Consider the following 142,701-nt stretch of genomic DNA (forward strand, 5'->3'; position numbering starts at 1 on the left):
CTGCCTACCAGAACTCATTAGTTACAGCAGCTGACTGCTGCTTACAGTAGCTCTTGGCCTGATGCTCTAATAGGCTGCAGTCAGCACTCTGGGACAGTCAGAACGATCTTAAGGCTCTAAGAGAGCAGCTGGCAATGAAACAAAAGTTCTCAGCAAGGTAACACGTTCACAAATCCCCACCTGCTAAAATCAATTAATTTAGTTATCTATCAGTCAGCAACTTCAAGCAGCAAAGAATGAATGAGACTCCATAGGAGGATGATGAGGAATAAAACTGCAAACAAAGCATGGCTCTCAAACAGCATCCTAAATTATCTGTGGAAAAAACATACATACAACTGTATGGTTCCATATATTTTACTTGAATTAAATTAAAAAAATGTATTTCCACATTACACTTCTTTTGCCTCTGAATCAGTCCTAACAGAAGGAAAAGCATAACTTTCCCATCCCTTTGAAACTGCAATATAGTAGTCTGTGGGCCCTGACAATACACTGCAGAGTGGAATGAGAGTCTTGGAGAGACTTTGCTGTCAGACAGCACTCCCTAACTCTTTGCATTACCCTCCGTGGCTTCCAGCTTCCAAACAGCATCTAGAACAACCTTCAGAGTTTCTGGACATGCATCTTGACAGTAGAAAATCCAAAAGGTGTTCTTGCCCAGTGAACACTGGCACTGCTTATGAAGTCTGAACAGAGCGCTCCTGTCTAACGAGGTTGGCTGAGCAGTCCTGCTTTAGCTGCCAGAGCTTCGTTCTGCTGAATGTGATACTCCTGAAATCTCATGGAGATCCTCTGTGTCATTTTCAAATACTTCTGTAGGCAATGTTCTGAGCAAGTTATCTGCAGGAAGAAGAAAACAGCTTCATAGAGTGATGAAAAACACAGCAGAACCCTAAGTGCAATAGTCAGGTTTGTAAGATTGTTTGATTCCATCTCATGCTCTCTGTTAGGTTTACAGCTCAGGGTTTAATTGTTCACAGTCTCTTTGTGCAGTAGAAAATGGGAAGCTTAAGTTTTTGAGGAATGCTTGAAATGTCTTTTAATTTCACTCTCATGAAAAGGTCTTTGTTGGAAACACCTTAGAGCCAGGAGATATTAACGCTTCATCCTTGGACTGCTCTTGTGAAATGAAGTGCGCAAAAGTATTTACTGCAAAATAAAATCCAAAATTGAGAAAGGGATTTTTTTGTCCCCCTTCTTTTCTTCTGAATCCAGGTTTGCAAACACCTATTTTTGAAGCCAAACCTGCTCCGCTGTGTGTTAGCTCAGGTTAATCTTTTTTTTGACCTTGTTCCTATTAGCTCTAGCAGTCATCTTGCACTAACCTGGTTCACCTTCATAGAACAGCCCCAAACAGCTTGCTGGACAGGGGCACAAACACCCCTATTCCTATTCCACAGTGCTGTTGTGTTTGAAAGTGAGGGCATTTTATTTATAGGTTTTTTTTCTTTCTTTCAATAATTGTAAAGGAAAAAGCCATGGGATCTATTTCTGAGTTACAGTTCGACCAGTCAGATATTTTGGTTCCAAACCTTTCAATCATTGTAGAAGTCATCATGCTTAGATAGAAAAGAAAGATGAGCGCTTTGCATGATGACCAGAAAACCAGGAACTGCTTTGATTCTGCTCAGTATAAAGGGATGCGGAAAGCAGGCTGGAAAGCACAAAGAACCTGCAGCTGTACACTCTCTCCATTCCACTTTCTCTTTCTCCTTCCCTGACCTGGCATCAGTTACAGTAAAACCTGTTAAGCAGGAGTTAAGTCTGACCAGGAAACAAATGCTGTTCAATTCTAGAAGCACCCCGAGCCACATCTCCCAGAGGGTGTGGTGTTTGTGATACCCTGCCTGGGGAAGTCTAGACTTGCAGTGCAGAGTGCTGTATGGAAGGAGGGCAGCAGCTGCTTGTACAAATGCAGCATCTTCAAGGAGATCCAGGGAGGTGTTTGGCTTAATTATTAAGGAGCTACAACTTTAAATAGGAAATTATGATCAGAGCAGACCAGTCATCCATCTAGACCAGTATTCCATATCCACAAGGGCCACAACCAGATGCTTTAGAAAAGCATCTTGTATAGCTCAGGCAGCTAAAAAGGAGCTGGTGAAAGGCAATGGCAAGACTTTACTCAGAGCAGTTCTGACCACCTGCAGTCGAGAAAATTTCCAGTAAAGCAAATGCAGGAAATATCATGGGAACAAAGAATCTGTCTTGGGAAGCCAGGAGAGCTTGGTTTAATGCAGCGAAACAAAAGCTGAGCGGAGAGATGATTTCTGCCTGCACTGAGGGGCAGCTGTTAAACTCAAAGGAGGCAGAAAATGCTCCAACACAATGGCTGGTTTCAGTCTTTGTGTGTGGTTTAGTTGGGTTTTGGCTTTTTTTCTTTCCTTTCTGGTAACAGGAAAGCTAGAGTTAAGCAAAGCTATTAAGTCTTCTAACCAACGTAATTATACCACTCTGAAGCAGCCACCCAACAAGTCATGAAAGACAAGGAAAATGTAACTCATCTGATCCAGAGCCTTTTCTTTTGGCAGATGAGTACGTGATGGAGCTCCCCGTACTGCAGGCAACTGGACTGAACAGCCAGAGCTGTGGGGGCAAGTGTTTCCACCAGCACACCTCTTGTCTCACCTGGAAGCTGTGTGCCAGAACACCTCCACTCCTCCACTGACAGCTAAGGAGCCTTCCAGCTAACTGAAAGATCCAGACTTTCCAAATTGCTTCTGAAGTTCGAGTATTAAACAGAAATTCTACCAAAGGGTAATTAAAAGCATAGGAAACATTTACATACCTCTTCTGGTTTAACTTCTCTGGTGGTGAAGTCCCTTATACAGTCCATGAAGCAGCTTTCTGTAATTTTATTGTATGTTCCAAGGAACTCCTTGAACTGCAGTAAAAATTGAAAACACCATCAGCATTAAAAAAATACAATCTCTGTTGTTTTCTTACATGCAGCTCCATGAGCTGTTTGGGGATGGTAACGTTCCAATGACAGCTCACCAGGAAAACTTACTGCCCATCAACAGGTTGAGCATAAAATGCTGTTAGTGCTTCAGTAGATCCAGTACTGTATGGGATATGTGAAAGTGTTGCTTGATAGAGAACTAATCTCATCCCAGAGGACAATATCGAGAGCTTTTCCTTCTGCTCCATGCACTGTACATTTTACTCTATGTGACAAAGTAATACGTATTCAAATGCACCACTGCCAAACACAGCACTCACCTGCTTGATCTGATCAGTTTCTGATATCTGTCCAGCCATATTCTGCTCCCTGTGGTTCTGTCACCTGTTCTGAAGATAAAAGTTGAGTTCTACACATACGCACAGACCACAACGTTTTTGAAGAGAACCAAGCTGAACGTGTTCCTTAAGGTTACTTAAACGCAATGGTGCCAGCAAGCTTTCAAGCCACCCACTCAAGTTATCTGACACGTATTCAGCTAGAAGAGCATCCCAGATAGTTCCAGATACTGAGTTCTTTCCAGATCTACCTGCTAACTGCTGTCCTTTAAACACTTCATAAGCATTTGGAACAGTTGAAATGACTATATGGAAAGGCAGAGAAAGGTGTGGAATTTTTATAAAGGCTTTCAAATGCATGAAGTAAAACTGGAGTGGAGGAGAAGCAAGCGGTAACATTATCTAGCCTTTTAATTCAGTGCCTTTAGCTGTCATTTGGAAAAAGAACAGTAAGGCAAAAAAGATATGAAACAGTGCCAACTTTGAATGAACCAGCACGGATCAGAAATGGATGAATGGATTCAATGCATTCTCACCAAACACTTAAACTAGAGTCAGTGTTCTGGTCATTGAATATAGCAAATGAAATGCAAGAAAAGGAAACAGAATGAGGGCAGCCTTAAAGTAAGAAAAACATAAATGAAAAGGGATAAATGAGCAGCCAGGAATCCAAGAATTTAAGCATCCTTAAGGATGGCTCACATTCCTCATCTAACACCATGAACAAGTTCAGGCTTGAGAATACACCTCTAGGCAGCCTTCAAGCGTAATGAAAGCACGCCTTCCTTTCCCATGCCTGACGAATTACCCAAGGCCCATCACCCCTGGTAATGCCAGTTAATGTTCCACCTCGAAGAGAAGATAATCCTTCCGTTTTATTCACATGAACGCATGGAAGAAAAGTCAGTGCCAAACTATAATCCCTTTGTGAGGAAACCTCGTTCAGCCCTTTAGTGAGCACAGCTGCTCATTATTCTGAACAAGAACAAAAAGGAGTTACTTCGACAAGAAAATGAAGCAACTAAAGTAGCACTCCGGAGCTCCTGCAAGCATGCAGCCACCCTCCTCCTCCCTGCAGTGGAGCAATGGTAAATATCTGCCTCTTGAAGATACACTTTATTGCTACACAGGAAGAACACAGCCATAGAATTCAGGGATTGAAGATAAGGAGCACATGTGGTTGAAGATATCCATCCCTGTGACCAGGAATGCCTCATGAGTCAATAGATCGCTCTCTTTTAAAGAGAGCCTAAGAAATACAGAGCAGCAAAGCATTGCTGAGGCAAATGGAACCTCTCACTCGGTTTAAGAGAGGTGGACATAGTTGGCATCTGGGAGAACAACAGCTGAAATGGACGGCACTTCTACTCTCCCATTTCTGTCTGTTCCAAGAGAGAACAAACCAACAGAACGCTGTCAGTCCACTTGAAGTTGATGATTAAACAGACAGCAAAGACTTTTGTCCTCTTCAGCTTCAGACCCTCCCAGTGCCTTCCTCACACTCCGTATTGCTTCGCTGTGTTTGCTTACAACCAACCTGAAATGTGCCACTTCTGTCACTTGTTTGCCAAGCTGGATATTACGCTTAACTGAGCTGCAGCCCCACAGAGCTTGTACGCTTACACTTGGGAAGCAGCTCTGACTTCAAACAACCCGATGGCACCATCTCATTTTACACGTTCGAAGCTCCAGCCCCTCTGCAAGTATTTTGTATTCACCACAGGCAGTGAAACTACACGGCTTTAGTGCATGTCTTGGTGCATGGTCAGGGATCGTTGCTGACTGCAACTCGGAGGGCAGCCATACGGTTATAGACCGTTCCCTCGCTGCCCCCTGGCGGCGTAGCAGTGCAGTGCAGTAGGCGGTGAGGAGCGCGGCCTTACGGGCCCTCCAGGACTGCCGGCACGGGAAGGCCTTCCCAAGCGCCAGCACGGCGCTCCTCCACGCGCGGCCTGCTGCTTCAGCCACACCAGGCCTGCCTGATGCCTGCTGTCCCGTAAAGCTCCTCACTCCCACATCCCTCAGCTTTCAAGGGCACCTTCCGCTCCCTGCCCGCGCAGCCCCACGCCGCAGCCCTTCCCGGCCGCTGAGGATCGCGGCTCCTCACGGCTCCCTCCTCCCCGCGGCTCCCCCCGCCCGCACTCACCGCACCGCCACGAGCCCGAGCCACGCGGGGGAAAGGAAAGACTCTCCTATCGGCCCGCCGATTCGACGCGAAGCCTCACCCGCTCTTCGCAACGAATCAGCGAGCGCGCGCTTAGCGATAGCTTTACCTCGGTGAGCCCCGGCGCGACGCGAGAGGAAGTGCGTCAGAAGGGCGCGCCGCAGGGAGAGCGGGCGCTGTTGCCATGGCGGCGGTGGCAACCGGCCTTTCCTCACACGGCCCTTAGGATTCGCCTTTAAAACACCGCCCAGCGCCTCCCCGCTATGAACTCTTCATGGAAGCGGAGAGCAGCTCCAGCAGCAGCCGGGACTCGCTGGTCAGCCTGACGGCCGGCGATGTGCTCATTCGCTCCACCAGCGTCCACGGGGTGAAAGCAGCAGGAGGGGGCGGCGGTGGGAATGGCGGTGCCGCTCCTGTAACGAAGCTCCGTCAGGCGGTTCCTTCCCCGCAGGCCGCCGGTGCCGCTTTGGGCCGAGGCGGGACCCCGTGCGTGGCTCCGGCCGTGCCTTCAAACAGGGATCCGAGCTGTAAAGTCGATGTAACGACCTGCAGCGCCGCACCAGGTATTTATTCGTTCCATGTTATTTGCTTTTAGGTAAGGTTGCTGCCTGTTACAGAGCGTTGTTTCCTATGGCTGTGTTTGTTTTCTCAGAGCTCTGTAGCTACAGCCTGTGGTCGGTTCAGAGCTCCTCCAGCAGCCCCCAGCCCTCGCTGTAGATTCCTAGTGCTTAAAAAGCATAGAATCGCAGGATGTTCGGAGCTGAAAGAAACCCACAGAGATCATTGAGCCAAGCTGTCAGCTCCACACAGCACCGCACAGACCCAGTGTCTGAGAACAGCATCCCAATACTCCTTGGGCTCTGGCAGCTCAGGGCAGCGCCCATTGCCCTGGGCAGGCTGACCCATACACACGATGCTCTGCCTTTCCCTGACCCCCTCCCATGATGCAGCTCCATGCCATTCACTGAGACCCCATTGCCGTCTCCAGAGAGAGAGAAGATATAGTTATCAAATCAGTAAAATCACAACCGTCTGCATGAAAACGACCCCTGGTAGCATTAAGTAAACCGTTTCCATTTGATAAGGTTCAGGTAGGTGACTGCAGTCATTTGTGTGATGGGACTTATTATATTTATATCTCCACAAGGCAGAGAACAGACTGAGATTTGGGTTAATTAAGGGATAGGAACAATACATTCAAGATCATTTGGTCACAACAACCCTACGGGCTTGGGGAAGTGTGGCTGGAAAGCTCCCAGACTGAAAGGGAGCAGTGTGAGCCAGCAGTGTGCCCAGGTGGCCAAGAAGGCCAATGGCATCCTGGCTTGTATCAGGAATGGTGTGGTGAGCAGGACTAAGGAAGTCATCCTGCCCCTGTACTCAGCATTGGTGAGGCCTCACCTCGAGTACTGTGTCCAGTTTTGGGCACCTCAGCACAAGAAAGATATGGAGGTACTGGAGCAGGTCCAGAGAAGGGCAATGAGGCTCGTGAAGGGCTTGGAGAATCAGCCCTATGAGGAGAGACTAAGGAAGCTGGGGCTGTTTAGTCTGAGGAAGAGGAGGCTGAGGGGAGACCTTATTGCTGTCTTCCAGTACCTGAAAGGTTCTTACAGTGAGAGTGGGGCAGGTCTCTTCTCACTAGTGACAAGTGACAGGACGAGGGGAAATGGCCTCAAGTTGCGCCAGGGCAAGTTCAGGTTGGATATTAGAAAGAACTTCTTTACAGAAAGGGTGGTTAGGTACTGGAATGGGCTCCCCAGGGAGGTGGTTGAATCGCCATCCCTGGATGTGTTTAAGAGCCATTTGGATGTGGTACTCAGGGATATGATTTAGCAGAGGTTTGTTGTTGTTTTTTAGAGATAGGCTACTGGTTGGGCTGCGGTTGGACTTGATGATCTTCAAGGTCTTTTCCAACCTGAGTAATTCTATGATTCTATTAATACTCCTTGGGCTCTGGCAGCTCAGGGCAGCGCCCATTGCCCTGGGCAGGCTGACCCATACACACACCCATACACACGATGCTCTGCCTTTCCCTGACCCCCTCCCTTGATCCTCCCATGATGCAGCTCCATGCCGTTCACTCAGACCCTGTTGCCGTCTCCAGAGAGAGAAGATATAGTTACCAAATCAGTAAAATCACAACCGTCTGCATGAAAACGACCCCTGGTAGCATTAAGTAATTGATAAGGTTCAGGCAGGTGACTGCAGTCATTTGTGTGATGAGACTTATTATATTTATATCTCCACAAGGCAGAGAACAGACTGAGATTTGGGTTAATTAAGGGATAGGAACAATACATTCGAGATCATTTTAACCACAGTAAAATTGCTTTTATTTTCAGGACTCCGGTGTACTAAGGGTCACCTGGAACATTTGCTTTTAGTGGAAGATCCTGTGGAGGCCATGTTTGTACCACAAATGGTAAGAAAGTCACTGTTGCTTCCCACAGCCCTGAGCAAAGAGATCAGCATTTTCCTCTGAAAGCTGCAGCTTCTGGAGTAGCACAGCAGATCCTGAGCTCTGCTTCTGCACAATAAGTTCCCAGTTGCTGCTAATGTGATATTCATGCTGAAAGTGTTTGGAGGGGGTTTATTGACTGTACTGCTGCCTGTTGCATAGTTAATACCCAGGTATGTTCTTAAGCTTTAGTGGAATTTCTCTTTTTCAAAAGCTGTTTTCATTTCTTAATATTCATTGGAAAAACCTTAAATTTCGTGTTGTGTTTTTTTTTCCTGTTCACATCGTAGCTATTGAAATGGGCATTGGTTTATATAGAACTATTTAATACTTGTGATTAAAATGTTTATTTTCCTTTGATTTGTGTACTGTGTCTTCCATACAATGGAGACTTGCCTACAGGGCATCTGTTCTCTGATGAGAGTTATGTTACTGTCCCTGGAATGTTATTGAGTGCAAAGTCCTTATGGCTCTGTGGTAGTGGGAAGCCTTAATGTATTTTGTTCAGTGTGTTCAGTGACTGTGTGTTACTGCGTTATGGAGTTGCTTACACTTGTGTAGTCAGCAGTTCTGTCTCCTTGTAAAAGTTTGGCCATTGATACTGCAGGCTTTGATGCGTGTTTTTGTGCTCTTCTTGTTATTGAAGAATCATCCTAAAGAAGCAGATCATTCACTGCTACCAGAAGATAACAGGAGACCTAAAGGTATTTTGGCTTCTTCTGTAACTGGGGGAGGCAGCAGCTGTCTGGTTTATCAGCACATGTGGCTTAATAGCAGCAATGAAATAGTGAACCCATCACATCTTGGCTCGGTTTCACACAACCTTTATAGTTGTTTTTCAGTTACATTAATTTCAAGTGGAAATTTGCAGGGTCCCATTGAATGCATTGTCTGAGCTCAAGTTACCATTTATATGACAATCTTTTTTCAAATTCTAATAGGATAAGGTGACGTCGTTGTCATTTACAGAACATACCAACATTGCTTTTATTAATACCAGCATTCAATACTATATAAACTGTGTTAAATGAAGCCTAGTGTCTACCTGTTGGTTCAGTAACTCTTTGTTCTGCTTCTAAAATAGGTGCTTTGTATTAGTTAACCTGACAAAATATGGTTTATGCTTCTCCACGCAGATGATGTTTTAATTTCTCGGTATCCTGCTGGCCAGAAGGAGGCTTTGAGAGCAGTATTAAAGCAAAAGTAAGTCTGTGTTGTTGTGCCATTCTGTTTTTATGTTAATAGTTGGTACTTCCTCAGTTTCTGCCAAAACAGGAGGGGAGTCAGCTTTTTGAAAGGGTAGATAACAGCAGGACAAGGGGAATGGTTTTGTGGTGAAGGAGGGAAGATTTAGGTTGGGTATCAGGGGGAAGTTCCTTATTATGAGAGCGGTGAGGTGCTGGAATAGCTGCCCAGAGAGGTTGTGGGTGCCCCGTCCATCCATGTTCAAGGCCAGGTTGGATGGGGCCCTGGGCAGCCTGGGCTGTGGCGGTTGGTGGCCCTGCCTGCAGCAGGGGGTTGGAGCTTTGTGATCATTGAGGTCCCTTCCAACCCAAGCCATTCTGTGATGATTCTATGATTCAATCAACGCATAATCTGTTTTTAAAGACCAGTAAGGGTATATGCTGTTCATCTATGGGCTGGAAATCTTCAAGATCAAAAATTATATAGTAGAGCTTTGCTACTAGCATGCTATACTTTGCAAAATGCAACCTGTTAAACATATTCTTTGCTATGGTCATAGAAATACCACACAGAAATGCCTTTTTATATTGAAACTGTGACAAAGAATCATAGAATAGCTTGGGTTGGAAGGGCCCTCAATGATCATCTGTTTCCAACCCCCCTTCTGTGGGTATAAGCCTGAGAAGTCTCTATTGTCATACCAAAATATGGGAATAATATTATTTCATGGGTACCAAGAGCTTGAAGGAGTAATTTATATAAATAAATGATGATTCCAATGTTAAATGTGAGAAAAGATCTGTCTGGAGTGGATTTTAAGAAAGCAGTGTTATTTACAGGACCTTGTTTATTTCTCCAGAACTCGAAGTGCTCCTGTCTTTAAGGAGGTGAAGGTACAGCTGTTAGGAAATGCCTCCCCAGAAAGAAAGGAAAGTGTTGGTCAAGACCCCAGATCAACACACAGGGAAGCTGATTCTGCATCAACCATTGCAGCAGCAACTGCTGCTGCCATTGCTACCACTGCTCCTCTTCTTAAAGTGAGTCCGTAGCTTGTGGTAATGGTAGTTCTTTGCCCACTGTGAAGCAGTAAATCTAAGCACACTTGAAGTGGTTGGCGGTAGAACCAAAGTGAACTGAATATCTGCTAACTGTTTTCTGTGCTGGTGATCTCAGACATGCTGACCATTGTAGCGGAGAGAACTGCTTAGGATTTGACTAAATGGGATGTGGCTGCATATGGATGGAGACCATTCAATTTATATCTCAGAAGAATTTCAGAGTACTGCTAAGCCACCAACATTAAAACTAATCACTACTTTGTTTCTCTTTTGGGAAGCAAATCACTCCGTGATGATGGGGAGGTGTTGTGTTCTTCATACTTGCACCTCTTTTGCCATGAGGTTCTCTTCCTTTTTTCTCTTAGGTACAAAATGATTTGCAAGCCAAAGTTAACTCAGTTTCAACATTACTTCATAAGCTACAGGAGACTGATAGGCAACTGCAGCGTGTTGCTGAACAGCAAACAAAGACAAAGACTCAACATGAGAAGCCCCACTGTCATGAAAGAGTCAGTGAGCTTGAAAAACAAATGAATGCTTTTATGCTGCAAAGGATTCACCACTTGGAAAAGCTTCAGGAGCATCAAATGAATATTCAGGTATCTATGTAAGGAGGCAAAGCTTTTGTGTAGACATTTCTTCTGTATCTCAGTGTTAGTGTTATCATCACTTGCTTTTTAAAACCTAAATTATAACTTAGTTTTGGGAATTTGGGGATTATTCCCGTTGTTATCTTTCTTTTTTTCATCCTCTCAAAAATCATGTCAAAATCTGATTCATATGATTGCATGGCAAGTATTCACATTCAGAGTTTAACATAGGAAATGAATGGAAGTATCAGCAATTCATTGTCATTTCTCTCCTAGTCTCATTTCATCAGCTCTGCTGCCAACATGGGTAGCCTGCAGCAGACTCACATGCCTTCTTCCAGTCTCGTGACAAAACAAGCTGAGGAGACAGAACAGCAGTTGCTTAATAATGGAATATCATCATCTCAGAAGAATTTTTATCCTTCCAGTGGTCTGCCTACCCAAGGTGAAGAAAACTTATTAGTATCTCTTTCTTTCAGTGTTAGTTTTGCATTGGTTTTTGATTTATTTATACTGAATTGTATAGCACGTCAGCAACGAGAAGTAAATGTTACTTCTGTAAAATTGATTTATTTTTTTTTACTGTGTGACATAGATTAGTTAAAATTAGAGTTTGGCACTTAATAACAGCATAGTCTGCATCTAATTAATTCCATCTGGGGAGGCAGAGACATCATTGAATGAACTTAATGATACTTGTGACTTTTTTTTCCTGCCTTAGGTGGTGGGAGACATCTTGAGCATATTCTGAATCCTCAAGTAGCTCCACGGGGCCAAATGGAGTCTTCTGAGAAGGCATTAATCAATGATAAAATGAGCTGGCATTCCCAGATAGAAAGGTAAACAAATGCACATATCCAAAATTGAGGATGTGTTTTTTGTTTCTTAACTTTAATGAAGTTGAGGAAGATGTATGAGGCAGTGGTGGTGTGAAAGAATCATTGGCTTGGTTCTTGACTCTGGTAAAGCTATTGTTGAAGTAAAACACCAGAGCACAAGTATTTGTATGAAGCTTCTGTGTTTTGTCATAATACATACTGAAGGTAGATGAAAGCTGGCTGGTAAGGGCAATTTGTAACACCATTCTCAAAGGTCAGTGGGTATCACTTGGAGTGCTTCTTTGTCTTCTAAATGTAATTCCTCTTTTGCTGTGGCTTAAGGAGTAGCATAAGAAAACCAGCTGTGAAGGCACTGTATTAAAATGGAATCTCATTGACAAGAGAATTCCAGGTTGTCTACTTATGGGAGCTATATGAGAACACTTGGTTAGGAGGGATCAGCATCAGTTTCTAAGCTTTGGATTAAGCTAAGTTTCTAGGCAATGCAGTCTGAAACGTGTTCACCCTCGGGCAATAATTTGACGTAGTTTCACTAATACATGAGAAACGGCTGCAGAAAGAGTCTTATTTATGAAAATATGAACTGCTTTAGACTGAAGGGTTTTTAAAGTTAAAATGCTGCTCTGCTAGATCATCATATAGTATCATAGTATCGTGTGAGTTGGAAGGGACCTTAGAGATCTGAATTTTAAATGTAGTTTCACTGTTGCAAATACAAGGATGCGACTCAAAGTGCTGAGTGATAAACAGAGAAATCTCAGTAAGCTGTCTATAACCTTAGGTGAAAAAGCAAATTCTATTCTGCATAAAGGCTTGATATTCCTGCATTTTAAATCCACGCTCAGTGTGGAAGTCAGTGACTTCTTTTGGGCCACACAAATAGCTGTGAAACTTATAATAGAGGGTATTTCTCCCATCAGGCCTACTGCTTTGCAAACAGACTCATGCCCTGCTTATGAAAACTCCTCCCAAAATTGCAATTCTGTTGAGAAAACGGTGAAAAAAGCAGATGATTTACTCCAAGTTCTTGGCCAGTTGAGAAAAGAGATGCACGACGTGCTACAGGTAAAGTTCTTATTGCCAAAATGACTGGAGTTTCAGGAAGAGGGTTAAAAAGTGCTGAGAACTTACATGTCTTATCAGTAAAAACATTTCCCTTGCTTCTACCTTTGTAAGAACATTGATAGTTTACAATGATGTGAAATATGGAAGGGTTTTTTTGGTGTGTGTGTGTGGAAGGAATTTGACTAGACTGTTGAGGCTCTTACTGCACTTCTACTGTAGGTAAAACATAATAAATAAGAATGTTTTCTTCATTTATTTAATCACTTGTTTTAAGGTATTACGATATTTTGGGGGCTTGTTTTCTGCTGGCTCTGTCCCTGTGATATTAGAGCTATAGAGCTCTAACAGAGCTTGTGAAACATTTCCTCTTGGGAAAGAATAGTGTTCTACTTAAGTACATTCAGCTTCAGGGGTGTCTTAAGATATTTCCTTTCCTGTAAGTAACGTTTCGTAGATTTTTGTACCATATTAGTGGATTGCACATTTAAGTTTTCTTATTAGTAAGAGAACAGATGCGATGTACTGCATTTACAGTACAAACATTAGCATATTACTCTTGCTAAAAGCAGATATTGAGTAATGTATCCTACCTAGCACAGGCAAAATGGAATGAGATGGAGAGAAGGAATAATGGGTAAGGAGTTGACATAAATGGTCTCGGCTACCTTCCTTCTTAAAGAAAAAGAAAACTCAGTAATTAGCCTAAGATGGTTAATTCAGCAGATGTGGAGTTAACTGGGTACTTCACTGAAGGCTTTTTATCATTGCTTGAGAACTTTGTAAAGTGAGAGAATAAGTGCTTGGGCTGAATGACCACCAGATCACCTCAAACATCCAAAAGCTCTGAAGAGACTGAGGCAAGTGGAGATGGAACAGAAGGTGGTGCTCTAACCTAAAAGCAGTACACAGTGAGGTTTAACAGTTCACAAAGAACTGTTCGTGTCTATTTAAATTCATCACATATCCACTCCAGACTTTACCTTGACAGATTTCTGTCTTTAGATAAGTTTCAACAGCTTTTCTTCCCTATTTTTTAGGAAGCAAATTCATGGAAATCAGACATGAATGATCTCATTAAGGTATACTTTGAAATGTGCTTATTTATTACTTTTAAATAGTGAAGTACTGAAATGTTTTGAATTCCTTTGCAATGAGGTAACACTATGGTAACTACTGCATATCTGTTTGCCTGGGAAATAATTTGTTTTTATGCATAGATTACGTTATTCAAAGTAAAATGGAACTTGTTCATTGGCTTGTCTTATTCAGCCTTAAAGGAGTAAGACAGAACAAATCCTTCTCAGACAAGTGTGGTGTGAAATGTTGGTATAATTAACATTCCATGTTCTGGGTGATTGGCAGGTCCATATCATTTTAAGGTTGAACATGAATCATAGCATTGCTCAGGTTGTAAAAGATCTTAAAGATCATTGAGTCCAACCACAACCTAACCATCCTACCAGAACTAACAACCCGCTGCTAAATTGTGTCTCTGAGCACCACATCAAAATGGTTTTTAAACACATCCAGGGATGGTGACTCAACTACCTCCCTGGGAGCCTATTCCAGTGTTTAATAACCCTTTCTGTAAAGAAGTGTTTCCTGACATCCAACCTAAATTCACTGTGGTGCAACTTGAGGCCATTTCCCCTCGTCCTGTCACCAGTGAGAAGAGACCAACCCCACTCTCACTGTAAGCACCTTTCAGATACTGGAAGAGAGCGATGATGTCTCCCCTCAGCCTCCTCTTCTGAAAAGTAAAAAATCATCGAAAGGAAGAGAATTCTGGTGGTGCTGAGGTGTCGTGGTTTGTTGTTGTAGTTCAAACTTAAGTATATCCCCTGGTGCTTCTTGGGGCATATATATTTAGAGGGTTTTGGGTTTTGCTACATGTTTAAGTGTTCTTCAATACTGTTACACGGATACACAAGGGTTTACATGCAAATCTATACAAGTGTAATCTCTTTACACACTTAGAGTGTAGAAAAGTGCATTATAATCTCTGGTTAAAACCCAGTGCTTTTGTTTCAACTGTAGTCAAAACCAGCTACCACTGCATCTGGTCCTCCTGAACATAATCAACTCATCAAACCATCCGTCCTTCAAAATGTTAAAGCACCAGAATCTATCCTGAGTGATGCAAAGAGGGTTTTGAGAGAAGTTCAAAGCAGGAAAAAAGTTCTTGAAGAAAACCTGGAAGCCATTCTTCGTGCAAAAGGTGGAGATGCCATGTCTGCTTTCATAAACGCCCTGACTACAAACAGGTTAGGCCCTATTCCTTTGCGTGACTATGTGCTCACTTTTTGTCTCTTAAACCTCACAGTTGTTTTTCTTAATCCTGTGCATTGAAGAGCTACTGCCAGTTCCTTGATTATTATTAGAAATCATCATTCTCTTGAACTTATGATATGAATTGAGGTTTTTTCTTTAGACAAGTACCTGTTACTTGTCAAATCTATACAGTCTATTCTCCAGAACTCTGGGCTGTCAACTGGAGGAAGTGCTCTGCTGTCAGTAGCATGGTGCATTGAGCTTTTTGTAGACAAATGTGCATAGAAATACTCTACAGCAGTGTCACCATTCAGATCTGAAGAGACTTTGTTATGTTAGAGAATTGCATGTTGTACAGCACATCTTTTGCTTTTTGAATTTTTGCTTGGTTAACCAGTTGCATTAAATGTACCGACTTCAATCACAATTATTGTTTTCCTACTGAAATATTCTTGTGTTTTCTTGAGATTGGTAATTCTTTTCATGTAAAGGTTTTTCAGACATGATGGATGCTATAACTGTATTGTAGAGGAAGCGATAAGCTTTGTCATCAGCTCCTTATGTTTTGATTTGGAATATTTGTAGACCCATTTCTTCACCTTTTGATGGAAAATACAAAAGGGCATACGACTGCCACTTAGAGATGTTTGCAATCCCATTAGTACATATCAGCAGGACGGCTTTTGCAGGTGGATTTATGTAAGAGCATATTTAGCTTTGTGGAACCCAATTCAAGTGTCCTCAGTGTTTTCTGGAGGCCATAGATGTGCATGATCTGTGTTCTGGGTTTCTGTTTCCATAGAGTTCCACAGAAAAGGTCCCTGCTTTCCCAGGAATGAATAAGTGCCATTTCAGACCTAAAACAGTTCCTTCTTTTTCAGAGATGCATTGGAGAAGATTCGTATCAGAAAGGCTGTGGATGAGCGGATTAAGGCCATTAGTGCAGAAATTCAGGTATGGCTGGAAGAAAAAATGAGTTCAGTTTTCTTGCATTGTGTCTTTTCCAGCTCACATTGTTCTTTCATGTTGATAGTTAAGTGTGATTCACCCCCAACCTGACAACGTGAGAAACCTGCTTTACTATTAGTAGCTTATGGTTTCCTATAGAAAAATATTTACACCTATTCTGAAACTTTCATTGCTTAATGAAAATCACTTGGTCACAGTTGCAGGCTAACATAAAAAGCACAGACCATTTCTTAGAACTTCAAAGTTATCCACAGACTCTTCTGATAGTAAAAGGAGATTTTATCTTCAAGGCTATGTTTGTGTTTCATCTTTAGGCAGAAATGGCAAGAAATGATTTGGAACAAGTGAAACATGATCAAAAGGTCCCATGGATCAAGAGAGCTCAGAATGTCAAGGCTATGAAGAACAGTAAAGAAATAAAGGCAAAAACTCAGAAAATCCAAGGATGCTCAACAAAGAAGCCTTTATCTGCAGCTAAGGCACAGAATCACGCACAAGATAACATAAGCAAACCGGGCTTTAGAACTTATTTTTATTCCGAAAGTTTGCAGAGGAATAAAAAGGGGACAGATGTGAGTTCATAAGTATTTGGTTTCTTTGTGGTAGTGCTGTGCAATCTATGATCTAGATTGTGGGATTTGTGGGGAAAAAATGTATATGAGACTAAGAATTACACATGAAAATGATTGCTCTGGGCTGTGGACTTTTCTTGTGAGAGTTGTATTTATTTCTGTGTGCTGTAGAAGCCTAAGTCTAAGCTTGTATAGGAATGTAGAATTCATTGTCAAGCTATGAGTTTGACTTCCCCTGCACCTAAAGTTTTGTCTATCTGATTGTAAGCATCTCTTATATATATTCTATGTGCAGAAGTTTTCACGTGTGCATGCAGCGTATAATGCTTTTTGCAAAACTTTTTATTTCCCCCCTAGAATTCTGTAATTCTGTTGTGTTCAAGTGTTTGTATATGAAAAGCTTTAAACCTTATGTTTTTCCTTCTGGTGATAGGAGCCTGTGAGTGGACGTGCAGCGGTACAAAATGAAGAGTATCTAAGTCAAGTTTACGGGAAACCAATTTACCAGGGCCATCGTAGCACTCTCAAAAAAGCACCTTATCTGAGATTCAACTCTCCCTCTCCTAAATCTAAACTTCAAAGACCCAGAGTGATAGAGTGTGTTAGAGGTAAGTAATTCCTGGGTGTGAACAGTCTGTTCTTCACCAGTTTTCTTAGTAGGAATCCCTTCTATTTCTCGTCTTCCTCTGCTCATCCATTTAGGGCTGAATCAACTGCAGGAGTGTTGAAAGATTCTTCTTTCAAAACTAAAAAAAAACACCATCAGGTTTTCCAATTTCTTTTTTATTTCTGAACCTAAGAAACATAGTAGTATATACTACTTGGTGCTCAAGGTTTGAAGTTCAAATGTGGAATTGCTGGAAGTAATTGCATAAGCACCTGTAAGCTGAGCGTGTTGAAAGGTTAACCCAGGTTCTGGTGAAGGTTACTTGTGTCAGGTTTAGCCAGCTGCATTGTTTAGTAGGTTGATTCATTTCAACTCTACTGAGATCTGAAAAACTAAGGAAGCCTGATATTTCTTTTCCTACCTCTGATATGTGAGTTGAAAAATGGAAATTGCCAGAAGATGATGATATCTAGTAACTTGAAAGGACTGGAAGACATGTTAATCATTGGTTCAGTTCCATAAGTGCAGGTAACTCTTTTGTTACTAAAGTTTAAATGCAGAGTATAATGGGTTTTTTGTTACCAATTAGTTAAGGTTATTTACTTGATAAAAGTTATTAATTAACAGATAATAAATTCTATTCATGAGTTTTGTAGGAAATAAGTTAAGACCAGTAGTTCCTAATTTTTAAACTAATAGTGAAAGAAGTGAAACTAAAGCTGGCACAGGTAAGTGTATATAGACTTTATCTCAATTTATTAGACAGGAATGGGTGCTGTAGTAAAATTCATCCCTTCACTGAATATCATACTAATGAATATAGCTTTCATTAAGGAACTTATAAGGTACAAAAACAAATCTTAATTAAATTGGATTATTTTCTCTGGCTCGAAGTAAATTAAATGTGTAACACAATTCTAAATCAGTCTGTTCTGTCAGTGAAAGTAGTTATTGAAAATACTGTCTAAAGGATGAGTAAAGAAAAAGAAGGAGAAAAGAAAACACAGCAGTGTGAAATAAGCACTGTGTGTGTGTGTGTGTGGCACTGCCATGATGCTTATGAAAGCAAGTCAAGATTAAAGAATACACTTGTAAATATGGAACTTACACTAGAAAACAAGTGATGTTGAAAGGCACAGTCTTTATCTTGTTTCTGTGTTAAAACCCAGTATGATCAGAATAGAGCAACTCAGTGTTTGCCTAAGTAAATGTGCTGGAAACCATAGGATTGTATTTGAAGTGGATTTGCAGAGGAACACATCTCCTATTCTGAGCTGTACCGGGGACTTTTGCTCTAGGTTTTCTCACAACCAATATATCCTTGGAAAGTTCTCACTATTTTGGTGAGTCTTTCACACGTTGTGAATTGTTTGTGCTTTGGGAGCTTCTGTTTTAATAGGATCTGTTTTGTTTCATGTTTACCTTTTCAAAACTCGCTGATTCATAATGTGGAAATGAAGATTGATCTGTAATAGGTCGGTCAGAACAACTAATACATAGGGCTAAGGGCAGTTCTAGAGGTCAAGAATACTATTACTCTTAATAATCATAGAATCACAGAATGGCCTGGGATGAGAAGGACCACAATGTTCATCCAGTTCCAACCCCCTGCTGTGTGCAGGGTCACCAACCAGCAGCCCAGGTTGTCCAGAGCCACATCCAGCCTGGCCTTGAATGCCTGCAGGGATGGGGCATCCACAGCCTCCTTGGGCAACCTGTTCCAGTGCGTCACCACCCTCTGGGTGAAAAACTTCCTCCTCAGATCCAACCTAAACCTCTCCATCTTAATTTAAACCCATTCCTCTTTGTCCTATCATTGTCCACCTCATAAACAGTCATACTTCTCCTGTTTATACGCCCCCTTCAAATATTGGAAGGCCACAATGAGGTCTCCCTGTAGCCTTCTCTTCTCCAATAACTAGAGAAGCTTGTTATGAAGGATACGTTTTAATCAAAGAAACTCCCTAAGTCGTTGCACTGTTATTTTCATTATGATTGCAGATTTCTGGGCACTGCTCTCCATATCTGCACAGGAAAGAGTGTATTAAAGCTACTGTTTTCCTTTATTAAAGTCGTTTTATAAATTTTGAAGAGGTAAAATAAAAACAGCAAGAACTGGAAAATCTAAGCAAAGAAAGCAACAGTGAAAAGGGAAGGGGGGAAAAGAAAGCAACAAGGGCTCTTTGTCTCACTGCAGCAGAGGGCAAGCACGTTGATTGATTAAAGATAATGATCAAGGAAAAGAATGTGTTTGAATTAAAGAGGCAGTGAAAGTGATAGTAGGCGCAATCAAGATAATAGGGTGAGCATCAGTGGGAGAAGAGTGCAGTATTTATTGGCTGCCTTCCCTCTTCACTTCTTGGGCTCGTGCTCATGCAGTAACCGTGCAGTTGATGCAGTCTTAACTGTCACATTGAAGAACTGTGTTCTTATAACTGTCAAAATAATCTATTCTGTATGAGATACGGGGGTTACTGTGATGAAGGCAGACACTTAATGAAACCATGGTTTTAGGCCATAAAAATAGACGGTATTAAACACTGTTTATGTCTTTGAAGATCAGCACTACTATGCTTTTGGAAATTATGACTTGCATCTGAGGTTGTACAGAACAGTACAAGAATTGGGTGTTAAGCATAGACGTGTCTTTATGTCATTATGGCACTTGCCTTATGACTGCCCTCAAACCCAGTCATGATCCGCAAAGAATCAGTCTTGATGCTAGAAAGCATTTCCAGTTCTCAAACCCACCATGAAAATGTGGTGTCCTGGTAAAGGACAAAAACACTCCTGAAAACTTAATTCCAGGTGTTGAAAACCCGATTAAAACTATTGTCTTGTTGCTTGTAGGTTTGATCTGACTAAATATATATTTATTTAGTTTTTTAGTTTACTTAGTTTTTCCGCTTTTGAATAAAATATGTGTTAGTTAGCAATTAGTGTAGCTATGATGCAGTTGCCTCTAACATTTGAGAACAGATGCTTCTTTAAATATGTTTTAATTAGCAGTTCTGCTTTTGCTGAGCCCCCAATTAGCTTGTTGTCTAGATTTATAGGATTCTTCTCTTTTGGGGAAGGTTACAAGCTTTCCAGGGAAGCAGATTTTATTATTTCAGAGACAAGACCTTGTAAATCGTAATATAGAATGGCCTGGGTTGAGAAGGACCACAATGCTCATCCAGTCCCAACCCCCTGCTGTGTGCAGGGTCACCAACCAGCAGCCCAGGCTGCCCAGAGCCACATCCAGCCTGGCCTTGAATGCCTGCAGGGATGGGGCATCCACAGCCTCCTTGGGCAACCTGTTCCAGTGCGTCACCACCCTCTGGGTGAAAAACTTCCCCCTAAAAAAGGGGGAAGAGGTAAACAGGTGGGAAAAGTACGTGGTGCCTGTGTCCTTCCATTCACCTCCCCCATAGATTTAACTTTGCTTAGAAGCAGTTCACTGGATATTTTGATGCTAACAGTTTTCTCCCACTACCATGTTTAATGTGGTGAAATGTAAAGGTAAAAATTGCATGAAGTTGTGATAAGCTTGTCCTGTGCTTTGCCTTGTTTTGTGTTGGGGTGAATGGCAAATGAAAAAGAAAACTGTGTACTGGATCCATGCTGATTATAGTCTTCTAGAACTCTAGAGTGTGACAAATACAGTTTAAAAGCTACTTGCTTGAAAACAGAATGAGCTCTGGATAGCCTTTACCCAAATGCATTCTCTTTCAAGTTACTAAGTCTGTAGTTTTCTGCTTTTGCATGAAGGTTACATTTTGTTTACATCATGACAGCAATTAAAAGAAGACACCCTTGTATTCTTGTCTAAGGGAGGAAGGGAAGGTGGATTTTCTTTTCTTAATGTGTCACTTACTTAAGCATTCCTATGAAGGTTTAACCTGTTCTCTGATTTTTGTAGGTTAGGCTGAGGTCAGCCTTTGTTTTGATACTGGCATGACGTGTCTTTCACTCTTCCATAACAGTTGCTCAAGTTGCTTAATTAGCGTGCGTTCTTACATCTTGCCAATGAAATGGGAAAGCAATCATCCTGTGTCCTGCATGACTCTGGTGATGCCAAAATTATTAGATGTTTTTGTGGGCTGCTGCTCTGAAAGATGCAGTTATAGCAGGAAAGTATAACCAATAGAATTAGAAACAGATTCCTGCTCCTCTACAGTAGGAGTGTGAATAAAATGAAACAAAGTTGACTCAACAGTTAGAGGTATGCGATTCTTAAAAGAAAAACAAATCCAGCATGTATTAGACATGGTTTGCTCTTTCCTGTCGTGCAGCTTCTTTTCCAAATGTCAGTGTAGTACTTTTGGCTGGATGTGGCTCTGGGCAGCCTGGTCTGCTGGTTGGCGACCCTGCACATAACAGGGGGTTGGAACTGGATGAGCTTTGGGGTCCTTTTCAACCCATAGGATTCCAAGATTCAGTTGCACCCCCAGATTCCCTTACTGGCTTTGATGTTCCAGCTGATAAGGGCTTTAATATTATTGCTAACAGTTGGCCTTGAGTTTGATTGGCTGAAAAATGGAGACTTATCCAATGACTTTTTTTTTTGGTAGAGCAGTCCACCGAGCTTGTTTTAAATTAACGATAGAATAAGGATGTTTATTTAAGACTGAAACGGCCGTCTGGAGAGTCTCCTTTCAGTCATTTTATAGCTTTCTCAACCATTTTCTTTGCAAATAAACTGTAGTGACTAATGCTTGGTTTCTTCTGGGAAACTGGGGGAAAAAATCCAACTATTCACACTTTTATGAGCAGGAGGGCATTTCTCTAAAAGAAAAAGTTGTTTTCTTGCATAATTTGAACTAATAAATATATGTAAAACGCCAGGTTTTTAAAACAAAGTATAATTAAACGTCCAGTTTCTACCCAGGGAAAATAAACTTTTCAGGGAAAAATGAAAAGTTGAAAGCAATTAAAGCGAGGTGCTGTGTGTACACAGTACTTAATCATTCTTGCTGTGAGAACCTTGTTTTTACAAGTTGGCAGCATTACAGACTTGTTGCCAATTTCTGCTTTTACTCAAAAGTTCAAGGCCAGGGGAGGCTGTTAGGTTGTGTAGTATGACCTCTTCTAAATCACAAGCCACTGAACTGTAGCTATTTACGTTACTGAGTCCTGTAATTTGTCTTTGAGTAAAGAACAATATTTCTGGCTAATCTTGTGCTTTGAAGAAAGGCATGTGCTCATCGTTTAAAGACATGAGAAATTCTGCCCTTAGTTCCTTCTTCCTGTCGTTAGGTACCTTGTGGTTCAAGAGTAGACAAGGCGCTTTAGATTTTGTATCTGATCTATAAATGAGCATTTGGCTCCAGTTTACAGCTACGTCAGTTTCCAAGTGATTCCCCTAATCAAATTAAAATAATCTTTTAATATTCAACTTATTTCAGTCTTTATGGAAGTGCAGAATTAGAGCCAATTGTTACGTTATCATATATGGAAGTCTTGTCTTGCTCTGCCTTACTGCCGTGTTGTTGAGACATCTGGGGACTATGCTTATCCACTTGACCACAGTGCTGCATTGTGATTTCTCACTGCTTTGCTTATCCAACATGACAATAAATCCTTTCTCAGAGATGCTTCTTTCTGATCTGTGTTTTCTAATGGAAGAGTTATGACCTGCTATTTTTGTTTTTAGGCTTGCAACCCACCATTTGTCAGTACTAAAATGCCACTTTGTAAATGGGTTGGCTTATTTTTGTGTCTGCATTGTTAAAAGGCACATTATAAAACTTAGGGATAATAAAGATTGATAATCACTGACTCCCATTATTCAACTAATTAGGAAGCTTTTAAATATAAATAGAGCTGGAAAGAGTGTTTGATGCCATGTGCTAATGGGCCTTTTCTATGTGAAGCGTGATGACTGTAAACAAGGAGGTCTAAGATTAAATTTCATGCACATATTCATGTAATGTTGATTTAGATGTTCAAAAGTTTATAATTTCTCCCTTGCTGTCAATACTGAGACATCTAACTCGGCACTCTTACAACTCTGCCCTTCCAGTATCCCAACCCCATTCTGTTCATCCTACAGCAAAAAAATGTAACCGTTTCGGTTCCAAGGCTTGATTTAGTAGTGTGTGATGTTACTGAGTTTGTTCGTGCATTGAAGGTGTGCAACTTAAACTGCTCTTGTTTCAGGTACCAAGGTAAAGTCAGCAGGAACACAGACTTCTTGTCATGCACAGAAAGCGGTAATCAGCTCAAAGAAACAGCATCCTTTGTATGCACTTGCTCAAGAAAACCAGTATTTTTTTAGTCCAAACAGAGATGTGTCTGCTGACTGCGGTCCCCTTGAAGGTCACCTAATTCCTATGGCTATTCCACTAGGTAGGAATGAATAACATCTAGAGGGGATGTAGGTTGGTACCTGCTGCTCTGTGGAAATGCAGCTTCAGTCTTGTCAAGTCGGTGATTTGCTGTGGTCTGTGAGATTTTCAGCTGCCTTTCTTGTGAGAGATGTTTGTTGGAAAACAGGTTTAAAATGTTCCGGTTCTCCTCATCTTTCATGCTGGGTATTTGGCTGAGAAATTATCTGTATAGCTGGAGATGCCTTCTTTAGTGTGCTTTCCATTTCCATTCCATTCCATTTGGCTTTGTTTGGTATCTGTGTAAGTAGGAACTGAATGACCAGTTCCTTTGGCCTTGGATTCAACACTTACAGTGACTTCAGTCCAGCAATTTCAGCAGGATTGTGCTTAACACATGATTCATTTTCATGGTTTCAGTGTTCCTGGGCTTTCCGTAGAACCTCTACATAGACCTTATTTTGGGAAGAGATAGCATTTAAAGATGATAATTAAGTAACAAAATAAGAGGGTCTCATATCAAAATTTAAGGGTTGCTATATGAAGTGTGGTAGTATTTTGAATATGGTTAAAAGGATGTCAAGGGAAAGGAGCACGGCATATAGTTTTTGTGTGGCAAAGACAATGTAGTTATGCTCGTTTTAGGCAGTAGGTGTCACCCTAGTCAAGGAAACTGAACCATCTCCAAGAAATGGCTGTGGTAAATGTACAGATTTTTGCTGGGAAATATTACTTGGTGAAGCTCAGTGCTTTAGTCAGTGGTATTAAAATAGAATAAAGTCTTGGTAACTGTAATTGATCTGTTTCATGTAAAACACAGACACCCAGAATTCAATCTGTTAATTTACTGCCTCGTTTTGATGGTTGATATTTACCTGTGATTGTCTTAAAACTTTCTTTAGGTCAGACCCAAATTAATGACAGCTCAGTGCAGCCTGCAGGAGTAGTTATGTGTAAACCGCACCCTGTTACAGTCACAACCTCTATTCCCCAAGTGCCACCAAAGCCTCCAATTGAAGTAAAGAAGCCAAACGTAGCTGTAATAGAGATGAGATCAGAGAAAAAGGATCCCCCTCAGCTGTCTGTGCAGGTATGTGTCGAGGGTGATGACTTGTTTATGTTAATGAATAAATGCTAACTAATGGTCTCATCCATTAGTAACTTACTTTGACATCAGTAGCTGTTTTTCTGCAAACATTATGAACGTTTAGAATGGAGGGGCCAAGAAAGCATCACAACTTAAATTATTTAAGCCAAACAGAACAACTACTCTTTCTGTAGGTCAGCTAAGTAAGGTGTTTCTAAGATAGTCCCATGTCACAGTGGTTCACTTTCTTTTTCTCTTTGTGAGACTTTCAAGCCAGAAGAAACATGGGATAAAACAAGTATTAATGTAGGTGTCAGTCTTGAGATGAATGGTTTGGTCTTTTAGATTTCTCTCTCAAGCGTGATATTCAACCCAAGAATTTCACTCCTTATTAATCAACCACTGGAGTCCTTGTCTAGCCTTCTCTTATTTTCATACGTGTCTGTTGTCAAGGAAGTTAATGTTTCTAACTTGTTCAGTGTCTTGGATTCAAATTGTTGAGAATATACACACTCCTACATACACCTTTCAAATATAAATGATTCATAGAACTTGAAGTTAAATACAGGTTGAGTTTGTACTTTGTTCCCTTCCATATCGCTACCCACATGCCATTTACCTTACCAGATATATGACAACATGAAGCCAATAATCAGCCTTGCACGGTGGCTTGTAGGCCAGCTGAAATGGATTGCATGTCAAACACTTGTGTGTTACATAAATAGTTATGGGTCTGTTCACCTTTCATCGCATGTGAGACAAAGTCCAGGGAATTTGAGAACAGGAGAAATCAAGTAGCATGAGAGGAAAAAGGGTAACATTTCATGACTGAGTAGGGATAGGAAGATAGAATATAAACAGTTCAACAACAGTAGCTGAGCTAACACACAGATTTTCAGGCTGGTTATTTCTTCTATCCTAGGTGTTACCAAATGTTGATATTGACAGTATTTCAAGTGACAGTGTGAGTGTAAACCATGTTTCTCCAGAACCCAAACCTGCACTTAGTCCTGCTGATGCTGTAATACAGGTACTGATTGGTCTAAATGCATGTGAATTTAATTCTCTTTTTAAAGAGAAATCAAGTCAGTTTTGTTAAATTACTGCCATGTTATCTCATTATTTTGTTTTATTAGAGAAATTAGGCAGTTCCAGGAGAAATGGCATAGAAACTTTGAAGAATTTACTACAAGGGATTCATTTAAGAGTATGAAAAATGACATCAAGACACTTATTTAATCACCACCGTGAAAAATTATGCTGTGTTAAGAGCTGTAATCCCTTATATTGGCCCATGAAATGCCTGCCCTGCACTGGCTTCTGTGGGGGATGTTCTTCATTCCCCTTTCTGTTCCTTGGCCATATTATAGACATGAGTGTCATGCACGTGTAGCCTGCTCATTGGTAGCCTGCTGTGTGATGGCACAAGATATAGCTAGGCTGTGGAGCTGGTCCCCTCTGTTCTCTTTCCACATACCTGTTAGAAGTGTTTTTTTTAATATAACCTAAGCAGGTTTTGTACAAATAAAAGTTTACTGCTGCATATTACAAGATAAGGTTGTAAAGCAGCACACACGTTTTCAGGGTGGCATGTTGTTTTTTCCAGTGTATTTCTGTAATGTGTGTTATGCAGTTTGCACAGTGAACTGAACAAGGCACAGAGATGCAGTGATTATTTTTGTTTGGTTATTGTACCTTCTGTATCTGCTGTGTTTCAGCTGCTATTCTGGCTTAGGTCAATCAATTGATAAGACAGAGACCAGTGACTAAAATAACAACCATTATTTGTAACTAATGTCTCTAATAACTGTGTAGAAATTGCCCATTAGTAGATTCCTTAAGGTACTTTTAGACTACTTTTTTTCCTCAATAGTTTGTCTTACTGACATATTTTTTTTAATAGGAGTTACAGGTATTGCCCTGGAACTGTTGTTTCATTAAGGGCAAGTTTTAATTGTTGGTATACGATGAGGAGTTTTAATAAGCTCTTTTTGTATTAAGCAGAGAAATTCCCCTTCACTTTCTAGGACAGGTAAATCACTTGTCAACAGCCCAAATCCAAGACAAGAGTGATGATGTGACTGCATCCTTGGCATGAAGTTTTTCTGCTAATGCATTTTCTTCTTTACCTCCAATGTGAGCTATCTAATAATTACCATCTGCCTTTACAAATAGGCTCCAGAAGATATACAAAGCGAGGAAGAAGACGTGAAGTTTCCAGGAACTAATTTCATTGATGTTACTGATGTTGTACAGGTAATTATATTGCAGAAATGTCATTTCCTTAATGTTTTGTATTTGATTTCTATTATTCTGTCACAATGGAAAATGAAATATAGAAAACTTGTTTATTGTATGAGCAACTTTAAAAAGAGCACGCTGTGAGTTATACTGAACTGTTCACAGTATTAAAGCAGTATTCCAAATCAGACTGTATTAGTAAAGAGCCTTTGGAAAATTACCTTAAAAAGTAAGAATAGGTTTTTTTTTGGATACATTAGAATTCAGAAGAAATAAAAGTAGTTCTCGTAGCACTTAGACTTTAGTTTTAAGCTCTAAATATAATGCATATACGAGACTCTTGTTTATGAGGTCCTAAAATGCTTTGGTTATTTCAGTCAGAAATTATTTAACTTAAATAAGACAATGTACTACTTACCCAATGGAACCCACTAAGAGGTGACTAGATGTGCTGGATGTTGTCTTGTTAGTGTAGCTAAGACTGTTGTTTCTTTAGTATAATGGCATGGGTTTATTGGAGATGCTCTTTTACAGTGTATTCTCTTTAGGTAGCAGTTACTTTGCTGATTTTGTTTGTTAGAGTAGGGGCTGCCAAACACCCCCAATCCAACTTTGGTGAACCAGGCCCATTTCACCTCTCCAGATGAAGAGCACAAGCAGAAACTCAATGGTAACTGGGAAAGGAGGCTGCTTCTGAAGGAAGCAAGATGCTTCTATCTGGATGCTGTGTAGGATCTTGCCTTTGTGGCAATGGCAGCTTCTACCTCCTGCTGCATTTAAGAATCAGTAAATGTTAGAAGCTTTTATTTGCTAATATTCTCCTGAAATGCTTTTTCCTCAAAAATCTCCCCCAACTGTTTTGTGTGGGGTTCTTTTATGGTTGTTGTTACACTTTAATTATTTATTCATCTTTAAAGGTGTGATTCACCTAATAAAGATGGGGAAATTGTTTATTTATTCCTTGGTTCCCAAACTATTTTATGTAGGGGAAATTCCTCCCTGGAGGAATTAAATCTGTTTGGATAAACTTTATTCTATTTGCACACAAAAAAAGGTTTCTCTTATTAAAAAAAAATAAATAAATAAGAAAACTATTGAAGAAAGCAGTTTATGAACTAACAAAAGAAGTCCCACAACACAGCATTTTTGACACGAGTAACAGTTATTTGTTTGTTCTCATTTTTCTTCTGCATTGCTTTTATCGTTGATATTTTTTGGCAATGAAATATGTTATAACCACAATACCAAAATAAATGTTCCAAGTGAAACAACGTGTGTTTTGGCCTATGAGCATGCAGACAACGCTCTTAAAAATGTGCAAGACAAACAAAATGTAGAAGCATCAAATCATCGTCTGGAGTGGCAGCAATACTGAACGCATCAAAAGAAAGATGCTTTTATCACAGTAACTTCGCTTCAAATGGATGAAAGAATGTACATAAAATGCTAGGCAGGAAAATAACTTCGTGTTGCCTGCCCCCCACACCCTCCTTTTTTTATGGAAACTTAATTCTATTAAGCCAAAGAAGGTAAATATTTTTGTGAAATAGCTGCTTTTTCCACCCTCCCCCCCCCACCCTTTATCCCCTAATGGATGTTGCACAAAAGCTTCAGGATCTTGGCTCTGAGCTTTCCCTTTCTCAAGATTTGCTTTACCTTTTCAGCCAGAATGTGCACATTCAGGAGCTGCTTAGGAGCTGAACTGCTGCCTATTAGGGGTTGGCAAGCTTGGTAGTCTGAGTGAAGCAAAGCTGCCCCAGCTGCCTGTTCCCAGGTCCAACCAGCAGGGAGGCCGAGCTTGTATTGCCTATTGGTGCAGGCTCAAATAGAGGGTGTGTAAGTGGCTGCACATATCAGGACTGAGCATCAGTGGGCTGTTCTTGTTCCACTCCCTGACAGCTGAGAGTTGAGATCTAGAATGTATGTGTATTTGTTTGTATGTACAGACAGGTTCTGTATGCATACATATGTATATGTAAGGATCCCTTTGTTATCTGTCCTTAGACACTGATGTCTGACATCTGGTCCTCTGGGAGCTGGGCTTGTGGTCCCAAACCATTTGTCCTACTCTGTGGCTGTTTTTGGCTTGTTGCTTCATGCACTGATATGCTTATGTGCACTTGCTCCAGCTGCTGGCACCAAGAACACTCAGGCCCTGCTGGGCTGCTACTACTTCAGCCTCCTTTCAAGCACATGTGATGGAAAGCCCTTTTCTCAGAAAAATAATCAGAAATGGAATTGGGTGTATTGGGAGAGGACAGAGAGCACTGATCAAGCAGGGGGCAAGGCCAGACAGCAATACTGAGTAGCTGCTTATTTACATGCAACTAGTCCTTCCCTTTTATCCCCTTGTCCTTTTCTACTTACACCTCCTTAAATGACCTTGATCATTCCCTTTCCAAATTGTTGGTTTCTCCTAGTAAACATTTCACACCACCCTAAAATACTCCGCTCCCTGCATCCCTTAATTCTTTTCCCTGCTCCCCCAGAATATCTCTACTGAATCTTAAGAAAGGTGTTGTCAATGGTCTGTCCATCAGCTCATCTTGCTGTGTTTCATTCTGAGATGCTGGGGCTGATCTCCTGAAATAACCCTGGTCAGGATGCTTGAAGACAAATGCATCATGTCCCAGCTTTCAACATGCAAACTGCCACAGGCAGAGGTGGTGGATGCATATTGTTCTCCGATTGTAACATTGCTGTCTATGTCTAAAGACCTAAAGTTGGGTCCTCTTGTTTCATAGCAAGAAAATTCACTTATAGACTCCATCAGAGAAGGTTGTTATGGCTTTGACTTACGCACTTCTTTATTTTTGAATCAATGGCTTTATAAAATACGTGAGTTCATCAGACTGGCTGACAGATGAGATTTTGTAACACCACCTCTTTCATGCGCCCAGTCTTAATCTGGACTGAGAAACTTGCTCAGTTAACACAAGCCCCAAATGGACTTTCATATTTATTGAATCTTGTCTCCGACTCCTGAGCAGCCACATCCAGTAATGCCTTTAACAAGTTTACAAGGCTCTGAGATCAGGCAGACTTCTTGCTCTTTGTAAGCCTGCATAAACTGCAAGGTGTAAACAGTTTTCTCTTCCATTTTGAATACTGCCCTGAAATGTATAATATGCAGAAAGGAGAGTAAATGCATTTGCCCCAGCTCTGTTTTTCAGCAGGTGCTTTCAGAGACAGTGTGACTGTGATTCTTTTACACATAGAAATCTTCAGGCTGGACTTCACAGGTGACACCTGCAGCACAGTCTGACCTTGTGAGAACTGTAGAAGAGAATATGCGTTACCTGACCATTTAAAGAAATGTGAATGCATTCGGGAAGATGAGCTTGACGCTTTGTCAGAAAGGGCTACAATTAATATTCCAACCCTACCTGAAGGATTTTCTAATTGATGCCATATTTTGATTGGGTGTTATAATAAATATTTATAACAGTTTCCAGGAAGCTGAAGTGCAGACAGGAGTGCAGGTTATTCAGGATCAGTCCATGTAGTGATACGTCTGCAAGTTCAATCTGTATGACTAGACACTGAATAGTCTCTTTTTCTTATTTAATTTCAGGAGAGAAAAGATACTGCTCCAAAATGAATGTAATTGTCTTTGGGATTTGTGCACATAATTTAGAGATGCAGGAGAGCTGTGAAAGCTTGTCAGAAGTTACTAATTGTATGCAGGATTTATTTGCCCGTACTTGGTTTATTTAATCCAGATGTTTGCATCTTGCATACTTTCAGTAAAAGATTATATTAAATAGGCAACATCAAAGAAAACGTATGGAGTAATGCAGTCAGAAGAAAATGCAGAATGACATGCTGGGTAAAGACATCTTTATGTTTGCTGTCAGAATGAATTATGGTTATGAATGCCTCAGTCCTAACAGAATGCACTTCTTATCAGCATGGAACTCATCCGGTGCCATTCCGAGTTTAACTTTACCATCTTATTTCTGAATGAATGCAGAAAAATGCGGGATCTTTCTTTTGTGATTCCCCAAATACATGTATTCTTTTTTGCCTGCTTTGTAGGGTACAGCTTTTCTTTGGAAAACCTCACTTCCATTTAAAGCTGCAGAAGTTCTCCAGCAGCTTTCTGTGGTAATATTCATCATGGATCTATTCTGAGATTTCAGCTTCGCAGTGTATTAAGTAGAATAAATGCTGGGATGATGAAGAAGAAAGGAAAGTTATTATCTTTTTTTTTTTTCTTTTTCTCACCTTTCATAGAATCATAGAATCACCAAGGCTGGAAAAGACCCAAATGATCATCCAGTCCAACCATTCACCTATTACCAATAGCTCCCACTAAACCATGTCCCTCAACACAACATCAGATCGTTCCTTGAACACCCCCAGGGTCGGTGACTCCACCACCTCCCTGGGCAGTCCATTCCAGTGCCTGGCCACCCTTTCTGAGAAGAAGTATTTCCTAATGTCCAGCCTGAATCTCCCCTGCTGCAGCTTAAAACCATTCCCTCTGGTCCTTTCATTCATAGAAATACAACTTTGTTGGGTTTTTGGGGGGTAAAGGGGAAGGATTATAAATTAAGTGAATAAAAAGGTGAAATAAACCTTTTTCTCCTTTGGCTAAGTTGAAGATCATTCTTACTAAATGTAGATTTACATTGAGCTACCTTTTTATGCGATTTCAGATGATTCTTGCCAGTAATTTAGGGCTTGGCTCTTCATCTTTTATCAGTATGCCCAATTTTCATAGAGTTCTGCTACTTTTGAGAGACTTTTGATTTTGAATGAAGGATGCAGGTTCTCATCTGTCAGGAGGCATTTGGTACAATATGATGGGTTGGTGCTTTTTGGGACTTATAGAGTCACAGAATCATTAAGGTTAGAAAAGACCTCTAAGATCATCAGTCCATCAACCCATCACCAAAATGGCCACTAAACCACGTCTCTCAGTGCCACATCTCCATGGTTCTGGAACACCTCCATGGACAGTGACCCCACCGCTCCCTGGGCTGCTGTGCCACTGCATCCCCACTCCTTCTGAGAAGAAATGTTTGCTAAAATCCAACCTGAACCTCCCCTGGCACAACTTAATGCTGTGACCTCTCATCCTGAATGCTGAGGAGAAAGGAGCACGGCAGCTTCAGAAACAACCATTTTAAACACACAGAGCAACGTGAAGTACTTCCAGAAATAGTGCATTGAGATGAAATTCAATGTCTCATGTAGTAGTATTACTGTTGGCTCCCTGCCCTGTGTAAGTAATACAAGTCATGTTTTACCCAGCTGTTCTGCTACCCTTATACCTCTACAAATGTATGGTTTGCTAGGTTTAGGATTGTGTCAATTAGATGTAACATAACAAGAAAGGAGAATGTTGTTTGTGTGCCGTGACGTGGTGTAACCATTTCTTGAAGTAAAACATCTAACAGTTACCTCAGTTATGTTGTTTTCCAAAAATTAACTTAATTTACTAAATATTTATTAGGATCAGGAAGAGGAGAGGGATGAAATTCCAGAGTTTACGGAGCCTCTTCTAGAGATTAATGGACATTTTAAAGTCGCTGTACCAACATACAATGGTCCTTCATTTCCTCCTGTGGCTTCTGCTCCTCAGCTGTCTTCTGATGTTTTGGATGAATGGATTGAAAGGAGAGAAACTATAGAAAACAGATTGATAAACTGGTGAGTTAAGATGTGACAAAATATCAGGAGGATGTATATGGAAGAAGGAATGGATCTGAAGAATCTTACTTCAATTTTGTCTTCCCTCCCCTCTCTTCTCCACTTTTCCTTTGAGCTCCCTTATGTTTTGTATCAAGAATGCTCCTTTGTATGCTTGTAGGTGTCTTAATGCTTACTGATAGCTACACACAGTCTCCTTCTCTGGAGATGTTCAAGACCCGCCTGGACACCTACCTGTGTGACCTGCTGTAGGGAACCTGCTTTGGCAGGAGGGTTGGACTCCATGATCTCTGGAGGTCCCTTCCTACCCCTACGATTCTGTGATTCTTTGATTCTCTTTTGCTAGGGTGGAACAAGAAATAATGGCAAAAATTATCAGTGAGATGTACCCAGTTCAGAGAGAAACTGTTCTCAGTGTTAGCACATCAGAGGGAGAAGACAGCGAGGCTGTAACCTCCGACATTGGTAAGTAGGAGGTGCTGTTTTTGGCAGATAGGTTGTTTTGTTTCAAATATAGGTTAATTTTAACGAGTTGCATAGGTAGCTTTTTTGGCTGTGCCTAAGAGCAGATAATGCTGAACCAGTGTAATTTTAACATGCAAAAGTGCATGCTTTAATTTATGCTGAGGCTGAGCAGGCATTGTAGGATGGCTGAAATAAATAATCAAAGAAAAGAAAAAGAACACATAAAAGGCACCATTGTGCAAAGCAAATCTTGTTACTGACCATTTAAATGACGTTTTGGATGCACGTGGCATTTTGCTAAGATTGTAACGTGTGGAATTGCTTATTTAGTTTCTTTCATGGGATCATTCATTTGTATATAAACTACAAAAATCATTTCCTGCAAAGGAATGTGAAAACATTGATAGAGTGTAAAATGCACAGCTGCAGTACAGTACATGTGCTTAAGAGCTGAGGCCTGGGTGCATGATTTGTGTTCCTTCATTTTCAGTTGAAGCTGCAGGTGGGGGAGGATTTCAGCTCTTTATTGATGCTGGTGTCCCGGTGGACTCAGAAATGATCACTCATCTAGTCAACGAAGTGCTCAGTGAGACAGTTGCGACTATGCTGGGGAACAAGCAGGCTCAGGAAGCAGTTCCTGCTACAAATGTTCTTCCAAGTGCAACAGTTGAGATGGTAAGTCTGTTTTATTGAAGCTTTCCTAGCAAAGCTCTAAGGGATCATTTCTTTGTGGTTCAAATATGCGCAAGGCAAAGATGTCAGAAAAAGACTGAAGAGTTGAATGTACATGATTTTCATATCTTTATTATTCTTTATTGAACCTAAGCAAGAAACAAGATAAAACCTATCTCGCTTATTTTCTTTATGTGTAGTTCCTTTGCTCTGTATGCAGCATGCTGTATTTATCTATCTAATTATTTATTTCAAGGCTGAGCACAGAGTTTGTTTCTAAGGAAAAGAACTGAATTTTGTGTTGTCCAAATCTGGCTTTTGTTGTGTTATATATTTTTCTTATATAAAATGTCAGAAAACATTTATTGCTTTGTGTTTTGTTTGTTTGTTTTGTCCAGGCAGACAATGTAGGCTGGTGCATCTTTATGTTTAGGTGGAAGAGTCATGAGGCATATATCTAAGTAATAACTGTTCCTGTTTTGTCATAACCTCTCTCTTCTTCCCCTTCCCTGCTCTCAGCCCTAACTCTGGAAGGTAGGAGTTTTGCATTGAGATAAGAACTGTGGTTACAATTCTTTTCCTCAGGAGCCTCTTGTGCCTACTCCATTGCCAACACCTCAGGCCACACCACCACAGACACCGCCTTCAGAAAAAGAAATGCCTCCAGTCCAAACCCCGGTGTCTTCTCCATCTATTACAGTACTGAGCGGGGATGCTCGTGAACAAGAACAAATGAAAGAAGCAGGTAGTGAAAATGATCATTGAACTTTAGAAGGAACAAATATGCTTTAATCTACTGTCTTTAATTTTCTTCTTCAAAGACGTGTTATCTCAGGATAAACATTCTTGAGGCGATGATTCAAGTGAGGACTCATGTAGTACAAGTATTATGAGCTAATTTGTATAAAAAAAGCAAACATCTGTCTGCTAACTGTTCTGTTTTCTTAATGCACATTGCTATGGTCTGTGTGATTTCAAGCCCTTCCACTTTTCACATCAGAAAAGTAACTGTCTTTTGCTTCTTCCTGTGTAACCCATCGTTAACTGAACCAACTTTACACTCCCCAGGTAAAGCAGCATAGTGTTTAAAATGCAGAGTAGTCTCCCTTACTGAAGGAGGTAAGGAATTGAGATTTTATTCTAGCTCCTTCAAATGCCAACACCGTTCTAAAAGAAACTCATTTTCACCTAGTCTCATCATGACCATCAGGAAGGCATCACAAACATTACAAGTGCTTACAGGGAACTGCCTGTCTTCCTGTATTCCTTTCTGATCTGAGGTTTGTCTTCACACCTGCAGGCTCTGGTATTCCAGCTGCTGTTAGTCGTGTTGGCACACCTGTGATTACCCCTATCAGTACGCCTCCTGAAATAATCACACCAAGCCCTCCTGCCTCTGAAGCTTCAAAAATGGAAAATCCAGCACCTCCAAACCCATGGGATGATGCAGAACTTCCTCTGGAAGAGGAGAAACCCAGTCCGTTAGCTGAAGAAACATTCGATCCCAAAGCTGTGTGAGTTTACCAGGCTATGTGGGTTTCTGAATTCTTTATGAATAAATATATCCTCTAAAAGTCTGTAGAGAGAACTGCTTCAAGTATATGCCTCAAGGTATTGAAAAAAAACAGGATTAATTTTGTTCTGAATTGCTTGACTTAGATTTGGAGGGAAAGTGTGAAATACGGACATTTCTCAGAATTACTGTGTCTTTATTTATTGCCATGAAAAGCATGAAATTGATAGTGTTACTGTCAGTAATAAATGTAGTGACAATTAAATAGTCTAATATTAGCATTTTATTTTCTCTATTGCCTCAGTGAGAATACACGTGGTCATTTTTATTAATAGCTAGAAATTCATTAACGTTATTTAGGTCTGTTATTAATGTTTTCTAGGTATGTGATTCCTGAACTTATCAGTAAAATGCTGTACTTTCGCTTGAAAAATTCCTTGCAAATTCATTTCAGCGTTGATTTAAGACTTTAGCTTATTCTATTCAATGCATTTTGGTATATTCACAGAACATATTCTTACATTTTAGTGAGATGTCGGTGGCTAATGATGAGGAACCAGAGGCCTTGATTTCACCATCTTGGCAGTCATCACCAAAGCCCTTTCAGTCGATTCCTCATGAACCACAGGTTCCATCAGCAGAACCTACAGACAGCTCGGAGCAGTCCACGCAGGAAAGCAGTCTTACCCCCACAGAAACAGAGACTGCAGACAGACCCATCTCAGAAGGGGAGGTTCTCTTCAGCGGTGACCAGATGCTGGCTGCGAGAGGTAACTAATGAAACCAGCCTGTGGGAATTACAGTTTGGATCTTCTTTTTCCTTTATAGAATTCTCTTCCAGTCAACCGAAATTACATTTCATACTCTGTCAGATAAAACTGCGAGACTGACCTTTAAATTTCACTTCATGCTTATGGATTTATTTGATAGACATCCTTGCTCTTTTTCTTGTCATGAAACGAACCTGCTTAGTAACCAAAAATAAAATGAAATCTGCTCTTCAGTCATAAAATCAACTTGGAAAATAATTTGGACTGTCTTGCACGAGTCCAATGTGGTACTAAGCTTTATTGAAAGCAAAGCGGTGGAGGTTGGGTATCTGTTTTATACTACACATCCAGCAGCGAAAATTTCCCAGTTTACTGAAGAACAGTGTTGCAATTATTGAAGAATGTGACATTTGCTTTTATATAACTGCTGTGCTTTTTAGTATTTATAACTTAAAACATCTTTTAACCTTCACAGAAGGAGGGCTGTCTTTTCCAAACCTCACTGAAAGCTTAACGAGTACTTTACTGGATGCCAATGAAATGGTAAGAATATGTTTACCAAAGAAGCTGACTTAGAGTGATAATCTGCTTTGAGCAGAATGGTGAATTGGATGTCCCTAAGCATTTTCACTTTATAATGTTTTAAAATTTACACTTCTAAACCTGTATGCTTACAAATATGCTTGGAATTTCACAGCTCCTAAGAAAAAAAGCACACTGTACAAACTAATTTATATTAAAAATACGTTAACAATAAGATACGGTTTCTATACCTCCTGCCAGTAGGTGAGAGATGGCTAATATGCATTTTCATTTCTATGCGTTTTTAACTTTAAGACATCTTAAACAAGGTAGAGCATTGCCATGCTCTAAGCTGTTTCAGCTTTCAGCTATCTTTTAATTACTTGTGTGCTTAGTTTGTTAAAGTAGGTTAATTGAGACTGGAATTAGTTAAAGCTGCTTAAAGCATCAGTAGTGGGTTTTTTTTTCTCACGTGGAAGCTTCTGAAGTCAAGGTGTTCTCCACTTCCTTGACTGTCCTCTGGACATGAAGACTTAAAAGTAGACCTTGCCCTTTCCAAAGTGTGCCAATCGTATGCATCAAGCTTTTTCAAAGACTGTTCATGTCTCTGAGTAAGAAAAAAGGAGATGGAAACTGTAATAACCTCCTTTGTAAAAGAAAAAAAGCTTAATTGTGAGCTTAAGAATGATGCAGGTTCACATGAAAGTAGTTTTGGATCGTGTATTACGTGGATTTTGTTCCTTTGTTTTAGGATTATGATCCTCCCAGTGAAGGGCAGGTGGTGGGAAGAAGCCATAAAGGCTATCAGAGGGATCCTGTTCTGGCACTTTTAGCCAAATTAAATCAAGCACCTGTTGCTGTTCAAGAGGGAAGGTACCATTTGGAGGTAACTTACTGTCCTTTTCCTTGCAGCAAGCGTGTGAGTTTTGAAGGGTTACTTTCTGACTCAAAAGTAAATAAAACATTAAGCTTATGAAATCTCAAGCTTATCCTTACTGTTGGACATAGAACAAGTTCATACACTTTGATCCTTGCTGGAAGCGATCCCGCTTCATTTGAGTGTCTGTTTTCATGCAAAACTTTTAAAACCACTGAAGGTTACTTGTCTTTATAAGTTAGCTGTGCAGAGTATCACACATACCTAATTTGCAAGGTGCATGTTTGCCCATTTCACTGCATCAGATTCATCTTTTTAAACATCAGAGAAGTCTTCTGTCACTTCAGCAACGTAGCTGGTATGTTCAGCATTCCAGGTTCATTGCACGTACCTGCCTAAAACATTCAAGTGGCTGCTATGAAGAATGTCAGCAAATGCTTTCATGCGCTTTTGCATATGTTGTTGATACTGATCTTGGAACAAAACCTCAACATATTCATATTTGCTTGGCAGAAAAAGCAGACTAACAGAAAAATAGAACTGCATCACAAAGAGCAAAAGTCATTTGTTGTAACACATCGGGACATTTTCTATATGGAAAATAGCACTTTGGATTGAGTGTCTAACTGACCTATCTGGTTGAATGTTTAAAGGAAGTGAACTTTGAATAAGGCAACATAGTCGATGAACACCTTTGTTTAGGATAGATCTTTCCTTTTTATTTTAGTAATGCATAGGCAGTTTCTTCCCTCTGTCTTGGTCAGTTTAGTCTAAATAATTTCTGACATCACTCACCTCTGTAACTGTTCCTTTGTCTGCCTTCTTTTTGTTTAATGAGCTCTGGTGGATGAACTTAAAGAATGGCTTTCTACGGTGTCAGCTCTGAGTCTGACTAATTGCAGTGACATTTTCTCATCAGCACTGCCAATTAAAAATGCATCTCTAACTTGCTTGTTGGCTTTCCCATAGCTACAGACTACTCAGTCTGTCCACACAAGGAGCTAATGTTTCTCTGCAGATTCTGGCAAGCAGTGTGCAAGCACACCTACCTGCCTGTGTCTCGTTGATGTTGCAAGTATTGCCTTAAAATGAGTCTGTGCACGTGTGTGTATGTATATTCAGCACAGAAGCAAGATAACTGTTTTCTCTCTGCAGTTATGCATGTCAGAAACCAGTGAATCGTCCATTCAAACCTATTTAAAATCTAAACTTTTTATTTAACATGCAATAAGTTTTAGGTGCTTCCACTGTTATGAGATCTGACAGTTGACTATGGGTATATCTGTAACATTGAAGACTTCTGTGCCAAAGTTTAACTCAGGTTCTTGCTATGCTGGGACACAGCTAACAAAATAAGTGATGTTCTTCAATTGTGATTCCTTCCAGTCCATTACTGATCAGTGTAAATCTTGTTTTCAGATCCGATGGGGTGACAGTTGTAGCTACCTTTGTTCACTGCTAGTTGAGACTTGAGTTTGTGTGCTCTAAGGGTTAATGCAGTTTTTAAACGTGCTGTTCTGATGTTGCTGTTCTGTGTAGGATTCTGACGATAGCACTGGGGAGCTCAGTGAAGGTCAAAGACCCAGGCTGACCAGAGCAGCAGAGAGAATCCTCATGGCACACCCAGTAGATATGGACAGTGCAACTGCTCGAACTTCTGAGGACAGACAATACCAGGGTTCGCGTTCTCCATCACCAGGGCAGCTTACCCAGGCTGCAGGTACAATTTGACTGTTATTTATCCTCTGAGATATTTACCTGGATTCTGAGGTCTGATGATTCCTATAACAGCATCTGAAGTAATTTCAGAGAGCGTGCTCAAAATAAGGTATTAAAAACTTAACAGCAGTTGTGGGGGGATTAGCATTTTTGTTCAGAGAATTGGATTGGTTTAAATCAAGAATTGCCTTTGCTCTTCTCAGTCTGTACCAGTCTACAACTGGAAAGAAATATCACACCAAGTGCTCACCTATAAAAAAGTAGACTAGCAAAATATGTATTTTATTCTCCGAAGTCAAATTCAGATCTGAAAAGCACTTAGTTTGAGCAGTCAAGATGCTCTCCATAGGGTAGGTATTAACGCTGGCAGGTCAAGTGATTTCCCTCTGTCCTGTTACATAACACTCCTTCTCACTGCTTTTATCACACCATCAGGGTGATATTGCGGTGTCTCAAAACCTGGAATACATTTAAATTTGCAGCATTCCTATTACAGTATAGAAATTCTTCTCTTCCTGGATGGGTAACTGAAGCAGGCATAGCGGATTGTAGCATGGAGATACTTGCTGTGATAAAGCAGGGAAAGTAATTAGCACTGGTTTCAACAGCAAATAAGCAGTGCTTCATCCTTCCTCTCCTTTATCTTTCTGTCCTGGATTCTGCATTATTATCTGAAAATACCTGGAATATTCTGTACTTGTTTAGTTAACCTGCTGCAAACCTATAGAAACAGCGTTGTTGAATATGGATCCACAAACAATTAAACTAAACTGAGATCATTACTAAGCTGTAATAACACAGATGTGCTCGCACAGATGCATCAAAAGTTGCATAAACTGAATCATTCAAACAGTTGTTTTTCTTCTCCTTTAATTTCCACATCTATGATTTTGACAAGAGAAGTGTATCGCGCACTATTAGCCCTTAACCAGAAGGAAATAGATTGAAATTGGATGTGTTGAACAAATAGCAAAAATGATCTCAGAGCAGTATTTCTTTAGCACTAAATGGATTCACGTTTTATGTTTATACAGTGTTAAGCTAGCTGCTACCTGATATTTTAGGACAGCTATATCACTGTTAGCCTGGAAAATGTATTCTGAAATGTTATACACTGTCAAACCTTTACATGAGAGTAGTTTGTTGAATGCTTATTGGAGATTTATTACATGATACTCCTTGGAAAAAGATGAGGTGATTCTGCCATCCCTTTTTCCAAGTCACCTGTTTAATAATGGTAGAGTACAGTCGTCAGTAGTGATCAAAATCAACCTGCTATAATTCTCTGATTGTGCTTAGGATTGTATGGCTGGCAGACACCAATAGGCGCCTGCCTATTGGGGATATTTCTTTCTCATCTGGATTGTTCATAGCTACATCTGGCATAACATGTTTATATCTATATGCAACATGTATTTGTGGTTTTCTTTTGTAGCTATGTAATGTAATTTAGCCTGCCCACTGTCTGTCCTGTAAAATTTTGTTTAAAGTTGATGCTGCATAAGAAATAATCAATCCTTAATGGGAACAAGGGAAGATCTGTGATTATTTCCACTCTTCTTCCAAATTTACTATATCTACCCTCTGGTTTGCAAGATTCCTTGTCCTTCACAAGTCAGGACTGGGATCTATATCCTGATAGCTACAATGAGAATCCAACGTTTCATTTCAGAATGATGTTTAGGGATAAAATGAAGTAACTATTATACCAGTGGGTTTAACAGTTCATTTTTTTCACTAACGTCTCTGTACACGTAACCTTTTAGTGGATTTCTCTGTCAGATGAGTCACTTGCTGATACGTCTTGCAGGAATGCTGGGGATTGTGTGTGTATCATCGTCAGCAGTATCAATTTTATAGCTTTTTTATTATGGTAACTTAATGTCAAGCTTGGGGATGTTTAAGGTATTGTGTTCTTGGGCGTATAACAGCATAAATCTCTGTTTTCAGTGCTTGAAGTTATGCATATGAAAACCAACATGCGAATGAAATGTGACACGGTCTTAAAGTGAACAATAGCTACAGTTACTTAAGCAGTAATTGTAGTTAGGCTTAAAATTCCTTTTCTGGCTGTGTGTGATAGCAGAATTCTAATATTAGTTCATCATCTGTCAATATATTTTTCACAAAGATGCTGTGCACGTTTTCAGGCTGCAAAAATGCTAAGTGCCAGATTATACAGCAAGTGATCAGGTGAAGATAGAGTATATACAGGTTTCTTTTCATGCACGAAGAATAGTGAAACATTTTCACATAGACACCTTTACACTCACTTCCCCACACATGTGACAAAGTTCATTGAACGTATCACGGTTGTGGCCATGTTAGAACAGATGACAAACCTTTTTTTCCTCTTTCTCTTTCAGCAGGAATTCTTGAAGACGCTGATACAAGTCACGGTCCAATGCTTGTGGCTGAACTGGAATCACAACCCATTTCAATTCCTGTTCCACAAGTTGCCCAACCGAGCTGCAGAGTGGCATCTCTCTCCAAGGGTCCCTCTCAGGTAAACTCAAGGAAGCTGTTCTGTCACTGGTCAGGAAGTGCAAAACAGAGCCTAGGAGAATAAATTTTCATGTTCAGTGTGAAGACTGTCACAGAACCGATGTGTTTGAAGTGACACATTCAGCTGAGAAGCTGAAGCCAAAAATATACATGTGTAAGAAAAAATGATTCTGTGGTTTTTACTGTGTCAGAATCCAACAGTTTACTTTCTGTTAGGCTCAGACCCGCTTTTACCTTTTTGTTACCTCCTCTCTGCTTCGCAATCTCACAGGACCTAAGAGTATGCAAACTCAGTTAAGATGGGGTATTCCAGTGCTTCAATTACAGAAAGATAATGAGAGAAATACATGGGAAAGGAAGTAATAGTAAAGGTTTGGTCCTTCTCATTGTAAATCATTGTAAATCAGTGATTTAGGGTTTCAGGAGCTTTGGCTGTCATAGCAGGGGGAGGATTGGAAAGGCAGTAATGTTGATATATTCTACAGTACTGGAAGGTAAACATTCTGTTATCTCTGCTTGAGACCTAAAGAGTTAATCCTCCGCTACTTATTAATATGAGCTGTTACCCAGAGATGATGGTATTTTTGCTAACTGAATGTAAATTTAAATAGCATGTGACAAAAGCCAAAAATGATGTGGCAGATTGCTCTTTAATATATTAAAGCTTAAAAGTAATAATATACTTACTATGGTTGATATGTTTATGGATGCATTCTGTCCATCCCTGATATTCTATACTTAAAACAGCCAAAAGTATCTTATACTTAACACTCCCTGGTTTTATATTTTTGAGTCTTGATCTGTATTGTGCCATTGGTTTCCAAGCAGTTCTTAAACATATCATCTGATGTGATATGTTGCATCTTCAAAGACGATTTGACATGGTAGATGATCTTCACTTTGAGATCATCAGAACATATTAGTTTTTTGCATAATTGCTCATGGGCAAGACTGGATTCTGTTAAGCAGCAATGCCTGCTCGGGTGAAGTTTGTATCCTTGTTATCCTTTTGCTAGCCAAAAATAACAGGCAGAGAGTGTAAGGAGGAGTATGTTTCCTTCTTTTTAGTATCAGATAAGTATACCAGTGTTATCCGCTTCTCATACACTGAAAAATTAGCTGATGTGATAGATTTTTGTTTTCCTGGGTACAGTCAAATGGTGAGGTACCACATGTAAGAAGACCCACATTGCATAGTCTCGCCTGTGCAGGAAATGTAAGGTGATCTGACCCGGTCTCTTTCATAGAGAGAAAATGTACATACATTTGTACATTATCTCATCTTTGGAAACTTCGTTTTGCATCTGAACCCTCAGGGGGTTGTGGTTTTTCTTGCTTGCTGGCATATAAAACCCACCCTCCCTCCAAACCAAGCAAACGAATCCACAGTTTGTGTGTGGTTTTGTTGGTCTTGTTCTCTCCCAAATAAAACAGTCTCTTCCTAGATGTGAGGGTTCCTGATAAAAGGCTCTAACTCACACTTTCCCTTGGGCTAGATTTTTAGCTTATCTATGATGTGTACACCTAGAATTGACAACCTGAGTAAACATCTGCCCTGTGTGAGGCAACATCATGCTCTGTGAGGACTTCACTGGCGCGGTGCATCCTTCTCTATTCTACATAATATAAAAGCTTGTTTCAACATCACTTATACCACGTAACAGTGATGAACCTCTTGCCTGGTTTCTCTTAGGGATGTTTCAGAAGCGTTGTGGGCTGCACTGTGGAGCTGCCATACACTTGCCACTTCTTTGTTACCTGTCACAGGTGTCTGGGTCAGATTCTGACCAACTCAAAGAGCATTATATTTTCATGTGGGCCATCAGTGCCTTTCGGTCACGACAAGTGAAATCTATGTGGTCACTCCAAAATAAATGGCTTAAGTCACACAGGAATTTTCTTATCAACCCAAATTCCTTGGCTGCTCCTCCATTGTGGTGCTGAACGTTTGTGAGATTTATATGTGCTTTTAGCCACTGTTAGACAGGATGTCAGACTAAATGTACCTTCAGTTTGACCCCTTCTGGACATTCCTTTGTAGCATTACAGGAATTAACTGCTCTTTGTGGCCACTTTACCCCTACACTCCTACTCTAAGAAGCAGCAAGATGACTAAGATGAAAATGGGCTCCTCCTGTTCTAGAGAAATCATTTTGTGCTCATGGGAGGGACATGAGCATTGAAAATAATATTTGTAAGGCTAACCATGTCAAAAGTGATAAACCTAAATCATTCCAAGTCCCCAGTTTGTTGTTAGAAAGTCAATTGCAAAATAATTTCATAATGTTTTAATGTAAGTAGAGATGTTTTTTATACAAGCGATGTGTTTTGAGTGGGATTATCACTTTGGTATTCCCATTAGCTTTTATTTTTAGTATTTTTATTTATTTTTAGTATAAATAGGGTTTGTTTTTGCTTTTAACATTCCAGGAATTCATAATTGTAGGTTATGAATCTGTTCTCTCTCAACTTCTACTTGCCCCTCAGTTCAAAGGTTTTTAAAACAAACATTAAACCAAAGCAAAGCCACTTCCAATGGACACTTGTGAATATACTTTAATATATACATTTAATGTTCTGTAACGTTGGTAGCCTTCAATCACATTTCCATGAGACTTTAATGTGGACCTTCCTGCTTTCAGAAGATGATGCTTTCTTCCCTTGTCTGCCTTAAATTGTGAGCAGAGGAGGTCGTGGTGTGTGGAGGTGGCTGAGTTCATGCCAAACCAAACTGCTCATAGTGCCTTGAGGAGATGCTCTCTTGAGCTCAAACACGTGTATATTCATTTTTATCTTCTTCAGCTCACCCCTGTGCTGGTGAGGCTGTGTTTGTGCTTGTTACAGAGATGATGTGCTCTCCACTAATGTAGGATTCTCCAAGTTCTGTTCACTGAGGAGTGTAAACGTGTTCATGCAGCCAGTGAGGAACAGAGTGTGACCGAATGCTTTTTCTTTTTGTTCCTTCTGATTCCTGCAACACTGGCTTAGATGGTCATTAAGTACAATGACAACCAGTCTCATTACTGCTGATAATTCCCCTTATCACAGAAGATGGGTTTTGGCTGAAAGGAATGGAAAGCCTTGACTGTATGGTTGACATCATGCTTATTGTTTGCCAGACAAATATTTTCATCTATGTTTTTGGCTGACTCTCTCACTTGTGGCATATACTATGGAAAGTTTCTCTTATGGAACTGAAGGACACTTCCCTTTTCTTCCTTTTTAGCTTGTGGGGAGAAAAATACCACTAGTAGTTGGTCATCAGGTCTTCAAGATGATACCCATGCTATTACTTCTCATAAGTCAAACAGCAGTTCTGTCCTATCCAAAGGATCCAAATGCTCGATCCAATATGCAGAAGTTTATGATCTTTCTTATGTTCCTCCTTTAAGAACCTTTGTTTAAAAATCCATGCTAATCTATAATAACAACAGAATAACTGATGAGATCAATTTTGGCTGTCCTAAAGAATATTTAAGTCTTCTTATCCTCTATGCACCATTCTAAATCTCACAGCCTCGGTCTCTGCAAAGAACATGATCCTCTATCCCAGCCAAAATCAGGGCAAATCTCCTTGTATTTCTCATGTTTCCTGTGTGTGTATAATGGAATGTTTTGGGGATGCAGTTTCTGTTCCAGATACATAACGCATAAGAACCAAGCATATTTGACCTGTGTGATTTTTCCTTCATGGCACACAGAGTGTTTATTGCTGTTTTCCCATGGGTGTTGTTGCAGTCATACATCCTCCAAAGAATGTAAGGAAGACAGTAAAGTAATATTAAAAACAGTGTCAAAGAAGTATATTATTTTATGCTTGACTCGTGTTTTCCAGCCACGCTCTGAAATCTGTAGTTTTCTTTTCCCTTTCAACTCCTCCTTTTTATCGAGTAGGTTAATACCCATAGAGAAGTCTTGGGTATGGAAGAAAGCCAGAGAAATCCTAAGTTCTTTCTGCCACATTCTTTGAGTAGGAGTTAAAGGACTCTCCTGTGTCTGCAGGTCTACGTGGCACTTTGCCATCATCTTTCCGGAGAAATTAGAGTTGCAGTCGGCTAATTCAGATCTGAATTCTTTTGAAGCTGAAAGGAAGTAGAACAAGTGCATAACCTTTAATGACTCCTTAAAAACCTCTTTGGATGTTTCTTGAAGCTCTGTATAATTTTACTGTGCTTTTAAATAAAAAGTCCCTACTCTAATATGATTTTAATGTATGTTATGTAGGAAGAAAGCCAAGGAGATGCACGAGTTGTGAGACCCCGAGTTGTTCATGTGAGAAGGAAGTCTGAAGAGATGGAAGAAGAAGGTAAATTGACCATAAGCAAACTTAGTTCTTTCAGTTAAGCACATCTCTTTTAAATGTTGTTGTATACACATGTGTAATGAAGATCTCATGTTTGAAAAGTTGTTTTTATTACTGTGAAATTCCCAGATTTCTACAGGTTTGTATACATTATATGCAATTCCGTATTCATAGCTTTGGTAATTGCTGAGGTGCTCTGAAAAGGCTGGAAAGGCAGCTGTCTGTAATGTCATCAGTGGATACCCAGTCCATGGAGGTGTTCAGGGCCAGGTTGGATGGGGCCCTGGGCAGCCTGGCTTGGTATTCAATGTGGACGTTGGTGGCCCTGCCTGTGGTGGGGGTTGGAGCTTAGTGATTCTTGAGGTCCCTTCCAACTCAAGCCGTTCTGTGGTGCTGTGAATCCTTGACATTAAGTCTTTATTTCAACTTCTGTTTGCCAAGAACTTTACAATGTGCATGTGATGTTGTCAACTGAATTGTTAATTGCTGTTCGGCAAACAAAGTACTCATAATGCAGTGATAGATGGCAGCAGTTCACGTGTGTGAGAAAATGCGGGGGTACTGGAGGCAAACTGAAAGAGAGTGCAAAGTGTTAGGGTCGTGCAAATGAGGAAAAAATAGATATTTTCAGTGTTAAAATGGCCTGACTTAAAATGAGTTTCAAGCTAGCGTGTAACAGATAGTGACTTTCTTCTTTGAGGGATGCTATTATCTATGCATAACCCTTCTATTTCTAGAGATTGACAGCGTTTGTTAAAAGTACTAATGGCACTACATGAGAATGTTTCTTGCTTAGTGTAGTTCGAGGCAGTGTTGGAATAACACAAACTGTGCGTACCTCTGCAATACTTTGTTATTTTAGCAGATAATGTTTGTGGAGGTGGGAAAATGAGATGTAACAATTTTAATCTTAAATTCTAAGGGCGGGAATCTAAAATCCTGCAGGTCTGCTACACGTGCAATTATAATTACTCCACCCTCATATGGACAGATTCTTCCTGCAAGCCCTTGTAAAATCATTCTTTGAACTTCTTCCATCCAATAGAAGTATAATTCTGATGGAATTGTTGTGCTTCGGCTGTTTATAAGTGGGAAGAAAAGCCCTCAGCCAATGTTATGGTCGTGGGATGTGGAACTTAATTGTAAAAGCATGGATTACATATAAAGAAGAAGGGTATGAGCAATGTAAAACTTTGCTTCTATGCACAATTAGTGGGAAAGCTCCCAGCATTGCAGTGGCGCACCTTAGTGCGTGTGTATGGGACAGTATAGCGCATCCACCATCCTGGGTGAGCTCCTTTCCCAGCTTCAAAAGCATTCTTCCTTGCTAGTGGTTACAGTTATGCCTTCCTTTTTTTCTTCTTCCCCACCACTTCCTATTAAGCATCAGAGAGGAGGAGGGAAGGGGCTTGGGTGGTTTTGCTAAACACTGTACTTCATGCCTTTACACCTCAGCTTTGGCTTAAAGCCCTACCAAGGCAGCACTTCTGGTCTGTATCTTTGAGTAGAGCACTGGAGACAGCTGGAAGAGGAGTAAAATATTTTTATCACACCTGTTACTTTCTGAAATACTTTAAGAAATAATAAAGAAAATTACCTGTACTATAAATAATAGAAAGTACTTGGACCCAGCCCAAGTATAGCTGTCAGATGAAAGCATTTAACCACAGGATGGCAGTAGTCAATTTTCTTAGCGAGGAACACACCAAAGAAGTTGATTTATATACAAGGATAATTTAAATCTCGTTTGTAATATACATATTTAATGAGCCAATAAAAATCTAGAGGGTTTGCAAATGGAAACAACTGCCTGTCAGTTGTAAGCACAGAAGGTCTTGCCTATGTAATCTTTACCACATTGAACTTAATCAGTCAAAAAGCTGAGGGCAAAATTAATAAGAATCGTTTGAAAGAAAAAAGAACACTTGCAACTTGATAAGTATACATGGGTTTAAGTAAATAGAACATCTTAAAATTAAGCACATCTGTTACTCTAAGATCAAAGCCCCCTGTTTGCTAAACTTCATGTCAAACAGTTGCCTTTACTGAGATAGCAAGGGATAGTGAGTATTTGTTTGCAAATGGAGAAGCATTCCAGAGGCAGAATCATTCGGGCCTTTTCTAACGTTTAAAGGGTAAGTGGTCGTATCAGTATCAGAGTCCAGAAAATCCAGAGCCCTGAGATGAAGCGTGAATTCAGAGTGTGATGAGAAAAGAGAAATCGCTGTGGACTTAAAATTTGCTTTACATAACTGGTGAATACGTGACGAGATCTGATTTATCTTCTGCGTGTGGTCACAAGTACACGCACAAGAGAACTTTCTTTTGTTGTTGAAGAATGTCCTGTGGTCTGCAGCGGACATGTGTTTCTACTGAAAGCAAGCTGATTGATGTCCTTTAATGAAAGTTGAAGTTCAGTAGGACCGTTACAATATCATGCCTGAAAGGGTAATGTCTCCTGAAAGTTACAATTGAAAATAAAGCCAGAATGCGTTATTAATTGAAATGTGTGCCTTCTCTAGACATAGTGGAGACAGTGGTTTGAAAACATATATTTGTAGCATATAATATACATGCATATGTATTTCTTGGCTTTATAATAACCTTTAATCTTTATACCAGTCTTTCATATATCTTCATGAATTTAATATGATAATGATTGTGGTGGTTAGTAAGTGCACATATTTCCAGAATACGAGCAGTTTTCGGGTTTGCATTAACATAATTGAGAATTCTTAAATTAAAACGAAAGAACAGGTGGCAATGCTTGGCTGCAGAGCATTTTGAAACTTGAATTTGAGCAGCTCAGAATAAAGAGGTAGCTGTTTCTTAATAACTTTTCTACTGCACAGGCACAAAATGGGATCTAGAGAGCATAACTTCGTGCTAATAATTCCTTTTTATCTCCAGCTAGTGAATTAGACTCAGGCAGCCATAAGTACGTGGGAAAGTAATACTGGAAGACAAAGCAATTGGCTTGGTTGCCACAGAGGGATTGCACAACTGCTGTGGGAGGAGACGATCTGTGCAATAAAGGAATAGGAGGGCAAGAAGTCATTAAACAATTGATATCAAAACAAACAAAACAACAAACAAACTTCCAGAGGCCCTGCTCAGTTCTAAACATGGGTTTCTACTTTGTTCATGCTGCCATTGTGCTGCGCTGCAAGTTGTCGTGTTGAAAATACAGGTGTAACTAAACAGTTTGTTGCCTCTCTTCTTCAGCCCAAAATTGCTTTCAGTTGGGTCTGGGGATATTTTTTCTTCAAACTACTGTGGCATGAGGCAAATCCCCAACAGATGCTCCAATAGGAAGGAAGAAGATAAGGATAAGGCCAAAGGTCTTGATTTTTTTCTTGGAACTGGAACTGTTCTGGGTTCAAACTCTTAATAACTGTTCTCCTGAAAGTTTACTTTCTCTTTAATTTCTTGATGTTTCTTTTTTTTTTGGACTGAAAATCAAGATTTTGGCTAAAGACTGTCCATGCCACCCTGAAAATAGCAGCAAAATAGAGCTGTTTGTTCATGCTGTAGGCAAAGTACCACCGCAACCCAAGAAGTAGGAGTAGTTTGCATAGCCTACATTGTTCCTTGAATTCGACTAATTTCTGAGATAAAATCCTGGAAATTACAGTCATGAAACCAATTAGGTGTAATTATGGCATTTAACGAGCAAATGTTTGTTCTGTGGAGATTTGTGTGATTTTTTTTCTTTCTTTTTTTCTGTAGCTCTTCAGATCTCTTTGTTTCTGGACCACTTCGACTCTTGTTTTTCCTATACAATTACCTCCCCATGATATCGGGTGGCTCATTGCCTTAATTCAGTTAATATATTTTACTTTCAGGCAAGTCAGGAAATGCAAAGCTGCGTTTCCCATGGAAACTCTGCCTTTTCTGTAAGTAACCATTGGCTTTTAGGTAATCCACGTGGCTTAGAACACCATTGCTCAAACAGGATTCATTTGCTTTTTCTCCACGTGTGACCACAGTAGTTACCCAACGTTACAAAACATGCATCTCTGTAGTAAGAAAGCATTTGGCATTAATATCCACAGATAAAACACGTCAGAGTTGCTACTTTGAATTGCTTTAAGTAGGTACATGGCTGTGTTACAGGACATGGAGGATAGTAGCTTTGAATGGCTTTGCTTTTGTAAATATTACTTACCTGTTAAGTGCTGTATCTAAGTTGGGTTTTTTTTCCCCACTGAGCTACCTCAATTATTTTTCAGTCAAAAGGCACTTTAGTTAATACAAATAATCAGAAGAGAAATTAAAAACATATACAGTTTATACTGGAAGATGACCAAGTAAACTTGTTTTGCTTTGCAGTGTGAGGGTTTGTTACTGGATTAAGGAGTTGCTCTCCTCTGAAATTCGTTTCCCCACGACATATTACCTTTCCCTTCTCTCTTTGATGTACGTGCATTAGATTTTTGGTCACTCTGGGATTTTCTTCAGCTTCTGAGAGGTTGAAAGTTACTTCTGAGAGTTCTTTTCTTACTGCATGCCTCCTTAAAAGGCACAGAGGTGCCAGGTCACTTCTTCTGACCTTGTGCTGAGGTTTTTTGCAGTGCAAAGTGTATGCACAGGAAGAGCCTGTTCAGTCTTTGGTGTTTGTGCAGATGATGCCTTATATTCATCAATAGCTCTGCACAGCTTTACGTATGTCCGAGTTCAGGTTTGCTTATTTCTCCCTTTTAAAGGGTTATATATGTTTCAGGTACACGCATTTTGTTGAGGTTTGGGATGTGTTCCTGTAACCAAGTCCCTCCTTTAGTCTGTATGCAGCAGAAGGGATATTCACCAAAATTCCAGCACCAGGTGGGGCTTTTTTGGCGAAAGGGAAAGAAAAACTGATTCAGACTGACATCATCGCTTCCTCCGGAGCCTGTGAAACACTTGGATTTTTACTCGTCTTCTTTCAGATTTACTGGTACTCAGTGTAAGTACTTGCTATTCTCATCTGATTCTCTCCTTAGGCTTGGATTGTAAAAGATTGCAGGTGATCTCATCCTGTGGTAACCCTGTAGGTACATTTTGTGTATCATGAACTGAAAGTTTAGGGCGCTAGCAGAATCAAGTAAAGTGTGGTGTTTCATTTGTGCCTACCTTCAGTGATGAGGCAGATTCTAGTCAGAATTCTCTGTAGGTGAAGAGTACACTCTGTAAGTGAAGAAGTACCTCTTGGTGCTGCGTATCCACACCTGTGTGCTTCTGTCTGAGGGCCTGACATTTCTATTTCCATTCTGGCTTTTTACCTTTGTTGTTTGTTTGTTTTTACCAACTCCACTTTCCAGTAGTATAAATCTACCTATTGAAAGCCTGTCTAGGAGCAAAGAGGGATTTCATACAAGTAGGTTACAGCAGCTTTGCTAATTTCCCTGATCCACTTCTCCCATGCACAGTTCTCACGTGGTGGTGAATCTGTTGGAGTTGCTGTGCACAGCAGGCAAGGTATGCTCTTGACAACAAGTACCAGATACAGTCTGAGATCTCCTGGGCACTAACATGCTCCTTACCAGGCTATCCAAGTTGTTGTGCCAAAGCAGTCTTTCTCACAGCCTGTGGAGGATTTGTAAACACACTGGGATCTTTCTGAAGCAGCTTTGTATTGTGTATTATGATTTGTGTGCACTTTTACAAACTTACAGTAATTGCTGTTGCCTTCATTGTAAAGAGCAAAAAATAAATACACACAATAAACCCCCCTAAATGGGCACTGATCCCACTGGCACTGATCTTGAGTAACTCTGAATAAAAGCAGATGGTAGCAAGCCGACTGGGCTGACCTGCTTTCCCCTTTCATACAAACATTGCTTATATAAACGGGGGACACACACACACACAAATTAATGGGCTCGGGCGAGTCACCTAAGGACAGAGACTCCCCACGTACTCAGTGCTTACATCAGCCTGAGGGCTGTTTCCAGTTAGCTTTTCTTTAGAGGGAGAAGTTTCTCACAAATTAGTGGTTCCACAGCTCTATGCCATGGTTTAATAAGAAGGAACTGATGTGCATCTAGAAAGTAAGCACCTTGAGCTGTTGCACGGCCTGCGTGTTGCAATAGGTCACGGAAGATAATCAGAAGAGTCTCTCCTGAAGTTGGTGCTTGGTTGAATACAAAGCATAACGTCCCTTTACACACCACCTTGTACTGTCTTTATGTTGCAGAGAAGCATTAGATTTGCTTTGTCTTGTAATGCTTTAATTAACATGCTTGTTCTTCAGCAGGAATGAGAGATTTAAAGTGAGATTTCTACCGCTTCTAATGATGTGCCTCAGTATGTCACAAGATACTTTTTGGGAAATGACATTCAAAATAAAGGGAGGAGACTGAGGTTAGATGTTAGGCACAAGTCCTTTACTTGGAGGACGGTGATACCGTAGCACTGCTGCCCAGAGCTGTGAGTGCCCCATCCCTGGAGGTGCCCAAGGCCATGGATGGGCTCTGGGCAGCCTGAGCTCCCAGCCCACAGCAGGGAGTTGGAACTCAGTGATCTTTAAGATCCCTTCCAACCCAACATTTTGTGATTCTATAAGTAGTGCTGTTTTTCATTCAACAGAGCATTTGCTTGGGGTTGCTATGTATGCAACAACCTCTGCTAGAGATCACAGCCTGCAAAGGTAACATGCTGAACAAGGCGATTGCACCCTCAGTCCCTGCAGTTTGCAGCCTGGTCCATCAGTGCCAGCTGTCTCAGCTGGACCCGCTGCTGGCTCTGAGTGGCTTCAGTTGGCAGATACACTATAGTATCTCTAAAGACTGCCTTCCTGGATTGGGTTAACAGGCATTTAAGACAGTCATTTAAGAAGGCCTCTTATCTCACATTTCTTTTTCAGTGTGAAAATTGCATTTCTTTTATAAAAAGCTTCAGTATCAGACCAGGAAGTCTTTGAGGCTGGTGACAAATTGCATGGAAACCGTATGGTGACAGATGAAGACAAGGAGTATTACAAACACATATTTCAACTTGAAGAAACATTTACAGCACGGCGATAGGAGAAATGTAGGCTTTCTGTCCTCAGCACACACTGGGTTTGTTTTATTTTGCCGGTTGGCGGGGAAAGCAGATGTTGCCCTTTATAATTTAGTAGCTTTTGCATGGCTGAGGGCAAAGCAACAGAATGAACAGCTTCGGGTTGTGCTGGCTGCGCTGATCTCTGGCAGAGGTAGCTGGACACCCTTCAGCTTTACCTGTTTGTGGAGGGTTCTCATTTTAGCTATTTAAAACACTGCACAAAAATCCAAGGGAGGCAGCTGTTTGTGTAGTGCCTGGGTAGAAGAGAAATTACCAGGGTGACAGCGTACGTGCCATGTGGAGGCAGCTTAATGTGAGCGATGAATAATCCACAGTCTTTGCTTGCAAACCTCTTTTTATAAAGGGGAAAGGAGATTTACAAACGCTATCATTCGCAGCCATTAAATTTGTCTCATTTTCTTTCACACTGCTTTGTGAATTTTTGCACTGCTAACAGGGCAGAGGCGTAGCTGCAAAGTTGTCCTTAATAAAACCTACCAAGCCAATAATACGGATGCTTAAATGATTGGTATCCACAGTCAAATTGTAACATTAGGGTGTGTTTTTTTTTTAATGTTATTGCTGATTATATAGTGAGAGTGCATGGCTTAATGGCAGTTCTCATGCTCACGAGCAGTGTGGTTGGCTGGGTATTTTATTCACTTGTTTTTCTTCAGGACTAAGCAGCCCTCCTGCTTCATGCATTGAACAACAGCCAAGTTTTTCTGGTACCTTCTTCTCGCTGCAGCAGTACAAAGGCTGCCTCTAATTAAATGCTGTTAAATGCTACAGATCTTCTTCTCTGAGATACCTGTTGAAAATACGCTTCTGGTGGCCGCGTTTGCAAGGAGCAGTGATAAATAATAGAGGTGGGTTCTGTTTTGTCTGCAGACTACTGTGCTCTGGCTTTCATCAGGAGTGCTGTCACTCAGGGCAAGAAAATAGAAGTACGCCTAGAAAAAGTTAATTTAGATTGTGAACCTTTTTTGCATCTCTTGTCGTATAGAGACCGCTTTACTTCTCTCATCTAAAACTCTTGTTTCACTTTTAGAGCAGGAAGGGCTGTTCTTATGGACAGTTCTAAACAACTTTAGGGAAAGCTGCAAGGTGTGACACAAAATACACAGCAGGTCAGTGAGATGCATTTATTTCCCAGCGCTGTAGCTGCAGGGAGGTCACTGTTTCCCTTTAAATACAGCACGACTTTGACTCTCTGTTAATGCTTTCTGTTTTAGGGTCGGATAGGTACATATCTTCAGTGCAAAATAATAATCAGCCGTGCACAAACAATGGGAGTGAGCATCTCACAGGCCACCCAGAGTCTGGGAGAGCTGCATTTATGTTTCGGGTCAAAATGACTCATTGAAAGCAGGTTAGACTTAATATGGTTTGACCTGCTGACCTCCATCCTGCTTGTTACAGTAAAGTAATAATCTCAGGGTTGTGCATCGTGGCCTCGTTTTATGCACTGCACCCATCACAAGGCTTAGGCAGGGCTGTGTTTGTTTTAAAGGCAGGAAAAGAGCTGCAGTTTCTGTCCCTTGTCAGGCCACTGGATCTTCAATAGAAATAGAAGGCATGGAATTTGCTGGCGCTCGCTCCGTTCCTGTTATTTCATTTGTTTTTATAATCATAAAATCATAATTACAGATCTTGAGAAAATTATTTTATTTACTTACCAGCTGCCATTGTGAGCTGTTATGTAAATCACAATTAATAAATGGGAAATATTTACTAGCTTGTGTTACAGCGTAAATACACCATTAGCTTCTTTAGAGTGCGTGTTGCTCGTTTGAGCAATTGGAAGCGATCCTGGAGACATGCGAGCAGCGAGATGACACAGGGAATGCTTGTTTCTGGAGAGAGAGCTTCCTTCCTGAGTTAAAAAAAAACACAACAGAAAAGAAGGGGAGAGAGTTTCCTGTTGAGAGTCCTCACTTAATGGACGTGCTCTCCTGCCCCAGCTGCCTTTAGGTGCAGCCTTTGTGGCCTCCGCCGAATGCTGTCTAAGCTCACTTTTACCAAACTCATTTTCACAAGAGCTGGAAGCATTGGGGACTGTCTGTGCAGGCAGGGTTTATAGAGATTTCTGCTCCTCTCCCATCTGCTTTTAAATGCAGGGCTAAGACAGGCGGTATCTCTGTGGGTAGAGTCTGATAAAGGCTGTTCTGTTCCTGAGGTTCGTAATCTAGCAACAGCCTGACAAAGAGACTCTGAGCAAAGTTGCAGCTCTATGTAAAAAATGTGTTCTGACCTCGATATATATGATGTGAAAAATGAATAATAGCAGCACTGCAGGCAAAACCTTCTCTGCTGCGATGTGACAACCCTCCCCTTCATTGGAGGTTTCAGGAATTTGGCTGCACTCTTGGAAATAAGCCTGACGATTCTGCTGGAGAGATGTTTGAGCTCAGACAGAGCACAGCACACAACGGCTTTGTTCAAGCGTTGGCTCTGCGCTTAGGGCAGGAAGCTGAAGTAAAAATGTACTTTTCTACCTACAATCTGTGCTGGTTGTTTAGAATGCAGCCAAGGCAGAATTTTTTCTCCATGCTCACAGGCATGAGCACCCCTGCAGCTAGGAGATAGAAGCAGTTAAGATAGCAGTTAACCCCTGACTTTGTGTTTCATTAGTTCAGCAGCTCTTTTTCTTTTTTTAGGACAAACCCTCTAGCTCTGTCTGCCTTATGCTGGGCTGTTAAATGAGAGCCATCCATTCAGCTCTTTAATTCAACTGCTTTTTGCAAGCCTGAACGGAGAGTGAAGCTTTTACAAAGAGTAGACCCCATGCATATCCACTGTTGGTTGGTGGTTGGACTTCACAGAATCACCAAGGTTGGAACAGACCTACAAGATCATGCAGTCCAACCATCCACCCATCACCAATAGTTCTCACTAAACCACGTCCCTCAACGCAATGTCCAAACATTGCTTGAACACCTCCAGGGCTGGTGACTCCACCACCTCCCTGGGCAGCCCATTCCACTCCCTGACCACTCTTTCAGAGAAGCAGTGTTTCCTAACGTCCAGCCTGAATCTCCTCTGGCACAGCTTGAAGCCGTTCCCTCTGGTCCTATCACCAGTTACAAGAGAGAAGAGGCCAACCCCAGCTCACTACAACCTCCCTTCAGGTAGTTATAGAGAGCAGTAAGGTCTCCCCTGAGCCTCCTCTTCTCCAGACTTGGTGATCCTGAAGGTGTTTTCTAACTCAAGCGATCCTGTAGGTCAGAGTAGTATCTTTAGGAGAAGTTTACATCATGCAGCCCTGCTTGGCAATCTATCAACTAGCAACTGAGCAGCCTGCAGCAACAGTGCAGCTCAGGGATGCGTGCAGGAGCTGACAGTCCTCGGGATGATGTGATTTCAGAAGGCATCCAGGACGTCTGTGTGTCACTGCGATTTGTAGGTGCACTGAGTTGGGTATCCCAAGCGTCTGGTTGTCCTTCAGTGTGTGCCGTCCGACTTTCTGCACGCACAGAGCACCGCCATGCAGAGAGAATATTCTGGAGTGTAAGCAAAGAAAAGTTCAGATGTTTTCAGTCTGAGAGTGAAACTGCAGAAGGCCCTCAGTGGTCTGACTTATTGTGCAATCTCTGTAAGTAATTTGTAATCAAAATACCTTTGCACATGTCACTTTTATATTTCCTGTAATAAAACAGCAAGAGCAATTAAGATTTTGGACCATAATCTTCTAGGAGCATGCTTCTAAAAGGGGGCTGGCTTGGGGATTTTTCCAGTTATGACTGAAATAACCAATTTTAAGATTTCTGATTACTTCAAAAAAAAAAAAAAGAAGTTTAATAGCAGCTATTTTAACAGACTCGCAACTGTAGCCTGACAACCCAAACTGTTCTGTGGTAACATAATTGATCCGCTGTTTACTTCCGAGTAAGTAAAATAAATAACACCACAGAACTCTTCAGAGAACTGGGTGACAGCTGTGCTCAGGTTACCCAGCACGCGACCCACCGGGCTCCCTTTGCTTAAAATCAGAACCGAATTAGGTAAATATGCAGCCATGTTGATGTGCGAGTGTTACAGATGCGTGCTGCGCATCCGCAGCGCCGTTCTGACACAGCTCTGCAAGTTGTCTGTGGTCTCTGCATTCTTCAGGGACTGGTAGATTAATGCAGCCCGCCTCGCCGTGTGATTTTTGGGGGGTTAAGTAGGTGCGCGAAGGCTGGTGCCGCGTAAATGAATTACACGGAAGGCTTTGGAGGAAGAGGGTGCTTGTAAACTAGGCTGAAATTAATGAACATAAGAATTAGAAATCAAAACTTTATGTTTAGTCTGAGGAGAAACAATTCCTTAAACCATAACCACATGGCTGTTTCTTGTTTGCATCAACTCTGGTTGACTGTTATTGTCTTCTGTTAATTCTCTGGGGCAGTGGCCTGACTTTGTTGAATGAGCCAATTGTTTTCCTTTGTGTTGCCCATCAAGTAAGTCCCCATCTGGTTTGTATCAGACTGTTTTCACAGCCAACAACTGCTGCCTTTTCTATATCCTGACACTTAAGGGCCCCATGCTATCAAAGCATTGCTGTGATAGCCTGTCTGGCTGGGCCTATACAGCTGTGCCTTGCAGCTTGAAACTATTACCCGAGTAATGGTAACTTAGAACTTGAACTGGCCCTTATTCCCATTGGTGTCGTGTGTACAGTGAACAGAATACATTTTTTGTTGAACTCGGTCCTCGGCAAGAATTCTTTAAAGCTCCTACTTGAGTTTGTGAGCGGTCAGTTTTTATTCTCCAGCAGCTTCCTGTATCTAGAGGTAGTTATGTGCTCTTCTAAAACATCAATGAGTACAAGACAAGCAATGTTTATTTCAGGCACGGTTGCTGTTACTTACTTTTATGCTGCATTAAAGCTCAGTAAGCGAAAATTAAACAAGCAAATGATTCTTAATGGGGACTTTTCTTATCAGATTGAGAATGTATTTCCAGCAGCGGTCAGGAAGCTTTCTGAGTGTGATAAATGCAGGCTGTGTGAATCACACTGCACCTCAGTTATGACTCTGCTTGCTTTCAAAGTAGTTCTCTGAAAATACACAGCAGCAAGTCTGCATGAACTTATTTCTCTCCTGAAGGAACAGGGACTGGACAACTCACTTTAACCTGGGCAGTAAAACTGTATTACAGATTGCATTACAGAACCCCTGAGGGGCCCCTGGCGTGACCGAGGCTTTCCTCATCGTAGGAGACAGTCCTGTTCTGAGAGGCATTGCAGCACGTGCATTCTCTCCCTTAAAGATGGTTAAAAACAGCCTAATTGCATCAAATAACAGTGCCATTCAGATGTGATGATCTTTCAGCACTTGGTCCTCTCTGCTCTTGCATAGACTGTGATGTGGCAGATTGATTTATCTGAGTGTTCCTAAACTTGGGAGTTGTAATCGGGTTATCTAGATTTATCCGTGATAGAGGCTGCTGCCCCTAGAAGGGGAGAAATGAACAAAAACAACGGCAGCAATCTAAGGAAAGAAATTATTTTACTAAATACGAGACACAATATGATACAATATAACTACAACTACTATATCAAACAAGGCAGAGAAAAAAGAAAGAGAGAAAAAGAGTCCCGGAGAACCGGGGGCCTACTGCAATCTCTAGGCGACAGGCTGGAACGTTGCTGATAGAGCGAGACGGCAGGGATGGAGCGCTCCAAAGCGAAAGACAGGGCGAAAAGAGGGACGTTCCAGCCTGGGAGTGAGATTATATGTGTGTCCTCCTCCTCTGGTGATTCATCTCTGGCCGCGTTGTCCCCTGGGATATGTAGTTTCCTCCAAGGGCTGAGTACTCGGGATGCTGCCATTCCACAGATCTGGAGCATGAACCTTCCACACTTCCGCATACCCTCTGTTACACTTCCACATACCCTCTGTTACACTTCCACATACCCTCTATTACACTTCCACATACCCTCTGTTACACTTCCACATACCCTTTGTTACACTTCCACATACCCTCTGTTACACTTCCACATACCCTCTGTTACACTTCCACATACCCTCTGTTACACTTCCACATACCCTCTGTTACACTTCCACATACCCTCTGTTACACTTCCACATACCCTCTGTTACACTTCCACATACCCTCTGTTACACTTCCACATACCCTCTGTTACACTTCCACATACCCTCTGTTACACTTTCTTATACCACCAAAACAGTTCATACCGCACATGATGTCATGATGTAGAATATTGACAGCACAAAACCATGACATTCCACCCCTTATTCTACATTATTACATCATGGTTACACAGATACATGGAATTACTGACTGCACTCCCCCAGCATCAATTTGCCCTGTGGTACACACTGAACATCCCCATCCTTCTGCATCACCCACCAGGTGCACCCAGGTCCCTGGGCAAAAATAGTTCCACGGACAGGTTTGCCATTTCCAGAGGCTGGAAGGACCCAAACAGCTTTTCCCAACATGCTCTTCACATGCACAACAGGGACTTTATCTCCTTCTATGGTGTGTAGGGGACTAGATCGGCTAGGACCATCGCGATTGACAGATCCTCTAGTATTGACCAACCAAGTGGCTTCTGCCAGGTGCTTCTCCCAGTGCTTAAATGTTCCACCACCCATTGCTTTCAACATCGTTTTTAATAACCCATTATATCGTTCAATTTTACCAGAGGCTGGTGCATGGTAGGGAATATGATAAATCCATTCAATGCCGTGCTCTTTAGCCCAAGTATTTATAAGTGAATTTTTGAAATGTGTCCCATTATCAGATTCAATTCTTTCTGGGGTGCCATGCCGCCACAGGACTTGTTTCTCAAGACCCAATATGGTGTTTCGAGCGGTGGCATGGGGTACTGGATATGTTTCAAGCCACCCAGTGGTTGCCTCTACCATGGTAAGCACATAGCATTTACCACTGCGAGATCGTGGCAAGGTGATATAATCAACCTGCCACGCCTCCCCATATTTATACTTCTGCCATCGCCCTTCCTCCCAGAGAGGTTTCATCCTCTTGGCTTGTTTAATTATAGCACACGTTTCACAATCATGAATAATTTGCGCAATAGTGTCCATAGTTAAGTCCACCCCTCGGTCTCTGGCCCACTTATATGTTGCGTCTCTTCCTTGATGGCCCGAGGTCTCATGGGCCCATCGAGCTAGAAATAGTTCGCCCTTATTCTGCCAGTCCAAGTCAATTTGAGCCACCTCAATTCTGGCTGCTTGATCTACTTGGTGGTTATTTTGTTGTTCCTCTGTTGCTCGACTCTTGGGCACGTGGGCATCTACATGACGCACCTTTAGGGCCATATTCTTTGTTCGGGCAGCGATGTCCTTCCATAGTTCAGCGGCCCAAACAGGTTTACCCTTCCGCTGCCAGTTGTTTCGTTCCCATTGCTGCAGCCATCCCCATAAGGCATTGGCCACCATCCATGAGTCAGTATAGAGGTAAAGCACTGGCCATCTCTCCCGCTCAGCAATGTCTAGGGCCAGCTGGACAGCCTTTACCTCTGCGAATTGGCTCGATTCTCCTCTTCCTTCTGTGGCCTCTGCAACTTGTCGTGTAGGGCTCCACACAGCAGCCTTCCATCTGCGATGTTTCCCAACAAGGCGGCACGATCCATCAGTGAACAGGGCAAAATTCTTTTCGTTTTCCGGAAGTTCATTGTATGGTGGGGCCTCTTTGGCGCGTGACACCTCTTCTGCTGGTGATGTTCCAAACCTTTTACCTTCAGGCCAGTCCATGATTACCTCTAAAATTCCTGGACGATTGAGGTTCCCCATTCTTGCTCGATGTGTAATCAAGGTAATCCACTTGCTCCAGGTGACATCGGTAGCATGATGGGTGGAAGGAACCTCCCCTTTGAACATCCAGTTCAGCACTGGCAGTCGAGGTGCCAGGAGGAGTTGTGTTTCAGTTCCAACTACTTCGGAAGCAGCCCGAACCCCCTCATATGCGGCTAAGATCTCCTTCTCAGTTGGAGTGTAGCACTCTTCAGACCCCTTATACGCTCGACTCCAAAATCCCAGGGGTCGGCCTCGGGTCTCTCCTGAGGCTCTTTGCCACAAACTCCAAGTGGGACCTTTCTCTCCAGCAGCAGTGTAGAGGATGTTCTTTACATCCTGTCCCGTCCGTACTGGCCCCAAGGCCACGGCACGGGCTATCTCTTGTTTTATCTGCTCAAAAGCCTGCTGTTGTTCAGGGCCCCATGTGAAATTGTTCTTTTTCCGCGTTACGTGATAAAGGGGGCTTACAATGAGGCTGTAGTTTGGAACGTGCATCCTCCAAAAGCCCACCACACCCAGGAAAGACTGTGTCTCTTTCTTGTTAGTTGGTGGAGACATGGCAGTGATTTTGTCGATCACATCTGCTGGGATGTGACGACGTCCATCCTGCCACTTGATACCTAGGAACTGAATTTCCTGGGCAGGCCCTTTTACTTTGCTTCGCTTAATAGCAAAGCCGGCTTGTAGAAGAATGTGAATTATTTGCTTTCCTTTTGTAAAAACTTCCTCTGCTGTATTGCCCCACACAATAATGTCATCAATGTACTGCAGGTGTTCGGGAGCACCACCTTGTTCCAGCACAGTTTGGACCAGTCCATGGCAAATGGTTGGGCTGTGTTTCCACCCCTGGGGCAAACGGTTCCAGGTATACTGAATACCCCTCCAGGTGAAGGCAAACTGTGGCCTACATTCTGCAGCCAAAGGAATGGAGAAGAAGGCATTAGCAATGTCAATGGTGGCATACCATTTGGCTGCTTTTGACTCCAGCTCGTATTGGAGTTCCAACATGTCTGGCACAGCAGCACTCAGTGGAGGTGTTACCTCATTCAGGCCACGGTAGTCTACAGTTAGCCTCCATTCTCCACTGGCTTTACGCACTGGCCATATGGGGCTGTTAAAAGGGGAATGAGTTCTACTGATCACTCCCTGATTCTCCAGCTGACGAATCAAATCATGAATGGGGAGCAAGGAATCCCTGTTAGTGCGGTACTGCCGTCTATGTACTGTCTTTATAGCAATTGGTACTTGCTGTTCTTTCACTCGTAGCAGCCCCACAACAGACGGGTCCTCTGACAGGCCAGGCAAAACAGACAGCTGCTTAATATTGTCTGTATCTACAGCAGCTATTCCAAAGGCCCATCGATAGCCCTTAGGATCCTTGAAATGCCCCCTTTTGAGGTAATCAATACCCAGTATACATGGAGCCCCTGGACCAGTCACAATAGGATGTTTCTGCCAGTCTTTACCAGTGAGACTTATTTCGGCCTCTAACACAGTCAACTCTTGAGAGCCCCCAGTCACTCCAGAAATATGGATTGGTTCTGTCCCTTCATGACTGGAGGGCATTAGAGTGCACTGTGCGCCAGTATCCACCAGTGCCTTATATTCCTGTGGTTCCGATGTGTCAGGCCATCGAATCCACACAGTCCAATAAATTCTGTTATCCCTGTCCCTCCCCTGACTGAGGGTAGGGCCCCTCTATTGGTTACCTGTGATAACCGGAGCAGCTCTACTGGTGGTTGGTCTATTCTGTAGTTCTCTCACCCGTGCTCGCAGTACAGAAGTAGGCTGGTTATGCCACTTCCTCATGTCCTCTCCACAGTCACGTAGGTAGCGCCACATGGAAACACGCGGTGCGATTATACTGTTATTCCTTGCTCGAGCTGGGAAGCGTGTGCGTCTAATTGCTGAGACTTCTGATCTTACAGGTGAGGAGTAGTGTTCATCACCTTTAATTAGTTTGATCAGTTCCTTTAGTAGACTTCCTTGATCGTTCTGATCTTCATTGGACAGTGCTGATACCTGTATGGGTTTGTCACGATTGGTCAATGGAAATAGTTTCTCGTGCATCTCATCCAGCCGGTCTTTTACTTGTGAGATGGCAGAAATAGTGGCAGTGTACAGTGGGGAGAACTGATGTTCGAAGTATTGAAGTGTCCTAATCAGTTCACTAACTTCGGGCCTTCTGTTGTGGTCCACATATTCTTTACACGTTGTTGCCAGTGATGACGCGTATTTCTCTGGTGCTGTACTTGTAAGTTTCTGCCATATGTCAGGATCGGTCTTCACATTCTCAGGATCACGTTCGTTTAAATTCGCAGGGTTGTACAACAGTTCCACCATGGCCATTTCCCTCAGGTACTGGATACCACTTTGGATTGTATCCCATTTAATAACGTTAAGCTTCAAAGCTGCCTTGTAGGGGTGCCTTACTTTCACAGCTGCTAAGAGTCGCTCCCAGAGGGTGGCATCTTCATCTGAACATCTGCTAATCTCTCTGTCGATAGCTGTGTCTCCGGAAATGTTTCCTAGCTGGCGTGCCTCATTACCATCTAGTGACAGGCTGTGGGCCCCGTTGTCCCAGCAGCGAAGCAACCAGGCAAGGATACCTTCGTTTTGACGCCGTATGAACTCCTTTCTTGAGCCTTGGATCTCAGTCAGCTTTAGAGGTCGACGATAAACAATTTCCTCCTCCTCATCAGCCTCTTCTTCACGCCTCTTAGTCTTTCTTTTTGCCTTTCTCGGTGCCGATCCAGACGAGGTACCTTCTTCTGCTTCCTCTTCTTCTGCTCCTCCTTCTCTTCGTTCTAGACGCGTGGACACCCGTCTCCATTTCTTGCCTTCCACAGGGGCAACTGATATTGCTACTGATGCCTCCCGTGACTGATTAGAGTCGACCTGGATATTATCTTTGTTGGTCTGAATCTCAGATCGGAAACTCTCTCTCTCCAGAATAGTATTATACAGAGCACGGTATGCGTAAGCCAAACCCCAAATAATGTTTACCTCCTTAGATTTCTGACCCAAGTACTCACTTAATTTCTCAGGGTCCCTCAGGTGTTCAATAGTGAAATCCCACGACACTGCGGGTCCCCACGCTTCTAAGATCTTTCCTAAACCTTTCCATATTCCCTGCCAGTCAGCATTCTCTGGTTTTGGAGGAGACTTCTGCATAGAACGAATGTATAGGAATACATATACATTCACTGATATTGATAACATGAACATGAGTATGAGACCAAGAATTAATATTACCTCGGCTGTTGAAAAGCGTACGACAATCTGAGAGTACAGCCTGTACACTGGATTGAACATCGTGGTGTCTGTTAAATTAGCTATTCCATCTGGAATGTATGTGCCGACAATTAAATTATACCACACTGCATATAAGTACCAGGCAGGTGTCTCCATCACGGTTCTTATTAGGTTATATAGATACAGAATTCCGCAAAAAGAAAGCACGTATGGACAATATGTTGAGAGGATCATGATTGCTTTCAATCCCCTAAACAGAGCGACTGGAATGAAGAGTGGGTTCATAGCTGATAGTAGCTAGCAGGCCCTGTGAAAGTCAGAGCTAACTAGCTGTGCTCTGAGAGAGCAAGAAATCTCTTTGTTTTCTTTACAAAAGCAAGATAGTAATGCTCAGAGTGAGCAGCTAGCTCAGACTGTTGACAGTTCGTCTGGAATTTCAAGGTCACGATCTCAGTGAGCAGCTATGAAAAAATAACACTCCTGTAACAAAGCTTTTAGAGAGCAAAAAGAGAGTTGTTCTGGAAGCTAAAAAAGCAGCAGATCTAATCGAATCAGATTGCCCGCATTCTCCACCAAGATAATGTAATCGGGTTATCTAGATTTATCCGTGATAGAGGCTGCTGCCCCTAGAAGGGGAGAAATGAACAAAAACAACGGCAGCAATCTAAGGAAAGAAATTATTTTACTAAATACGAGACACAATATGATACAATATAACTACAACTACTATATCAAACAAGGCAGAGAAAAAAGAAAGAGAGAAAAAGAGTCCCGGAGAACCGGGGGCCTACTGCAATCTCTAGGCGACAGGCTGGAACGTTGCTGATAGAGCGAGACGGCAGGGATGGAGCGCTCCAAAGCGAAAGACAGGGCGAAAAGAGGGACGTTCCAGCCTGGGAGCGAGATTATATGTGTGTCCTCCTCCTCTGGTGATTCATCTCTGGCCGCGTTGTCCCCTGGGATATGTAGTTTCCTCCAAGGGCTGAGTACTCGGGATGCTGCCATTCCACAGATCTGGAGCATGAACCTTCCACACTTCCGCATACCCTCTGTTACACTTCCACATACCCTCTGTTACACTTCCACATACCCTCTATTACACTTCCACATACCCTCTGTTACACTTCCACATACCCTTTGTTACACTTCCACATACCCTCTGTTACACTTCCACATACCCTCTGTTACACTTCCACATACCCTCTGTTACACTTCCACATACCCTCTGTTACACTTCCACATACCCTCTGTTACACTTCCACATACCCTCTGTTACACTTTCTTATACCACCAAAACAGTTCATACCGCACATGATGTCATGATGTAGAATATTGACAGCACAAAACCATGACAGGAGTGCAGTGGTATGTATAGAATATATACATAATGCAAATAGATTTGTTTCAAGTAAGTTACCAGGGAGCCACTAAAGTAATTAAGCCACTTTAAAATCCAATTATTGAAATACCCTCGGTTTATAACAGTGAATTGTAATTACTTATGGACCAGAATGAGGGATAGGTGATTTTATTCAGCATTAAGGTTTTATATAGGCTCGCATACACCTGTGGTACCTGTGTAGCTAAGTTAAATCCTATTTCTTCACTGGCAAATTTTGTAAGCCCAGGACTTCAGCTGCTGCCTTTGCAGAACTGTGTGTTTGGTGCGAGCTCGCCTCAACTTCAGGACTGCAGAGCTTGTGAGATAGGAATGGTTTGCATTTATGCTTTTTGTAGCGTTGCACACTGCATGTGATTGTGACAGATTAGGATCGTTGTAAATCATTGGCTTTATGTCATTGTCAGTTCTATGTAGGGTTTGCAAAGGTGCTTTCTTAAGGATCTCTCTATACTAGCTGTTCCTACAAACTGTAACCAGCTGAATTCAGGAGCTGCAGAGTGTGCAGCCCCACAGATCTGCTCCATTCACCTGCCTGAGTTGCAACACATTGGCACGCAGCACTGCAGGGAGCTGCTCCCATGCATGCCTTTTTGAGTTCCTTTTGCTTTCCATTCCAGTGCAGATTTCTCCATACTGTGGCCAGGAATATTTAAACCCAGACAAGTGATAAATGAATTTCATTCAGACAGCTTACGAGCTCTATTAATCATGTGGCCCAAAGCAAGGAAGGAAGCTATTGGTGAAGCGAGTACAAGCTAAGTTTGGCACCAACACATTGAGCTGGGAAGAGTGACTGTCAAAGAGCTGCAAGGCTTTCTAAAGCAAGTTGGCACTGAGGATTACAAAGAATTATCACCATCAATTAATGCTTCAACTTTTGTATATGCGTATAGTTTTAGAAGCAAAGAACATCTGCCCAAATGAGAACCCAGTGTGAACGGGGTTTACATTTCAGGCTGGGACAGCCTCTGGTCTCTGAATAGAGGCTGTAGGTGCTCGTATCAGGGAGTAGGGCCAAATGGCCCTTAAGGGTCCCTTCCAACTCAAATGATTCTGTGATTCCAAGTGGTTATGTTTGTGTCCCAGAAGGCACTGCCTGGCTGCTGCTTGAAGACTGCAGGGCAGCTCCAGGGTTGCTAGCAGTCTGCTGGTTTTACTGGTGCTGGTGGGGAGCCATTGGTCACTACATCTGCCAGAAGCACGGAGTTACTGGGAGCAGTCTGCAGTGCTTTCTTTGCTTTGTACAAGTGGCAGAGGTGGATGCCTGTGTCATTATAATAAGCAGCAATGTGGGAAGTTAGGAAGGGGATGTAGTGTTCTAAACTGCTAGCATAGCCGTAGAGCAACGTGTTTCTGCAGTTCATTGACTCTATTGATTTAAAGCTATTTGTGAGTTCTTTTACAGAGTATCGCAAAGGAATCTTGTTTTATTCTTTCCCGCGTAACAGGCTTTGGGGTTTGTTTTGTTTTCCAAGGAGGAATGCTTATCGTTACTCACTAAGTTTAAACATTCTTGACATGTACAAATGTTAAAATAGCACGAGAAACAAAAAAAATACATTTGCTGTCAGACGTTTCCACCTCTCTGGTCCAGAGCATTAGGATGTAGACGTTACTTGTTACTATGCTGGGTGCTCATTACAAGGGAAGGTTTGGATGCCCTTTGGCAGAATAGGGTCTGAACTCAAGCACGTTAACTCTCTCCCAACACATCTGCTAGTAAAGACATTGAATGCAGTCCTTATTTTAACATAATGCTTATGTAGATTACTGTCGTATCCTTTCTGACCTAAGGGGAAAATTATTTGCCACTTAAAATTTCCTAGAATTGCTTATTCCTCATATGTTTTTCAGAGTTAATTGATATGCACAAATGTTAAGATGTTCAATGGCCACCTTCTGCTGTTTAACATAAGTCTTGAAGGGAGATCTTTCTAACAAGTCTGTGGGCACGCATGCTAGAAATGTCTGTGCTGAGTTGCAAAATGCGACTGCATTGGGCTGGATTTGTTCTGTCTTGTTTTGCTTTGGGGGAAAAAAGAAAGCCATAATCTTTGTAAAGGGTGCAATTACAAAAATTGAGTAGTTGTGCTGTTGCTACAGGCTTTTTAATATGCCAGTTTTTTGTAGTGTTGGTACAGCAAAGGGAGGCTTGGCGAACCGTTGCCATATGGAGAATCCCATGACTTTGAACATGAAAAATCATCAAAACAAATGCACAAGGTCCTGCGAATGTTTACGTCTGTGAGATGGAGGATTACAGCGAGGTGACAGTGATCATCTAGGAAAAAAACACCTGTCATTTGCACAGCTTTTTATTCTGAGTAGATCTTGTGTAGGGTTTTGTTAAAAGAATGCAAGTAGTGACTTTGCTATAGGTGATGAGTGAGAAAAATTCTGCCCTGCAGCACTGCTGGAGGGGCTGTGTGCTACAGAAGGTTTTCTCTTTTCTTCCTGATGTCCAGAGCTTTCATTCTGACCTGACTGCTGCCGTGGCTGGAGGGAATGTAACCTTCTGGTCAGGAAATCCTTGTCTGGTTGAGAGCGAGCGCATTGAGGATTCTCATCATGTTTTTAAGTGATAGAAAGTAGTTGTTGGCTTCTAGCCCGTGCACTGCAATTTGGTGTCTTACGTTCCTAACAATTGTTTTTAAAAGTCTCCTAGCTGGTCTTAATAGATCAGCTGAGTTAATAGAGCTGGATAGCAGGCAATGTTTACTAAGCATATGCAGTGCGAACATCACTGCAGAGAATGTGCTCAGTCTTGACCTGCAACACACAGAACCTGTCTGATAAGTACAGATTGCTGTTTGCCTTGAACTGTGTGTGCACCCATCCCAAGAGATACGGACAACTGCACATCAAAGGCTGCATGATAGGCAGTGGATGGGCCACACTGACCTGAACAAAAATTCTGAGGCAGGAATGGATTCTAGAGTAACCCACTAGGTTTTCTAGCAGGTATGCTGACCTATAAAGAATGTCACTTCTGGAATTCCCTCACTGGGACACCCATCTTCATTTCACCACATGTTGGGAAGATGCTCATTTTCAACCTGACTGCAACCCTGATTTGCCATGAGGCGTTACTGAATTTGTTTGTTCAACTCTTAAGAGCTTGTGTAAATTATTGTTTAATTATTTTGAAGTAAAAACAAGTCATGGAACTTTTATGAAGGTGCTTTGATTTGTTTAACTTGCCACTCCTCATGCAGGCTACAAATGCTATTATGTCTAGCACTGTGGTATGATGTAGATAAGGTGCAGGCAGTAGCACTGCTATTAATATGTAAAGATATGATGTCTCAGAGGAGCCAAGCTTACTGCTAGGTTGTACTGAATGACTCTGCATCTTGAGGGAGGTCTGTGTAACTTCCTTTCAGAATTAATGTGGATCCATGCTGTTGGTTGTATGAGTCCGTTTTCTTATAGAATCATTGAATGGTTTGGGTCAGAAGGGACCTTTAAGACCAACCTGTTCCAGCCCCCCGCCCCATCCAGCCTGACCCTGAATGCTTTCAGGGAGAGGGCATCCACAACCTCACTGGGCAACCTGTTGCAGTGTCTCATCGCCCTCACCATAAGAATCTCTTCCTAACATCTAAGTCTAAATCTATTCTCTTCCAGTTTTCAACCATTTCCCCCCATCCTGATGCTACCTGCCCATCCTCCCCAATAAAAAGTTCCTCCTCCTTGAGCTTTGTTTTGCTTTGCTTCAACAGCTGGCATGAAAAAGTCTTTCTGGATCCCCAAACGTGAAGGTGTGAATAACAAAGGTGTATATGTTGGTTTTATGACTGCCTTCCCATCCACTCACCTATTAGATTTTGCAGAAGATGAAAAAGAAGATTAATATATGGCTTTTAATTATCACTTGTCAGATTTTTCCAATGCCGACAGCTGTTTACCTGGGTTCTCTTGTGGACTGAGAGTTTGCTCCCCCCAAGCCTTGCACGAGATGCTTGTTTTCCTTCTTCTGCTGTCTGTTTCTTCGTTGTCTCTTACTTCTGAATAAAACTTGCTGCTTCCAGGCCTATTGCAGATGACCCCTCTTCCTCGTGTTGTGCAAGAAAATGATTGCAATCGAGAAACAAGCAGTGCACACAAGTTACCAAATGAGTATTCATTTCCATGTCCCCCAAAATCACAGGCTTTTGCAAGGAAAACTGGAGCTGACATTTAGTATTTCTTCTTTGTATTGATAATTATTGCAGTTATATGGAGGGATCATCGCACGTCTTCTGGAAGTGAGTTGCTGGGAAACAACAGCAAGAGTTGCAGCCAGGGAACTTCATTGTTGAACAGTGAGATATTGTACAGCACAAAGAGTGTCAGATGGAAGGGAGGAGAGTAGATTTTAGCCACCAAAAGGAAATATTTATTTGGTAAACTCTGCAATCTCGTTCCTAGATGGTTTTGGAGCTGCTTTCTGTCTGCCCTTCCCTACCGGTCTCCCAACAACTCCGTTAGGATTTTGAACAATCTGGTTCTAGTTTATTTTATGTATTTCTTAGTTTTTGTTCTGTGTAGCGTTACTATTGGTGGGAATACAACATGTTTTGGAAAACCGCTGAACCTTGAACTCAGACTTGAGAGGAGGAAAAATCATTTTCAAATCCTCTGCTTTGTACGTGTTCGCTGCTTCGCCCGTACCCCACCCTCCTCTACCGCCTCAGGATCTGATTTATTTCCCTTTCCCAACTGTTTATCACCAAGATATACACTGGAGTTTAAACAAACAAACAAAAAAGAGAAAAGAGTGTGTGTGTCTGCATGTTTATTTTCTGTGTATATGCACACACGATTTCCGTAAGCACACTGCACCACGTGAAGCTGGAATTTGCCAACTCTAGGTCAAACCTTCAGCTGAACTCACAGTATAGAGTTTTCTGTCTCCTCTGGTGGCTGTAGCCCACTTATTTGATTTTATGAGTTGGCTGAAGTTTTCGAGAATGAAACTGTTTTTTCAGCTCGAGCAGTAGAGTCGCGCTTTTAGATCCAGACATTTTTTGGCTCAAATCCTGCAGATATCAGTCCATTTCTGTAGAATATCTGATGTGTTTTAATTGTAAATCTATCCCTTTCGTGTAACTAAGCCCTGGAAATTTGGCCTCAGTTTGCCTAGAGAATTTTCTGTTTGTCATGAAAGCATTTAAGTTATGGATGATCTGTTTCTGAGCTAGAGAACAAAACTGCTTGCATTCACAGAGCATCTTGTTCTCCTGCCTTTGTGTTTCTAATCCCATGGAAGCCAGAGATCTGACCTGCCTTCAAGAGTCCTATGCTAAGCAATGCATTTATGCAATGAGATCAACAGTCGCACATGCTTAAACATTTTTGCTTCGTTTTTGGCTGAGCTGGGAAAGGACATCTTCTCCATAATAGCATAAATATGCGTATGAACTCAAGGTGGAAGTGGGCCAGAGCCAGAGGAGTGGAGGACCTACGGTTGCTAATGAATGGAGAATAATTTTGTCCAAATTACTGGGTTATTTGGGAAACCACTGATGGCTGTTCTCCTTTCTGAGAATGTTGTATTCTTTGCCATCTTGATGCCATCTGACCAGTTCCTTACTGTACCAACTTTCAACTGTATAAGCCATTGAGTTCTAGAAACATTATGTATTCAGTATATAGGGTATAGCTTGACATGAGACTTGACTGGAAAGACTGTTCCTTATAATATAATTAGTAACACAACTGACATTGCAGTATATTTTCTCTTTTCAGTTTATCCTTCAGGACTGCTTACATTAAAATATGCCTGTTTCTTATTGATATATATATATATATATATATATCACCCCATTAAGTCTGGAGTAATCTTGATTTTGAAGAACATACTGCCTTGCTGTGCTTGGTAACTGTACAACTAGGGATGAAAATGAGTGGACAAAATGGGGGAAGGATGGAGTAAAAACTATTCAGGCACTTTCTTTAGGGGGGTTTTAAGATGCTGAGTTACAGATTTGCAGGTGCTGTGCTATCCCCAGTGCTCTGAACACTTGAGATAATGCCATCTGGAGGAAGTTATTTGTTGGGACAGGACAGCACTTTAAACTTTGAAGTCAGTAATAAACAAAGTGAAGCAGCTGGAACCTGGCAGGAGAAGAAACAAGCCGTTCATATCCACCCGTGCTATTAAAAGGAATGGGAGTTCTGCAGTGGACTTGGGGTTTTTTCATATGCTTGGAGAGTTATTCTTGCTCTAGAAGTCAGCTGCTTCAGTTTTTACATCAGGGAGAGAGTAGAGGGAGGGTTCTGGAGGGTGATGGTTGTTTATAAGTTTCAGGAAGTAATATGCAGTTAATTAGAGTAATTATGGTTCTGGTTTTATACTACAACAATAACCTGGGTCCCAATCCTCCCTATTCATTCTCTATGAAGATAAGACCTTTTATCGAGAAGATAAGGGTCAGATTTACCTCCTGATAAATCAGAAATGGAAACTATGTAATGTATGGACACCGGCCTTAAGGAGTTAAAGCACACGGCTTTTATTTGGCTTAAAAGTCAGACTTGTTTAGTCTTTTTATTTTGCCAAATCTAAGAATTAAAAAAAAAAAAAGAAAGATTTAAACATTTTTCTTTGTTCTTATTGTTGCCATATGGTATGAGTAACAAAACCTCCCTTCAGTGTGTTTAATTCCTTTTCCATTTGGCATACATTCACGATACACTTGTATATAGCATACTCTCTGTGTGACGGTATGTCTTAGAGAAAAACTCCCTTCACAGGTCACTGGATGGTTGACACACCATTAATTTTTATGTTCCTGTTAAACAAAGATCTGGAAATTTAGTACCGTACACGAATTTGTTATGGATTGCCAAGCACAAGCAAAACCCCCAATGGCAGATCTGACATTTTCCATCAGTGGGTCATCAAGATGTTTTCAGTCACCGCTGAGTTTCTACCAGCCAGAGTCCCTTACGCACACGTAGGAAGGGTGTCAGTTTTCACAGTTTATATGAAAGTATTCTTGTAGATGGTGACAATGAATTCGGAGAAGTGGAGGTCACCTGGGATCACTCCTTCCATTTATTGGATTTTAACAAGGAAAAGTTTTATAAATACATCTAAGTACATGATTACAAAATTGGTTTGAGTACTTCCAGAACTTCTAAAGAGAAAAAGCTGCGGAGGTCACCCATCGTCCTGCCCTGCCCTGCTTTGTACATGGAGGAGTTTTCCATATTTCTTTTATATAGCGTATCAGAAGGTTATAAGCACCGATGCTATTTGCATGTTTATAGAATTACTCAGGTTGGAAAAGACCTTGAAGATCATCAAGTCCAACTGCAGCCTAACCAGTAGCCTATCTCTTAAAAAAAAAAAAAAAAAAAAAAAAAAAAAAAAAAAAAACAACCACAAAACAGTACCACAACAACAAACCTCTGCTAAATCATATCCTTGAGTACCACATCCAAACGGCTCTTAAACACATCCAGGGATGGCGATTCAACCACCTCCTTGGGGAGCCCATTCCAGTACCTAACCTTATGACTGTGAAGGGCTTGGTGTGTAAGAGGTAAAGCATCTTAGGGTTGGTTGTGAGCTGTTCTCTGATGGGGGGAAGAAATAAAACGGAGTATCATGTTAAGGACCTGGACAAGGACTGTCCAAGCTCCGTCACTGATGGACATCAAAAGCTCAGTATAGACACTGGAAAATATGTATGCTTAAAAGCTTGTATGTGGACATAGAAACAAACATCTAAGCCTGCACGCTTGTGTTTGTGTATTTATCCACATAGACGTCTCTGTATGTGTGCACAGCACATGCCAGAGGTTAGATTAAGTAAGAGGTGATAATGATAAAGCACATGTGGAGGTAACGTAGCAGTTTCATCTTTGGGCCCACATAGTGGTAGGACTAGCAGCTTTCTGCCTTGGGAAGTTAAAGTCGTGGAGTCGAGCTTATTGAGTAGGTGAAACAGGATATCCATCATATTTTATAGACAGAGTGCTGAAAATCTAGGTTCTGTATTTTCCTGTATCTTAACAAAGTCAAAGACTTCAGATTTCAAGAAGAGGAGCGTTTGCTTTGGTTATTTCTTAAGCTTTTCTGTGGGGATATTTGGATAACATGCTAATTTCTCAGCAAGCAGATGGAATTATTCTGTTGATTTCTCCGTCCTTTTAGCATTTTACATCTGTCGTAAAATTGAACTGCAGTACGTCTGTAAAATATATTAGAGCGTGCATTAAGAAGAATGTAGACTGATATCATTGGGTCTTTCAGCACCCTGGAGTCAAATGCTTGCAAAGTTACTACAGAGCCTTTGGGATAAGGGAATATTCTTCTTTCCTTCACCCCTTCTCCCCCCTTTTTTAAAACAAACCTGAAAACAGCTGTTGAAACAATGACCTCATGGAATATGACATGGCTGTGGAAATTATTAACAAAGTCAAGCTTTGAAAGCATCAACCTACATACAGAACTGAAGGGTTGCTTTGGTGTTTCGGGTGATTTACAGGACTTCCTTGGGCATTACACATCTACATCTATACTGTGTGTCAGCTTCACGTCCAACCAAATAAATGCTTTGCTTTTCTTCTGTTCCCCTTCTGGATAACTTATTTTTGTCATGAGAACGTGGTTACAGACTAAGCTCATGGAAAAGCAAAATGCATATGTTACATGCACATCCTTGTGGTGTTACTGTCATGTGCTTTGGAATCACGTTCAGAAGATGCTGAATTTCTCATGCCATCTTACTGCTCCTGTGTTAGATTTGCTTGGGCCCATGCCAGTACAAGCCTTGGCATCTGCACTGTGCTGAGGGTTTCAGGAAGGAAATGAAGAAGGCTATCCAAAAAGTGAGGATGGCGTCAAACTACAGCTAATGCTTCTTGCAGAGGGCATGAGCAGCTGTGTCAGGCAGGTGACGTTGATCCCCAGGGGTCACATGCGTGCTCTTGTGCTATTGCTGCCATCCCGAGGTGCAGGAGGCTCAGCTGGCACGGACTGCTCCATGAACTGGCTTTACCATCTCTGGCTTCATTTGTGTTTGACTTCCTAGGCTGCTGGCAGCTGCTCCAGCATGAAAAACACCCAATGAAATTTTATTTTAGCACTGGGTTTTTTGTTATTTTAATTAGTCGTTTGGAGCGTGCTTGGCTACAAGGCAGATGAAAGCAGATTACCACTACAGTGACACAGTAGATAATTAAGTGGGGTGAAAGGAAGCCTAGCTTTCTTTTTTTCATTGAGAAAATAGTGTTTTAATTACCTAGCCTGTGATAGAGGAAGGGAGAATTGTTATAGCTCATTAGAATAAGAACAAACTCCAGAAGAGCCTTTGCTGTTGAGCACAGACTGGTGTGTGTTTGTTTTGCTTGTAGCTGCTGCATTTAAAATAAATATCCCAAGGACAACTGCAATCTCAAAACACTCCTTCTGGTTCTGACAATGCCATACCACTCATCCAGTGCCATTTTTACTGTCTGTAGCCTGATTCATGTCTTGCTCCCTGAGCTCCACAAACGCATCTTGTCTCCTTCCTGGGGCTAAATGCAGTCATTTCTACCCATCACCCCCCCACACACACACACACCTCTGCAGGTTGTTTTCTCTGCCTTCAGTGCTTCCCAGATGGGGACTGAGCACTGCTGTGCCCCTTCACAGCATGTGTACATGTGTAGGTAGGTGTATGTAAATACAGCCCATCCTGTGTATGCACAGATATTCATCCCTTTCTTGTCTTATCAAGAAAGCTGTGATGGCTAAATCAGCATACTCTGAAAGCACCTCAAAACTGTGGACAGTGAGCACGTCTGTGTCTTTATATTCCCACAAGGTGATGCAAAAAGGAAATGAATTCAATACAGTTAAGTTATATATGTTGTAGGCTGCAAATAATGTGGTTTTGTCCTGCTTTTTGTGTTTTTTTTTCCTAGGAGAAGGTGTCGTCCCACATTTACATCCACACGTTTCTGCAGAAAGGATGCTGGTGGAACTGCCTTCCATGAATACAGATGACCAGACACAAAGTATAAGTAGCATTCATGGGGATTCAGACTCTTCAGGGTCAGATACATTTTAAAGTGTGTAGCCTTTTACAATAGTCATCATCGGAAGGTTTTGCCTTCAGTACATTTGTCAGCCTAGTGTGACTGTCTGGATGTTTGATCCAAATGTGGCCTTTCAGAACTGCTTGTTTTCTACTGTTTCTCTGATAATTCTGTAACGATAGTAAATTTAGGCAGCGGCTCTGGTTGTGAATACGACGACTGTTTTTAAGCAAATAAAATGCTGTTCTTTTGGAATCATTGTGTTTGAGTCAAGGAACGTGAAGGTCCTTTAAATATTTATTGTATGCACGGATGAATGTGAAAAGAATCAGTACCAAAATCCATGGCAAAGGTCTCTCTCAATGGTGGAAAAAGACAATTGGCTCAACATGGTGTCAGGACAGTTGAAATGAGGAGTCAGAGGAAAACGTACAAAACCAAAGTTTTTGTGTCAAAATTGTGTTCCCAGAAACCTTCAGAACTCGGCTCTCAAAAGCTATGAAAAAAAGACTCTTTTTTGGTTGACTTGTACCTCGTTGTGGTACCAGAGCATATAACTTCATCTGCAGAGCTTCGGTGCATCACTTAATGGGAGACACTTTGTTGTTGCAGATACTCATAACCGTGAACAGTTTCCATTACTCTTATTTTATGGAGCCTGCACTGATTTCATCTCTCTGTAGCACAGACAGATTAAAGTTCCTGTTGGCTCTATTTTGATCTCATTGACACGAGGTTCGGTTGATTTGCTGCAAAACCTGCAGAGGGAAATGGGAAAAGAGAGAGCTTCAACCATTCAAGGTCAGTGATATCCAGATGATTCAATTTTAAAGGAAGTCCTTTGAGCACACTGTAGAGTTGTGTTCTTGTCTCCCTTGACAGACATGTAACTGGCAGGTTTGGTTTGGGGGTAAAAGCGTGGCAGGCTTCATGTAACATCACCTGAAGAAATGAAAAGATACCAGAGTGACAGCATTACTGGGGGTTGGTTTTTACCATACAGTGTCATGAATCATACAATCATTAAGGCTGGAAACGACCTCTAAGCGCATCTGGTCCAACCACCAACCCATTACCACCATGCTTGCTGGGCTGCACTGGAACTACCTACGGGGTATGGAAATGCAGTGGGGATGGCAAGAGCTCCTTAACCCAGCTTTCCTACAGGAGAAAATCCTTGATGAAATTGTTTACCAAGTTCCCTGTTGAGCTGCTGTGTTTTTGAAAACGCTAATATATAATTTAGATTCCCTTTGTTGCAGCATAAATAGGAAATGTGTGAAACGAGCCTCACCGCTCCTGTGCCCAAAGCTGTCAGCATGGATCAGAACTGTGTTTCACCAAACAAAGTACAGCTATGGAATCAAGAACACACAGACAGCTGACAAACCAGGGGTGAGACAGGAGACAGCAGATGGATCCCCAGGCGAGGAGAGCACACGAAGTGGTGAGACAGCCCTGGCCGGGGGGAGAGGCAGTTGTCCCATACCAGGATAACAACTGTGTCAGGTTTTACTGTCTGCAGTGCTGAGCATCGCACGTGTTTTTCTAATTCTTTTTCCTCTTCTTGGGAACAAATGCATTTAAGTCAAAGGTATTGTCATTGACTGAATCGTGTAGAAACGAGCTGTGTTTTTAGGTAAGTATGCCAGAAAATGCCCAGTAAAGACCAATTTCAACTGGTTTCGAAAATTCCATCTAGATTTATGTACTGTCCCACCTCAGCATGACTGATAAGTAGCTCTGGAAGCCCCCCCTGTGTGCTTGGCAGTGTGATGGCACTGCTGCAGTGGGATGTGTTAATTGTTCACCCACTGCAGTCTCCATTTACCGCTCCCAGTGAACTGTGAGAGGTGCAGAAAGTGCAAAGTATTTGCTTTTCTTTCCCCCAAACTTACCCAAAACAACGTATCCTGCCAAATAAACATAAGGGGACCTCTGTAAATCTGGCACCCGTGCATAGATTGTATTACAAGGGGCTATTTATAATCCCTAGGAACAAACTAAAGGCTGTGTGGGGGCTGGGGGTTTTGCTTTGTTTGTAATCAGGCTCTGATTTTTTTTCCCCTTTGAAATGGGAAAATAAAATGCGTCTTCTAGAAATTTATCTATTTCTTACTTTTGGATTCAGTCTTGTATTTCAGATCCCTGTAAATAGTTTTCCGGAGTTTGAAATGGTAAGCACATGTTCTGCGAACACAGCCAAGCCGTGATAAGGAATTCATCTGTCTGCCTCTTCAAGTTCCATTTTGTTTCTGCAGCTTTTATGATTGAAAATGCACATTTCTCATGGGCACTCACAGAACTGAAACAGCATGATTTGCAAGCTCGCTAAATGGATTTCTTCCAAGCAAGTCATTGGGGTATGTCATCAAAGCTTAGCAGCATCAAATAGAATTCCATCCAGGAACAGCATTAAAAACCCACCTCTACACAGCTATATTTTTCAGTTAATTCTCAGCAGCGGAGGGGTGGGGGGAGGGGGTTGTTATTGGATTTCAGGATTGCAGCGTGGAAACCAAAACCCTGGCTTTATATTTTGGTTCAGCTGAATTCCCGGTGTAGCTCGGTGGAGTCTAACATTAGGAAAGCACTTAGACCAGGGCGTTTGTTCACAGATTGAACTCACGGTATATGAAAGTGCAAAACTGAAATGTCACAAGTGTTTCTATTTGCTGAAGTCATTTTCAGGCTCTGGTAAAAATCTGGCAGTCTGGAGGTGAGGTGCTCAGAATCCGATTTCTTTCTCTTGCTCTAAGTAAAAAGAGATGCTGTGTGATTAGGGTGGCAGCAAGGAGGAAAATGTGTGGATCCATAAGCTGGTGGCTGGTTTGTCTGATGCCAGCGTCGCCTTTCCCTGTTCAGCTGATCTAACTTGGTTTTCAGTGTAGGAAGCAGAGCGTTTCATGCACGTGATTAATCTTATCTGAATAGGGGGAAATTGGATAAAGTGAGGCTTTTATTACTGCTGTTCACCTTCAGAGCTCAGAGGTTGAAGTTGTCAAAATCAGCTGCTGGAAGCACGGTGCTAACCTTCCAAGGTGCTTTACAATCAATAGAGGATAACGTTTCTGTCCTGCCTTGGTGAAGATGTACGTGCCAGCCTTCCCCCTGCAAATTAAGTACTCAGATGTTTGAAATTACACACGTGCAAAAAACTGCTGGATCCCACTCTGAAATATATCTGCTTCTGAGCTGGAACCCCGCAGCTATTTAACAGCTCCCTGTTAACACTAGACATGAATAGACAGACGGGCAAGAGGGTTGCATCCTACTGTATAGAAACAACATGAGAAGTTCATCCTCTCTGTACAGGTCCAGCAGAGTTTTATAGGTGTATCAGTTTTGAAATGAGGAGATGCTACTAAGCTAGAAGGAATTCGGACCATTTTTCTATGACCTGTTCAGATGGACAGGGCTCTGCAGTCTGCCTTGGCTTGTCCTTCCTTTGCCTTCTCATTGTAGAAGCACTTGCTTCATATTTCATAGAATCATAGAACAGTTTGGGTTGGAAGGGACCTTTAAGATCAGAAGAGTTGAGTGAGTGCAGAACAAAATCATTTCACATTGCCTTGGACTGACCACAGGCAGTGCCCCCTGCGTGGGGATGTGCTGCTGTTGTATCTGTGAGCTTACTCCCTGCTCTGCCATCTCAGCACGCTGAGATGCTGGCAGCTGAAAGACATTCCCTTGATTGACACCTGTTCCTTTATGTACATATATATATCAAAAACATATATGCTGTCCCTACCCTGTGGCCTTTATCACTGGGATAGCCCACTGTCTGATCACCCCATGAAGATCTTGCCACTGTAACCATGACTAACAGCTTATTTTTAATGGGTTCTGGGAGATGCTCGTTGCAGTGAGGAGGGGGGATTTTTCAGGCTGAGTGGCAGCCTGTCATGTTTTTTTCCCCCCTTATTTTTATTCTGACAGCTTTGGGAATTGTACCCTTGAAGCAGGGCACCCAGCACCCCGCATCTGTCACATAAATGCTGTCTTTTCTTCTGTGCTGCAAAGCTGCACTCCTTCTTCACTGCGTTTCCTTAATCAGCACCTGTGGCACCAATGCATGATGAGAAGGGGTGCTTGCTTTGAGACCCAGCGCCTGCCCACACTGCCCTGGGGTCTGTTGCAATTGCTTTCAATGGGGCAATGCCAGGTACTGTGCAAGAAGTTCTGTGCCTCTCTGAGCACGTCTCTATATGAGCAGCTGATTTTCTTCCATTTCCTGAGCATTCCTCCCAGAGAGAGGGGATCAATTAACTGCAGCCATCTTTGCAGTCACACCCTCTGTTAGTAAGCAGTCACTCTGCTACCTCCCCTAACGTTGTGAGTGTGCTTTTTGCAGTGTGACACACTGTTCAGTTTGTTGTAGACTTGTTGGGGACAGTGCTGGCTGATTGCTGCAAGTCTTGCTAAAGCCAAGAGGGCACAGGATGCAACAGGGACCTGACCATGGGGAGCCTGCACAGAAAAGAGAGTTGACAAAAGGGTGACAAACCCCTCTTCCATGCTTGTAGCAGCAGATCTGCATCTTGCTGCACTGTTTGACGGATAAAGGTCCCTTAGGGAAGGACTGTTTCTTCTCTGCTCTGGGTCAGTAAATAACAGGAAGGGACCGCTTCCCCCCACATACCTGGCCCTCCTTGCCGTTATCTTCATTGCTCCATTCTCACAACACACACTCCATCCTTTCAGAAAGTCAGAGCCTTCAACTTCATTCCTAGAACTTGAGGAACCCTCCCTGCCGTTTCCCAGCATTGCTCATCTTGAAGAACAAACCCTATCTCTCCCTGCCCCGGTGCAGCCTGAATTTCCTCAGGGATTATCTAAACAGCGCCACGTGATCCATTGCTCCCAACCACTCTACAAATGGGAAAGCATAAATCATGTGTCCTTGCAAATAAACACAACTGGCAAGATGTTATTTTTCTCCGTCTGAAGTAACACCGGCTCTTTAATCTGCCGCCTCCTGCAAGCATGTCTGCTCAGAGAAAGTACAATCACTACAATGTATACACAATGTTCTTCTGCCACTTTTCCTTGCGAGCTCTAATGGGAGCTCTGTGCCAGAAGCATTTAAAGTAATGCAGGCAAATGAATACCTCTTACTGTTCTCGCTTCTCTTCTTCGTCTTGGCTTTGAGAGCAAAGAGCATTCCTGCTTGTAAGGAAATGAACAGCTCAGCTAAGAAAGGGAAAATCCGAACCGTGAAATCCTGGTGCAGCTTAATTGTCAGACCTGTGACTTTCTTATGAGCGCTGTTTTATGGTGAGGGGGTGCTGGGACATCATTAACTCTGAAAATATTCTTTGTAAACCAAGGAAAGGGTAAGTCCTTGCCTTAACAGAAACAACTCCGAGCTGAGCACTTAGAAACACTTCAAAAACTGGAGATGTTTTTACAGTTAAACCTCGTCTGGAATTCATTTAAAATAATCATGTTTACACGGAGGTGAATTAGTGCACTGAGCTCCGCCAATGCCTCGCTGCAGCTAAGGGTGTGCAGCCAAGTACTGGTGCTGGTTCTGTCCCTGCCTGCTGCACTGCAGGACCCTCGGGTAGGGAAGCCCAGGGTTTGAAGCTGAAATTGCTTTAATCAGTGATGAACCTTGTGGGGATAATCCAGGGGGAGTGAGTGCTGGGGATACGCTTTGCCTTTCGTTACAAACCTACTGGTTTTGTGTCTGCACAAGGCAGCCTGTAGAGTTCTTGTTGTTGTGAGTGCTGGATGTCTGACTGTTCCACTCCTGCCCTTCAGCTCCTGTTTTAGGGCCTCCCTGCTTGAGATAAGACATCCTTATGAAGCAAGTTATACATCAGATACCTGGGAATGTCTCTGCATGTTTGTGCTGCGCAGTCTTTCCAGGAGCCAAAGAAAGCATTTCTCTTGATGAAATGCTGAGTGCCAGGATCTCTTCCCAGCTGAGGTCTGTGAGCAATTGCAGACAGCAAAGCCTTTCCGTTTTGCTTTGATGGACAAAAATGCAGTTGCCTTGAGTGTCAGCTGATAGGAAAAGGAGCTTTATTTCAGTCATCCTCCACTGTTGTTTTCCTTTAGTTGAAGTTCATGGTGGTTGCAAGTCCCCTCCTGACCCTCAGCTCGTCCCCTACCTCCACCTGCAGATAGTGTGATGTCACCGGAGGTGCTCTTCCTGCCTGGGCTCTCAGCCTGGTCCTGGCAGACTGTGCCCACAGTGGGGACACGTGGACCCCGCTGGGGACTCGGATGTCATCGCCTGCTCACTGCTGCGCCTGTCCAGTGCCCGCTGTGCCTTGTGTGTGTGCCCCGAAGAAACACAGCTTTCAATTGCACACTAAAAAAGGCAACAGAGGGTAAAAGGGAAGAGTTATAAATGATACCAAAGCTAGAAGGAAGACAGGGACAAGCACGGGATGATTGCTGGCAGCAGAGCGGCTCTGAGCTTGGTCTGCATGAGCACGGGAGGTGATTTTCCCCCCTGCATTGCTCTCATAAGCCCCTGTTTGCAATACCACGACCTGCTCTGGGCCTCCGGCACAAGGAGAACGTGGAGCTGTTGGAGTGAGTCCAGAGGAGGCTCAGAGGGTTGAAACAGCTCTGCTATAGAGTCAGGTGGTGTCCAGTCTGGAAAAAAGAAGGCTCTGGGAAGACCTCCTTGTGCCCTTCCAGTATCTAAATGGGCTGCTGAAAGCTGGGAAGGGGACTCAATGTCAGGGAATGCAGTGATAGAGCAAGGGGCAATGGCTTTAAACTGAAAAAGAACCCTGAATTACAGAACACCTCCATTTGGAGGGGGCCCACACAGATCTTGCCCCAACCCCTCTGACCCTCCATGCCATTCCTCAGAGAGCAGAGCTCAGTGCTGCCCCTGCACCCAGAGCTCAAGGTTCACCTCATATTCCTCAGTACGTCTGGTGTGCCGACAGCAGCCTCTGGTCCTAAAGCTACGGCTGCCACTGCTCTAAGCACTTCTTCCCAACCCATTTGCTTTGAATTCCTACAGATTGGTGTAATTTGCCACCTGTGGGACTGCGGAAGCTCTGTGCTGGCAGCTCTGCTTGGAGATTTTCTCCTGCAGATAACACATCTCAGGACCTGCAGCTGAACCAGCACACGCTGCCGTTTGAACCAACTGTAAACTCAGGGCTTCTGAGCACACATGGAAAAAAAGAAAGCATAAATCAGAGTTACTTCTGATTTCTTTCTTCTTCCCTTGTTTCGAGAACACACGAGCAGCCAATGATTAAGTTGCTTTCAGCTAATCGTTTCAAAATGGGCCACGTCACCGCCGGGCCGTGCACTGCAGGGTCAGCCTCAACATCTGTTCCATGGAGGAGCACCGCCCCGAGCAGAGATAAACCCCTTCCAGCAGCATGTCAGGGAACCCTGCAAACAAGAGCAAACTGCTGCCGTGAAACCCAAACCTCTGGGAGCTGCAGGATGGGAGTGTGACTGCTGAACGGGATGGGAGAAAGATGGAGCGGGGTTTCCATGCAGCACAGTCGGGAATCACAACCCTCCAACCAAACCATTGCTTCGAATGCAAATTTCTAATGGGATAATGAGCTGGAAATTCAACTCGTTTTCAGCAAACATGGGACAATGCTTAGAAATTTGTTTTACTTGCTGTGGGCATCCACCACCAGAAGCGCAATATGAAGCTCAGTGGATGAAGCACAGCTCTTACGCTTCTCCAATCTGCTATTTTTATAGCTATTTCTGCATCTTCTTAGGTATCCTTGGCAGCAAAAAGGCTTTTGTTCCCCTCCCCCCCCCCTTGTTTTTTCCAATATATATTTGGTGCAATGGGGATTTTTTGCTGCGCTACTTAGTTTTTGCGTGGCAAATGAAACTTCTGAAGAGAACAGCGCTCAGAAGCCGAATAAAGACACACAAAGCTGAGGTCTTGTGGCAAGGATTTAAGAAGAACGAAGGCGCTGCAGACATTTCTGACACCATTCAAGAGCCTGATCAAATGCTGCTTTCTCCCGACCTTGTTTCTAGGAGCTTTTGAGTTGTTGGGGCTTCTGCTGCCGCTCGTAAAACTGACACCGCGTCTGCACAACATGGAAAACGTTCACATGCAAAGATTCTGAGCAACTTGAAAGAGGCACAGAAAGGGGCAGGGCCCGGGACAAGCTCAGAAATGTGCAACTATTTTGGATTACTGTGCCCAAGCCTCATATTTACCAGATATTTAAAACACATGCCTACGTTTAGGCTTATGAATACTTGCACTGACTGGAGGAGATCCTTCGCTGGGATAAACGCAGGCAGAGGTTCAGTTGTCTCGCTGAATGAGAAGCGTAGAAATAATTCATGTACTTCCTCCTTGGGTCACATATACTCACAGTGCAAACACAGAGTAGACCCCAGCTGAGTATATACAGCAGATGATGCAAAAACTCTGATTAACGCTACACCAGGTCTTAGATCTCACTGACTGATGGCACAGTAACTGCTTCTCCTTAAAATCACGCAACCATTAAGGTTGGAAAAGATCACCATGATCCCCAACCCCTGCCCCCTCTTACCATGCCCACTGCCCATGTCCCTCAGTGCCACATCTCCACAGTTCTTGAGCACCTCCAGGGACGGTGACTCCACCACTGGGCAGCTGTGCCAATGCATCATTGCTCTCAGAGAAGAACTGTTCCCTATTACGTACCCTGAATCCTTCGGACAGGCTGGAGCATGCAGGATTTGGGCTGGTACACAAGGAGCATTTCTCCTCATCTCACTTAACTCCCAAATATTCTCTCTTTTGAAGGTGACGAGTGCACAGACAGCAGCATTGGTGGAATTTGATGCCCATTCCTCACTGCAATGTGGTTAAGTCATCAGAACTACGGTCGCTGTTACTGATGAGTACTGGCCACAGTTCCTCAATATCTGTATGTACTAAAACCCAGACACATTCATTTTTTATTTTCTGGGTTTGATGTTCCCATCACAAGCAAATTTCTCATGAGCCGCTGTGGAGGAAAGTGAGCAGGGAGCCCTGGTGCATGCGACAGCAACAAAAGCACCTTGTTTCCCCAATGGGAGCTTCAGAAGAGCCGTGGCTCCAGCCCTGCATCACACCTGGGCACCTGCTGTTCCTTTTGCTCACACTAACCAGCCAGGCCCAGAGCTGCTCACGGAGCTGTATTGATCCACTCACATGCCCAGCAGGGCTCATTGGGCTGAGCTGGCTGCTTTGTCAATATCCACATTAATCTCCCTGCAGACACCACTGCAGCCACTTTGCAGATTTGCTGAAGGCATGAACGTATTTCCCATTTTCCTGCTGAATTCACAGAACTCCGGGCTCCTGCTCACTTCCCTGGCTGCAGCCACAGTGTTGCTGCCTGTAGGTGGGAACTGAAGGCTGAATTACTTTCTCTTGTCTTACTGATAGGGTTAAGTGCTGGAGTTGATGTTTATTGCTTGTGTGCATGCCCTTGATGTCCCTGTCACGTTCCCTCAAGACACTGAGACGTCTTGTTCTTGGTGTGAACCAACAACTTGGGAAGGGGCAAATTGAACCAAGCACATTTCCCACCTTTGGGTGCATGAGAAGCGCTGGGCTGTTGTTTAAATCACATAGTGTTTATTTCTGATCAACCCCTCTGCAATGAGCAGGGAAACCCACAGCTCCATCAGGTGCTCAGAGCCCCATCCAGCCTGACCTTGGTTGTTTGCAGGGATGGGGCACCACCATCTCTCTGGGCACCTTGTGCCAGTGCCAGCATGATTGATCCACAGGTTGGTCAAGCCAGGGATGTGGAGGCATGAATTGCTTTGCCCATGGCCATGCCTTCTCCCACCTCACCCCACCATGGCCCTTTCCTACCTGGATGGTCCCCATCTTGCAGCCCCTTCTTGTTTCTCCCGTGTTTCCCTGCAGCCCCTGCGTGGCCATGGCAGGAGGGCAATGGTTTGGTGAGGGCTACAAAGCAGCTCTGCCAGCCAGCAAACCAGCGTGGAAAAATCCAGTTGCAGATTTCTTTGAGCCCTGTAAGCCCTCCCTCCCTTCCCTCCCACAAGTGCCCCCATAAATCTTACCTCCCTATCACTGAGCTCCTGCCTCTCCTCCACCAGCATGGAAACAGACAGAGCATCCTTCAAACTGGACGCTGTGCTGGGGCAGGGAGGGGCAGCACCCAGCTGTCGGCTCACAGACCCCTGACAAAGGGCTTGAACTGCAATATTTGTTTGCAACTTGTGTTTTCCTTGCAATAGGGGCATTACTGCTTTAAAAGAAGGTAATATCTGTAATTTCTCCAGGAGGGTTCATTTTCAAACTGGGACCAGGCAGGACGTGGCTATATCAGCAAGGGACCTTGTCCTGCTATGTGAACTACTATGGGATTAGATAGTCTACTACTATGGGATTCCTCATTTCCTTTCGTAACTATTCATTATCTTCCCCATTTTTAGGGCACTTTCTCCACGTGCTGTGGGCATCCTCAGGCCTATTGGTACCACTGACACCACTGAAATGACATGCTGGGCACAGAGGGAGCTTTGGCAGCCACCTGTGTGGGGCTCACATTATCGCAGTGCAGAGGGAAATGCCTCTGTGCTGCTGGGCTGCCTGCTTCCCCCATCTGATCTATTATTAACGATGCTCCTGCCACTAAGCTCATTAAGAAACGCGTTCCCCAGCTCCTTCTCGCCTGGCCCTGCCTCTTTTAAAATTGAACCTTTTAATTTGAATGAATCTTTAATTCGGTTCTGTCTCCTTTCATGCCCACCCTGTAAAGAGCTATTCCCCCGGTTCCTGAGGACAAGGAGTTATTTGATCAGGTTGAAATGGGGATGTGTAGCAATGGCGTTGATCTGATTTCATTCATGTGGCTGCAGGATTTCATTGCCGACTCATAGCAGGGATTCATAGTCATAAAAAAGCAGGAGGGAAGTCTTAGGGTTTCTGGATCTGCTCCTCTCATCTCCGGTGCTTTAAGCACATGGGAAGGGATCACTGCTGCATTGGTTTCCTTGGTTTCTCTGGGGGATGCATCATTTTCAGCTGTGCCTTTTCTGTGCTAGAGCTCTCCATGCAACAGGATGCTGGGAGGGAGTGGGTTTAGGAAAGGCAATGGATCCATGGGGACATTTTTTTTTGGGGGGGGGGTGGTGTTAATTGGTATTTGTGGGTCCTGATCCTATTTCTGTGAATTAAACAGCCACAGGATTTGAGACTTTTTCTTCCAGAGGGATGAATGGAGAGAGTGAATGGAACCAAGCCAACGCACAGTGGTGTCTGTGGGTTTTGGCTACAGGTGGGACCAGCTGGTGACCTCTTTGGTAGCGCATGGCCAGGATGCTTCTGCAAGGAGATGTGACTCCTTCCTGCAAACACTTTATTACCAAGGTACAGAGTGTCATAGACTCGTATAGAATCAGAGAATGGCTTGGGTTGGAAGGGATCTTAAAGACTCCCCAGCCCCACTCCCTGCTGTGGGCTGGGTGCCCCCCCATCTCAGTCTGTGCAAGGCCCCATTGATGGCCTTGGGCACCTCCAGGGATGGGGCACCCACAGCGCTGGGCAGCACTGCCAGCACCTCACTGCCCTGATGTCAAAAAACATCCTTGTATCTGAAAGGGTCTCAGCTTTGCATTGCTGTCCATTCAGACACTAAGCTGGCTGCACCCCATGTCTTGCAGAAAAGCTCCCAGATGCTTCCTGCTTCCACGTGGGCTCTGAGCACCATGAACGAGCTGTGGGGCTTTGCCTTAAATTCCTCCTGCCCTCCAGGAATAACGTTAGCCTCAGCTGTCTGAGCCCTGGTGTTTGCACCTGGCCCACCTGGGAGGACGGGGAACATGGATTATGCTGCCCTGGGAGGTTTAAATTACCCTTAGCCCTTGGGTTTGCCTTTGTGCACGAATCCTCATCTGGCCAAAAGCTTCTTTTCCATTCAGGGTGGACAGCACAGAGAGAAAAATAAAGCTTTTCTGCCACCGGATCCAAATTGCCACTGATATTTATGAGCCCAGAGCTCTAAATGCAGCCAGAGAGACCTGGTTGGCCTGTGCCTGGGGTACATGGAGTGCTGGCATTTCAAATGTGCACAAGGTGGAACTGGTGCTGGGTCTGGACATGGGGAGATGGAGCTTCTTGGTGCTACCGGGAGATGTTAGTTGTGCAGATAAACCACAGCTTGTGGCTGAGGTAGCTGAAATTGGACCAGTACCATCACTCCCAGCCTGGTTTTGTACCCCCTTCCCCCTCCCCCTTCAGCTGTTTTATGGATTATGCAGCTCCTGCCAAAGGTTTCAAGTTTGAAGCTGTACCACAGCTTGGCACGTAAAGATGTTGAATGAACGATTTAAAACTCCGAGTCATTAAAACTGTCCAGGAGAACCAAATGGATGTTATTTACTGTGCTTCCCAGCTCAGCCGATACCTCGCCTTTTCTTCTCCTGCTTTCTAGACTTTCCTTTTAAAAACAGCAGCCAAAATTGTCTGGAAGCATTCCTTGTGAGAGACAAACTGGATCCCTAAGTGCAAATGTCAGTTTTTAAGCATCTCCACCGCTGCTTTGAAGTAACTTCACTTTTTGTTTGATTGCCCTGCCTCAAAAGCTTTATCTTCTGGGTTATCTCTTACCACCCCCCACACCCCCCAGAATAAAAAGCAATCTAGTAGCTGCAACCAGGATTAAAATAAAAGGAAAGCCAACCAAATCAAGCTCTTTTGATGGTTGCTCTTCAGAGGGCTGCCTAGGTGAGCTGGCTCCTGGGCTGCGCTCTCTGGGCAGCACCTCTGGTTGAAGCACGGCTCCCCCCACTCCTGCCATGCAGTGGAGGTGGGATAGAGCCCCGCTTTCATTTCTGTTTGTGTTGCTGAGCTTCGCCTTGGAAATGGAAATCCGACTTGAAAAGAGACTCCTTGCGATTAGAGGCTGTGAAAAAAAAAATAATCTAATGAGTTGCCGCTTTTAATTCCACATCTGAAAGGCAATCTATTACTGTCTTTTATCACTTCTGTCTCCTATTAGAGAAGCAATCTCGTGCTGGGACTCTTTCAACACCCAGGCAGTTCATATACATTATAATTATTGCCTAATGTACGAAGAGCCTGATGTGCCCGAGTTCTCTGCTCGTTTTTCCTTGGCTCCTGGAAGGCTGGTGTGCTACGTTGGCAGGGCTGGAGTAGGGATCTCCTAAGATTGATGAGGGTTTTGTTTTACTTTCCTTTTGTTGCAGTGAGTTCTCACCTCAGAGGCTCTATTTAAGAGTACACGCAGAGCCAGGGACTGCTCCTACCTGGGAGAGGCTGTGGAGACATAGGATGGAAAGGATGGAGAGAAGTCACAAGGATGGCAACAGGGACATCGTCAGCTGTGAGCTTGGGGGCCTGGGTTTGTAGGGGGCATCTCTCTGCTGTTATGAAGAAAAAGGAATTACATAAAGAAATTTTAAGGACAGCATTTCCCAAATTTCACTTCAATCCAAGTAAAACGAACAAACAAACAAAAAAACAAAAAAAAAACCAAACCTGTTTTGTTTTGTCCCTGGATGATGAATCTGTGCTCATTTCCAGGTTACTTAGCCAGATCTAAAGCCAGAAGCAGAAAGAAACAGGCGAGCACTTTCTAAGCCACATGCTCTGCGCGCAGATCAAAGCAAAACCTCCCCCCTCCTTCACAGGGGGTTGATTTGATGTGGTGCTCCAGCTGTGAGCTGCTGTCGAGAGGTGCTCAGGACCAGAGTGGGGCTGCGTTTGGTGTTCTGACTGATGGGCAACATGGCTGCAAAACCCCAGCCCCGCTGTGACCCCGCGCGTGGGTTTTGGATAGGGCAGAAGCTCACAGCAGGTGGTGGGCATCCTCTGTTCCTTGCTCCATCCTGGGGACTGCATGCTGTCTGCATGCTGCTGCCAGGTCCTTGCCACAGGCACCAGCATGCTGGACTAGAATACCAACTCGTACACTCCAGTTGCCCTGTTGAATTCAGCCTGCCCCATTGGGCAACATCTCTGCAAACCACACGTAGTCCAAACTGTTTTATCCCTTGGGCTTTTGTTGAGCCCTTTTGTCCGAACCCTCTCGCAAGGCTATTTGAGGCTCTTTGCATTCTGCTGCTCCTTTTTCCCCAGGACAGTTTCTTTGAGGACAATCCACCCCCAAAGGCAATATCATCCCCAAACCTGTTCACCCAACTCCCCTACAAACCACCATCACTGTGGGACAGAGAGCTGGGCTCCTTCAACAGCCTATACTGACCGCAGCACTAGTGCCAACTCCAGTGGCCCAAACCCATGGAATAACTCATTTACCCCTTCCTAAAATTGCTCTCAGAGCACAGTTAATCATTTATAAGCCTGAACTGTTACGGCCATGCGGACCCAATGAAAGAAGGGCATTAAAATTCCACTTGATGCTCACCAGGCCTGACTAATAAAATAATGTCCAACAAGGACATCAATTAGCCACCGACTCGCTAACGCTTTGCGAGGCTAATGACAGCTGGAGCGAGGGATTTGAAACCCGAGTCATTTCTCCAGCCTGCACCAGGGTGCCAGGGATAAAAGGTTAGTCATGTGTACCAAATGCAGTGTGAGCTCCTCCATTATTTATGTGTGTCAAACAGACAAGGAGCGTTTCAATGCCTGCAGTCGCTCTATGGTAATTTGTTTTATATAAACAGATATAATCTGGTCATTAATACACATAATTCTGAGGGAGCTGACAGTAATGAATCTGGAGTATATTATTGCATTGACTCACTCCCTTCCTAAGTAATAGTCTGTATTAATAAGAACCGATGTAGCCGGCAGCACCCAGGAGTTTCATGGTGGACTCAAGATGGATGGCTTTGCTCTTTGCTTCTTGTCCTAAGCTTTTCAGCCAGGTTGTCCCATAAACTAAGGGGATTTAGACTCCTCTCTCATGAGACCATGAGAGCTCTGCTGTTTCCTGGCTCAGGGCTGCTCATGTTGCATCAATCACAGCTTGGCACTGCACGCCCCGCATCTCTGGCTCTGGTGATCTGGGTTGGGCTCAGCGGCTTTCCTGTTCTCTCCCACCTCTCGGGAGAATGTTTTTGTTCCCTGTTAATAATTGAGGGTTTATTTCTGTAGTGGTGCAACAGGCGTTTTCTGGGAAAGTGGAGGTGGGTGTGTATGGACACTGCTTGGAGACTTGCCTTGCCTCAAGTACGTCAGATCAGCGCTGTAGATTTGCTTCCCTCGTGAGGCGCTGCAAGTTGAAGGTAGTGGTTGGCACATGCCCCCACGTGCATACCATGGATGAGCAGGATGGCTCGGCTATTGACCCCTGGGCCAAGAATGGACAGTAGGATACATTTGTTTGACTGCTCACCCTTAAAATTGGATCTGCCTACTCACATGGGTGTGCAGTCAGCCCAGGCTTAGTCAGGAAGATAGACAACAGAGGGGTGGAAGAGAGTCCAACCACATGCTCATTGAGCTGTCCCAGGCTCTCCCTTCCTCTGGGTCTGTCTCCATCAGTAGATGGTTTGGGTCACTAACTGTCTTCCCAGGCAGCTCTGAGGGTGTTTTTTGGAGCTCCCAGGAGCGCTGGAGCTCTGCTAAAGAGCAGGGAAGAGGCTGAGGATTATGGAGTTTCTAAACCAGCTTTGCAATAAGCATTCTTGGTTAACAAACCCGGATGAGGTGGGTCTGGGAGTGTCCAGCTGGAAAGGCGAGCACTTGATCCCACAGCAAGCCCAAGCCCAGGATCCATAGGGGCGTTATGTTCCTAGATCCTGACCCACCCAGTGCCCGGACCTGCTTGCTGCTCTGAGGGGCTGTGGCTCTCACATCCCATAGCCAGCAGCAGCTCCTCATCAGATTTCATCTATGGGATCCCACTGCTTCATGATGGCTACTCCCAATTTATTATCCATTCTTGCCCAACAAACTTCTTGGCTGTGTCTCCGCATGAGAGATCCCAGCATTGCTTGCATCAACAGAGCAGGAATGGGAAATTTCAAGGCAAAAGCCCAGTGTGGGCAATACAATCTGGGGCATATTTATTATTTCTTTAAAAATAACTAGCTTCTGTCTAATGATCACCTTAGCTACCACTGGAGTGACAAATATGTCATCGGCCCCGTATGATGCCTCCATGCCATCTGGCTGCTCTCAAAAGACACACACTGAATAAATGGCGCCTTCTCTGCAGGGCTGTTTTGCCCCCCTGCATAGAAAACAAGAAGTTCCCCTGTAATTAAAAAAATATTAAAAGAAAATGTCAAAAAAAGCCAATTATTTTGGCTTGTCTCCTGCCTCTTGAGCCCTTTTGTTTCCCATATGGATGACTTACAGTTCCTACCTTCTGATCTGGATTCAGTGCTCTTAGCTCCCCTTTCCCCACCTGGCTCCGAAAGGACCCTTGGATTCTCTGCTTGGTGAAGGAGGGTTTGCTGACTGAACCAGCGCGACAGCCTCTCTCAGTTCTGAGACTGCAGCTTTCAGTGAGTACAGAGAAATGCTCTTAAACACCGCCTGACTTTCATTTGTGTGGCTTTTCTTTTTCTTTGACGTGATTTGCCTCACGAGCATTTTCAGGTTTGTGACAGCAGCCCGGGAGAGCAGCGAGGCAATATCTTCCTGGGTTTGATTTTATTCACATAACAAACGTTTATGCACATAACAAACGTTTTCAAGTGGCAATCACTTCCTACCTGAGCTACTGTGTGTTTTGAGTCCTGTGATCAAATTCTCTGTATCTGACGAGGGAAAAAAAGAAAGGTCTGCCGTGCGATTCCCCCTGTTGGATGTGAGGGCTCTTTGGAGAAGGGGAGCAATCACCGTCATCTTTGCAAACACTGTTTCAAAGGCTGTTTCAGCACTGGAGGCAGAATTCACTGCCTGTGAAGCCTCCTGGTGACAGCCTGGCCCCTTCCCTCCCTGCTTTTGGCAAGCATTTGGGAGACGTTGGGCTTGTTTGCAGGTTGGATTTTGTGCTCCGCTGCCGATTGGTCTGGTTTTGCTCTCTGTTGTAGATGATGGAGCCATCCATTTGCAGATTAATTTACTACCGAGTCCAATGACCTGGATGCTCACAATCCTATTTCTAACTCTTCCCCTTCTTTTTCCCACTTCAGCCTTCCTAGAAGCTTGTCTGTAACACTCCAATCAGCTTCCTACCAGGTTCCCACCACTCCAGCTATGCTGAATTTATCCCTGCACAAAAGCCATTCCCTCTGTTTATCAGCCAGGACCTACCTTTAGTGGAGGAGGAGATGAAAGAGTTTTTCTCTCCCTTTCCTCCAGAGCTTTGATTAATTTTCTTCTCAGCACCTTCATTATGTGCTAAGTGAGTTTCCATTTGTTCCCTCTTTGCACCTTTCCCTTTTGTTGTTTGTCTAACACCTCCCAGCCCCAGGCAGCCTGTCTTCCCCTCAGCTAATCAGTTTCCAATTGGGGAAGGAAGCATCTAAAATCCAAACCCTCTCTTGGGAGCGCTTTGCAAAGGACACTCATCTTGCCACTTCAATGCTCAGCTTTCCCATCAAAGATCTTCTGTTTTACTTCACTTACAGGAGGAGCAGAATCTTAAAGCTGTTTTGGGGGCACTTTTTTTTTTCATCATCCTTAGGACTGACGTGGCCTAGAAAACAAGATAAGCTGTGATTTAGGGGCATTGGTGTCTGTTTCAGTGATGTGCCTGCCCACAGCCACCACAAGGTAGATGTAGCTTTCATTTTCAATGGGTTTGACCCCTTGGAAAGCTGGTTCAGCTTGGTAAAATAGCGGGGAACAAACAAAGGGAAGAATAGAAAAGATAACAGGGAAGCCCAGTGGGTGCCCCTGCAGCACCCAGACATCCTGCCGGGGGCTGCTCACTTTGCTGGCAAGCCAGATTGACTTAATTTCTGTTTCTATTTGAAAGGCAATTAATTTCATTGGATTTATCCCATTGATTTTGACTCCCGTTCAGAAAAAACGCTTCCTCTCCCTCCCAGACCACAAGCATCTGCGAGCATCCCATTCATCACCAAACACTCCAGCAGATGCAAAGCATCCCTTGGAAACTGCTGCGAGAGCTGCACACACACTTAGGTGTTCTGCAGAACCGGGGCCTCTCTACATGAGAAGAGGCCATTAGTTTTGGCTCATTAGCTAAACCGAGACGACTATTAAATCCCACTCCTCCCGCCACCTTCTGTAAAATAAACTTAGAAATGAGCCATCTTTGCAGCTGTGACTGGTAATAAATCCAATTAATTTCCATGTCTTTAGTGTTAATATATGCATTAGATGTGTCAGCCCTGCCTTCTTGTTGCCTTCACGGAAAAGCTTGTCTCAGAGATTTCCTTTTAATTAGAGTGGGAATGTGCCGCTTTCCGGGTGTATTCCTCCAGGAAGCCACACACTGAGATGCAGCATCTCCACTCCCAGGAAATGTGTTCCTGTTAAACCACCTATGGCTGTTCATATTGCAACAAATTCCTACTTCCCCTGCTAACTGAAGGGTTAAGGACAAACCTCCTCTTTGTCCCGCGAAAGTGTGAGCAAACACAGCAGAACCCAAACACACAGATGCGCTCCTCTTTGAAATCTGCATAGTAATTAGTGTTTACAGTCCTTCCCCTTCATTGATGGCTCCAATACAAAGGGTACAGTAAACAGCTGGGTGGGATTCATGGTCAGATCCATTAGTGGAATGCAAGTCTCACTGCTGGTTGAGACTGGATAACAAGCTCTGAAAGGAGGTTGTGGCAAGATGGGGTTGTCCTCTTCTCCTTGCTAACAGAGACAAGATGAGAGGGAACGGCCTCAAGTTGTGCCAGAGGAGGTTCAGGTTGGATATTAGGACACATTTCTTCTCTGAAGCAGTGGTGCTGCAGTGGCACAGCATACCCAGCAGTGGTGGGGTCACTGTCCCTGGAGGTGTCCCAGAGCCATAGAGATGTGGCACTGAGGGACGTGGGCAGTGGGCACGGTGGGGGTGGGCTGGGGTTGGGCTTGGGGGTCTTGGAGGTTTTTTCCAACCTGAATATTCTGTGAATACCACATGAGTCACAACTGCATTGCAAAGTCTTTTAGGAAGAGCTGTTGGCAGTGTTCTTTATGATTGCCAGGAGATCAGAGCCCCTGCGCTGATCTAGGGGCAAAATGCACGTGTTCTAGCAAAGCCTTTCAATGTTTGCTAGCCCTTGTACTCTGAAAATTGCTTGCAGGTGTCTTGGAGCTGTACGTCCACGTGCATAGCTGGAGTTCAAGTCTGCTGCTCCTTAAGCTTAAAGCTGGAACTTGAGTCCTGTTCACAAAGAGCTTTCAACTGTAGCATACCCAAAAGAAAATCAGCCCAGAAGCCAAATTTACAAGCATAGCTGGAACTTCCTTTCCTCCTCCTGCTGCCCCACAGCTAACCTTCCCTCTCCACCCTTACAAACAACGCAAGTTTCCAGCTCCACTATCTGAGATTCCCCTGAGCTCTGTGGGTGCTTTTCTTATGGCCTTTCTCTTGTGTTACACCCAGGAGTGGCTCTTTCTCCCCTCAGAGGTTATCTGTGCTCCAAGGCTGCTCCCCATGGATGAAATCATGAAGTCTCTGATGATGAACAGCAGGTCTTTGTTTGCCCCCGGTGCACCGGGCTGTAAATCCTTGGAGGGTGGCCAGAGAAACCAAGAGCTTGCTGTCCTCATCAATCAGCCAGGCATCTCATGCTCTCTGTGCCCTGCACGTTTCCAATGGCCTTGTAGCTGCAGGGTGGATAATAAGCCAGCAGATGTACAAGGAGGCAGGAAGGCATGATGTGTTCGGTCATTTTAGGGAATGAAGTCCCCTAGATGAGCTGCCTGGGAAAGACAAGGCAGCGTGGTGGTCCTGCCCAGCATCCAGATGTGCCTGTATCCTTGGCTGGATGCTTGTTTCTCCTCTAACCCTTCTGGCAACCGTTTAATAACCAGATCCCCCAGTTAGGCTCTTCTGGGCAGCTCCACGATGCAGCTAGTGGAGCTCTTTTCTTTTTAACCATGTTTGCTTCTTCCTCCTCCAGGCAATGGGCGATGTCTTTGGGAGGGCTCCCATCCTGCTGCCTCAGATGGCTGAGTTACCGCTTTCCCTGCTCCCCCAGACAACTGGCACTCTATTTGTTTTCATCCTCCCTGCAATGAATCTGGCCCTTCATTCTGCAGCTTTATCCTGCCCTGCCAGCAGCCCTTTGCCAAAGCGAAAACAAGGAGCCGAGTGCCGAGATGCGACTGGCACTGGGTGGAATGGGGGAAGCAAGGCTCAGATTTGGCCGCGTGGCCAGATGGTTTTAGTTGTGTTTCTTCGTTTGTTTGTTCCTTTTCCCATCGCTGCTTCACTCTGGAGGATGTGAGCTTTTGTTATAAGCAAACAACGCACCAAAACAAAACGAAACATCACAAAAAAAAGGAAGAGGAGGTATTGAGGAAGCAGTGACATTTGGAAATGTGCTCCAAGCAATGTGGTGACGCTCGCTTCAGTCTACTGAAAGCTTGAAACAACAGCTGGAAGGCTCCGACTTCTGGGCTGGATGCTTCTCTTGGCTGCATCCCCCAGGCGTGCAGCACTCCTTGCTCCCACCTCGCTCTCCCTCTGCAACCGCTGCATAAACGCTAGATGGAATTTTGATAATAACCAAAGTCGGAGGATTTCACGTGATTCTGGGTGCTGGGCTGCAGAACTGTGCTGTGGTGGGTTAAGAAAGAGCAGCCAAAGTGGGGGAGCTCTGCAGATCCTCCGCTGAGCGCCTGCACGGTCAGGTTTGCATCCCAGTTAGGTGGAGCAGGGGAAAGCATCATCAATCTCATCGCTTTAAAGCTCATGCACTAAGAGCCGAACAGCTCCCCCCCCCGCCTTCAGTTCTTTAATGAACACGAGCATCAGTGAGGCGCGAGCTGAAAAATTCAGATCCCAATCCAAAGCATGAACGTGCCAGCGTTTGGGTGTGTAGGTCCGGAGCTGGAGTCTGACTCACTTGCAAATAGGGACCCTTTGCAAAAGGTTCGAATTCCTGTCCTTCCCTGAAACTTAAAAGAAAGGGTTGAAGAAATTCTGGGAACTCTGGTGTTTTGGTTCTGGGCCATCTAAGAAGGGTGAAGTATGTGCTTAAGTGCTTTGTTGAATAGGAAGAGACTTGAGCATGTGCTTAATGTTATTAAGTGCTTAGCTGTTTTTGTTGAATCGGGGCCCCTGGCTTTTAAAGTCAATAGGAACCCCTTAGGCTGCATCTGAAAGGGTATGGAAAAGAAGTGGCATCCAGATACTGAGCGATGTTTGTCTGCTGAGCTCCGCATTCCTGCTTTGAAGGCTCGTGCCTCTAGATCTACACCTACACCCATTGCTATTCCAAGCCATCCAAATGACCCGTACCTGGCCACCAGGTGATTATGCAAGAGATCCCAAGGTGTTACAGATACTCAGTGCTGGAGAAGTTCAGCAGCCTGCAGTTTGTGTCGGTGACCTCAGAGCAGCGTGGTAACAGCAGGATGTCGGTGTGCAATCCGGCTTTGCTGGCCCAGCTGAGGAAGATCCTTTTCTGATGGCCACCTTCTGCCTCTGAGAACATTATGGGATGGCCCTGCTTCCAGCTGACTCCAGAGGAGTGGGTGAGGGTGAACTAAGCTGGTTCCCATGGGTGATGGAGTTGGGAGTAACCACCCAAACACACCTGGCCGGCCCATTTCCACGTGTAGGGAATGCAGAGCAGCTGGAGGCAATGAACTTTTCAGCTGAAACAGGTGCTGCTGGGAAGAAGATGCCCCCAAAACTCTGCAACGAGAGGGTGAATACGAACTTCTTTTAGTGGCCCATGAGGTGGAAGTGGTGAGCAGTGCCTGAAAGCAATGAATGCAGGAGGGAGTGGGGAAAAAGCAACTACTGATGCTTTACTGGTAGATGAGTGGCTGAGAGCGGAGTGGAAGTGGATGGAAAACTTATGCAGAGATGAAAGGCTTGAAATGAAATACATTATGCATGAGACCAGCAGTTGGAATCTGAGAGCCACTTGGAGGTAATCATCGGAAAAGCAGGAATGGTTCCGGGCAACTATTTCAGCCTATAGCAGAGGTACCAAAACAGTTCCCAGAAATGAGAGTTCCTTTTAAATTGAAGTTAGAATGGAAGGATGGGAACAGCGTAGTGGGCACACCAGACTCTGTGCTCCTTGTGTTTGCTGCTCTTAAAGTGCAGGGGATGGGTGGGCTGCTGCTGTCCCAGCATTGCTGCCATCTGAAAGAGGGCCATTGATTTGCGATGCTTGGAATGAAATAATCTCCCTGTGCTGCTTTGCTATTGCTGGCTCTTCTCCTAATGGTTGTTCCCATCTGTACATCTGATGCTCATACAGCAGATGATAACGCACAGAAGCGGTGTGCTCTGAGTCAACAGTTCATCTGCATGATTCAGGTTAAAGTTTGGAGCCAATGACTTCAGGAAATGGAAATGTCCTTCTTTCCCCTTGCAGGTACCTGCGTCGACAGAATTGTGCTCTCTCAGAGCAAATCCTTCATTATAGAGAAGATTAAAAATGGTATTTCCTCTCCAGCCAACCCTGAGAACAGGATTAATGCTCAAAAAGGAAAAGACAGGACAATGGTAACAGCAGAGATTCAGCTTGTGCAGCAGGTCAGTCTGCACCTGATTCAGAGCTGCCTTTTGTGTGCGGCAGTTCAGGTTCACCGCAAGGATGGGAGGCTGACAGCAGCTCCCTCCCAAGTGCTGTCTGTTCCCATTCAGCTCACGCCCTGCACGTGTGGCAGCTCTGTGACTGCACACCTGACCTTGCAAGTGTTATGGGACTCAATGATGCAAAGCCAGTGATGCCTCCCTTCCTCCCAGCACGTGACTGCAGCAGCAGCAAGAGGACTGTGGTTCTCCCTAGGAAAGCAGATTGGTTTAGGGAAAGAGATTTATGGTTTCTTCTTCTTTTTGTTTTTTGTGGGGTTTTTTTAGTGGTTTCTTGGCCTTTTGTTGTACACCAAACGAGACTCGCTCCTGTGAACCCACAGAGCAAATCAGCTGGGAGACAACATGAGGGGATGAAGCTGAGAATCCCAGGCAAAGTTCTTCAGTGCAAAGTTCCTGGATGCAAAGAAGGGGAAGGGTGAGAAGTGGGAGTGAAGTGACGTACTTGAGACTGCCTAGCAGAGATACTGCCCGTCTCCCTTCACACCTGTGGCATGGTTTAGTGGGTGTGCTGTGATGGGCTGATGGTTGGAACAGATGATTTTAGTGGTCTGTTTCAACCTTGGTGATTCTATGAGTCATATGGATGGCATATATGGAGATGCTACATCTGAGCTCCTCTGATGCTGAGGTCTGTTGACCTTAGTTGACTTATTTAGCCCATTTCAGCTTACCCGTATCCAAAAAGGAGATTATGAGTGGTGGCCAGCATCAAGTGTGCTGCTTGGTTGCATCTGGTTCATGCTCAAGGGCCGTTGTGTGCTGAAAGGGGATTGGATATGAAGGAGCTTTTGTTCAAGCGGGCATCAGCTGAGGCTGAATGAGCTTCTTTAAAGGCAGCTTCTTTAAAGTATGAACTGCACCAGCTTGTTTGGGTCAAAACATTTGGGCCATGCTGCTGTAGGTTTCTGAAGGCTAGGTTAGTGCTAATGGTGATGGCAAGATGTCTGTGAGGCCTGGCTCAGTTATGGTAGAACTCCCATTCCTGGTAAGCACAGATGTGTGGTTCTCCAGGACAGACTGAGGGCTCAAGGCAGGAAGAGGAGAAGGCAGAAAGTAGCAGGGCCGGATCTGGCTTCTGAATGGACTTGCTTTACCTGGCTGCTGCTGCAGACTACATTAACGTGGTACATAAAGAATATGAGTTCCTGCTTGCTGTGCTGCTGGCCCTTGAGGAGTGTTTATCAACCCTGACAAATCTTTGTTTAAACTTTTGTCCAAGATGCTCCATGATGGAGAAAACTTCTCCTCCTCAGGTCGTTCCAGTTCCTTCTGTTGAGAAGTTTTCACAGGCTCTCTAAACCCCAAGCTGTAATTGAAGCCCATCATTCTCTTCTTCCACCCCTGGTGGCTGATTATTCACAGTTTAACAGATATCTCTGTACAAATTCATGCTGGTGAGGGGCTTTGCCAGCCAGATATGCTGGGATGAACAATAGCAGCATGGAAAGAAGACAGTGAACTAGCAGATGCCTGTGTCACCAAAGGGTAGGCATTTTCAAATGTGTATATGAAACCCAAGCCAGGAGAGGAAAGGGAATCAAAGCACAAGAAGATCAAAAAAGATGCTGTGAAGGATGAGTCAAAAGCAACTGCAGCAGAACTGAACAGGCATCATCTGTTTGGTGACGAGGGAGAAAGGGGGAAAAAAAGCGAGAGAACATTTAAGTGGTTGAGCTCTGTTTGTAAGCCTGGGGAGAGCAGGCAGCCCCACTGCTTAGTGCTGGGACGTGATGTACGAGGTGCTTTGCTAAAACGCTGCTAAGGTTTCTTTGCACTGAACAGCAAGGGGGTGGCTTCGAGCTCTGCTTCTTGTCAGCTGCAAACATTGTGAGCGATCCTGGTTTAACTCCTCTTTTCTCCTCACCCCGCTGTCCTTGCCAGTCTCTCATCCTTAAAAAGAAAAAATAATTTAAAAAAAAAAAAAAATGGAAAAAAAAAAAGGCAAGAATTGAGCTGCTGTTGCTTCTCTTTCCACCCTTCCCATCCAATTTTCCTGCACATCTTCCCTGACCAAAGGACCAGAGGTGTTCCTGAAGAAGCACACGACACTTTGCAGGGCTCAGGGCTCACCAGCTCGCCAGGATCTGCGCTTCTTAGGCTCCTTTGCAAAGCACAAGCACTCCTTTCAATGCTTTGGGTTAGCACCAAAGCACTTGAGACAGCAATGGATGGTTCAAAGTGAGCCCTCTTCCTGGCTAACCAGATGGGCTGCTGCCTGTGAAAAGGAAACAAATGTCTTCGTGAGGCTCTCATCTGACAGGAGCGTCTGGAGAAGCTCTAATGTCGCTTCCCCACAAGCAGCTGTCTTCTGCATCCTCTTCCGTGGCCTCCTGGGGGACTTCTTGCTTTGCAAACAGTCTGTCCTTCCTTCCACATTCCCTCTGGATGGAGCTTTTTGCTGAAGGGTTTCCTGTTCCTTTCCCTTCACTCACACGGAGCTCTGCCTCCTCAGACACAGCAGTGTAACTGTTCACACCGGAATAGCTGAGTTTTAAAGAGGACCCATAGCAGAGTAATGATCTGTTTTCCAGCCACAGTCCCTGCACAGCTGGTGGGATGATCTGCAGCAGGTAACCAGCGATAGGACAAGAGGTAACGGCCTTACGTTGCACTGGGGGGGTTCAAGTTGGATATTAGGAAACAGTTCTTTACAGAACTGCCCAGGGAGAGGTGGGGTCACTGTGAAGACAATGGAAGATGTGGCACTGAAGGATGTGGTCTGGAGAGGGCACAGGCATGGGCTGATGGCTGGACTGGATGATGTAGAATCATGAAGGCTGGAAAGATCCCTACATGTAGGGATGCCGAGCATGATGCAGTGGGTGGGATGGTGTTATTGTCCCCTCGCTTCCAGCACTTGCTCTCACTTCATGTCAGGGAGTCAAATCATTGTGGGGACTCCATGGGAAGCGCCTGCCCCTTCACCTGATACATGGGCGGTGGTGCTGGTGTGAGAGAAAGCCAGGTTGTGTCTTCTCATGCAATCCCAAAGTCGGATCGGGTTTGAGTAAGGAGGAACTGGACCCCTGAGGGCCGTGCTCAAGGTGTTAATGGGTCCTGAAGTCTCAGATTTTGCCATACAATACAAAGACGGTCACGTTTTGACAGGCTGGAATAGCGCCATCATCTGAATATCTTCACTTTTGCGTTCAAAGATCCTAATTCGTGCTCGATAAATTTGGCCTGTGTGCGTCTTGTTGACAGCGTGACAATGTGTCAGCGCTGTACAAACACAAGGAAAGGAACACGGGATGAAGAAGCCCGGAGAGAGCAGAATGAATGCAACGCAGGCGTGCTGTAGTTACCCATCACCCAGCAAAACTGGTTTTGTTTGACAAAAAAGAATAGAAACGCTGCCAGGACATTTTTTTGCTTCGGTTTAAGTTATTTGCTTGAATTGTTTGTGGTTAGGAACGAGCGCAAGGTTCACTTGTAATAATAACGTAACCATGGCAATATGTAACACAAGCTGATGTCAGTCTGATTTGCTGAATAAGACTTATGTCCCAATATATTATCCGATGCAATTAAGAAATGATTAGAAAATTAACATTAGAATCGATTAAAATAAAGTATTAAAGGTCTCGTGGCAGCTGTGGGTCTTAAAAACAGTCCCCAAGTGGTTGTTTCTGGATAATGTATCATCCTGCCCCAGACGTTACAGCAAGGAAAGCAATTGCCTTCATTTTACAGGCAGGGAATTGTAATGTTGCTCTTAATTTCTGCAATTTCCTGCACTCATTTCAGTGTGGCCGGGCAGAAATGAACCCAGGAAAAGCAACAAGTGGTATCTGCTCTCATTTCATCTAAAAGGAAAGGAATGGTCAGGAGGGCTGGAGGGTGGAAAGACAGCTGCGTGTATCACACTTTGCTTTCTACCTCAAGCAGTCAGCAGTGAGATGGGCATCTGGAACTCTTGCCTCTTTGGTACCTCAGTTTCTCTGTTGGCAGAATGCACAGAGATGATGGATGGCTCTAGCAAAACTCTGGAGCTGAGCCTACACGTTTTAGACTCACTGCCCATCACGCGGCTACTGCTTTCTTGGGACTGCTGTTATAGGACCAGTGACAGCCACCTGCTTTTCTCATCTTGTAAGCTCTGCGGGGCAGAGCCACTTCTTTATTTGCAGCATTGATCCCACCTGGCAATATAATCACAAGAGGTAAGCCAGGATAATCAAAGAAGATAAGCATTTTCATAACCGCCTCTGCACCAGGCAGAATTACACCTCTCAACACATCCTAGCAACAGAGCTCCTCCTTCACATTCCCTCTTTCTTTGCAAATAACTCACTTGACTCCGTCCTTGCAGTTTCCACGTGCAAGTTTAAGATGGAGAGACTGGGAGGCTGTGGCACTGCTGCCCAAAGCTGTGGGTGCCCCATCCCTGTATGTGCCCAAGGCCACGGATGGGGCCCTGGGCAGCCTAAGCTGGTGGGGTGCAACCCAACCCATGGCAGGGAGTTGGAATTGGGTTGTTCCTTCCAACCCAAACCATTCTAAGATTTTTCTTTGGGGATTATTAGTTGATTAACCCAGCGAAGGCACAGCCACTGCACAGTGAAGTGTAAGAGCAAGTCCTTCAGGTATTTGGTAGGCCAGGAAAGGAAATGCTTCCTGATTTGGAAGCTTTTTTTCTTAAGAACTCTATTACTTAGCCCTAAGTAATAAGATAGAGGCCTCCAAAGGTCTGCTGAGCTTCAACCTTCTTCTTTCACAGCCTCCTGTAACTCTTCCATCACTCCTAATATCTTAAGTCACATCTTTTCTTTCTGGTGTTCTCATCATTTTGACATTTCTTGCTGGCTGCTCATCACACACCTCTTGCACTGCTGTCCAGCCTTCTAAGTTCCTCCACTTCTCTGGCGCTTTATTATTCCTCTGTCCATGCAGTGAAACCTGAGCATCTCTTCTACAGGTTGCCCTTCCCTTCCTCTTTGGTGCTCCCAGCCATGCGGTGAGTCTGGTTCAGTAGAGCCAAGCTGCATTCTCCCCTCCATGTGATGCACGCAGCTGACAGGGTTTGGCAGTTCTCGTGTTGCTTTTCCTTCCTGCAACTGATGCACTGTGAAGGATGGACGTGGAAATGTAAGCAGGGAGAACAGGAGACTGGCAGCATCCTGTCCTCTTCAGAGTGGAAGAGCTGCCTTGGGAAGGAGGATATCGGACAGGAATCTGCAATGAGTGGCAAAATAAATAAATCAGAGCATTAAGGCAGCAGCTAGCTAGCACTGCATTTCACATTTGAAGCTATGCCTACCTTGCGCAGAGCACAATAGAACAGAAAAGAGTTGGAATAGCTCTGCATAAATATTGCATGAAGCCTTATGCACAAATGTATACGAAGCACAGAGCTACCTGCAAAATCTGGCTGCAAAGCACGAAGGAAAATGTGGGCACTCTGTGGTCCTCTATCTGGAGAGCTGCTGGTACCAGCTTGGGGAGGTAACTGGCTTTGCAATACAGCTTTCAGCATAAACATGCTGAGAGGGTACTGCATGCCAAGCGCCGTGCAGGAGATGAAGCCACGGAGCAGGCTTTTAGGTCAGCAGTGGTGCCCTATATGTTGTGGGGCTCTCAGTCAACCTTTTGCCCCTGAGGTTTCTCCTTGTCCTTTCAGTCAGTTCTTTCCGAGGCTGCAATTTCGTGGTCTCTTGAATCTGGTAGGAGTGATGCTGCTCCCCAAAGCCTTGCTTCCCTGTTTCTGCTGCCACATGCAGCTCCACCTACATCAGCAGCTGAACAAGATCTACCCAACTGCATTGCTGTGCTGAGGACCTGCTGTCCATGCCAGGTGTATCTCAGGGGTGATTCTCTGGCTCGGTTGCATTCTCACCCTGCAGAGGGAACATCCATTTGTGGTCAGAGCTCTTTAGGCACGCTCCCTTCTGCTTCTGTTTTACCCCAGACCATCTCTGTTGAATTGGTTCTCAGGTCGCCCTGTGATGTGAAGCAAAGCATAATGGCTTGAAACAACCGTGGGTTGGTTCATAACAGCACTCCTAAACCCACACTGAAATATTAATGCTGGTGCGCTCTGTTGGCACAGCTGTGTGGCGAACCAGATCTGAGAACGGATCAAAAGCAAAAAGAGCGGAGTTGCTTTTAGCCTCAACCATCCTTTGCTCTCATGTGCAAAAAGGCCTCAAACATTTGGGAGGGACGAGGGGCTGGCTGTGGATGGCCTTTTTAGAAAGCAGCTCGCATTGGTTTGAAACGACTGTGGAAGAACGATCTGGATTTACTGCAGGATCTTTGTGACAGGGAGAACCACCTACAGTGGATGAAGCAGGTGCCTCACACCTCACAATGTATCGTGTGCTGCAGGGCAGCAGGAGGACAGCCTTGTCTGAGAGCTCAGAGCCAGCACATCACAGCCTGAGCAGCACAGGGTGAGCATTTCGCTATGCCCATCATGTCTGAGAGCTGCCCTATGGCAGGCTACTGTGCTTCCAAACAAACCCCACATTGTGAGGGGCTCCCTGAATGCTTCTTTCTCTCCCCTTCCATTCTCTACCTCTCAGAACAAGCCCAGAATTCAGTTTTTGTGCTATTTGCAGCGTAACATTTTCCTTTCTTTATCTTCACCGTCTGCATATTTCCCCCTCCCTCTTTCCACCGCCAGCCCAGCGCAAGCCTAATTGCACATCCCAGCCTGCAATTAGTTCACATGCCCTATGAAGTACGCTTCATTATGGCTTTTGGGGCTGTGCAGCAACACCTCTCCGCTGCTTTGATCCCCGTGCCCATGCTGCAGCCAGCACTCTAACAAGAGCTGCCGTTCTGCCCTTTGCTTTCTCAGCTTCAGTACCTTCTCACCCCGTCACTCATTCAGGTGGGATATCGGAATCATGTCTGCTCCCACTCTGCTGCAGCGCACAGGGACACCCACAGCTCCATCAGGTGCTCAGAGCCCATCCAGCTTGACCTCGGGTGTCTGCAGGGATGGGGCACCACCAGCTCTCTGGGCACCCTGTGCCAGCATCTCACCACCTTTATTGTGAAAAACTTATTCCTTATATCCAATGTAAATCTCCTCTCTTTTAGTTTGAAACCATTCCCCCTTGTCCCATCGCAACGGCCCCCGCTGAAGATTCCTGTTTCGAACGCTCGGGCTGCTGCTGGGGCGTGATCCAGAACTGGAGATGCTGGGGAACACATGAGAACCTTTCGGAGGAGCGCGGGGGCTCCATCTCCTTCCAGCGGCGCACAGCGGGCACGACGGAGCTCGGCGGGCGCTCGGGCGGGGAGGCGGAGCGCCGCGGCCGCAGGAGGTGGAGGAGGACGAGGAAGCGGGCGTGGAGCCCGGGGAGCCCGAGGAGGGCGGAGCGGCGGTGGGCGGGCGCGGGGCGGTGGCAGCCGGGGAGGGAGCCGGGCGCTCCGCGGCCCATTCGCGAGCCGTAGCGGCGGCGGAGCGGAGCGGCCGAGCCGCGATGAAGCCGAGCCCGGCGGCGGTCGCCGCCGCGGCGGGGCCGGGGTTGGGGCAGGCGGCGGGGGGAGCCGATGCTCGCTGGAGGGAGAAGGGCGAAGCGGAGGCGGAGAGGCAGCGAACCCGCGAGCGGCTGGAGGCCACGCTGGCCGGGCTGGGCGAGCTGGAGTACCTGAGGCAGCGGCAGGAGCTGCTGGTGAAGAGCCTCCTGCTGCGGAGAGCCCCGGGAGCTCAGGGCGGCCGCGGGGAGCAGCAGGGCGAGGGGCCGCCGCCGCGCAGCCTGGAGGAGAAGTTCCTGGAGGAGAACATCCTCCTGCTGCGGCGGCAGCTGGTGAGCCGGGCACGGGGGGCTGGGGCGGGGAACGGCGCCGTGTCCCGCGGCACCGAGCCGGACCGGGGAGTGTCGCGGTGCTCCCCGGGGGGTGCGTGCCGGGCACCGTTATCCCGCTGCCTGTCCCGGCCGTGCCCGCTGCCCGCGGCATCCCTCGTGGACGCGCCCCGGCGACAGACGCGCGGAGGACGCCGGCACGGGACGGGACGGGAGCGCCGGCGTTCGAGCGGCTCCCGGCGGAGCACGGCGGCCGCCCCGGCTCTGGCGGAGGTTCTCCCTCCTCGCTTCGGTTTGGTTCCCTGAGCCGGACTGGCGGCTGCCTGGCCCGACTTCCATTCAAGGCAAGGGATGCGCTCCCGTTGCCTTGAATGGAAGTTGGAAGCGAGCTCCTGGGTTTGGAACCCCGAGAGGAGGTAACGAGCGGAGCTCTGGCACGGCCAGGGTCGGGCGCCTTAAAAGAAGGGATGCTTTTGTTGGGAAGGCGCTTTGTAGCTGGTGTGGGAAGAGATGGAAGGCGGCAAGAAGCAGCAGATCATTTTTCAATGAAAATAGCATACAGCTGTGCCTGGCCTTCTTTTGTGCACGGCTCAGCATTTGCTTTCACCGAGGGAGAAGCAGGACTGCGTGATTTCTTTGCTTGATTCCCCATTTCCACCCCTCCCCCCCCTCCCTTTTTTTTTTTGTTAATTTATTTTTAATTTTTTGCCTTCATTTGCCTTTGGCACATTAACTGTGCCGTTTCAAGGATGATTTTCCTCTTTCTATAATGCCAGTGGAACGGTCTTGCTTCTCTCTCAGTAAGGGATGCCAAAGAGCCGTACTGAAGTACCAGGGATCCTTGGTAGCGATCCATTCATTCACTTGACATTGTGGACTGGGGCCAGCCACGCTGCAGGCTGGGGATGCTGGTGGCAGTAGGTGGCGCAGAGTCACCGCCCAAACCCCTCTGCTCTGAAAGGTGGGCAGAGGTTGGCTCGCCCCTTTGGTTCTCCGAGGATGGTGTTCAATGCCAGCGCAGCTTCAAATGGCCTCGTTAATACTGGCAACGTTCGCTTTCCCTTTGCCGGAGGATTGGCCCAGCCCCGGGGAAAGGTTGTCCTTGATTTAATGGGTTTAGAGCATCAAAACTCTTTGCTGTGAGCGGATCAGAGCACCGCTGGGCTCAGATCAAATGATGCGCTTAGGAAAAAAAGAGAAAGCTTCCTCCTGCTTTCTGCAAAGCCAGAGCAATTAAAAGAGTATGAAGCAGAACAGGTGATGGATAAGCAACACTGTAATACACACAGGGGAACTGATTGTGTTGACCGTGGGTTAATGAGTGCCTCGCAAAGTCATTTCTTATCGCTTATTTTATGCCATCAAATTACCTTCATAAATAGCCCTAAAGTTCATCTCCCGGCAATTCTGTACAATTATAATGGGAGAAGAGGAAGAATGACCCTGTTGCACTGCTAAACTAATAAAAGGGCCGTGATCCCAGCTCTGGGAATCCTGCTGCCTATAGGGTGGAACGTGGCCTTACACTGCAGCAGAACGAGGCGGTTCCCTCACGACAGACACTTGTTGGCAGAGCTGTTCCATCCCATTGTGTGAACAGATGCACTCTCTGACTAGCATCGCTGCGCTGCTGATCGTCCCCTGTTACATTGGCAAGGCAGTATTTTCACTGAAGGAACCCATTTTGTATGCGCAGGTCTGGTTATACCATATTATACAGAACAGCTTTGTTGTTACAGCTGTGTTCTTGCAACAGAGTGCTTTGCCAGCACAGTGTATTGTGGGGCGTGCTCCTTATTGTAGGACTGGCTGGAAGAAGCTGGAGTGCCTGCAAGATCCTTCAGTTAAGTGTTTATCCAGAGTGCCTATCTAGAATGTCAGGACCTTCTCCTGTTTTTATTGTTATGTTTTAAAGAACAAGGCATTCACATAGCCCTGAATGCAGAAGCCGGTTGTCCTTGGAACCCCCTCATACCTGCCCCACTGAAGGAGCTGATGTTTGCCTTCTTGTTTTCCAGAACTGCTTGAGAAGGAGGGATGCTGGCCTATTAAATCAGTTGCAAGAGCTAGATAAGCAAATTAGTGACCTCCGTCTGGACGTGGAAAAATCGACAGATGAACACCTTGAGACAGACAGTCGTCCAAGTTCAGGTGAGGCCAATGGTCAGCAGGATGGAGCTTCCCATGGTACCCGGAATTAAGCTGCCTGCAGTTCTTAGCTTTGCCACCACGAATGTCTGTAGCACGTTCGCGCTCTGATAATTAGTGCCGACTAGGAAGGTTCACCTGCTGCTGGAAAGGTTGCTGTTAGTAGGCAACACGTTCAGAGAAGCATTTCAGGCTTAATTAGATTTGCATTGTTTGGGTCGACTTGTTTTCTCAAGGCCACCCATAAAACTTCCAGTCCTCCTGCATATTAGGAAGGAGGCTGCAGGAAAAATGGTAAAAGGAGGCACCAACAGCAGAGGAAAGATGTCAGAGTTGATCTTGTAACCAGATGGAGTGGTGAATCTAATAACCGAATCCCTGCTGTATTGGATTTCATTCTGTTCTGACTGTGTTGGAGCCAGTAAATGGTATTTAACTGTGGGGAACCTTCCATAGAGGATCTAGGCTTGTTTTGACAGCACTGAGGAATGGAGGACCTACCAACCAATCGCTTGCACTGTTAAAACCATTGCTTAGTTCAAATTTGAACTTGACTCGTTCCCATACTGATTTGTCAAATGGTTTTTCCCTGTAGACTAAGGTCTTTCTAGTGCCAAGCCTTTTCTCCTCTTGGAGGTGCTATACATTTTAATTCCCAGGCTTTTTTGATGAGCTAAACAGGTCAGTTCATTAAGTCGTTTGTTTCAAGGCATTTTTCCAAGCTCTTAAATAGTTTTATGGCTCCATTCCAGTTTTTCAGCTTTGTTTTAAGCTTGCTAGGTTTGAGGACTAGGCACACTGTTCTAATGTCTTTTCTTACCACTGCCATGTAGGCTGGTGAAGTCATTTCCCACCTGCTATTCATTAGTCTCTTTGTACATCCAACAATCTCATTAGCCTTTTTTTGGCCATACCATTAAGCTTGATTGAGCTACTTTTCCATGCTGACTAAGTCCTTTCCAGGAGTATCATTTTCCAGGATGCATCCTCATTCTGTAGACGTGCCCAGAATTCCTTTTTCCTGAGCGTACGATATAAATCTTGTTTATAATGTGTTGCATTTTTCTTAAGTAGCCCCAGTTTACCTGGACATTTTTCTACCTTCACTCCTTTCATGTCATCCTAAATATTAAACCTGTGTCTGGAACTTTGATGAAAATAATGGGTAGCGTTGGGCCCAACTCTTGGCAAAGATGTGTAAGTCAAGCGATAGCTGGGGAGTTTGGGTTGGAAGGTAGAATGCACTGTTATATGAGTGGGCTGGCCAGCGCAGCCTCGAGCCTTCTTGCTTAAATCTGTAATCCCCTGTTAAGGTTAAAACCTCAACCCCTGTAAAAGCTTAAAAGAAAAAATAGTTTAAGATTTCATATGGTGAGCAAAGTTGTGTTCTTTTAAGTGCTTTACTATTAAAGGGAATTCTTTGTAGCAGTACGGATATTACTAAGTTGTGTGCTGTTTTTTTGGATGACTGAATGAAATCCCCGTACTAATTGCAGGAGTAAGCCAACATAAGCATCAGCTGCACTGCCTTTTTAGGGGCACAAATGGTAACTTTATGTAGACATAACTAATATAAATGCAAACTCTTATCTTTGTAGGGTTTTATGAGCTGAGTGATGGAGCTTCTGGATCGCTCTCCAATTCGTCTAACTCTGTCTTCAGTGAGTGTTTATCCAGTTGCCATTCTAGCACTTGCTTTTGCAGCCCTTTGGAGGCAACACTGAATATCTCAGATGGACGCCCTAAATCTGCAGGTATAGTAAAAGCAGGTCGAATACATCATACTCCAGGAGGTGGCTTTGGCTTTGGAAATACTACCTCAGGAGTATCTGGGTTGGATTAACCCTTCTTCTTTCCATTTGGTGTGCTGTGCTCTGAAAAGATTCCAGTGCCTACCATGTATATATTTTGCAAAGAAGGACCGTTTCTTTTCCTCTACTTCACCTTTGCTTGTGAATCTGCCCCTCTAAACACATGGAAATAACATGTGAAAATATGGCAGCTGCTCTACCCAGCAGAGGGCAGTGGTACATGTGCACAGAAACACATTAATCGGCTAATTTCTCGTGTTTTCTTTAAGAAAAGCGTTTTTACTAAATAGCAATAATTAGAGATACCTCTGAAGCCATGCAATACAGATGTACCGTTGTCATTATTGAAAATGACCGAGTAGGGAGCTAGCCGCAGGTTGCAAGCCATTCTGTTTGCAGCAGTCTTTTGTTCAGTTCTGATGGTCCTCAATACCCAGGTGACCACGCTGAGCTGTTTTCTCCATTTATACATTAGAGATGAATGGACATCACCAACAGAGTAAAAGGACTTTGTCTCTTTGGCAGAGAGCTGTTGAATTTTCTTTGACATTAGGCTGAAGTTGCAGTCTTTAACGTGGATGACAGTAAAATAGGAAGGCCACCTTTGTCTGTCGTGCAGGAAGGATGCTTGTGAGGGACTTCTGTGATCGAGTGTTGCTGGTTGACATGGCAGCCATACTCATTCAGAAGCCTTAGTCCTGTCTGAGTTGTGGAGGATGCTCCTAACCACAGTATTTCCAATTTCCATTCTGCTCTTTAAGGTTAACTTATAGTGAATTTTTTGTGAATCAAGGATAAAATCCTTCAAGCTCTCCTGACTCAGAAGTGGGAAAATTCAGCCTGGGATGCATAGATTCCGAGATGCTGACAACTCCTCTAAGTTATCCTTTGAGCAGCTTGAGGTAATTTAATGTTCCCTGTTGAAAGGTACACCAGCCAAACACAAAAATATGCACGAGGCTTTCCAGCAGATTACTTTGCTGTTTTTTTTTTCTGTATGCAACACAAAAATCTGAAGCTCTCGTTAATCATGCTGTCTCACTTGTAGGAATGAAATTTCTCAGTCTGGCATGTTTCAAAGAAGTCTTTTTTGGCAACATTTCCTGACTCTGACATAGAGTTTAGGAAATGTGGGAAAACTGGGAGGTGATCTGGAGGAAGTTCCTGTTCCTGACTTCCCTATTCTTTCTCTCCTGCCCACACAGGAACATCATCGCTATCAGCTAATTTCATCAAAGTATGTGAGACCTCTTTTGAAATAAGCCTAAGATAAGTAGCAAGCACTGAGCATTCAAATTTGAGCACACTGGCTGAAGTTTCTAGCCCAGGGGTAGAAAACAGGACTGACAGTGATTTGCCAGGATCATTTAGGTTGTCCCCCTAACCAAGAAGACCAAGTGAACTAGACTTTAATAAAATCACAATCTTAGGTGCTTGGATTGAAGCCTTGCTACTAAGGTTGCTTATATCCGACATAAGTGCCTTAGTTATTAAATCTGACTCATGCATCTTGAAAGGCACTGGATGTCTCTTAAAGGACTCTCGTTGCAGAGCCGAGGCCTGGATACTGGCTGTATTGACCTGCACTCCTTGTACTTACATGGAAATGTTAGCCTGTTTCCCGTTCTTTAATTCTTTATTGTTCAAAGTGAATGCCTGTTACTGACATTATGACAATTATAAAATAGCTATGATGCTCATATTAACAATCTGGATTTGCTTTTATATCCCAAGATATACTTGGAAAATATGGGAGTGAAATTTGTCAGTAAGCTGGAAGCAATTCATTGGTCTCTTGTCTATGTTCTCATGCTTCCGTTTGCATTTAGCGGGGTGAAATACAAAATTCATGCATGCTGACGCCCACAGTGTGTGGGCCCCGTGCAAGTGACTGTGTAACACAGAAACATGGTTTCTGAGTGGCTTGGATGTTGGAACAGGAAGCTCTCAGCAGCCTGGACCCAAGAGGGCTGTGGGTTTTATTTTTTCAGTGAAGAAGTCATGTTGGCACAAAGCCTCTATAGATGCAGTCAGGAAGAAACCCCTCAGCCCCTTTTATAGCTGTTGAGCAGCATCCCTGAGTGCGAGGTTTCTCCTGTTTGTACAGTAGTGCTGTAGTGAAAGTGTTTGAGTAGATGAGTCCGGTGCTCCTGGACAGCATGTGAAAAGCAGCAGAACTGTCGCCGGCAAGCTCTAAACTCTTGTAAATGCCTTTCAGATCTCATAGGCTGGATGGATTATAATAAGGAAAGTCAACGTGAGGACCAGGCCGCGGGCTCTGTCTGTCGCTCTTTGTCCACACCGCACTCAAATTCCCTCGATGTCGTTGCAGATGTCCACCCAAAGTACCAGTGTGATCTGGTGTCTAAAAACGGGAGTGATGTCTACCGGTACCCCAGCCCACTCCATGCGGTAGCTGTGCAGAGTCCCATGTTCCTTCTCCCTGTGACTGAGAACCCCCAGCGAGAAGAGGAGAGGCTTGGCTGCGACATTACCGATGTTTGCGCCGGATCTGAAACAGACTCAGGAAAAGCAACCGATGCCTTTCTCCCACCGGGCTCCTGGCCTGCCTCGTGCCCGTCCGCCAGCAAGAGGATAGATGGCTACATCTTAAGCCTGGTTCAGAGAAAGACTCACTCTGTGAGGACTAACAAACCAAGGACAAGTCTCAACGCCGATCCCACCAAAGGGATCTTGCGACATGGCAGCATGTGTGTCAGGCAGGCTGCTGGCGTAGTTTCACACAGCAACGTCATGAACCTGAAGAGTGCAAAGCAAGTGAGCTTGCCATCCAGTGGGACAACTGCTTCAGACAACACGGCTCCCTCCCCACTCAAGCAGAGGCCGAGGGAAGCGGGTGGTGAGCAGGTGGAGAGCAGAAAGGTGCTTTTGCCAGCAGCTTTTCCACCCAGCGAACTCCAGAGCAAGCATCAGCCGCGGGGTGCCAAGGCGGTGCCTCCAGAGCTCAGCCGACACGCAGTGGCTGCCACAGGGGATGTCCCCAAGGAAGGCAGCCAGCACTTCACTGCATCACCCAAAGAGAGCCCAGGGAAACCAGTGGTGCTGCAGCCAGAGACCAGGGTCAGCCAGCCTCCCAAAAAGGTCCTGCTGAAGGGCGGCTCGCAGGCGGCTCACTCGTCATCACCTCCTGTGGAGGAGAGGCCTGCACTGGACTTCAAAAGCGAGGGCTCTTCCTCTCAGAGCCTCGATGACGGATTGCTGGTGAATGCCCAGTACATCCCAGCTCAGCAGCAAAGCGTTAAGCTCCACAAAGGCACCAGGAACGTCAAGATATTGAAAAGCTCTGCGCTGAAGCACAGGCCGCACCTTGCCAGTGGGCTCGAGAACGGTGCTCAGGCCTTGCGGGAGAAAGGCAAGCCAATGGGCAAGAAGTGCCGCTTTCCCGACGAATTGGATACAAATAAGAAACTGAAAAAGCCCTCCTCGAGGGGGAAGCGTGGCGGCGGCCTGCAGCCAGAGTCAGGCCTGCAGGGGCGGCCAGCCGGCCTGCATAAATCTGTGGTCAGGTCGCACGGACACGGCCGGGAGGTGGTGGTGGCCAAACCAAAACACAAGCGGGCTGACTACCGCCGGTGGAAGTCTTCAGCAGAGATCTCCTACGAGGAGGCCCTGCGGAGGGCAAGGAGGAACCGGCGGGATGGCGTAGGAGTCTACGCTCAAGTTCCTCTGCCATACGTCAGCCCTTATGCCTACGTGGCCAGTGACTCGGAGTACTCGGCAGAGTGCGAGTCTCTGTTCCACTCCACCGTGGTGGACACGAGTGAGGACGAGCAGAGCAACTACACAACGAACTGCTTCGGAGACAGCGAGTCCAGCCTGAGTGAGGTGGAGTTCGTCGGGGAGAGCACCACCACCAGCGACTCTGATGAGAGCGGGGGTCTCATTTGGTCCCAGTTTGTCCAGACGCTCCCCATCCAGACCGTCACCGCTCCGGAGCTGCATGAAAATGCAGCAAAAGCCTTTGTCAAAATCAAAGCCTCCCATAACCTCAAGAAGAAAATCCTGCGCTTTCGGTCAGGCTCCCTGAAGCTCATGACGACCGTCTAATGAAGTGACTTGGTGGAATGTATCTGTTTCTGCTTTCGGAAGCAAGGTGCTTTTGTGTACATATTTCCACAGATTTTTTTCTTTTTTTTTTTTTATACAAATATTTAAAACTTACGGTAAATTATGTCATTTGTCTTCAGAACTTGGGTGGATACTAGTGCCTTTTAAATGGAAATAAAAGACCATTACATTTGTTTAAAAAAAATAACCCATAACACTGCCATTTCAGTGGTGAACAGCCTCCGGTGTGTGGTATCAGAAGGCTTTGGAAAAAAAAGGCTCATGTTTTTGGGAATGGATCATCCTTGCCTAGATTTTTCCAATTCTGGGTCTTATACAGGGTATCAACAGCTTAAGGTCATACGTTTTTAGGGAAAGAAGAGGGGGAGGGCATGTGGGTGGTCTTCATGTTTTTGCTTGTCCCTTTTCTGCTGCTCCTGGTACCACATCTTGAACTTGTTCCTCCTGACAGTCCAGCCTGTATTTGTTTCTTTTTCTTGTTGATTCTCTTCTTGAAGCTGGCCCCGTCCTCCCCCAACCTTCTCCCACGTGGAAAGGGCTCCTGTTAAATCCATCTCCAAGGTTAAGTTGCCTTTTCGGGAGCGCACTCTGCTCTGATTTCCTGGGAGTCCCGGTGTGGACTGTGGTGGTGTTTGGAATAAACTGTTGGAGCAGCTGCCCCAGGCTTAGTAACTTCAGTATATCGTGTAAAACTGCTTTTGAAAAGAAAAAACAAACCATATGCATGTCACGTGCATGATTATCAGTAGTTTTAATATTCCTGTTGATGTCCGATTTACTGTACATCATCAATGGCTGTTTTTATATATATATATATCATTGTGTAAATTAATATAACACATCATATGCTGTAATAAACAGTCTGTTTTAATATTATTTTTTGAGTTTGTTACACTGGGACAGACTCAATCTATGGTTTTGTATTGGCGTTGTCACCACCTCAGTGTCTCTTTAATGTGGCCTGTTAACATTCCCTGGAATTCGGTCGTGCAGGAAATGGAGCAAGTTTAAAATGTTGCTGTGTGTGTGATTTGTGCTTTGAGAGAACTGGATAGCCATGGCTCTTCTTGTTCTTCCAGTGACTTGCATTTATTAGGGGCAGGATTGGGCCTGAGGACACTTCTGAAACCTACTGTAGCGAACCCACTTCATCAGGGTGTTGGACTGGGTGATCCCAGAGGGTCCTTCCAACTTCTGTGATTCTGCAGTTCTTCGAGGTGTTTCTCATGAGCAGCTTGCGTTGTGGAGCAGATGGAAATGTAATATTAATCCTCCTTGCTTCAGGGAGCTGGAGGACCTCGGTTGGTACAACTGAAGGGGCAGATGGTAGGGTGCTGTAACCAAATGGATCTGTGTAATGCAACAGATGTGCCTATGAAGTGATCAGTCAATGGACTGCCCAAAGCTGTGTGCTCAGGGTGCTCCACCTGGCCAAAGTGTAGGCTTGTGTGTACCTGATAGGAATTTCTGGGGTGTTTGTGCAGCCCGTTTGGTCCATAGTAAGATCAGGAGAGCAGATACGTTCTTCTGTGGTTTCTCTATGTCCTTCCTGCTGTCACCCTTTCTCAGGTTTCCTTGTGTAGCAAATGTGGGAAGGAGAGATTCACCAAGAATTAAATGTCTCTGTGAACAGCTTCTCAGACAGTGGTAGCAGTTTTTTCTAAGAGGTGGATTTCATCTTCGTAACTTGCAGGGTGTAGTGAATCCCTGCCTGTTGGATGTCTCTCATATTACATACTTTCTGTTACTTTCTGTAAGGGGCCATGCAGTATGGTCACAGGTTTTTCAGTACAAAAGCCTCAAAAGTCCTTTCTTTTCCATTTCTCATGATAGAGGAGAAGCTGTAACTCACCTTAGCTGTTCTTAACCCTCCTGTAGCATTACACATGGAAGGGCAGCCTGCATACAAATAGAAAACATAAAATGTTATATATAAATACATACATTTTATATATTAATATAGGATACTTACTTCAGAAATTGCTGGACAATGGCTGCCACTACAGAGAGGGGTGAGGAAAAATGTTTGTTACTCAGCACAGTTCTGCTGAAGCTGAGAGCAGCTCAATACATCCTGTTAATAACTGATGGGTGTTACATCAAACAAAGGGAATGTCAAGAAGCTTGTCAGACCTAGTGGTTTCTTTCCTAGAGTATCTCTTAATCATGCCACATAATCTCTCTTCAAGCAAGAAAACCACATGCAAATCCCTGCAAATCTCCTCAAAGGTGCAGCAGAGAGGAGCTGCAGACATGCACTCTGTGTCTACGACTGTAAGGGTGGGAAAACAACCTGGCCAGCAGCTTTGGAAAGGCAAGTCTTAATTGCAGTGCTGCAATGCGTTGTCTCTTACCAGCTGAAGGAGGCTGGTTTCCAAGAGCAAGCTGCTGGATAGTTGATAATTGAGTAAAAGAATAAGAAGATAACTGCTTAACTATCGCTAAGACTGTATCAGCTGCAACCGGTGCATTCTGTAGCACTCTCATGGAATAGCTTAGTACCAGATGGGGAAATGTGCTGATGGCATCTCTTTCAATTGCATCTGCCTCCTTTCAGTTTGCAGAAGGAATTTTCCTACATAATTTAGGTAAGCATCCCAAATCATTTAAAGAGGCCTCAAAGAAGCATTTTTTTCTCCCTCTCTCCTTCCCCTCTTCTTTTTTTTTTTTTCTTTTAATAAAAGGTCTTACAGTGCTGGAAAAGTACTTGATATCGCAGCACATTCTCTTCTCTGGTTCCGATTTAGGAAGCACACCTCTGTTAGTAAGTTTTTGCAATGCTAGGTTGAAAAACATCTGCAAATCTTGGAGACCAGTTAAATATCTGACACTTCTTTAAGCTACCTGGCTTTCCAGCTCTGCAGCCTGGAGCCCTTACCAATGCATTTTTTCATAATATTCCTGTTTGAATTATCCCCAGTGCTTATGGCAGTATTAGGAAGTCAGGAGCTGTGAGGTTTGTCTTCAGTGCCCCAGGGTCTATTTCAAGGGGAGGAATAGTTGTGGTGAGGATGGTTGGGTTTGTACCCCTTATGCTTGGTGAGCACAGCAAACATTTAGCAAGAGCAGACCCCCTTGGCTGGGTTCCTTGTGATTTAGGTTATGCAGTGTTGCTGTACATCTCCCAGCCATTCCCTGATGAGGTGTTTCAGAGGGAGTCTATCCAACCCATACGAGTTTTCTAGTTTTTCTTCTGGCATGGGGTTCATCCTGGATAAGGACTGAAAACAGACTCCCCATGACAGACACCTTCCCTAACCCCAGTCTGTTTGTTGGCTCTAAGAAAGGTCAGAGGTCTTCAGGTGGCAGCCAGCAAAGCCATCCTTGAGGAACCTTAATTGTTTTTGCCACAAAGAGCAAGAAGTTTTTATTAGCTGTGTTGGCTGCTCAGCAGATGATTTACCACGCTGGGCTTGGGTCTCCTGCAGCATGTGATAAAGGCATTTTTAATAGCTGCATTGAGCATCTAGTCTGCGTCTCTGGAGAAACCAACAATCATGCATACAACTAAGCTGATGTGACAAAGTGAACCATTCTCAGCTCTTTGCAGTGTAATCCTCACACTGATGGTTCCTGTGCTCAGTTCCAAGAGGACACAGAGACTGCAAACCAATAGAAACAATTTGTAAAGCCCAAATCTATCTTTCAAGTCTGCTTTTCCCTTGATTTGCTCTAAGCCTCCAAAGGGATTGTGTTGAGGCTCCTTGCGTGGAATGGTGTTTTATTTCTCTGGCAAAATAGAATAGATGGATCACTGCAGTAAGAAACAATTGCTCTGGGACTTAAAAATCCCATAGTGCTGGTATGAGGGGAGACATATTGAAGCAAGTGGGAGATCAATTAAAAGGGATAATAGAAAGTGCTTTTTCTTTTTTATTTTTGGTCAGCGAGGAATTTGCTGCCACAGGCAGTAACAGCACGGATGTAATGTCAGCGAGTTCAAAGGAGATAGACAAGGTATTACAGTAAGGAGGGAAGGATATGTGCTCTACCATCCCCAGTTAATGACTTTGAAAGCTGGGAAGGACGTTGGGTGAATGGACTTCAGAGAGTGGCCAGGCTTGCATGCCCTCTCTGCAGACTGTTACAACTTTTAAAGAGCCTTTAGGTGAGAAGACTGATCTTGGTTTAACTTATGGAAGTTGTCTATGCAGCAGATTTCCCCCAGTCTTCTTCATTCTTTTGTGCTCAGAACTGTTGCTGAAAATGAGGTTTGCACTGTCGTGCAAGGAAGTTTGCTTTGCACAATTGGTTGATGGTGTCATATATACTTCTTCAAACAATGGACATGTGTTTCTGGTCACTCACGTTCCTATAGCAAAATTATTTAATTCCACACTTTAACATGCGTAGTTTGTGCTGAAGTCCTGTATGAATACCAACTCAAGCAGGACTGGTGGTCTGCCTGAGAGTAGAAGGGCTCTGTAGAGGGCTCTGGGTTGCTAGGTTGAGAGGCTGAGTCCAACTGTGTGACATGCAACAAGATGAAATGTGGGTGATACGCCAGGGTCACAAAATCTTCATGCGGTGATATAGGCTTGGGGAAGAGTGGCTGAAAAGCTGCCTGGCAGAAAGGGACTTGGGGGTGCTGGTTGACAGACAGATGAACATAAGACAGCAGTGGTCATGTCATCGTGACCTGCATCTGCAGTGCGGAACAGCAGGACTGTGGAAGGGACTGTCCAGTTGTACATGGAACTGGCTCCTCAAATGCCGTGTTTAGTTCTGAAGAGTATAAAAGAAGGGTACTGAGTTCCTCAAGTGTGTGCAGAGAAGAGTAATGAAGGTGGTGAAGGGACTAGAAATAGAGTGTTATGAGGAGCAGCTGAGGGGCTGAGGCTACTCAGTCTGGAGAAGGGGAGCCTGAGGGGAGACCCCATCACTCTCTACAGCTGTCTCAAAGTAAGCTGAAGCAAGGAGGATGTTGGTCTCTTCTCTTGGATGAATGGTGGCAGTATGTGAGGAAATGGCCTCAGATTGTACAGGGGGAGATTGGTATGAGGAAGAATTTCTTTGTGTAGATGATGGTCAGTCATTGGAATGGGCTGCCTGGGGTTGAGTCACAATCCCTGCAGGTATTTAAGAAACATGTGGATGTGGCATTAAGAGATTCGGTTTAGTGATGGAATTTGGTAGGTCAGGGTGATGGTTGAACTTGGTGATCTTGAAGGTAGTTTCAAACCAAGATGATTTTATCATTCTATTATATTGAACATCCTCCCCTTGTAATGGAAACACAGCTATGGATATGGCTGATATACAAGCCTACAGTAGGCTTCAATGTTGGGCAGCAATTTTACATCCTTTTACAGTTGCTCCTAAACTGTAGAAAAAGTTGATGACTTCCAACTCAAACAAACTGTCCTAGTGGCAGAGCACTGGGCATTTACTGCACCTTGCCTTGGGACTTTGCTGTCCTTGGAGAATTTAGTTCTTTCTATGGTTACTTCTACATAGAAACTTCACTCCAGGGGCACAGCAAATGTGCTTCTGTCCGGTCAGGGACATGGGGCCTGAACCAGTGATGGCTGCCTTGCACTGTGATGGCTGGTCCAAAAATGTGGAGAAATTTGGTCCAAATGATATTGGGAACCATGCTCATTCTAGGCGGAAGTAAACACCTAAACTGTATATATTGTACCCGTGGGGATCTCAGTTTGGATCTGCTCTTTTTGTGTGGAATGACTTATTGATGTAAACAGAGCCACTTTCTCAATTAATGGCCTTTGTTTCCATGCTGTATTCCTTTAAGATCAATAAAGTATATTAGCATTAATAACTTGGCTTCAATGAGCCAAGCTCTGAAAAATCTGGCTTTTGTTCTTTTTAAAGGAGTTGCAGTCCTGAGAACTAAGATTTTCATGATAAACTCGAAGGAAAATGTATATGATTTGGACTCTGTCCTCATGATGTAATGGCTTTGCAAGCAAATTAAGTGTTTTCTCCCCCCTAAAAATGTTATTCTGTGGCCAAGGGCAGGGAGGTGGAATGACTGCAACCTATTGAGATATATGTTCCCCATGTCTCCTTGCACTCTGTGAGCCTTGTGTCTTAAGACATGGGCTTTTCTGAAGGGCAAGCTTGAGCTACTGGGAGGAGAAGGATATAATCAATCTTCATCTCTGAAGTGCTCATGCAGTAAGTGTTTAAGCAAGTGATTAAGCTCATTCTTACTCAGTGAAGCATTTCAGCACATGCTCTGTGTACTTCACGGCTAGGGGTGAACCCAGCGCATGCTCAGGAGTGCTGGTAGATCAAGGTCCCTAAGCTTGAATTTCCAAGTGTTCCAATGAAACGTGTCTGTGCCAGATGTCCTGGTGACTTCTCTTGGCTAATGTTGGAGGGACTCCCTGCTGGCTCTCTGCTCTCCTTTCAGAGCCAGACTGCATGGTGAAACTTGCTTCAAACTGTTCACCTGAAGTGGGTAGGAGCAGTATCCTGAATCTGGAAGTAACTTTTAAAGGAACAGATTCATTTGTTATTTTGTTGTATTTGAGGTGACTGAGCTAAAACACTGAGAAACATGTAAGAGTGAATGTGCTTGTGCTCTGTCTTGATAGCAGGATTTCCTGCAAACCCCAGAAGTGGGACTCAGGGTGAGCCTTTCTATGTGTTCACTTCTCTCAGATATCCACGTGGAACTGGATTGATGCTGATAGGAAGGGCCAGGCACACACATACACAAAAGGCTTCTGAGATCAAAGAATCATTAAGGAAAAGATTACTGAGATCATCCAGACCAATCATCAGCCTACCCCCCCGTGCCCACTAAGCCGTGTTCATCGATACTACATCTCCATAGTTCTTGAATGCCTCCAGGAACACTGACCCCACCTCTTCTCCAGGCAGCCTGTTCCAATACCTCACCAATCTTTCAGAGATTTTTTTCCTAATATCCAGTCAACATCCATTCTTGTGCATAGCTAATCATATTCAGGTCTCAGTTTTGGGCTCTGGAACTGGCTAAAGAGTAGGGTTTCATGGTTACCCAGTCTGGAGAAGAGAGCCATAAAACACAGAGGAGTTGATTCTGCTGGGCTTCAAGGGGAGCTATGCTTTGACTGAGCAAACAGTAAAGGCAAGGGAAGGGTTAAAAGCTTGTCTTCTCCTCCCAGACACATTATTTACAGTTGGTTGGTTTCCTTTTGGAAAGGACCACTGTAAAATGAGACGTTCCCAGTGTTTCAGTGGGTAAGACCTGTATCACATTACAGTTTTCTTTCCTTGACTCTTGACTGACACCATTTCCTGAGGTTCTCTTCTCTCAGGAAGGCAAATTCAGGAACGAGTAGGAGTTTGCTGAAAATCCAGAGCCTTGGAAGGCAGAAATGCAGTGATGTCCTTTTCTTTCTAGAAGCAAGGTGAGTCCTCTATGCTGTGTCATGCTCTATGTCTCCTAGTGCAGGGCAAGGTCTGGGAAAGGAGTGGGAGTGGAAATCCATCAGGTTTGATAAGAGAGCACTCTGTAAATCCAGTTGGATCAGCTTGCAGAGGATGTGGCATCAAGCACAGGAGCAGCACCTGACTACATCACGCGAGCAGCTGTCTCACCCTGTGGCCAATGAGGTCAAGGGCAGTGCTGGCTATTGACCTGGGTATCCAAATCACTGCTATTGCTTAAGCCACCTTCGTGCCTCCAGGCTACTGCAGACACCATGTTCACTCTGGTGTTTCCTCTACTGCTTTTCTTTTGTTCTTAATTATATAAACTGTGGCTTGTCATTAAGGCACAAACACTGTATGAAATGGAATTTCTGTCTTTTTTTCCTCTTGTCAGACGTGGTAGTGTTTTCCTAGATGTTCAGTTGCTTGGAAGAAAAGGAAACCATCCCCTTCTTGTTTGCAGCATGCCTCTTTTTTTCCAGGTATCTTCTGAGGTTCAACTATGGAACAACACATATAGTCAACACATTACTGTCTTATGGCCCTGTGCAGAACACTCCAAAGCAACCCTGTACCTGCACAGTTCACTGATACCCCCAGCATATTTTTCTGATATCAGGTCTGGGAGGTTTGGATGTCGCTCATCGCACCTAAGGCCCATCACCTGTCAGTGCTTCAGCTGAAGATGCTCCTGCAAATGAGGTTTGGTAGCTGTGGATGGGTCTGCATGAGAGGAACACAAGTGCTGTTCAAAGGTTACCTCCCCATGGCTGATAAATGATGGTGCTTGGTGCTTCCAGCTGCCATGGATGGCTCCTGTCTTGTCTCTTCTTCCTAATTACCAGTTCTTTTTTAGGTTCCTTGTGAGCTCTGTGATTTTCTCCTGGCCACTGCATAGGCCTTGGGTGCCACCCAAGGAGAGGAGGTGCTGGGAGAGGGAAGCTCACGGGCAGAGAGAGCCTGGAGCAAGAGGACTGGAAGCGGATCTGCTGGGGAGAGGATCCAAGCTGTTCTGCATCTCCTGCACACAGATTTTGGACCCTCAGTCATAGTATTTGAGGGCTAAATCCCTGTTACATGGTTGCAAGCAGAGCTGAGCCCCAAGGATGACCAGAGGGCTGGAGCTGGGTTTGTTCAGCCTAGAGAAGTGGAAGCTCCAGGGGGATTTCATTGCGGCTTTCCAGTAACAAAGGGGGGACTACAGAAAAATTGGGGACCCTCTTTGTCAGGGGTTGTCAGGACAACCTTTGTCAGGGGTACTGACAGGACAAGAGATAATGGCTTTAAACTAAAAGAGGGTAGGTTTAGTTTGGATAAGAGGAAGAAGTTATGATGACAGTAGTGAGGTTCTGGCACAGGCTGCTCAGAGAAGCGTTGGGATGCCCCATTCCTGGAGGTGCCCGAGGCCAGCCTGAATGAGGCTTTGGGCAGTATGATGCGGTGGGAAGTGTCCCTGCCCACAGCAGGGATTGGAACCAGAGAATCATTAAGGTTCTTTTCCAGCCCAAACCACTCTGAGGTTCTCTGATCTGTCACTGCCCAGCCTTGCTGTTCTGCTGAGGCCCTTTTTGTCTGAGACCAAATGCCACAGGAGCATCAGGAGGAGGAAGCGCACTCAGAAATGTTTATTGTTGTTGTCAAATGATAAGTTTCCTTTCTACCCTGGAGATATTGATCTCTGCTGTGGTCCCCACAGCTTCCTTTTTCCTGTATTGAGCTCTGACACGTCTCTTGAAAGACGATCTTAGCCATGGAAAAGGCTTTCATTGCTGACATTTTATTTCAGGCATGCGTTTCCCCCATGGTCCAGTTACAAAGACCTTCTATGCCCCTGGGTGTGTTGCTTAGACATATGGTACTATGGTGCTCTGAGCCTTCCTCTCTTCTCTCCTCTCTCTCAGTAAAGCAAAATTGTTCAGCTTTCCTCTTTGGTCCTCTGTCTCTTGTCTGAAGTTGGCCTCTTCTTCAGGGAACCAGGGACAGGATGAAAGGGAATGGCCTTAAGTTGCAGCAGGGGAGATTCAGGTTGGATATTAGGAAACATTTATTCTCAGAAGAAGTGGTGAGGTTTTGGCACAGTCTGCCCAGGGAGGTGATGGAATCACTGTCCCTGGAGGTGTTGGAAGAACCATTGAGATGTGGCACTGAGGGATATGGCTTAGTGAGCATGGTGGGGTGGGTTGATGGTTGGACTGGATGACTGGGAATCTTGAAGGTATTTTTCCAACCTTAACGATTCTGTGATGCTATGAAGTCATGCAGGGGTGGAGGTGTTCCCTGTGACTTCAGAGCACTTTTGTCTTTGTTCTGAATGAACTCTGTGGATCCATTGCAAATGTACAAACTAGGAAATGCATTCAGTGTTTGGAAAACAGTGAGCAGAGAGCTGAGCTTTTCTTTTATTCTGGTGTGTTCTCTGTGCTCTTTTTTCATTCCTTAGCAAAAGCATCATAATATGGGCAGGAAAGACAACAGGAAAGACAATAAAATAGGCAAAAATAAATCACCATCCCTACAGGATATCAGAGAATCAATGCTTTAGCACAGGGGAAGAAAACAAAAGGCTCTTTGTCCTGCCAAAGAACACATTGATATCAAAATAAAACCCCAAAGATTTGACTGATATGCATTTACTGGGGGTAGCAAAATGGGAAACGTGACTCTGGGCAGAATGTAGCTGGTCCTTGTGTTAAAAAGCAATGCCTCCATGTGCTGGCTTCACTCTTGTTGACTGATTCTGCAAGACCGCTTTCTTGGTGGTCATGGCTGCATTCAGAAACCACTCACGGTGTGCTGATGAAAAGGCCAATTTTGTGAGTAAACATCCTAATAAGCAGGTCTCGACAGATGGTTTGTTGCTCGAGCCCCACACAAACCTACAGCTTGTGTCAGTGTCTCCACCAGATGTTTCCCTGGAGAGCCTCCCAGCAGCACGCTCAGGAGCTCTCAGCTTTCACAGCATGCCTGGCTGCATCCCGAGGAGGAGCCCCGGTGCTTGCTCAACACATTGCAGAGATTTCTTTGGGAGCAACAGATTCCAGAAACGTGTTTCTCATAGCATTGATAAAATCATGCTCCCAATGGAGCCCGTTGGTGACTAAGCAGGGTAAGCAAAGGAGACTGTGCATAGCAGCTGCTGCTATCACTTGGTTCAGGAGCAGGGGGAAACATCCAGTGCCACGTGAAGCAGAACAAGAAACCTTTAGGAAACCCTCAGTCCTTTTTGTTTTGGTATTATCTTGTTTCAGTCATTGAAACATCTGTCCTCCTTTCCTTATGTTTTCTAGCAAATCCTAGAAAAAATGATTTAGGCAATGAGTCTTATCAATGAGTCTCTTCCCCATTTCCTCTGTGAGTCTGACAAGCTGGTCTGAGCCCTGGGACCACTCACAGCATCAGAGGTGTACTCTTCCACATAGCAAGTATTTCCATTAAGAGTTGGTAGAGAAATGTCACTGGGTTCTGCTGTCTTGGGGAGCTCACAGGACTGTGTTGTAGTTTCTATCACCTGTCCTTCAGATTAGACAATCTTGATGTGACTGATTTGCAGGGTTTCTGGTGGGCTGTGCAGGGATTCACAGCTCCCTGCCTTCCCAAGAGCAACAGGAACAGATCAGAGGTTCAGTGGCTGCTGTTGGCTACTGCTGCCCTGCTGAGGTTGGCTGTTGGAAATGGGTTTCAAGTGATGGTTCTGGGTGAAATTAGGCTGAATTCCTTCCAAAGCAGTAGAAATTTTGCAGAAGAGATCATGTACCAGTTTGCAGTCTCTTGCAGAAGAGATGATCTCAGGAGGTCCAGGCCTCTCAGTTCTCCATCTCTTGTGTTTGCCCCTGAGATGGTCTTAATACCTGAGACATCCCAATGAGAGCTGTGGGAGCTCTGAAGTCCCCTCCTGCAAAACAGCTTGTCTGGCAGCAGGCTGCCCTAAGGCCTTGGAAACCTGAATGATGGAGGAACCAGATGGGTGGCCAGGCAGGAAACTCAGCAGGTTTTTGACATCTGGAGCCCCATGTGAGTTTCATGGGAACCTGGGCAAAATTGACTCACCTTGTTGAGATTTTGCTGAATTGGTGAATTCCTCTGAAATGCAGTTTTGCCTGAAACCTTCCGAGCAGGTGCAGTATCTTCACCTATCTCTTGGAGATGATGACAGTGCGTTCCCCTGCATTTTGCTGCATGGGTCTTCTGGGAGTCAAGGAAGCGCTTGTGTGCTGCTGAGCCCTCTGCCAGCCTCCACGCTCCTGAAGTGGTGTTGAAAAAGGAGGATATGAGAGATTGGCAGAGATGAGTGAAGGATGCTGGCAGGTTATTCTGGCCCTTAGAAAATCACTGTCTTCTCCTCATTACTCTACACCTCATCTACCAACTCTGTTTTGTCCCGTAGACTATAAATTCTCCATATTAAATTAACTCCCCGAGTTCTCTATTTGTTTTCACAGCCTCTAGCTGAGTTTCCTACGTGCTACCCTAATATAAACAGTAATAAAGACAGCTCTGTCCTGCTGCAAACCACTTCTAAGGATGTTCCTTCTAATTCTCTTCCTTGTTTAGCGTTGTATCATTAAAAGGCATGAGGTGGTTAATTGGAGGCTTACAGCTTTTGTGACTGATGCAAACCAGTGTGTGAGTAATTGCTCTCTGCAAACGCTCAGGTGAACGCTTTAAAAGAAAATGCTTTAAAAGACACAGATGGCCCTGAGCAGAAGGCTCCCTGCAAAAGGTCAGAGGGAAAGGTTAGTGATAGGGCTGCCCCGAAGCTGGGAATAAGAACCTAATACCTGGCCAACTGGTGAAGAGCCTGGCTAGACTGAAGCTTTGTTCCCCAAAGGGGGCTGCTGCTGCGGCGGAGCTCCTACATCAAAGCTCTCCTAAAAAAAACACAGCAGAGATCCGTATCACCCAGCCTGTGGCACTGGCGGGAAATGGATTGGTTGACAAGTCAGAGGCCCTTTTTGGGCAGATGGCTGGGTAGGAGTCACTGGCTGCTTGCAAAATCTCTGAACCAGCCTTTAATCTGCGCGTGATACTGTATGTTTTAGCGAGCATCGAGATGTTTATCTCGGCTACATTAGTCACCAGGAGAGTCTGCTCCCAATGTTTCCTCCTCTGTACCTTCACTGCAGGCTTCTTCCCCTGGTTTTGGGGACAGCTGTGGGCTAAAGAGTGTGGGATTCACTGGGTTTTCTGTAATTTTGATGGGGGACTATTCAGGAACAAGTTGACTTGGTAACGCTCTGCAGAACAAATGTAGTGCTATCACTTTGTGTTTGTTGTGGTGGACTTTCAGAGCCTTGCCCAGGAGCCAGTGGTCTGAAAACTCTTATCGTGCTCCTAAACAAATAGTTCTGTCTTGAAGACCATAGGAATAACAACTACAAAGCGGTGATTCTCCCAACCTGATGTTAAGTGCTTTGCGGTGCCAAAGGTAAACAGGATCAATCAGTCATCCTCCTAGGGATGGTCTGATGGCAGTCCGTGAATCAGGCCTGGCTTTGAGGTCACTTTATCTGCCCCGAGCTGTACAAGCTGACCAAACTGGGGTCTTGCTCTGTATGTGCAGGCTGAAGAGTGCAAAGTTGGGTCTAGCAGGGTGCATTAATTAGAAGGAGCCAGTGTAAATAGATCTGTCTAGGCAGGCTCTGTAAGAGGATGACACCTGAGTGTGTGAGCTCTGGCTATCTCTGCTCTCCTACAAAGCTGATATAGAATCATAGAATCATTAAGGTTGGAAGAGACCACTAAAATCATCTAGTCCAACCGTCACCACCATGCCCACTAAGCCATGTCAGTATTTCTGCACTGTATCTGCTGGATTGGCCAAAGAACACCTTGATGCTGCTTTTACTTCTGTGCTTTTGTACGTGTGAAGTATTTTTCTCTTCTTTTGGCTATAACAAAAAAGGGCTTAGCTTAGCAGGGAAACAAAACTCCCAGCAACGCCTGTAGAATGCAGACAGTTTAATAGTCTGAAGTTTTGCTAATCCAGACAGTAACATGAGCTCAGGGTGTTTAGCTGAAGTCCCACTCTAACTTTGCACACCATCCAGTGAGATTTAGAGCCTACCAGGTCATGGGCTGTGCATGCAATTAAAAAGCTCCTTTCCCCAAGGGGTTCACGACACAGAGACAGCATATTATTATCCTTCCAATTGGTTTATTGCAGCAAACTAGGGCACAGAAGTCAGATTATCTGGGGGCACGCTAAGACCATTCATATGCCGTTGAACTTGGAAGAGGCATTTTTTTGTGACATCTGTATTCAATCAATTTGTCGTAAATTCGGAGTGCCAGATCCATTTTCTGGGGCCATTAAAGTACACAGCACTTGAGTGAGGCTGCAGCTGTAATGCAAACGTGGGTATTCGGAGAATGAGCTGTGCTACCTCTCACTATAACTGTAGAGAACAAGAACCTGGTGGCCCTGGTCTTCTGAATACAGCTCCTCTTCCCACTTGAGCCAACTACAGATTGGACTGTCACCTCCAGCTGTGCCATATGCACCTTGGCTATACATGTAGTCCTTGGATAGACCTTGGCAGAGAGGAGATTCATTGCTAGGCATTACAGAAGTCTTTGCAAAGCCTCTCTCTGTGTGAAGCAGGCTCCTTCCCCAGCCTATGACTGAATGTGGCTTTTAGCTCTCCAGCAGCCTGCTGTGGCTGTGGTTCTGACAATATGAGAATGTTGAGAGAAGCCCGGTTCATCCAATTGTGTACAACCACAGCTCATGCTTTTACAGCATATATTCAGTGAAGCAATGCCTTTATCTGCAATACTTGGTCTTTATCTACCATCTTTTCAGTGTAAAGCTTTTTTTGAAACGCAGATTAAGTAATAACAGCGTAGGATAATTGAGTGCATTTTTTCACAGTGACTTAATGATACTTATCTATAGCTACTGAAAAGCAAGGATAACACAGTGTGTGAGCACTGTATTATCTTGCTTCTGAAACAGACCAAGTTTGGCATCAGGGCTTAACTAACTGAAATACAGCTCCTTGTACTAAAGCCTGTTTGTTTATAATAAGCCCTAATATGTCTTTCTAATGGACATTGCGATGTCAGAAGCACTGACTGCTGACTCTGCAACCTGTGAGGTAGAAATGTACTGAGATGCCTCTCCTGTTAGGTGAGGAGAAAACCCATCTTGTTGCTATAAGAGCTGACCTTGGGCATCACTATTTGTGATGTGTGTTAGTTTTTTGATGGCAGGGGAGTTGCAGTTCTGAGCCTGCTCTCCATCCTGGCCTTTGTGGGTAATTAGTAGCAGCACTGTTGTGAGCAGACCTTACAAACCCACTGGGCAGGTTATTTTGTTTGAGGAACATGGCTTAGTGGGTATAGTGATGATGGGCTGACTATTGGACTAGATGTTCGTAGTGGTCTTATCCAGCCTTAACGGTTCTATGATTCCATGACTCTATTTGTCTAGGAGTCCCGGTGGAACAAAGTGATGGAGGTGAAGCTGGACTCCCTTTGAAACCAACCAAGCAAGGAGGAAAACATAAATTACAGCTCCCCCTAAATCCTCAAACGTGTGAGCCTCTTCCACAGCAGGACAGCCTGCACATCTTCTGGACAGAATAGAGGATTGATGGTAACACAGTTATTTTTGAAGCGGATTACTGTCCATTTTAGTCTGTCTTGCATTTGTTCAGGCTGAACACGATGGTGCGTCTCTGGATAATTTTCCACCTGTCTGTTTTGAATATCAGATGGAAGTGTTTAGCTGGTCAACTGGAGTGGTGCCAGATTCTTTTTTTTTTTGCAGGAGCCTTTTCTCTTGAGTTCTGCTGTTTTTGTAACTACTTAGATGGAATTATCCAAGCGTGCTCTGGGCTGGCATGGGGTAAACGCTGAGCAACACAACGGGAATCGGCTCTTCATATGTCAACACAATTCCATAGTTAATGTCAAGGAACAAGCTACTGGAGCACATTTAACTGTAATTCCACAGGTTCTCAAAGGGCAAGAAGGGTGTTTGATGTTGTGCAGACCTGCAGAATGACCCTGACCCATCAGCACGGTCATTCCAGACAGTGAAAAAAAAAGTCATTGACACCATTTTGTTGCTGGATTGAGGTGCAGTGTGCATAAATGTGCGTGAGAGCTGAGCGTGACTGAAAGCTTCTTCCTCTCTTAAGCATCCTCTAATAGGATGGAAGTAGGATAATTCAGCCAGGTAATGCAGAGCTTTGAAGTTAATGACTCTATTAGGTATTTAGCATATTCACATTGGATACCTTGGATAACTGGAATACTGAATGTAGGATTCTTAATTGACTCAGCTGTTACTTCCTTGTGCCTCTTGATTGGGGCTGATCACAAGGAAAGAGGTAGTAGTGCCAGCTGCTGTTTTCCCTCATGGAAAATGAACCCGACCATCCCCATTCTCACATGTGGTTGGTATCTCCACAGTGCAGGAATTTGTTAGCTTAAAGCTTCTCTCTAAATGGGTGACAACTCTTCCCTGATAAGCTGTGGCAGCCCTGCATGTGAGACCTCAGACACCAAATAAACAGTGCTGGCATCAGATAATTCTGTTTAGAATGCCAAAGCCTCAGAAGTATCCTATCTTTTGAAATGCAGTGGGTTTTTTTTTTCATGGGTTGTTTACATCTTCCTGCAGTGACTTCATGTCATCTGTTAGCTCTTCAGTGTCTATGAAAGATTAAACCACTGATCCTAGAAAGTATGTGCAGGATTTTGTTTCTTTTTTTTTCTTAAGCATTTGGGGAATTATTTATCTATAATTCTTCCCCTGTTCCTAAAACTTCTGTTTGGGGTGCTGATGGGCAACACAAAACTTGTAACCACTACGGATGTAGCACTGGCAGTGTGTTCCAAAGGAACCATTGAGGTTGATGGGATGATGTTGGGAAAAGGCACAGACGTTCTGGAGCAAAGCTGTATATCCACTGGCCTCAAAGCACTCTGGAGAATTCTACTTTCTCCCTTTAAAACATAGGGTGCAAATTGCTGTTATAAAGATCACAGCTTCTGAGGGAAAACCTGTTATTTGGACTGGAAGCTTCCAATACTTTGGAAGCTGTGAGCAAACAAGACCAAAGCTGGCTGTGTGATATCACTGAGTATGTCAAGTGCAGAAGGGAAAGCACCAAAGAAGCTGAGGGCTTTGAAACTGTTTATCTAAGTTTCTTGCACGGCTCCTCTTATCACAGCATCGCAGCACCTCCTGGATGGTAAGACGTTTATCTTCTTGCCAACACCCTCACAGGGTTCCTATCCCTATTTTAGTTAGGAGACCCCTGTGCAGGCGCTGAGTGATATGCCCAATGGCACTTGGGGTTTCTGTGGCAGATCAAGGAATGAAGCTCAGTTTTCCCCTACCCCAGGCTAATTCCTTAGCCCTGTGGGATCCTCCTAGAAATGAGCAGAATGGCTTAGCAATACACAGCAGCATGTGGAATTAATGCTGCAATTCTGTACGAGGGAGCCCATCCTTGGGTCTTATGTTGGCATTTGAGTCCTGGCATTTAGAAACAAATTGCTGCTCTGTGGTGGGGAGCTGAAGTTGGCCCTGGGGTGAGTAGAATTCATCTACCTGCAGCAAAACTTATTATTCTGGGTATAGTACTGTGATGGGCAGGCTGTGCTGCTTTGGAGACCAGCTCTACGCAACACCGTGTGTGCAGAACAACTGGGACATCAGGCTCTTTCATCACCCTGGGTCAAAGGAAGAACTCCTTGTTCCAGCAGGACACTGGATTACAACAAATCACAGAATCAAAGGAGGTGGAAGGGATTTCAAGGGATCACCTTGCCCAGCCGTCTTACTGGGTTCTCCTGTGCAATCTGCCCTTGAAGGCACTACCCTGGGATGCTATTTTGCATTAGTTCCCTTCCAAAATGGGTCTGGCAGTTTCAGCCTTTGATCTGCTGGTTGCCTATTAGTTGCCCCATGTTCTCACCCCTCTTTTCCTACCATCTTCTCTACCTCCTGATCCGTGCTCTTCCCATTACTACCACTGCATAATACCCTTGTCCTAACAAAGTGCTTTAGAATCAAAAATAACGCAGAGGGGAATGAACAACAGGAGAGAGCTGAATATTTACTGTGTCCAGGTTACTACTTAATAACTGCCTGCTTCATTCTTTGATAACATTTGAACTATGTGAAATTACAGCATATAATACGTGCTACTAAATAGTGCCGTGCCCATAACTTGATTGCAGTAGTCCACTGGGGACTGTTTCAATATGTCAACATTTCTCAGCAGTTCTTAGCACGAGTGTTGAGAAAACCCAGCGTTTCAGATGCTGCTGGGTCTGCTGGATTCTGAAATGGTGTCAGCATGATTTCTCTTACTCTGTACCAGCACCCAGAGCCCCTTTTTGGGTGAGGCCAGAGTAATACTGTAGAAAAGGACAGGGAATTTGATGAAAAGGGTATATGAGCACAGAAGGCAACAATCTCTGCTGGCTGCCTTCCTGTTCCATGCTCTGTTCCTGGTGGTTTTGCTGAACTGTCAGTCTGGAATACCATCAGCTCCTCCAAACCTTGGTTTCTGAGGGCTCACTCTCCTGTGCACACTCAGCAAGTCTCCAATAGGAGTGAAAAGCCTCTTCTATTGTCACTGTAGGGCAGCAACCCATCACGAAGTCCTCGTCTAAGGAGATCCTAGATGAGTGTCTCATTTGCATGTCTAACAAAGCTTTGGGTAATCACCAAGAGGACGCTGGACTCAGTTAAAAGACCGGGTGTTTGGAAAGAGGCATCTGTGCTCGGCGAACCCTTGATCTGCCTCAGATTTGAGTCCGTCTTGCAAAAGGATTCTGCATCTTCGCTGCACATCTGGAAATTCCAGATTTTTGTGGAAGGCATTGGGTTCCGGAGCTGGGAGGTCTGGGACACCCCACTGCTTGTTTTTTCAAGCACTCTTCTGTAGCAAAAATAATACCAGGCGTGGAAGGCCTTCTCTGAGCAGCCAAGCAGAGGGGAGGAAGGACTGGGGTCTGCTCACACAGCAGAGCTTGCCAAGGGAGATCTCGAGTCCAGATCTGGCTGGTTGCAGCAGTTTTGTTATGGCATTATGCAAAGTCCTTTGAAGATTTCCTCTTGGCAGAGCCTGCCGCGTCATCACAGAGGTAGAGCAGGGAATGATCTAAATCTTGTTAGGCATTGTGAAGCAGTCAGAACAGCTGGCTGCAAAATTAGCCCCTTCAAGAAGGAAGTGAGGGGGTTGTAAGCCTGAAAGAGTAGGGGTGGGGCTGTTAGTGATATGGGACATGGTGCAGCAGGGGGCTGGGGCAGGTTGGCTCTGGCTTGAGATGTGAATGAAAGCAAGTGAAGGTGAGTTAAGGTATTCAGGGAAAGAGATGAGCACAGTGAAGTCAGTATACGGAACGACTCCTTTTTCTGAAGTTCAATGACATTCATCTAAGTACACAGTGATCTTCATGTCCTTCTGATTCCCCTTTGTATAATCTCACAAACCAAGGGGATGGCTTTGCTTATACCAGCTGTTGCATACTGTCTATAGCTGATGGTGGTCTCCCAAGGTGACTGCCCACACCTGGGGCTGGTCATGCTTGTGTTCACATTCTGTGCTTGTGTTCCTGCCATATCCCCTCACTCTGGGGTGTCACATCCTCAGGGCCCCCCATCTTCTCTGTCCACATTTACTCCTCTTCTGTCTCTAATGAGGCAAATGTTAAAGCTCAGCAAAGGAAATCTGTTGAGCTCTGGGGATTGCTGGGGGGAGAAACCTCACGGGTGGCTGAAAATGTTTCAGAATCCCCCTTCTTACTTTTGATTTACAGCTTATCTGTGCAGAATGGGTAATGTTCCTTGGAAACAGCAACACTTATTACTACGTTACTTATACACATTAACTATATTACATATAGTGTGAGAGCTGCTCCGAAAGAAGTGCCTCCCATTTCATGATGTCAGCCTACAAAGTCAGAGGCGGATGGTGAAGATGGATAGCAAATGGTGGTGACTGTGTTGAGAAAGAATGTTTTGTAGCTGAGAATTTGCTCTATCAAATAGTGTTGTTGTGCTCTTTGTATCCACTGCAGTTTCCACAGAAATAAAAAGAAGGCATTACTTTTGGAACAGCTATTGTAGATACAGCACTGAATAATTCCTCTTCACCCAACGTGGCCCAGGCAAGCCAAAAAGTTGGACACCCGTGATCTAGTCCAACCTCAGCCCACCCCCACCATGCCCACTGCCCACAACCCTCAGTGCCACATCTCCATGGTTCTGGAACACCTCCAGGTGATGGTGACCTCCAGGTGATGGTGACCACCTCCCTGGGCAGTCTGTGCCACTGCGTCACCATTCTTTCAGAGAAAAAAAACCTTCTTTTCCTAATATCCAACCTGAACCTCCCCTAGCACAACCTCTAATCCTATCACTGTTACCTGGGAGAAGAGGCTGACCCCCAACTTGCTTTGAAAAGCCAAGCCTCCAGCAATGGGCTTTGATTTGATTCTAGCTCCAGGTGATCCCAGTGAGTGGGAACTAGAGGAGGGCAGATGTAGGTTTGTTACAAGGTGGTTTGCCTGAGAGACACTTCAAAATCATTGAAGCAGACAATTTACTCTGCTGATGGAATGAGATGAACTGACAGCGTGTCACCTAGATCACAGCATCATAGAATCATTAAGATTGGAAAAGCCCTCTAAGACCATCTAGTCCAGCTGTCCATTTACCATCAATGTTGCCCACTAAACCATGTCCCAAGCTACTACATCTACCCTTTCCTTAAACACCTCTGGAGAAGATGACTCCACCACCTAGGCAGCCGGTGTCAATACCTGACCACTCTTTTGGAGAAGAAATTCTTCCTAACATCCAACTTGAATGTGGCTGGGTGGAACAAAAAGTACCCAGGTGGTAGATTCACCATCCCTGGAGGTAAATGGTCCCAGTGCGGCACTGAGTGACATGGTCAGTGGGCACGGTGGGGCTGAGCTGAGGTTGGGCTTGGTGATCTTAGTGGCCTTTTCCAACCTCAGTGATTCTGTGATTCTATGAGTCTGTGCTTCTATGATTCTATGACTCCATGAACATGCCGTAGCCTTGGCAGTGCAGGACCGTAATAATTATTGCCAAGCGCTCATACAGCATGTTCTTTTTGTAATCAAACCTTGGGCTGCTTTTATCTCCCATTCCCTAGGAATAATCATAGGTTGGTATTTAAGTGGTACGGATTTGGTTCTGGGCTGGTGCCTCATCCTGAGCTATTGCTGATGCTGTGGATTCACTGCATGCACACCACAGGGGTGTAATCGGCTGCTCTTTGTGGCAGGCTGGCAGCTCTCGCTTGTGCCAGGTGCTCCCTTTTTAACAAGAGCGTGTGTTTTGTTGCTTTCATATTTTTAAAGAAGAATGACTAAATTAGCTCATAACCTCTATTAATTCCTTTGAATGCTCTTATGGACGATTCCTGTTGTCTGACCCTAGTTAAGGCCATTTCTAGAAAACGCTTTCTGTGACTTTGTGTGCACAGCTGAAAGGAATGCAGCTTTCCCCTAATTATATACTGCTAATGCAGGAGGAGACATTTCGAGTTCTGCTTCTGAAGCTATTTCCTTTGAGTGCTGATGAGGCAGCGATAGCAATAACCTCTGAGACCATTTTGCAAAGGAGAGACAAGGCAGAAACAAATACAGTTTCATCACTTGAAGCCATGCATAGACTACAGCAGCAATTGAGCCATCAGTAAGTCACTGGGGATAATACATTTAAACTGCTCTGTATTTTAATAAGATCGCACTGACTCAGACTTTGGCTGGCCTTTTCAAAGCCAATGCCGTGTGGTGGTCAGTGGTTTAGCTGCGCCTATGCAGGGAAACAAAGAACTGAAATTTCACGTGTTTAAACAGAAAGAACCTCCAGTGTTATTTTTTTATTTGCATTTTGCTGCTTTGGATATATACAGAAATGATCCCAGAACAAGCAAGTCACACTCCCCAATCAGCTCTGCCTATTTGATTTTCCTACAGCCTTTGTTCTCAGTTCTTTAATTTTATTTAGATCTCCTGTCAGGAGTGCAAAGGCATTTCTTACTGTCTGTGCAGCAAACACAATGAATTTCTTACAGAAGTCAGTTCAATTGTCAATACCATTTATTACAGTATTAGTTAAGGCGCTGTGAATAAATCCGAAGGATTAATATTATCTCTTGGGTAGAATAGAGGAGCAGAACATTATATTGCTCACGTATCACTGATGCTCAGTAATTTTTTCAGCCTTTCATTTGTAGGAATTTTACCGAGTTGCCTAAAATGGTGCTTTTTTTTCACATGAGTTTGAAGTGGTAATGCAATTTTTGCCATTTAGTCATTAAAAGAAGGAAATTGTTAAAATTACTGTTATATATTTTCGTATAGATAAATATTTCTCCATTTAAATATACTCAGGTTGCTGTGTCGATGCATTTAAAGGCATCTTGAGGTGAACGTTTCATTTGCAAATTACTCTGTCCAAAACAGACAGAAGTGGAAAAAATATATATGAATTTAAAGGATAATCCTCCTTTAACTCAACGTGAAGGGCATCCATGTGGACGTGTACCAAACCACAGCTGACCTGCGGCAACTGCTGCTCATTAGAGACCAGTAACATCACTGCATGTGCAGACCCTCAGCGGTGAATACAGGATGAGATGGTACCCCCTGATCAGAGAGGTTAGGAGGTGACCTGATTGCCATCTTGGAGCACCTGTGTAGGGGAGACATTTCTAATAGGAGGCAGTGCTTCATTCTAGCAGGAAAGATTGCGATGGAAACAGGCTTAATTAGAGCTGGAGGTCTGAAGAAGGAAAGCAGCTAACCTTGCAACAGCCTTTCAAGGACAAGTTGGATTTTTCATCCTCTGGATGTTGAGTCTGCATATTTCCCAGAGGATGGGTCATAGCTCAGTCAGGAGCTATGGGCTGGAGGCAGGGACTGGGTTATGCACTGTGCAGAAGGTCAGGAGTGGCAGCTGTGAGGTCTCTCTGGGCCCCTAAAGCTTACTAATTCCAGCATGAATTATTGCTCATTCGCCATGACTGGCCTTGAACGTGGGGCAAATGTTAATTGCCAACTGATGCATGTCAAAAACTCCTTATAAATGAAAAAAAAGAAGATAACAGTGTTGCCTTATGGGTCATTTATCATGTGGCATAGGATGCCAAAGTCTTATTCATGAATCTCTATCAAGTTAAAGCATATCTTTGGGGTTCAACCATGGTGGGACTTTGAAGACCCTTCCATGTTTTCTTCATGTGGGTATTTATTTTTCCACAACTCAACGTGAAGTAGAATCACAGAATGGTTTGAACTGGAAGGGACCCTTAAAGGCCATCTGGCTGAACTCCCTGCAATGAGCAGGAACACCCACAGCTCCATCAGTGCTCAGAGCCCCATCCAGCCTGACCGTGGGTGTCTGCAGGGATGGGGCATCCACCACCTCTCTAGGCAGCCCGTGCCAGTGCTCCACCAACCTTACCATAAAAAGCCTCTTCCTTATATCCAAAGCACTCACCTAGGACAGATGCCAACTGGTCGTGGACCACAGCTCAAACCATTTGCAACTTTTACATCCCCAGAGCTCCTGCAAGTTCCCAGAAATGTATTTTTGGGTCTGATTTTGATTCTGATTTTGAGCAGCACAGAAGCTGGGCAGTTTGTGTGGAATCTGGCTTTAATATGCATAAATCCCCACAGTACAATTCAGTGATATTTCAGTCCCTACAAGAGTGACATGAATGGCACACAAAATGTGCTCATTTCTTTAGGCTGCCATTTAAAAATAGCTTGTCGTTAGGACTGTGTCCAAAAAACACAGGATTTAAAAATAACTCTGTGCTAATGAGAGCGAATTGGCAGTAGCAGCGCTATAGGTTAGAGCCCGAGCGTCTTTGTCCCCTCTCCAGCGACCAGCAGCAGCAGACGCGGTTCTGCCCATCCCACATTGTTTTCCCTTTGGCTTGGAAAGCCCAAAAGTCTCTGGCGAAATCTTTAAAAGCTGCTTCTGTTAATGGCCCTGAAAACCTCCACCCCAGCAAAACCCCAAGGCTGGGGCTCTTCATTGGAGACCCACATTGCATCTGTGGACAAGGCTTTTTCTTCCTAAGGGGGTCCTGCTGTGTATGGAAATATGAAAGATGCCCTGGAAGAGAAACAAACCCTTCAGGTTGCAGTAGAGACGGAGTGGGGCTGAAAATGGATTTCAGCTTTCAAGTGACTTGACGCTGTCTCCTTGATTGACTTGCCAGTTTTAATACTGTAAATGGAGGGATTGCGTGTAATGCATTCATGCCGTTCTTGTCTGGAATGAAGCAGGAACATAATTTATGGGGATATTCTCATCTCAGCCTTTGAGGAATTAGCTTCAATTAACTCTGTTGGGAATTGCATGTGTCGGGTGTCAGAAAGCCATCAAGTTTTCTTTAGAAATGCCTGCTGCTGCACACATTTCATTCTTTGGCTGTCTGAAGGGTTTTAGCAGTGGATAAGGATTCAAAGCTTGCGAAACGCAGATCTGGGTGACCAAGTTTCACAGGGTTAATACAGAGCATGGATGATGGACAGGGCAGCAGCCCATTAGGATTTATAGCCTTCCAGTACGAGCAGGAGAGCTTTGGGGGAGGGTCGAGCAGCTCCTGAACCCAGAGTGCAGAATGAGCAAACAACCAGGAGACAGGCTGTAAAATAAGATCTCTCTGGATAAATCTTACTGACGCCCATGAGAATAAGAAGGGACATTGACTTTGGGCACCATTTTGAAACTGAGACTCCTCAGCACTCGGTTTCTGTGCTCATAGGGACAGAATCAGGCAGAGATGTCTGATGCTTCTTGAAAGCCAAAAATCCCCACCTTCCCCTTGATCAACGCTTCATTATCAGCTGCCACCCTCCGATCAGGCACCGGCCTTGTTTTGTGAGTGCAAACTGTTTCCCAGAGATGCGCTCACACCTAAAGGGCCAATTCTCCATCCCCAGCTTATCCCGAGGATTAAAAACCCAACCGAGCTCCATCTGAGCAAATCCAAACCAGGAAACATAATCAGTTCTGTTGCTGAAAGTGCATTAATAAGACACAAGAGAGAGCGTGGCTTTCTTCCAGCAGTTCCAACAATCACAGCTCATTTGGGCGAGGGATTTTTCTGCTGCTGTGTATTGACACAAAGGAGCACTTAGCTTGATAATGCCTCCTGGCTGCTGCCACGATGCGAACATTAAGAACAAATTAAGGTGTAAGATTAAACTCTGGATGTTGCTACCTGTTCACAGTGAGGTAGCAGTTGCTTCTTTAGCTTTTCCACACCAAAATATTGGCTGTCAGCACTCAGGAGTTGAAAAATAAAATTGAATAAAATAAGATAAAATAAAATAAAAATAAAATTACAGAAAACAATTAGGATGTGAGGTCTCTCCTTTAGTATTTCTTCTATGGCGTTTCTAATCTGCAGTTTAATCTGACGTGGTGTGCAGTAGGACTGGCTGCAATCCCCATGAATCCAGCTGGTCAGGGTGACTTGCTCACAGAGCTGGTTGAAAGCAGTGCAGACACAGCAGCTCGCATAGATTGAATGCCAGCTTGACTTTTGTCATGGCTGCAGAAATCCTGAGTGAGAATGGTGTCAGCGTGGGGATTGTCAAGCACCTCTCCCATGAAGAAAGGTTGAGGGAATTGGGCTTGTTCAGCCTGAAGAAGATAATGCTTCAGTGGGGACTTTACTGTGGCCTTATAGTACTTGATGGGAGTTTATAATCAGGAGGGAGACTGGCTCTTTACACAGTCTGATAGTGATAGGATAAGAGGGAATGGCTTTATATGGGCAGATTTATGTTAGATGTTAGAAAGATTTTTTTACTCATAGGATGGTGAGGCTCTAGCACTGCTGCCCAGAGCCGTGGGTAGTAGAGCCATTACCAACCTAAGCCATTTTGTCATTAATAGTTGCAGGAGGATGAGTGATTGGGATGAAAGAAGTGTCTTCTTGTTACAGAGAGTGCTGGTGGCAGAGCTGGTCAAACACCCTGACTCCATAAATGATGTCAGTGCTATGTGCAGCATAGTCAGACCTATGGAACTGGAAGGAACAGGGAGAAACAAGCAACATAACAAAGCTAGGCTTGCTTTGGATATACTTCAACTAAGTAAACACAGCTAAAACTAATCTGCTCTTTAGTGAGACGGGGAAGCTGGAAAAAGCATGGTGAAGCTTTGATGGCTGGCCATATGAAGGATGAGTTCTGGGATACGACAGAACAACTGCTGGGTGATGGGCTGGGTTCTACTTGCTCAGTGCTGGGGAGAATATGGGCTTCAAATCCATTGGCTTTCTGACCCTTCCAGGTGGCACCTTGTCCCCCTCCTTGGCACCTGCCTCCAACACGGTGGTGATGAGTGGCAGGAATTTGGAGAATAGCAGCGGCAGCGTGCTGTGTTGGAGAGGATGATTTATGTGGCAATGCTGACAAGGAGATGTGTGCATAGCTTAGCTAAGCACCAGTCTGATATTGGAGGAGAAGAGGGGAGAGATTAGGTAAGAGCATGCAGTCATTCGAAAGCCTGAAGTGCTGGTGTGGAAGGAAGAATATTTTAGTTGGTGGGAGAGATAATGAGGGAAACAATGGCATGGCAACCAAAAAAGAAAAGTGCAATGAGGATATTTGATATGGCGTTTAATGGCTTTCCAAAGGGAACGAGTGAAGTTCCATATACACAAAATCTGAACATTACACTGCAAATGTGATATTAGGAACTGTCCGGGAATGAGGATGGAGGGAAATTTAGAAGCTTCCTCCACTCTGCTTTGAAAATTACCCTGCACCATCCTGCCCTACCCAGCAGTACTGGTTGTTCTTAGCAGCCCTGACAGTATGGAGTGAAACATCTTCCTTCCGAAGATACAGGGGGACTTAAGAAGAGATCTCCTCCAGGTGAGCAGCACAGCGTTAACCCCTCAGTTCCACGAGTTCCACATGGCTGAGCTCAAGCACTCATGACTTCAGCTCCCTGGTGTCACAGTGCCCAGACAAAATGATCTTTAATCCCAGACTTCATTCAGAAAGGAACGTTCTGCTCACGAATGGACGAGAAGCACTGCAAGTGCTACCAGCCACACAGTAGCTCTGCATTCCTCCTGATTCACCCCGAGATACAGATTTGCTGAGGCTACTGGAAACGATTGGGAAATGCAGGAAATGTATTAGCATGTGGCTAGGCAGCAGCTTAGCAAATCTTGCCAAAATCTCTCTGGCTGCCTGCGCTTTTTCTCTGCTTTTAATGTCCTTTCATCTTCATTAACCTTTTATGGCTCTGTCTGATTGCTGCAGCTTTCCCACCATTTCCTACCAAAATGTCACTGTAATAGCTTTGTTATGGGCAGCCAATATCGATGTTGGCCATTGCAGGGCTGTTAACATCTAAGGGAGTGATTGAGATGGGATGAAGCTGTTTGCGAGCAATGCTGAAGGTCAGATGGAAGCTGCCAGGAATGCATGTAAGAGGGGAGCAGGATGATGTTAATGGAAATCACCCTCCGAAATGCATCTCAGTGGCTCTCCCAGATGACTGATAACCTTGTGAGAATTGCAGCAGCTTCTGCAGCTCCTCGACCCGGCAAATAAATGTCCAGCTTTGTTCTTTTGCAACTGATTTTTGAGGCCAAGTTTAAAAACGACAGCAATAAAAAACAAAACAACAACAAACCCTCCAAAAATGTTCCTTTTTTAAAGAGTTTGGAAAAGATGCTCGTCAGCTGCTGCAGTCTTTGTGAGCCTGGGTGTGGCTTTTTGGGGGTATAACTCAGAGCTTTCCATTGTCTAGCAGCGAGCTGGGGCATTAAATTGTCACGGATCACATCTTTTTCATCACACATGCACAAACCTGGAAGATTAATTATACTCCCTTTTGTAAAATGCAGTATCCCAAGTGATTAGGGAAGAAATGAATCAAGAATATGAATGTAAGTACCTCAAAGCAGCGCAGCCGTAGCTTGACTTGAAAGAAAACAGCTGCCAAGAAAAACAGTACAGCAAAATGTAGAGCAGCATCTCGGGGACTGGGGGAAGTGTTTAGACTGACCTGAGGCTCTGACACCTTGAGGTGGGATTGCATCATCCCTCTTACACCAAGCTGAGCAAAACTCATGTAGCTTTGTTAAGGGATAGGCTGCCCAGGGAGGTGATGGGGTCAGCATCCCTGGAGGTATTCAAGGAATGTGGAGATAGGGCAGTGAGAGATGTGGTCAGTGGGCATGACAGGGGTGGGTTTGGGTCGGACTTGGGGATCTTGGAGGTCTTTTCCAACCTTAATGATTCTGTGATTGCAAGTGGTTTTCAAGTATATGGTATTTTCCTGCCAACCAAGACTCAAGAAATTCTTCCATGTTGATAACTACAGCTTTACAGCTAATGCTCAATGAGTCCTTGCTGCTAATAAAGGGCAAAGAGTCACTGGTGAATTACATTCAGGAGTTTAAGCAGCGTGTTTTGTCTTCTGCCATCCCTGCTGCATGGCTTCTTGCATGTTTTTGTCTTTCCCATGCATTTTAGAGGCTCTATGAGAATGGGAACATGAGCAAACCCGTGCATGATGCTGTGGCATTACTGCTGATGGGGCACGTTTGTGCTGCAAGGCAGATGAATGCTCCTGTCTGTAGATGCCTTGGTGACTTAAGTGGATGGAAATGTGCTTTGCTCAGTGGAGGTGAATCACACGGCAAGGTGCTGTCGTAGGCAGAGGCCGTGCTCTGTGCTGGAGATGGGAGTGTTGGTTGGGGACAGTGATAAATGTTATACTCGAACCGGCTTCAGACCAATGTTGATCTGTCCTGTCTCCATAGTGCTGCCCATTCATAGAATCATAACATCACTGAGGTTGTAAAAGACCTCTGAGATGCCCAATCCCTCCCCCAGCCCTCCCCCACCATGCTGACCATATCCATCAGTGCCACATTCCGCAGTACCTGAGCACCTTCAGGGATGGTGGCCCCACCACTCCCCAGGCAGCTGTGCCACTGTATCACCTCTCATTCAGAGAAGTTTATCCTAATATCCAACCTGAACCACCCCTGGCACAACTTAAAGCCATTCCCTCTTGTCCTATTGTTCTATCACCAACATGAGCCACATCCTCCTCCCTCCAACACCGTCTTCATAGCCACTTTCTGCATTTTCCAGCCACTGTCTCTTTGTTGTTTTGCTTTTTCCCCTCAAACAGATTGCCACTGTCTGCTTAGAATAGAGATGCAAACATAGCAGAACCGGAGTGGGAGAGGTAACCATCTCCAGATGTGAACTGTGAGTGGGATGGGAACGAGCTGTTCCCTGGGCTTCAACTGCAGAGAGGGACATGCTAGGCCAGGAAAAGTTCTGAAGGGTGAAAAGGTGAGAGCGGAGTGAAGCAGATGCCCAGGAAGGCTGGAATTTCAGCCAATGGATATTTTTAGCATCCGATGCACTGTAATTTGACCCTGCTTTGGGGGATGAACAGGGAGACCACTTGAGGGGCTGTACAGTGCCATTTGTTGTGTTATAGTTATTTACTCGTGCTGAGGTAGGATTGAAAGGTTCTTTTTTTTTTTGGCATGCAAGTGTCTGTTTCTGTGCAGATACATGGAGCAAGGGACAGCGAGTTCACAGCGTGACCAGACATACATGCAGAGCCCTTATCTGTCAGTGTATGTAGATAAGAGAGTTATAAAACACCACTTTTAGGAAAGAGAACGGTTTAAAATATGTTTCTTTGAGAAAAAGAGAGGGGGAAGAAGGGCTGGACTAAGTCCAAATTTTCC

At 44.3% G+C, this 142,701-nt stretch overlaps 3 protein-coding genes across 9 annotated transcripts; 2 read left to right on the forward strand and 1 right to left on the reverse strand.

Annotated features, from left to right (window-relative positions):
* Window positions 1–339: 339 nt before the first annotated feature.
* On the reverse strand, window positions 340–5,525 carry TIMM9 (translocase of inner mitochondrial membrane 9). 2 transcript variants are annotated; one of them, XM_072337513.1, is made up of 4 exons: window positions 5,390–5,525; window positions 3,226–3,294; window positions 2,792–2,887; window positions 340–843 (listed from the first exon to the last, which is right to left on the reverse strand). In XM_072337513.1, exons 2-4 carry the CDS (start codon window positions 3,262–3,264, stop codon window positions 709–711), a joined length of 270 nt encoding a protein of 89 aa, XP_072193614.1. In that variant the 5' UTR covers window positions 3,265–3,294; window positions 5,390–5,525; the 3' UTR covers window positions 340–708. The 2 variants fall into 2 exon arrangements, with proteins under 2 accessions (XP_072193614.1, XP_072193615.1); XM_072337514.1 differs by having other exon boundaries at window positions 3,226–3,289; window positions 5,390–5,521.
* Window positions 5,526–5,559: 34 nt separating this feature from the next.
* On the forward strand, window positions 5,560–75,383 carry KIAA0586 (KIAA0586 ortholog). Of its 3 annotated transcripts, none has more exons than XM_072337510.1 (30): window positions 5,560–5,970; window positions 7,750–7,829; window positions 8,473–8,569; window positions 9,002–9,068; window positions 9,910–10,087; window positions 10,474–10,707; window positions 10,975–11,143; window positions 11,420–11,537; window positions 12,458–12,602; window positions 13,640–13,681; window positions 14,640–14,866; window positions 15,755–15,827; window positions 16,157–16,414; window positions 16,848–17,022; window positions 23,166–23,354; window positions 24,235–24,422; window positions 25,342–25,449; window positions 26,595–26,675; window positions 32,122–32,318; window positions 32,665–32,783; window positions 33,274–33,458; window positions 34,041–34,200; window positions 34,756–34,969; window positions 35,497–35,738; window positions 36,214–36,281; window positions 37,012–37,146; window positions 38,677–38,857; window positions 41,223–41,362; window positions 45,586–45,667; window positions 75,017–75,383. In XM_072337510.1, the coding sequence occupies exons 1-30, from the start codon at window positions 5,682–5,684 to the stop codon at window positions 75,160–75,162; spliced, it is 4,587 nt and encodes a 1,528-aa protein (XP_072193611.1). In that variant the 5' UTR covers window positions 5,560–5,681; the 3' UTR covers window positions 75,163–75,383. The 3 variants fall into 3 exon arrangements, with proteins under 3 accessions (XP_072193611.1, XP_072193613.1, XP_072193612.1); XM_072337512.1 differs by having other exon boundaries at window positions 8,512–8,569; XM_072337511.1 differs by having other exon boundaries at window positions 41,226–41,362; window positions 75,017–75,377.
* A 29,727-nt stretch (window positions 75,384–105,110) lies between these two features.
* Window positions 105,111–119,346, forward strand: DACT1 (dishevelled binding antagonist of beta catenin 1). 4 transcript variants are annotated; one of them, XM_072337923.1, is made up of 4 exons: window positions 105,111–105,503; window positions 107,519–107,651; window positions 109,247–109,309; window positions 111,678–119,346. In XM_072337923.1, exons 1-4 carry the CDS (start codon window positions 105,177–105,179, stop codon window positions 113,525–113,527), a joined length of 2,373 nt encoding a protein of 790 aa, XP_072194024.1. In that variant the 5' UTR covers window positions 105,111–105,176; the 3' UTR covers window positions 113,528–119,346. The 4 variants fall into 4 exon arrangements, with proteins under 4 accessions (XP_072194024.1, XP_072194023.1, XP_072194026.1 ...); XM_072337922.1 differs by having other exon boundaries at window positions 105,112–105,503; window positions 109,247–109,402; XM_072337925.1 differs by having other exon boundaries at window positions 105,112–105,503; window positions 111,792–119,346.
* The last annotated feature ends 23,355 nt before the right edge of the window (window positions 119,347–142,701 follow it).

The sequence above is a fragment of the Excalfactoria chinensis genome, chromosome 5 (assembly GCF_039878825.1).
Source record: "Excalfactoria chinensis isolate bCotChi1 chromosome 5, bCotChi1.hap2, whole genome shotgun sequence".
Classification (NCBI taxonomy): domain Eukaryota; kingdom Metazoa; phylum Chordata; class Aves; order Galliformes; family Phasianidae; genus Excalfactoria; species Excalfactoria chinensis.

Excerpts from the sequence above, each read along its gene's own strand:
- TIMM9 (XM_072337513.1), bottom strand. The coding sequence starts at position 3,264 with ATGGCTGGACAGATATCAGAAACTGATCAGATCAAGCAG. Across the intron at positions 2,888-3,225 it reads AAACTGATCAGATCAAGCAG|TTCAAGGAGTTCCTTGGAAC; the intron begins GTGAGTGCTGTG and ends TTTTTACTGCAG. Across the intron at positions 844-2,791 it reads GAGAAGTTAAACCAGAAGAG|ATAACTTGCTCAGAACATTG; the intron begins GTATGTAAATGT and ends TTCTTCCTGCAG.
- KIAA0586 (XM_072337510.1), top strand. The coding sequence starts at position 5,682 with ATGGAAGCGGAGAGCAGCTCCAGCAGCAGCCGGGACTCGCTGGTCAGC. Across the intron at positions 26,676-32,121 it reads ATGTTACTGATGTTGTACAG|GATCAGGAAGAGGAGAGGGA; the intron begins GTAATTATATTG and ends AATATTTATTAG. Across the intron at positions 34,970-35,496 it reads ACATTCGATCCCAAAGCTGT|TGAGATGTCGGTGGCTAATG; the intron begins GTGAGTTTACCA and ends CTTACATTTTAG.
- DACT1 (XM_072337922.1), top strand. The coding sequence starts at position 105,177 with ATGAAGCCGAGCCCGGCGGCGGTCGCCGCCGCGGCGGGGCCGGGGTTG. Across the intron at positions 105,504-107,518 it reads TCCTGCTGCGGCGGCAGCTG|AACTGCTTGAGAAGGAGGGA; the intron begins GTGAGCCGGGCA and ends CTTGTTTTCCAG. Across the intron at positions 107,652-109,246 it reads AGACAGTCGTCCAAGTTCAG|GGTTTTATGAGCTGAGTGAT; the intron begins GTGAGGCCAATG and ends TTATCTTTGTAG.